At 33.6% G+C, this 101,198-nt stretch overlaps 2 protein-coding genes and 1 long non-coding RNA gene across 3 annotated transcripts; 2 read left to right on the forward strand and 1 right to left on the reverse strand.

Moving 5' to 3' along the window:
* Nucleotides 1-10,444: 10,444 nt before the first annotated feature.
* LOC129918884 (nuclear cap-binding protein subunit 1) lies at nucleotides 10,445-62,908 on the reverse strand. Its single transcript, XM_055999633.1, has 8 exons — nucleotides 62,754-62,908; nucleotides 61,315-62,653; nucleotides 61,154-61,257; nucleotides 22,040-22,287; nucleotides 21,731-21,974; nucleotides 21,542-21,669; nucleotides 10,695-10,883; nucleotides 10,445-10,639 (listed from the first exon to the last, which is right to left on the reverse strand). The coding sequence occupies exons 1-8, from the start codon at nucleotides 62,791-62,793 to the stop codon at nucleotides 10,526-10,528; spliced, it is 2,406 nt and encodes an 801-aa protein (XP_055855608.1). The 5' UTR covers nucleotides 62,794-62,908; the 3' UTR covers nucleotides 10,445-10,525.
* On the forward strand, nucleotides 22,739-24,806 carry LOC129918885 (uncharacterized). Its single transcript, XM_055999634.1, has 3 exons — nucleotides 22,739-22,901; nucleotides 22,973-23,166; nucleotides 23,221-24,806. Exons 1-3 carry the CDS (start codon nucleotides 22,866-22,868, stop codon nucleotides 24,791-24,793), a joined length of 1,803 nt encoding a protein of 600 aa, XP_055855609.1. The 5' UTR covers nucleotides 22,739-22,865; the 3' UTR covers nucleotides 24,794-24,806.
* An 8-nt stretch (nucleotides 62,909-62,916) lies between the features above and the next one.
* On the forward strand, nucleotides 62,917-63,938 carry LOC129918886 (uncharacterized). Its single transcript, XR_008773015.1, has 3 exons — nucleotides 62,917-63,013; nucleotides 63,445-63,693; nucleotides 63,755-63,938. It is a non-coding gene; the product is annotated as an uncharacterized LOC129918886 (long non-coding RNA).
* The last annotated feature ends 37,260 nt before the right edge of the window (nucleotides 63,939-101,198 follow it).

Raw genomic sequence — 101,198 nt, forward strand, 5'->3', positions numbered from 1 at the left:
TGGAATACAGCCTTTAGGTTTTCACAATGGTCATCAAATGTTTTTCCGTAAACGATGACATCATCCAAATAGACTAGGCAAGATTTCCAGGTTAATCCATTCAAAACGCACTCCATCAAGCGCTCAAAAGTAGCTGGGGCATTACATAGCCCGAACGGCATGACATTAAACTGCCACAGACCATTTCCTGTGGAGAAAGCCGTCTTTTCCCGATCTTCTGGATGGATTTCTACCTGCCAGTAGCCACTCTTCAAGTCCAAAGTCGAAAACCATTGTGCTCCTTCCATTGCATCTAGAGTATCGCTGATTCTTGGCAGTGGGTAGCTGTCTTTCTTCGTCACATCATTCAGCCTGCGGTAGTCGACACAAAATCGAGTGCTTCCATCTTTCTTTTTGACGAGAACTACCGGTGATGCCCAAGGGCTTTTGGAATTTTCGATCAGCCCATCTTTCTTCATTGTCGATATCATTTCTTCAACTTCACCTTGTTTGGCCAAGGGGAGACGTCTTGCTGGTTGACGAATCGGTCTAGCATCTCCTGTATCGATTCGATGCTGCACCAGTTGTGTTCGGCCGTACTGCCCGCTGGGTGAAGAGAAGATATCAGAATATTCGTGAAGAAGCCTTCCCGCAACATTAAGCTGATGTTGACTCAAGTTGTCTGATTTAAGTGTCCACCTCATTGATCTTAGATTCACATTGGCCAACAACTTCTCCTTTCTTAAGCTTGATTGGGTACGGTTTGATGTTAAGTATCCGTACAGGTACCATGTTGTTCTTTGGTGCCACAAGAGTCTTCCCGATGATGACGTTTTGGGAACTTTGCTCAACTTCTGGCTCAACCATGAGGTATCGATGGCTTCCAATATTCCCCTTTAGTTTCGTCCACACAAAAACTTCTGAAGAAGGAGGCAGGCACATGTCTTCTTTGATGACAGTTCTAATTGTTGTTGAATTTTCGTTGCCATAGACCATTGGGATCTCCACATTTCTGTATTTCAGGACTTGATTACCTATATCCAAAATGATTCCATGGTCCTTCATGAAGTCGATTTCAATGATGCACTCGTCACATATATCTGCCACCAAAAACACATGCGAAAACTCTAGTTCTGCCATGTAAGACGAACTTCACCGTACACCCTTGCTGCTTCTCCTGTGGCGGTCTTCAGACGGTAGCTGTTGGTGTTATGTAGCCATGTCATCTTCACCAAGTCTCTTCTTACAATAAAGGCGGTGGCACCGGTGTCAATTGTAGCCACGTGTTATTTGTTGTTTATGGTCGCCTCCACTGTCAGACTTTTGTTGTCTCGTTTAGTCTGTGAGACTTGAATTGTGGTTCTGGGGCCATCGATACCAGAAACCAGCTTCTGCCCCTCGAAGGTGGTTCTTACTCGTTTCCCGAATGGGAATCAAGATGAGCATGAGTGTTAGTTGTATCGCTTACCTGCTGTTGGGCAATATTCCTGTTTCCACAGTGTTCGCAAGCAGTTCTTCTTGGTGGCAATCTGCACTGCCGCTGGAGATGTCCTGTCTTGTTACAGTTCCAGCATCGAGCAGCTCCGTCTCGCTGGTTTCTTTGGAATGCGAGTTTTTGACAAGAGCATTCCTCCACTGCAACTTCTCTTACCCGCTAATGCTTCAGGAAGGGAACGTTTTCCAGCTGTTCGAATTGCTCGCTGAAGATTTATATCAGATACAGCACGTACAAAGGCTTCTGTCGCAAACTGATTGATAATGTCGTCTCCTGCTGTCGGATATGCCAGATGAGCTAACCTTTCAATATCTGCTTGGAGTTGTTGCAGAGTTTCTCCTCTTTTCTGGACTCTTGTATTGAGTTGGACGCGGAAGACTTCCTGCATATGGCCATCTCCAAAGCGTTTTTCAATGACCTGGACAAGAGCGTTAAAGTTACCATTCTTTTCTGGTGGTAAAGTTTGTAACAACTCAGCAGCAGGACCTCTAAGAGCACGAGTCAGCGCTATACATTTGTCTTCGTCATCCCAGCCATTTGTTGTGGCAGCTGCCTCAAACTGTTTCTTGTAGATCGACCAAGAACTTTGTCCATCAAAGGTTGGTGGATGCATTTCCTTCTTCTTTGAATACTCACCAGAACTTTCTCGGGCCTTATTTTTTCGAACCTTGTCCAACTCTTTAGTAATGTCTTGGAATTTATCTTCGAACTTTGTGTCCATCGCCAACAGCTTTTCTTCGACACGTTCGTCAAGCGCAGTGAACTTTTTCTCGAAATCAGCAAGTTTTCCCTCTAAGAGATTTTTCTGTTCTTCAAGAAGGTTCTTTTGCTCATTCATTTTTTCGAGAAGATTCTGTTGTTCACTCTTTTGCTCGGTACGTTGTTTCTCTATTTGTTCGAGAAGATTCTTCTGTTCATCCTTTTGTTCTTTACGTTGCTGTTCCATTTGATCTTTCTGTTCTTCAAATTTTGCAAGGAGAACAGCCATCATGGATGACATATCGGAACTAGTACTTACTCGTTCTTCTACCATTTCAACTTTGAATTGAAATGTATCCAAATCTTCGTTTTTCTGGGTTAAATAATCCTGCAGGCGAATAATGAGTATTGATGCAACATCGTTAAAAAAAACATCGATGTTTGAATACATCGATGTTTTATTTACAACATCGATGTTAAAAAAACATCGGTTCTATCTTCGATACATCGATGTTTTCCCGATGTATTTTTGTTGGACATAAATACGTTCTACTGTATCTAAAGAACAAAATATTTATGTCTTATCTTTTTAAAACCCAAAATTGAATTCAATTTTTAGGTACCACAAAACAGACAAATTTATCAACAAGATGAAACATATTTTCTTAATACGATTTTCGATTTTATTTATATATAAATACCATCAATTCTAATCAAATGGAATCAATTTTTTAACGTTCAGAGCTCTGAACGGAACTCACGAGCATGTCAATAATGGTCGCCATAGGCGTACACACCATTAGGCCAAGCGGGGCGGTGCCCCGGGGCCCCAACTGACGCTAGGGCCCTGACTGGAGACAATGCAGAGAAGGAAACTGTTATTATAAATAAAGTAGACAAAATATTACCTCGGGGACCTCAAAAAATGCTACTAAAATAATCTAAGCGACCAACAAATAATACTTCTAGGGCCCCCAAAAAAAGAGAAAGGCGTATACATATCCTTTTTAAAAAAATGTCTATATCGAAATGGCCCTTAAAATTAATATTGTCCCGGAGCCCCGGCAACTCAACGTACGTCTCTGATGGTCGCGTTCTGATTTCTGAACACACAGAAACAGTCTTTTTAATGAGACATGAAAAAAACTTTGAAGCTTTGAACACTAGACAAAAAAGATTGAGTTTGAGAGTTCAAGTTCTGTTATTATGCAAAAAAAAGAAAACCGAGTAACAAAATGAACGATGTCGATGTTTTGCAGATTTAACGTCGATGTATCGGCTTAAGAAACATCGATGTATACATCGATGTTTTTAACAAAAACATCGATGTTTTGAAAACATCGATGTATCGTTTGCATCCCTAATAATGAGGTCATTTTTCGATCCAGCAGTAGGAAGACCTCGCTTAGTTAATTCCGCCTTCAACTCAGTCAAACTTAACTGATTTAGTGTTTACCCATTTTAACTTTTCAAAACGCGAGCACTTTTGCTTATTTCAAAATGTTTTACACTTTGTTTATTGTTAAAACACACGCGCACTTTTTATTTTATTCGCGAAATTATCTGATTCGCACAAATAAATAAGTTTTATTCCACTTTTCTGACACCAATGTAATGTTTTATTACGGGTTCACAATAAAACTTATTTAATTTCCACTTATATTTCCGTTCAAATAAGAACACACTTTATTTAAACTCAATTTACTTTTATTATTCGCTCAAACAAATACACTTTTAAATCACTTTATTTACTATTAACAATTCGCAACACTTTATTTCACTTTGTACTGTACTCTTTCACTTTCAAGATTAAACTGTATCCGGTCGGTGTTTACGCTGCCCTTTTATACCGGAATTTCGAGATTCGAGAATGTCTTCGAAGGTTCTCGTCTTTGCTTCTCGAAACTTCCTTTCCAAGAGGGGGCGCTTCATACTTCCAGTCTAGTTGGATATTTTGGGATGTGTTCAGAGGGTAGGTAGTTTCTTGATTATTAAAGGTCCGTTCACATTTCTACCTTTGCAGTAGTAGGTAGTGTGTTCAGACTTTTATCTTAAAAGTAGTTCAGTAATTCATCGTTACAGTACTATCATGAAGTGCAATTTTTTAGTTTGTTAGTTACCTGAGTGGTTGCGAAGGCGCTTAGATCGAATTAATAATGGGAGTAAGGAGATTAGATATACATTTCTGTTTGAAATTTGACATATTTTTTAGTTCGTTCGCTAGCTTACTTTTTTGGTGGCGCTGTTTTTTTCATGATAGTACTATAGATTTTATATACAAAGCACTAGATATGGGCCATCATAAGCTTGTTGTAGTGGTTTTTTTACTGCATCGTTACGAACAAAAACATGACTTGAATGTTGAAGGTTCTTATCGATGAAAATTTTGGTTGAACCATGACGTTCAGGTTGAATAGGCTTAATATTTTGCATATTATCTCGAAATTTGTTGAGAAAATCATGGCTTGATGAAGAGTCAGTTGCAATAAACATATCGCCAGGGAGTCTCAATGTTGTTCCATAGACAAGTTCAGCTAAAGTTGCTTTAAAGTCTTCTTGTAGGGATGATCTTAGGCCGAGCAGAACAATTGGGAGTTTGGCAACCCAATCATCTGTTCCATGGCATTCGATTGCTGCCTTCAGAGTCCGGTGGAATCTTTCTATCATTCCATTTGCCTGGGGATGATAAGGCGATGAACGGTGTCTCTTGATGCCCAGAAGTTTTGACAGTTCATTGAAAAGAGAGGATTCAAACTGTCTTCCTTGGTCCGTCACGATTTCTTTAGGCATTCCAAACCTGGAAATCCATCCAGAAAGAAAAGCTGTTGCCACTGTTTCGGCGGTGATGTCTGGTATAGGAATAACTTCTGGCCATCTTGTGAAACGATCAATACAGGTTAGGGCATACGAGTTTCCGTCTGAGTATGGTAAGGGTCCAATAAGATCAAGATGAACATGATGAAATCTTTCTTCGGGAGGTGAAAATTTTGCAATTGGAGATCGGATATGATGTTGAATCTTGCTTTTTTGGCATCTTAGGCACGTTTGAGATCATTTGCGATAATCCTTCTTCAAGTCAGGCCATATGTATCGTTCTTTTATCATCTGGGTAGTTTTCTTAACTCTTAACAAAAGATTTGTTGATTTGTATCTGGTAGAGTGATTTGCTTCAACTGTAGAGACGAAGAAGTAGAGTTGAGGAGGTTCTTGAGTTCTTCATCGTTTTGTTGTTTATAAGTCACATCGTTGTAATCGATTGAGGATGGTGAAGAAATGGCGTTAAGTCTAGACAAAGCATCAGCGACTACGTTTTCTTTGCTGCTGATGTGAACTATATCAGTTGTAAACTGTCCGATAAAGTCCAAATGTCTGAGTTGACGAGGGCTTGATTTCTCTGGCTTTTGTTGAAAAGCAAAAGTAAGAGGTTTGTGGTCAGTGTAGAGAACGAACTTTCTTCCTTCCACCATATGCTGGAAATGCTTGATTGCCATGTAAGCACTTAGCAGCTCTCGGTCATAGGCACTATATTTGCTTTGTGTAGGTGAAAACTTTTTTGAGAAGAAGCCAAGAGGTTGGTTGCCAATGGTTAGAGACAAGCTGTTGAACAACTGCACCTGCAGCAGTATCGGATGCATCTGTCATGATTGACAATGGAGCGTCAGTATCTGGATGTGCTAGGAGAGTTGAGTTGGCTAGAGCTTCTTTACAGGCTTGGAAAGCATTTTCTAGTTCGGCCGTCCAATTGATAGGTGTGTTATCATTTTTCTTGTTGCCACATGGATATGCATGAAGTGGAGCTTGGATTTGAGCAGCATTTGGAATAAAACGTCTGTAGAAGTTAAGCATGCCCAAAAATCTTCGGAGCTCTTGGACTGTTGATGGTTTCTTGTATGACATGATTGTTTCAACTTTGGATGGCAATGGTTTGACTCCTTCTACAGTGACAAGATAACCCAAAAAGCTTACGGATTATGACTGGAAAGTGCATTTGGAAGGATTGATGGTAAGACCAAATTCGCGAAAACGTTGGAAAAGCTGTTTGAGATGTTTTTGATGCTCTTCGGATGAATTTGATGCGATTAGGAAGTCATCAATGTAAGGAAAACAGAAATCAAGGCCTCTGGTCACTTCATGAACGAATCGTTGAAAAGTTTGTGCAGCGTTGCACAGACCAAAAGTCATCACCATGCACTCGAACAGTCCAAAAGGAGTGATGATAGCTGTTTTTGGGATATCTTCTGGTTCCACAGGGATCTGATGGTAGGCATGAGTCAGATCTATGACGCTGAAGACTTTCTTACACTTCAGATGATGAGCAAAATCAACAATGGGAGGCATGGGATAGCGATCTGAGATGGTTATCGCATTGAGTCTTCTATAGTCGCCACATGGACGCCAGTCACCATTTTTTTTCTTGACCATGTGAAGAGGACTCGTAAGGGTACCATTTATACCATTGATTTTATCGGACTTATCGCGGCTTTTTCCCTATTTCCCAAAAAAAACACCCTTTAACCTAAAATATTTGTATAGACTTTTTGGGTTCTTGCTTTCTGTTATAAATGAAACATTTTTATCAATTTTCATTGGTGTAACAATTTTTTCCCAGTTTTTGTGGTACTAATCCGAATTTCATCATTTCTTAAAAAAAAACACCCTTTCACTCAAAATAAATTTTTACTTTTTATAGATTCTTAATTCTTATACCAACCAAAACTATTTCACCAAGTTTTAAAAATTTTTAAAACTTGGTGAAATAGTTTTGTGTTCGAAAATGGAACTTTTTTTCCGACAGAGGGCTCTCATGTCTACTAAATATAAATCGAGTATGCTGAACACGATGGCCCACTCAGTTTTTCTGGATTAGGTCAAATAAGAAAGATTTTTGCGTTTGAAATTTTGTTTGCACATGCCAAAAATGAGGGTATAAAACACCATATATTTTCCAATTTTTAATTTTTTATCGATGTAAAATGACGAAAAATCTATTTTTTGAGAAGTATTATTCGTAAAAGAAGTTATCGAAAAAAAATCTGTCGAATGACATTTGAAATCATTATTTTATGGCAAAAAAACGTTTTTTCTCAAATTTTTAGTTTATAAAATAAAAAAATTACAAAATGTTTTAATGCAATACATATTTAGGGGAAGTGGGGGGCAAAATCGTTTTCTTACTATGTTGTATGACAAAAAATAAAACTGGCAAAACTTGCAATATGAAAAAAGGGGCTTTTGGTACGATCGGCTATGTCTGAAAGTATGAGCAAGTTTTTTTGAAACTCCGAAAAAGTTACGGCAACTTTTGTGATTTTTTAACAAATCATTACAGTTTATGTTAAAAGTAAGTTGCACTTTTAACAGTGAGATAGTTAAAGTTTTTAACTTATTCTTTTTTATAATGAAAGTTGGATATTCAAGAGTATTTTTTTGTGAAAGAGTGAATCCCAAAGGATTGAACCTTAAGAAAAAAAATAGTTTTTGAACTTAAAAAAATTTAAATAAAAATATTGATACCATGCCTGATTTTGTAATTAAATATCTACATCGACATATGTATAATATTCCAGAGTACTAACACATAAAAGGTGTGTACAAAAAATTTTTTGAATTTTCGTATAAATTTTTACCTTTATAGTTAAAAAATTTAATAAAAGGGAAAAAAAAAAGTCGACGTTTTTTGCCATAAAATAATGATTTAAAATGTCATTCGATAGATTTTTTTTTTTTTCAAATAACTTCTTTTACGTATAACCCTTCCAAAAAATAGATTTTCCATCATTTTACATCGATACAAAATCAAGAATTGGAAGATATATGGTGTTTTATACCCTCATTTTTGGCATGTGCAAACAAAATTTCAAACGCAAAAATCTTTCTTTTTTGACCTAATCCAGAAAAACTGAGTACAGCATACTCGAATTATCATTAGTAGACATGAGAGCCTTCTGCCGGTTTTTTGAACTATCACAGTGAAATTAATAAAATATAAGTTAGCTGTTATTATACCTTTCTCACACACAACTTAACCTATCAAAAAAACACCCTTTCACGCAAAATATTTTTAAAAACTTTATGAATCCTTTGTCCCTGTTTTATCTTAAACCTTCATCCCAAATTTTGTCAGTGTAGCATGTTTTTCACATGGGTTTCGGTTATATTTTACCTGTTGAGGTCAAAAAACAAGCACCCTGGTTTATAATCGGAAATAACTTTTCTTAGAGCAATCGTATTGACTTTATTTTTATGTCATTATCATTAGATTCAGCATCAAAAAATACCTTGAAAACATGTGTCATATGATGATATTCAACAAACAATTTTTTTCAGTATATTTTTGACCTTCACCCCGTCCCTCTTGTCCGCGAAAAAACACCCTTCCACCCAACTTTTTTTATAGACTTTTTTTGTACTTGTTTTTATCCCAAAAGCAAACTTTTTGCCAAGTTTCATGAGTGGAACAATTTTTTTTTATTTCTTGATTTTATGTACTATTTTACTTGTATAGTCGAGTCAAATTAGACATAAAATTTGTAAAATCTCGGAATCCAGGGAAAGTCGATGCATCTGAAAAACGAGTATAGGGCTGCATTATAAAAGGGTCAAATAAGAAAGTTAAAAAAAAAAATTTCACCGCTCTCGATTACAACAGTTTTTATGGACCGTTAACTGTCATTCCGTATGCAAGCGTCAATCGGAATTGCTGTCTCATTTTAGATTTTGATCAAACTTTGTAGGGATGTTCTCTAGGACTGTAAGGCAGCAAATCCATGATGATTTAATTTTAAGTTGCGTAGTTTCCCCTCTACCCGCATTCGAACTTTTTCAGAAGGTCATTTTTATGTTATTTTAGCTTTGCGTCTACTAAAGATATCTTTTTGTTTGAAACGCCATTTTAAAGCTTAAGAGTAGTAATTTTTGAATATATATTAAAAAATTACGTAATAATTATCCCTGAATTAAAAATAATTTTTGAAAAACTGGTAATTTTGCTGATTTTTCATGGTTTTTGACTGGCTCCAGAACCTTGGCTATTATATGTAGGAAGCTTATACTTACCAAATATTAAATATAGATATTTTTCAACAAAATAAATCTAAAATGATTTCGATGGCTGTACTCCTTATGTAAAAATTTTAAGTTCAAAGTTTATGTTCGTAACATAATGACCTTCTGAAAAAGTTTGAATGCGGGTAGAGGGGAAACTACGCAACTTAAAATTAAATCATCATGGATTTGCTGCCTTACAGTCCTAGAGAACATCCCTACAAAGTTTGATCAAAATCTAAAATGAGACAGCAATTCCGATTGACGCTTGCATACGGAATGACAGTTAACGGTCCATAAAAACTGTTGTAATCGAGAGCGGTGAAATTTTTTTTTTAACTTTCTTATTTGACCCTTTTATAATGCAGCCCTATACTCGTTTTTCAGATGCATCGACTTTCCCTGGATTCCGAGGTATAAAGCTAATTTGACTCCACTAGTACTATAAATTTGTTGCACAGTTGTTAATAAATTATTTGTTTTTATTTTGATAAAATAAAGTTCCCCTGAAGAAGACAGCAACCCCTGTCGAAACGTCGGGAAAAGCTAATGTTTACTTAATTGTTTCATTACTACAACCACTGCGACCAAAAAAGCCAAAGGAATACAAGATTTTAATATTCTCCACTTCTTTCGATTATTTTCTTCATTTCATTATCTTGTCAAATTAATTAATTTAAATAAAACAAATGTAACTTGCTTTTGTGTACCAAACTGATTCTCTTTTATTTATGCTACAAGAAAAACCACCCTCGAACACTATGAACATTTCCTTTCCAGTTCGAGTAATTTCGATCACATTGATCATAAACATTTTGTGTTCACGATCATTTTACTCGATTTTACTCGAACAGAAAAATGATCGTTTGAAATGTAGGATTACTTACGAGTCATCATACTCCTAAACAGGAGAGCTCGAACATATTTGAGTTGTGTTGATTCTGTTTGTTCGAGATCGTTTTTTTCGAGTAAGTACTCGATGTTCGTAAACAATACTCGACTTGTGTGGTTCTCTGAGCCCGACTCAAGATAGCCCGACTCATCGCAACTCGACTCAGGTAAGAACTCGACCTGAGTCGAGTTGCGATGAGTCAGGTTATCTTGAGTCGGGGTATGGGTTGAATCGGGCTGTATGTCGTGAGTTGGGGTGTACAAAGTCGTGTTGTCCTGAGTCGGGCTATACCCTTCCCTGTTTTTCGTAATTTATCAATAAAACAACCCAAAATATCCATGTTTTTTGTTTTTATTATTATTAAAACGGGGATTAAATACACCATAACACAACAGATTAAATGTCAACTTATTAATCTAAGCTCGTAGTGCTGTAAACTGATGAAAAACATCTAAAATATGAGTATCTAGGTCGGATGTAAAAAGCAGTGTTTCCAAAGTACTGCTATATTTTTGGACTTGCTCATGGTGCTAAAAAATAATGGTTTCGTACATTGATAATGTTTAAATAAGTTATATAATTTACCATCAAAAACACTTGCTGTAGTCTCCCGATCGTCCATCGATACCAATCAGTGTCTGGATCACGGCCATCAGTATCAGATCGTACTAAATGTTCCGATAAAATCATGATGAAACGTTGAAAAACTATCAGAAACAAACGTTTCTGATCAACATTAGCTGCTTCAAGCTTTTCCTCCATTCTTTCGACCATCTGGAAATATTGAATTGAATGTTGAATAAACATTTATTCTTAACGATAACGATTTAATTTTTGGGACTGAGTCTAAGTAACTTGTCCTCAAACTTCAAAAATAATCATTGATCAATCATTTAAAGTGCATAACATTGATCCAATAAGAATCATGAAAAATAAAATCTAATTATTACAACGATTCTCATTTTTAATAAGAAAAATATATTTTATTTATTTGATCAAATGTTAAATGTGATACATAGAGCTTGGTCCTTACATTTCTGCTCCTCCTGGAGAAACTTCTGTAATAAAATTGATGACTCCTCTGAGGCATTTAGACTTAGAAAAACCCTTTCAACTAATCCAACCATGCCGACATTCCGAGCTCTCCAACGGCCAATTTCTTAACTTAAGTCCTAAGTCAGCTTAGTACCCGGTCTAGCTAGACCAGGTCCTAGCACTAGTACTCGGTCCTAAGAAAAAGTTAGGACCTGAGCATTTCTTCACATTTATAGGACCTGATCTAAGTTCACAACGCGGTCCTTAGAATTAAAACGTATAAAACTGGTCTAACTGTCATTCTGACAATATTTTGATGTTTGGAATAATTAATTTTGATATTTAAGGGAAGTTTGCAAAATAAATATAGATTAAAAGTAAAAAAATAATAAAAGGATTATTAAACAATAAAAAAAAATGTGGTGAAACTTTACAAGAAGTCAACAAGCAAAGAAATTCGATTTGCTTAACAAAAAATTTCACAGTCAAGAATGAATTCATGAATGCTGAATTGTATGGAAAATGTAGAAGATGCTGAGATACAGGAACAAAAAACGACGAAAGTGTCAATAAGTACTCGAGGTATAAACAGATCCCTAACCTTAATGCAACAGTTATGGACAGACATTTGTAGCTTCATATGTATGTACAAAATATATGTTAAGAAAAAGAATAATTAAAAAAAAGTGCCGTCCAGTTATGGTCTTTTTTTTTCTAATATCCGATTTTAAGAAAGATCGAACAAAGTCGCTATACTTTTTTGGTACGTCTACCTATGTACATTCAGAAGTGTTCTTTTGTCCATTCTGGTATTGCATTTCCCATTTTAGGTGTTTTTTGTAAATTAAAAAAAAATCATTTAAATCAACAAAAACGCACTTTTCAAGAGAAAAAACAAGAAATAAAAAAAAATCTGTCAGATATCTTTTAAAAAGACTGAAATCCATTGCTTTTATTTAAGTACTAACCGTTAGACTACCGATTTTCAGGTCCTAACTTAAACAGAGTCCTAACTAATACTCGTTACCAATTTGACAGTTCTAAGGCTTATTACTTTTGTGAAGAAATCACTTGGTACCAAATTTAGTACTAACGATTGGTATAATAACCAGGTACTACCTAATTTTGAGGACCTAGCTAGGACCAAGTCCTAACTATTACTCGGTCCTAAATTGACAGTTCTAAGGCTTACGGCCAATTTCTTCACATTAGTCCTAAGCCAGCCTAGTACCCGGTCTAGCTAGACCAGGTCCTAAGTCTGGTACTCGGTCCTAACAAAAAGTTAGTACCTGAGCATTTCTTCACATTTATAGGACCTGATCTAAGTTCACAACGCGGTCCTAAAAAATAATTCGTATAAAACTGGTATAACTGTCATTTTGACAATATTTTGATGCTTGAAATATTTTATTTTGATATTTCAGCAGATTTAACAAAATAATAATAGACAAAAAAACAGTTTATTAATGAAATTACTATTAAAATAATTTTAAAAATATTGTGATAATTGAAAAGAAGTCAACAAGAAAAAAAGCCAACAAGAAAAGAAGATAATTTTTTATCAAAAACCTTCACAATGAAGAACGAAGAATATTTCACGATTTCGTACATAAGTGCCGGCAATCCTGATAGCTAGTTCACCAACGACCAACGTTAATTCAATAACCTGAGAAAGCAACAGATAAACCAGTCGCCGACCAAAAGAAAACCAAATTAAAATAAGTAATACAAAAAACAGTTTTTGTTGCTGATGTTCATGTAAAATTTATATTTTAATAAAAATAACATTTTTGAAAACTGAATCTTTATCGTTTTGGTGCAGTTATGTTTTATAGCAGTCATTAGGCGAATCGAATGAAGACAATTTGGATCATAGTCTGCAATACTATTTGTAAATAGAATCCTCTTGCAAAAATATTTTGTGTTGAAAATTGGTAGATGGATGTCGACGGCCATCACTGATATACCTTTGCCCGTAAAATAGTACCGAAAAGTGATATTTTGAGTGAAAATTGTATGCAGGTGGCTCCATTAATGCTCTCATAAACTGTGGTTTTCCTATCAGACATGTTTAATCTTCTGTAATGCCAACGATTTTGTTTCATATTAATTTATTCAACTGTATGGCTATTGCGATAAATCTTTAAACAAAAAAAAAAAAATCCGAAATCAGAATAAAAATCAATAAATTCAAAAATTACACATTTTAAAAGACACCAAAACTAAAAAATGCTCATAAAATTTTAAAATAAATACAAAAAATCAATCCGAATTGAGTATTATCGTCGCTAGACTGTCGATTTTTAGGTTCTAACTTTTACGAAGTCCTAAGGAAAAATCGGTACTAATTTGAAAGTACTAGGGCTTACGGCCGATTTCTTCACAGAGTCCTAACGCTAATACCGGTCCTAGTCCTAAAGTTAGTACTCAAATCAGTACCAACTCATTTCTTCACCCAAGTACTAGGTCCTAAAACTGTCAATTTAGGACCGAGTACTAGTTAGGACCTGGTCCTAGCTAGCTCCTCAAAATCGACTAGTACCTGGTTATTATACCAATCGTTAGTACTCAGATCGGTAATAAGTGATTTCTTCACAAAAGTCCTAAGCCTTAGTACTGTCAAATTGGTACCGAGTATTAGTTAGGACTCGGTATTTATTAGGACCTCAAAATCGGTAGTCTAGCGGTTAGTACTTCAATGAAAGCAATGAATTTAATTATTTTTAAGAGATATCTGGCAGATTTCTTAATTTCTTGGGTGTTGTTGCGCTTGAAAAGTGCGTTTCTATTGATTTTAATGATTTGGATGATTTTGTTTTTATTTACCAAAAACATAATAATCGATTTTTTGCATTAGATATCTTCTTCTTCTTCTTCTCCATTATCGACGATAGTCATGATCTCGGATGGGGTCACAACTCTCCCACTCTACTGCTTCACACTACGGCTCCGCATGTGGGGTTCGCCGGGTTGACCTCAGGAAACGTCGGCAGGCTTCTCGATTTTGAATTGTTCCATGTCTAAGGCCAACTGAATGCAGTTGTCGTTGCATTTGTCTTCTCCATGAGTTCTTAGGCCTGCATTAGATATAATTCATGAATAATAACGACAAAGCAACTTTTGAATAAATTATTATGAAAAAAAAAATCGTTGGCACTGCATTTCTGATAGGAAAGCCATGGTTAAGTATAATTATAAATGGAGTCACCTACATACAATATTCACTCAAAATATCATCTTTCGGTACCATTTTACGGGCAGAGGACAGGTTTTAGAATTTGTGATGGCCGTGTGAAAACCATCTTCCAATTTCCAACGCAAAATGTATTTGCAAAAGGATTCTATTTACAAATAGCATTGAAGATTATGCTCAAACTTGTCTTCATTCTGTTCGTCCTATGACTGCTATAAAAAAAACTCCACCAAAACAATAAAGCCGCAGTTTTTCAAAAACGTTATTTTTTTTAGATATGAATTTACATTATGAACAAACATCCGCATAGTTAACGTCTTTTTTATTACTTATTTTAAAATGATTTTTTTTTTTTTTTTGGTCTTCGGACTTTCCCAGGCAATGGCCAATCTATATTCGTTGGTGAACTAGTTACCAGTCTTGCCGATACTTTTGTATACGATCCAGACGTTATCTTCATTCTTGATTGTGACAATTCTTAATAGAATTTATCTTCTGTTCTTGTTGGCCTCTTTTTCAATCTTTACAATATTTAAAAAAAAAAATATTTTAATGATAATTTCATTAATTTACTGTTTTTTGTATATTTTTCATTTGGTTTAATCTGCTGAAATATCAAAATAAAATATTTAAAACATCAAAATATTGTCAAAATGACAGTTAGACCAGTTTTATACGTATTAATTCTTAGGACTGCGTTGTGAATTTAGATCAGGTCCTATATATGTGAAGAAATGCTCAGGTCCTAACTTTTCCTTAGGACCGAGTACTAGTGCTAGGACCTGGTCTAGCTAGACCGGGTACTAAGCTGGCTTAGGACTTATGTGAAGAAATTGGCCGTTAGTTACTCGAATACGGCTCGTCTGACGAAAATTTTCAATCAGATCTTTTTTGTAGGAAATTTAATTTTATATAAGAAAAAATGAACAGAAATTTTTTTTACTTTGATCGTCTAGCAGTTCTGTTGTAACACATCATATCATGTATAAAAATAAAAAACACCGATGATAGACCTCTTAAAATTATTTTTAACGGCTCAAATTTTCACCAAATTTTTTTTTTCATCATCCTGAACAAGATTTTCGAAGTAAGTTTCAAAAAAAAAAATATTTTATTTTTTTGGCCCAGTCTAATGCTGCCATGGTTCGTCGATTTATAAGGCGTTATCACGTCAAAAACTGAACTGGAAGCTCAATATTGACGAAAGAGTCTAAAAAGCCAATGTGGCGGTGATAGTTTGGTGGACCGCACTGGACAAATCGATAAATTTAAAGTCCAAATGTCAGCCAGCCGTGCGCTATGGTCAACCCCTTGAGATACCCTCGACCAGACCTCAATTCCCTTCCTATGGGAGGACCGTAGCATTCTGGACAGTGACTCTTTAAACTTCTATAAAAACCAATGAAGGTGTAAGAAATGGTATATTTTCGAAAAAAAAAACTGAAACTCAGTCTTTTCCGCCTACCAGGCCACAGTGGCGTGTTCCAAGCTGAAATTCTGGCGATTAAAGAAGTTCTATCTTGGCTCAGTGAAAACGTAATATCTAATACGGATATTCGAGTCTTGTCCGACAGCCAAGTGGCTATTAAATCTCTTGCCTCTGTCACTACAAATTCAATCTCGGTCCTAGACTGCCAAACACCTCTAAGGGGATGTCTCAACAGTTTCACATTCACCTCACATGGGTGCCGGGATATACAGACATTCCGGGCAACTGTAGGGCGGATGAACTCGCCAAACAATCACTTCTCTACAACCATAAGGGAACAATATACATATGTATAACTATCGCTACATTTAAACTTATGCTAAAGCAGGGCGCTTTAAAGAAAACCAACCCTAGATGGACTCAGAGTAGTACTTGCCTGGCAACCAAACAAATATGGCCTTGACTTGAAAAGTTCAAAGAATTGTTGAATTTAAATCGATTGCATTAGCGCCACAGATGTTCTAACAGGACACTGTTTAAAAGGAAGACACGCAAAAAGAATGGGCGTGTTCTCCAACGAATTCTGCAGGAGCTACATACTGGCAGACAAATTGGTTAGAGCATTGTATGTATGGAGACAGGGATGTTTTATTTTTATTGTTTTGTTTTTTATTTCTAATAGAAATATAAACAGAGCTTCAAAAACAGCAAACTAAATAATTTTTTGATTACTAGCTTAATTTATAGAGCCCTTCAAAGGTGGTAATTTGTTTTGTAGAAAAAAGAAAATTTTTTATTTTCTTTTTTGCGATTGTGGCATATTTAATGAAAAATCTTATTTTTTGTTAATAATACCTGGTTGTTTTATTTATAAGTAAATTTTAATTTTAATTAAAAAAAAAATAATCCATGCATTAAGTTGAATAGGGTATTTGAACCAAACAATTTTTGAGCCAAGTGTAAAATATTTAGCTGCGCATGCTTGCGCACTGCCGAGATCTTGTAGTTTGAAATAAAAAAAACGCTGGAGAAGACGCTTACTTTGGTATAACTTGACCCACGTAAACTCTAATTTCTCTGATAATACTTATGCTATAAACTTTGTTATGGTTTTTATTCTTAGAAGAAATATTATAGGTCGTTTCAAATCAAAAGTCCCATGGAAAATTGAGCAAAAATAAAAAAACTCAATCGCTCACTGGAAGGAAGGAAGGAAGGAAGCACTTATGACGTAGCTGAACTTTTTCTAAAATTACGATAAAATAATAAAGAACAGTTTTTGATATCGCTTTTTTAATTAATTGATCTGTCTGTAAGACTCGCTGGGTTAGCTTCAGAAAGCGGACACAAGTCTCCCGGACTTGTATCACTCCATATCCGCGGGCAATACAAAAAAGCAAACATTTATTTACCATTTGAAGGCAGTTGGGATAATTTTACCGAAGATATTGTTATAGGCCTGGGTGAAGATGCATCCGAAATATCGGATTTGTATGATATAAATTATTGACTTAAAATTATATTCACATCTTTTTATTTGTATAATTTGGCTTATTTTTATTTTTCAATTATTTTGGAGTCATCACCATAGAAATCAGTTATAAACAAATTCTGATTTTTCGTTTGTTTATTTTTTTTCTCTAGCATTTCTTTCATTCAAACAAGCATGATTTGTTGTTATTTTTGAGTTGATTTGTCGCAATGAGCCAATCAAATTGAGTTTTTTGTTTATTTGTACTCAATTTTATTGGAAGGGAGAAAATAAACTCAGATTCAGGACTTTTGATTTGAAACAAGCTATATTCTTTGTATAGGTCGTTTCAAATCAAAAGTCCTGACTCAGAGTTTATTTTCTCCCTTCCAATAAAATTGAGAACAAAAAAACAAAAAACTCAATTTTATTGGCTCATTGCGACAAATCAACTCAAAAATAACAACAAATCATGCTTGTTTGAATGAAAGAAATGCTAGAGAAAAAAATAAGCAAATGAAAAATCTGAACTTGTTTATTTATGATTTCTATGGTGACGACTCCAAAATAATTGAAAAATAAAAATAAGATATTTACTGCCCAATTATACCAATGAAAAGATGTGAATAGAATTTTAAGTTATGAATTGCTATCATATAAACTGGACATTTCTGGTCCATATTCACCTAGTCCTATAATAATATCTTCGGCAAAGTTATCCCAACTGCCTTCAAACGATAAATAATTAAACAATTGTATGTTTTTTTGTATTGTCCGCGGATATGGAGTGATGCAAGCCCGGGAGACTTGCCTCTGCTTTCTGAGGCTAACCCAGTGAACCTTACAGACGGATAAATTAATTAAAATAGGGATATCAAGAACTGTTCTTCATTATTTAATCGTAATTTTAGAAAAAGTTCAGCTGCCTCATAAATGCTTCCTTCCAGTAAGCGAATGAGTTTTTTTTTATTTTTGCTCAATTTTCCATGGGACTTTTGATTTGAAACGACCTATAACTGTGTTTTTTGGTTAAATATTATTTTTTTAAAGGAAGTCCAATTTTTCTTGTCCATTATAATTTTTATCAATTTATGTTCTTTAAGATATTTTTTATTCACAGTGTAGATATATCAAGTGTTCAAGGGTCTTTCTCGTATTTTTATACCATAGCCCATTTTTGGATTTCACTACGAATATTAATTGATGGAGGTTTTTCAAAATGTTTAAACTAGATCACTGACTAAAATAGATATACCATATTACCATCAAGATAAAGCTCCAATTATGTGCGGACATGAATTGATTAATTGGCTGAAGAGTTCGGTAATCTTTAAGTAGGAAGAAATGGACCAGTTCATTGGCCTTCAAGATCTCCCAACCTTACTGTATTAACTTTTTTTTCAATCTAGAAATAAATTAAATTTTTTGTTTCACATAAATAAAAATTCTTGTAGAGCAATGAAAGCGTATTCTAGAACAATCATAAATAAAAAACAGCAGTTAGCATCAATTAATAATCTATTGAAAACCAAAAAAGGGCTCTAGTGCGCGTTCAAAACCAATAAGGACTGTTTGAATTATTCAAAGGTTCTCCAATTTCTTCTTAAAATGTACCCCATTTAATTTCTCTTATCTTATTAGGAACACACTTTATAGTAAACAAAATAGTTAAACATTCAATTTTTTTATTTTTTGGTCCGTTTATTTTTTTCCCTTTACTGTTTCACAAAAAATATGTCACTGAAAAAATGTATAACATATTATAATGGACCACTAAAAGCAAAAAAAAATACAATAATTTAAAAAAAAAATTTAATTTAATTTAATTTAATTTTATTTAATTTTATTTAATTTTATTTAATTTAATTTAATTTTATTTTATTTTATTTTATTTTATTTTATTTTATTTTATTTTATTTAATTTAATTTAATTTAATTTAATTTAATTTAATTTAATTTAATTTAATTTAATTTAATTTAATTTAATTTAATTTAATTTAATTTAATTTAATTTAATTTAATTTAATTTAATTTAATTTAATTTAATTTAATTTAATTTAATTTAATTTAATTTAATTTAATTTAATTTAATTTAATTTAATTTAATTTAATTTAATTTAATTTAATTTAATTTAATTTAATTTAATTTAATTTAATTTAATTTAATTTAATTTAATTTAATTTAATTTAATTTAATTTAATTTAATTTAATTTAATTTAATTTAATTTAATTTAATTTAATTTAATTTAATTTAATTTAATTTAATTTAATTTAATTTAATTTAATTTAATTTAATTTAATTTAATTTAATTTAATTTAATTTAATTTAATTTAATTTAATTTAATTTAATTTAATTTAATTTAATTTAATTTAATTTAATTTAATTTAATTTAATTTAATTTAATTTAATTTAATTTAATTTAATTTAATTTAATTTAATTTAATTTAATTTAATTTAATTTAATTTAATTTAATTTAATTTAATTTAATTTAATTTAATTTAATTTAATTTAATTTAATTTAATTTAATTTAATTTAATTTAATTTAATTTAATTTAATTTAATTTAATTTAATTTAATTTAATTTAATTTAATTTAATTTAATTTAATTTAATTTAATTTAATTTAATTTAATTTAATTTAATTTAATTTAATTTAATTTAATTTAATTTAATTTAATTTAATTTAATTTAATTTAATTTAATTTAATTTAATTTAATTTAATTTAATTTAATTTAATTTAATTTAATTTAATTTAATTTAATTTAATTTAATTTAATTTAATTTAATTTAATTTAATTTAATTTAATTTAATTTAATTTAATTTAATTTAATTTAATTTAATTTAATTTAATTTAATTTAATTTAATTTAATTTAATTTAATTTAATTTAATTTAATTTAATTTAATTTAATTTAATTTAATTTAATTTAATTTAATTTAATTTAATTTAATTTAATTTAATTTAATTTAATTTAATTTAATTTAATTTAATTTAATTTAATTTAATTTAATTTAATTTAATTTAATTTAATTTAATTTAATTTAATTTAATTTAATTTAATTTAATTTAATTTAATTTAATTTAATTTAATTTAATTTAATTTAATTTAATTTAATTTAATTTAATTTAATTTAATTTAATTTAATTTAATTTAATTTAATTTAATTTAATTTAATTTAATTTAATTTAATTTAATTTAATTTAATTTAATTTAATTTAATTTAATTTAATTTAATTTAATTTAATTTAATTTAATTTAATTTAATTTAATTTAATTTAATTTAATTTAATTTAATTTAATTTAATTTAATTTAATTTAATTTAATTTAATTTAATTTAATTTAATTTAATTTAATTTAATTTAATTTAATTTAATTTAATTTAATTTAATTTAATTTAATTTAATTTAATTTAATTTAATTTAATTTAATTTAATTTAATTTAATTTAATTTAATTTAATTTAATTTAATTTAATTTAATTTAATTTAATTTAATTTAATTTAATTTAATTTAATTTAATTTAATTTAATTTAATTTAATTTAATTTAATTTAATTTAATTTAATTTAATTTAATTTAATTTAATTTAATTTAATTTAATTTAATTTAATTTAATTTTATTTTATTTTATTTTATTTTATTTTATTTTATTTTGTTAAAGTGATCATAATTTTTGTTTTTAACAAAATTTTCAAGACTAAGGACAATTTTTAAAGTTTTACTTCAATTGTTTTTTCTGCAAATTCCTTTTTCTTTAAAAATCTTTCTTCGGCCAATGATAACGAAACACCCTGAAAGGATAAACATTTTTTTTTGGCGCCTTCATGCCGTAGGGTTAACTGCCCGACCACAATATAGGATGTAGTTATGGAACGACACCAAGCCTCGGAAACAAACGGATTTACTGATGACGAAGACCCTAGCAAACAAATTAAGGACAATGAATTTCGGATCAGCACATGAAATGGCGGGTCCCTTAATAGACCGCGACCGCGTACTGCCGAACAATTAGAGGAGGCCCTCGACTGCTATTAGGCAGATAAAACTGCCTTTAATTATTTCTCTAACAAGACAAGAAATCATTGAAATGGAAATCAATTATAATATTAACAAAAATGAAAAGCCATAATTGACCTTGAATTTGTTTCAAACAACCAATTGCAAAACATTGATTTAAATTCTGAATAAATAAATAGACTGTGTTACCTAATGGCCACTGATGCATGCAACAACACTTATTATACAAAGTACAGAAAAATAAAGAAAAGAGTAATACATCATTATAAATTCAATCTTACCTCTTCCGAAGGCTTATCCACATTTTGATGAGGTTTTTTGCGCTTCTGAGCCCCACCTTCTTCTTCAGACTCGCTTGAGGATGAATCTGCTTTGGCTAATTTCTCCTTAGCGTCTCCTAATTCTGAGCCTGAAAATAAATATAATGATTTTCTTAGGTTAGTCACAAAAAACTCAAAGATTGTACCTACTTAATTTTATAACATGTTTGTTCATTTTTTTTATGGTAAGATGAAGAATTTCCCACAGATACATCTTCGTGAATTCACTGGTCATTTCTTTGGAAAAAATCCAAGTTGCTACAGCAGAGCACTCAACAACCTGTGTCTTTAATAATTTATCGATGATGACTACCATCATTTGTTGGTGGTTCTTCCAGAGTTCAAAGACATTATGCAGAATACATATCTGAGCTTCTTCAGATTCGGCAAGAGCCTTCAATGTGCGTTAAAACTTTTATATATATTTTTTTTTTTTCAAAAACAAAAATCAAATATTACCTTGAATACCAAATGGAACTTCGATATTGCTGCAAAACTATGTGAGAATGATTTGGATCCCAAGTTCAATAAAGTCTGAACAAAAACGTCGATTTTAAGAGGGTTGAAGGAGGTCTCAGACATTTCGTTGTCACCATTTTCTCCAGAGTTTGGTAGTTCTTTCAGTACATTGATCACCTCCTCAGGCGTGCATTTTTGCCGTATGGCAACGACAAGTTGATGAGCTGTTGTCGTGCCTGGTAGTGCAGCTGTAAAATAAAGGCAATAAATGACATAATTAGTTCAAGTGGCAAAAAATGTGACAAATATAATTGCTGAAGTACTGTCTCAAATCATCAATTGATTACGCTATAAGATACTTTTGAACTCTAGTGGAACACAGTGAAGAGTTTTCTTTTCAGACGCACCAGAGCGTAAATGTAGAGGTAACTTAAGTAAGACTTTCCTTCTTTCTATGATGAAGGTTCGAGGAGAAATGCTTTTACTCTTTAAATGGTTTCCGTTTTTTTTTTGTGAAATCATAAAGAAATGTCAATGGCACTCTTAAAATAAAGTTTCTTCCGAAATGTTATCAAAACTTAAAAATCATAAACTTCACTGAAGCCCAACCACGAAACCCAAAGTAGTTAAGGTACATCATTTGTGTTGAATAAACTGTTAAGAATTGGATAAGGTGTCTTAACAAGGTAAATAAAATTGAAAAAAAAAAAAAAAATAGAGGGGAATCTTGTTGCGAAATATTAATGCAACAATGTGGAAAGCTTAACTACTTGTTCAGTTGTTTCTTGTGCGTTGTAGAGAAGACAAAATAAAATAATACGGCGGAATGCACTTCAAAAAGTTTCTTTTGTTAATTTCTATGGTATATTTATTGTTATAAGATATAAGAAGTTAAAATTTTATACAGATAGTATTTGAAATAAATCATTTCAGTTACAATATTGTGAGGGAACAATTGAAAGGGATTTGTTGCTGACACCTAAAGAAAGCCTTCAAATACATGGACGAAAAATCTACTATAACCCTTCTAGCTATCAAAAAAATGGAACAGTACCATGGGAGGATACTTTAAAGCACGTTACATTTTTAACTCTTTTTGCTGAAGCTGCCAATAACACAAACTTAGGGTAAGCCTTTTGAAATTAAGGTGAAAATATTTCTTCCGCGTTTTCTACCTACAGTGACCTTCGAGAGTACAATGAATTCATGAGCGCACCTTATACAAGAGTTCATGCAGAATATCCAAGATTTGGAGATATAATCACAATGGCGCGGGGCTGGGTCGAAAATTCAAATGGATATAATTTTAAAGAGGGCACATGTGAGGAGCTTTGCTTCGATAACGCTTTGGCAGTGTGGAGGGTTCAAAAGATCAGACATCGTGATTCACAAAGGGCTTTTCGTTACGAAATGAAATTCAGTGTAACTCCCTTGGATAAAAATTCACTATTACAAAACATGCACACTGCCAATGAACAATATATTAAATCGTTTATTCTAAAAGACGATGAATATCCAAAAAGCTTCAGTACACTGACACGCAGATCAGACAGTTTTGAAAACTTTTCCAATGAACGCCAGGCAAGGATAGTAAATTATGATTCGCGGAAAGACTTTACACACAAGCCATCATTGAATATCGGAGAATTTTTTAAACAAGTACCGAAAGCCTCATCTAAAGTCGGGTATTTATCAAGCTCTAGAAACGACCTACCTACAACCTACAGACCTAATTATAGAGTGCCATTCGCTAAACCAGAAGTCTACGAAACCCCAAATAAGCCTAAGACTGTTGTCACACATCATTTTCATCATCACTATTTTATGAATGATGGAGAAATTTCATCGGATCACGATCAGGAAATTTTACACAGAAACTTAGACGCCATTCATATCATCGAACCTCCAAACGCTAAAATTTTAGCACCCCGATATGTTTTGACAACTACTACAACTGAGGCACCAACGGCACAAGAAGTGTTTTACATGCAACAAATTCCGTTGTATATTCAATCTTTTCCTCAAGAAAAGACTACAACTCGACCATTTAGACACAGTGAACAACAATTCGAAGAGATACGTTACTCCGAGCCAGATCCGTTGTACGAAAATTTAGATAGTGTTAAGAGCGATAATGCAAATAATTACAAGCATTTGGCCGAGCCTTCTTCTGATCAATCTCAAGTGGAAGTTGAACTTCCTAACTCACAAATAGAGAATTCTATTATTGAGCAATTTCCACAATCGGCTGAAGATCAGGGCACACATATTCCCTATACTGTGAAAAAGCAAGACAACACTACAATAAAACCTTCCACATTATCTTCTCCTTCCACTCGAAGGACTCTCTTGCCAAAGAATAAATTCTTCGTTACCCCACAAACAACAACGTCAGCGTCGTCGGGAAACCCAGTTACATTTGCAACAAGGTTATCTTCAAAAACTCGTAGTTATACACGCAGCACAACCGAAAAGCCTATTTTAAGATGGAAGCCCAAGCAAAAACCGAAAGACAAAGAAGTGGGGACAGAAAGTTTTGCAATTCAAAGCAACACAGAAGGAAATGTAATAACAGTGACTCCCAGCAAAACAGAAATTGAGATTCTAACACAGAAGTCAGTTAGTAAATCGATCAGTGTTAAAGTTGGAAACCACTCCCAAGAATTGCCCTTAATCTTAGAACAAACTACTACGACAATTTTCAGTGAAGCTGAAGAATCCAGTGATATAAATACAAATGAAAATGAATCATAACTTTATATTTTGCTATGTGTATATTAAAAGTTATGTATGTATATTAAAAAAAAAAAAAAAAAAAAACAATTATTATTTTCAGTAAAATAGAATTCATTGAAATGGTTAATATTGTTAAATTTTTCAACTCCATTCTTACGAAATACAACGTTTTTACATCGTTGGTATAGTGGGACGTGGGAGGACCTATAATTAACATTTTGGGTATTGTTAAAAAAAATATATTCAAGTAGATTTTAGCCTTTGTGTGAATTGGGTAAAATAATTTTTATAGCTTATTGTTAGCAGAGGATAAACTTTTGATATTTTTGAGTGAAGAGATAAATTTTTAGCTGTCTAAAAATTTATCATGGGGGTCAATTTCCGATCTTTGAAACTGTGAAGTGATACAAAATTTTCACAGTTTCACAGATCGGGAATTGACCCACTGCTGTGGGAAAATTTAACTTTTATCTTCAGAGGATACATTTTTTATGGAAGATTTTGTTTTTTTTTTTAATGAATCTTCAAAAACTGAAAATAAAGAAAGTAAATTTGGAAAGCAGTAGATAAATACATTATGAGTATGATTAGGAAAGCATTAATTATTTTTAGACACACCTCTCTTTTGAGACGTGATAGGCATACGGGTGTGTATTTGATTTTTACTTTCTCATGTCGCTATAACATTTGTTGGTCTAATTATTTTATGGAGAATACGTACCTCAAATCGAATATAGTATTCACAATTCCAAAAAAATATACAATCACCATTTAAAGTCTTTAATGCTAACACTTTTTTGAAAAATCGTTATTTTTTATTTTTGTCCTTCCAAATTCGCACCCGTGGTGTGCCGAGAGAGACCACGGGTATTTTTGAATACATTTCATTTTATTGATATGGAAAAAATTGGTTGTTAATTTTATCCAAAAATAAAATTTTCACCCGTGACAAATTCGCAACCGTGTGCCGAGAGAGAATACTGATATTTTTGAATACATTTCATTTTATTGATATGGAAAAAATTGGTAATGAATTTTAACCAAACATAAAATTCTCAGGACAACGCGTGTTGAATGTATATAAATTGTAAAGATTCATAAATGTTTTTATCAACATTCTTTTGTTTTGCAGCTTAAAAAATCTACTTAACCTAAGTAAAAATGTATCCCAATCTCACAGCTTATTTTTATATTTAAAACACATCACAAAGCCAAAATCTGGCTGAGAGTTTTTTTTTTTTTTTTTTTGACGGGAGGAAATCTTCAAAAGACACTTGGCAGTATTCGACACCAAGTAGTGTGGGACTCTTAACCACTAAAACCACCTCTTTATCAGGACCAATCTTGAGAGATCGACATCAGATTTTTCTTTCTTAACTTTGTAAAATCACTTTGGGGGAAGTTTAAACTTTTAATACTTTCCCATGTTTTTTTAGACCATACCTAAGCTCATGAGGCTTGGTTCTTCTTAATCTCCGAACATGGTTTCTGGTATTCAAGACGGACACCATTTCAGAATTGGTATGACTCTGCAGTCTCTGATTATGCGATACAGCGTATTTTTTAACAACTTCTGTAACCGTTTCTATTTGTAAGTCACGATGTAGATCGCTATTTCTTATGTACAAAGGTGCATTAACTATTCCACGAAGGACTTTGTTTTGAAATTTTTGGATGATTTCGGTATTTGTTTTCTTTGTACAGCCCCATAATTGGATACCATAGGTCCAAACAGGCTTTAGTACTTGATTATACAGCATTATTTTGTTTTGGGTTGATAAATCAGAGTTGTTACCAAGTAACCAGTACATTTTTCTATATTTCAAGTTTAGTTCTTCTCTTTTCTTTTTGATGTGCTCTTTCCACTTTAGCTTTGCATCCAAAGTCATTCCAAGGTATTTGGCCGTATTGGCGTAAGGTACAGCTTGATTATTAATGAATATTGGAATATTGTTTATCTTTTTATTTGTAAAGTTTATATGTGAAGATTTTGATTCATTTAGTTTGATACGCCATTTTTCGGTCCAATCTCTGACTGTGTCGACGGCATTTTGTAGTTTTACTGCTACCTTAGAGACACATTTGTCGGGTACCAAAATTGCGGTATCATCTGCAAAGGTAGCCATTATGGTGTGATTACCAACTGGGATATCCCTTGTGTATAGTAAATACAGGGTAGGACCTAGGACACTTCCTTGTGGTACACCGGCTTCTATTTTCTTCAATTCCGAATATTCTTGATCGTACCTTACTCTAAACAATCGGTCTGATATGTACGATTTTAATATTTCATAGTACTGTCTGGGAAGATCCCTTTGCAGTTTTACTCAAGTCCCTCATGCCAAACCTTGTCAAAGGCTTGAGCAACATCTAAGAAAATAGCTGAACATACTTGTTTTTCTTCTAATGCTTTTTGGCTGAGAGTGAAAAATATTTTTAAAGTGGAGTAAAAGTGGGTGAAAGAAACAATTTTAAAGGAGTCGAAATTTAAAACGAAAACCAATAACAAATATAATGCATGACTGGGTCGCAAGTACTTGCTCTTTGGTTCAAAGTACCTTTATAATAGTTTACCATTCAAAACGTACAATTTTACATAATTGGGTTAGTTATTATATCCTTTATTTTTACACAAACTGTCTAAACAAAAATCTTAAACAGAATTGGTTTAGCAATTAACGATATACGGGATGAGCCGACATCAGTGATTTAAAAAAATGGAAATACCATATTTCCTTTATCCGTATTTTTTGAGAAAAAATAATTATAATTACTAGTTTACTAACAGAATAATGAAGATAAATGTAAGTATGTCCAATTTAATCGAAATCGTTAGACTCGTTCTCGAGAAAATTGCAATGACTTATTAAGGGGGGGTTTCCATAGCATTTTAATGGAAAATGGTTGACTAATTGTTGTATAACTTTTGCAGTTTATAAGATAATCTTATGAAACGTACTTTTTTGAAAAGGTAATAAACGTATGAACATTTTTGTAATTTTAGAAACAATTCTTTTGCGATTTTTATAAGGGTCGAAAATGATTTTTTTCCTGCAAATTTAGTTTGAATCAGAATTTTGGTTGGGGCACCGTTGTTTAAAAAACTTTTTATTATTTTTTTTTTTTTATAATGATCAAATGTGTTTTCATGCAGTACGTGAAACAGATTTTTTTTTTTTTTTTATTAGAAAAAAAGCTTCGGTAATTTGTTGTAATTTCATGTCACTCTTCTTAGAATATCTTTACCGTTTATTAGTGTTTTTAGATGACAAAAAGAAAATAATAAAGTGAAATTAGGAGAATCCAATAAAATTTCTAAAATTTAATTTGAAGTTAGTTTGAGCGGTTAATTTGAAGGAAAGGTGTCAAAATGCACTTTTTTTAGCATTTTAGTCGTGGGGCAAAGCGTGATTATTTTTTAAAATGTTTTTTGTATTTTTTAATGAGAAGTTAATAAAGTTGTTCATGCAGCCAGTTTGCCAAAAAAAAAATATTTTTTTTATTTACACACTTAAAATTTGATTTTAATAAACCAATATTTGCATTCTGTTTTTGAGGAAGGGGTAGTCAAAGCATCCACAATTTATTTTTATTATTTTTTTTCATTATATTTCAAATCAGTTTCAAAAAAAAAATATATATTTTTGCTTAGTATTTTTAATATAAATTGTTGAAAAAGTGTCTATTTTAGCTTTTTTTACTTTGAAAATTCCATTAATCACGCACACATGCAAATTTAGTTCAAAAGAATGCCACTGCGTAAGCTGGCGCTGATGAACTCTTTCCTTCTGTTCTTTTCTATTTATTGAAAAAGAAACTTGCTCTTGCGCTCTCATTTTCTCGTTATATATTGTTTTTTTTTTTTGTGTGTTTACATAATACTTTTTTGTTTGTTTCCTATTTCCTCGTTCAGGCAGGCAGAAATCATTCATGAAATTATGAAGATGCTGCAGAGAGTAGGTAGATAGTAGATATTTTTTGCAAGATCATTATCTTTGGTTTTCAAAAAGGGTTGTTTTGTTCTTGTTGACTCTTGGGTTTTTCCTAACAATTCATTTCGTGTTTATAATATCGCACCCGCGCTTGCGAGTTGACACTTTTGGGTTTTTTTTTGTGTCAGCGAAATTCTTTGCATTGTGTAATATTCACATCGCTCGTGCGGGGATATAGGTAAAGGATTAGATATGTGGGATTCGGTTTTTTTTTGTAGTTTACCACAGAGAATTTTTGCCATTTTAGGTATAATAGTTATATTTTCGCGGGGGAATGGGTAAAGGGTTATATAACTGTATTTGTGCTGAGAATGCACTTGATGGTATTTATAGAAATAGTTTTGCAATGGATTTTCAATTCAGTGTCTTTGTTCTTTGTTTTTGAATGAAGAAGAAGATTTTTATGTTTTGATCTAGTTTTCTGAAGTAAAAACTCCAATTGAAACGAAAAAAGTAGCATGTAGATGCCTATCTGAATTCATATAAAACAGATCATTTTTTTCCAAAGTGTTGAGCTTGAAAATTATTTTTGAAAACTTCCCTAAACTTTGATTACATAATTGAAAAATTGATTTCAAGGTTTAAAAAAAAGTAACTTGTTATAAGTTATAAATGCTGCCTTATTTTTGTTTCCTAAAAATGTAGGTAGGTATATAGGTAAATACTCAGTTACTCAGTTACGAACTGAGTTCATTGCATTGGTTGCTCTAAAAAAATCATTATTAATATGTACCTACATATTTGCATAAAAATAATTAGGTAATAATCTTGTTTTGTTTGGTCTATCCAAATTCACACGGCTATATTTATTCAAGGCCAAATTTTATACACAGTCATAACTATCAAAATTTATTCTCGGCTAAATATTTAGTCTAATCCGCATGCAGCCTAAGTTTCAAAAAACAAGTTCAGGAGACACTTTTTGCAGCATTCTCCATGATCATAATGTCATACAAGATTTATCTCTAGTCCATCCTCAAAAAACATACACATAAGAACCTAAATACAGGTATGTAAATAAATTTTCATGTGCTAGACAAAAAATTTCTCAAAGAAGAACAACTCAAAAGTGAGCAAGAACCTGAAAATCAATCTTTCTGCGCATCTACTCATATTTTTATACACACTACACAAAGGATACTGTCAAGTATATTATATCAAAGCACCCACATAACACATCCTGTAACTGCTACTCCGCTGAACAACTATAATTATTATTATAATGCAGAACATTTCTCTGATACACAGAAAACTCAAATGCCATCCACAACAGCAACATGAAAACAAGTTTCTTTTTCATTTCAAAAATAAATAGGTAAGTTCTTGTTGAACGGGCTTCAGGTCAAATAAAACAAATATCTTCTTTTTTGTCACAACGTTTCGTCCATGTATATGGACATCATCAGGTGAACAATGGTTTCTATTTAAGCATTGATAAATATTTAAAGAAATGTTTACAAATTATTCACAATACAGTAAAACTTACAAAAATTATTACATTAAAATTAAATAATAAAGTTCTTACAACTACACAGTATAAAGTTTAACTGACAAGTAACATGTCCTACAAACATAACATGAAAATTTATTTGAACATCACACACATAGAGATCATGTTGCAGAGCTTTTTCTTTTTCTCTTCTCCACCAAATGTTTATACTTACCCCGTTTGTATGGCGATTTGAATCCGAATTGAATCAGGATTTAGGTCTATATATACCTGAATCGAATTGAATCCGGATTTGTCGATCCGATCCGACTCGGGAAGCTGAATCGAATCAAAAATATGCATATATACCAAACGAATTGAATACTCGAGATATAATTTAAATTGTGTGTGATTGTCTTCTTATTTGCAAATTTTACTGTATGTATGTATTATGATATCTAGTTTTACTTGCACTTTGTTTTTGGTTAGATTTTTCTATTTTACTGCAAATATATTTAAAAGAAAAATTGTGTTTTCGATTCTATTTCAATTCGATTCCTCGATCTGGTACTTCCATATACCTGGATCGAAATTTCGATTCAGTTTCAATTCGATCTTTAAATCGGTCATACAAACGGGGTAACTGTGGGCTGACATCTTCCATATCGGTTCTCCTGTTCATCTTGTTGTCAGCATTGATGATATGTAGTGTCTCGATTATCATCCTTTTGTTTTGGTGCTCTTCTCGCTGCATAATTTTGACGTTATCATAGTTGGGGGAGTGTTTGTAGCTTATGCAATGTGATGCCAGTGCTGTCTTCTGGAGTGCGTCGCTCTTGATATCGGATTTGTGGCCTGCGAGTCTACTTTTAAGTTTTTGTTTAGTAGTTCCTATGTAGATTTGGTTACATTCTTCGTCTGTGTTTCCATTACAATTGATTTTGTAGATTAAATTTGAATGTTCCATTTTGTCTATTTTTGTTTTAAGATTTGAATACAGTTGTGAAGTTGTATTTGTTGATTTCATAGCTAATTTATATTTTTCTGTATCTAAAAGTTTTCCATTTTTGAACCGGTCTGCTATTTCTTTTATATATGTAAAGGATTTGTAAATTTTGTTTTCTTTTTCTTTTGGTGGATGGACATTTCGATGTTCATATTGTTTTATTAGCCCAGGGAAATTAGTAATTTAAATCGCATTTTTCGCGGGACAAAATTTTTTTCATGGAATGTGTTCGGGTGGTTGTCCTTATCATAAAAGTCAATTTGTTGGGATAATTGGAGGTTGGGAACAGCCGCCATCTTGGAAAAGAGATTGGTATCGTTTTTATTGAATAGCTCCATTGTTATTCATTTTAACAAAAAATGACAAAGGTAAGACTTATTTACAATAAAATTATCTAAGAAATGATATACAAAACAATTCCGTGAGTTGATTAAATAAAATTTTATAGTTGGTCAAAGTGCGGGTTTGTATCGCAAGGTTGGGACAAAATGACATTTTTTCATATATCTGACGAACTTTTGATTTGTTTGGATAATTCTTCATGAATGAATTGTAGTACTTATAATTACCTATAAAATGAGCCCACAATCGTTATTGTCGCCATCGTATTGTAGAAGTAATCTAACTCCGAATCTCTCCATGTACTAGTCAAAAGTAAGAAAAAAGCTGTTTTTTTGCTAGTAGGTCGAGAAAATTTTGGGAGTAGAGGTATAACCAAAATATAAGTACGCAGTTTTGCAGCCATATGCGTGTTAATGTCGATTTCAAAGGTCTGACAACTCTAATTTTGTGCTTTATACGGTTTTTGGGGGGGTAAATAACGTAAGTTTTCCAGTTAATGTGAATGGGCTAAATTTATACTATTTGAAATTATAAATATACAAGCTGATGCTCTATTATTTTTCCTAAATCTGAACACCCCAATCTTGAGGATGTGACCAATAGAACTATATATAAGCCGTTTATACGATTATGTTTTAGAAGCTTTTTTTGTTTAGATTTTTGTTTGTTTATTTGAATTGAAAAGCCTGATATGGTTAGTTAAAAAAGCTTATATCGTGAGTTCTATTAACCTCATAGCCAAGATTTAGGTGTCCAGATTTAGGAAAAATAATAGAGCATCAGCTTGTATATTTATAATTTCAAATAGTATAAATTTAGCCCATTCACATTAACTGGAAAACTTACGTTATTTAACCCCCCAAAAACCGTATAAAGCACAAAATTAGAGTTGTCAGACCTTCGAAATCGACATTAACACGCGTATGGCTGCAAAACTGCGTACTTATATTTTGGATATACCTCTACTCCCAAAATTTTCTCGGCCTACTAGCAAAAAAACAGCTTTTTTCTTACTTTTGACTAGTACATGGAGAGTTTCGGAGTTAGATTACTTCTACAATACCATGGTGACAATAACGATTGTGGGCTCATTTTATAGGTAATTATAAGTACTACAATTCATTCATGAAGAATTATCCAAACAAATCAAAAGTTCCTAAGATATATGAAAAAATGTCATTTTGTCCCAACCTTGCGATACAAACCCGCACTTTGACCAACTATAAAATTTTATTTAATCAACTCACGGAATTGTTTTGTATATCATTTCTTAGATAATTTTATTGTAAATAAGTCTTACCTTTAACATTTTTTGTTAAAATGAATACAAAATGGAGCTATTCAATAAAAACGATACCAATCTCTTTTCCAAGATGGCGGCTGTTCCCAACCTCCAATTATCCCAACAAATTGACTTTTATGATAAGGACAACCACCCGAACACTTTTCATGAAAAAAATTTTGTCCCGCGAAAAATGCGATTTCATGCCCATATTTTGACTAAATCCCCTGAGCTATATAAGTGTTTTTGTTATTTGTTGTGGAAAAGCGTTTTTTTGTAATATGTCTTTTATTTTAATTTTATTATTTATGTGGTATTCTCTGTCACTGATTGAAAGTACTCTATATATCAAATTTTTGGCAGTATTGAAAATTATTTGTTTAGGATGTTGGGAAGAGAAATTAATTCATTTGAGGTTAGTTTTTGAAACCAATCCATTTTGAGTTGTTCTTCTTTTCGGATGACTAATGTGTCCAAGTACGCTAATTGGTTGTTCTTTTCAATTTCAACAGTAAATTGTATTTTTCTATGAAAACTGTTGAGTATATTTAATGTTTGTTCAATATCTTTCGCTTTAACAATGGCAAATATGTCGTCTACATATTTTGTAAGGATCTTGGGTTTAGTTGGTAGTTTTTCCAGGCAGGTGTTTAGGACCTCTTCGAGGATGATGTCCGCTATTATGGGTGAAGCTGGGTTTCCCATCGGCATGCCATCTTTTTGTTGGTACGTTTTGTTGCCATAAACCAAATAGTTGTTATCGATGATGCAGAATCTTATTAATTCGAGGAATTTGGACTTTTTGATGAGGGTGTGTTCCTTAATTTTATCCCAGTTTTTAGTAATTAATTCTAGTGCCATTTTAAGCGGAATATTTGTAAAAAGAGATATTACATCGAATGACACCAGAACTTCATCATTTTCCGTTTTTAGCCCATGTAATTTACTTTTAAAATAGAGGGATTCCTTAACATTGAATTTAGAATCTGATGTAATGTTTTTCAAAATACTTATAAGATATTTGGCCAAGTTATAGCACGGAACTTTTGTAGATGAACATATAGGTCGTAGGGGGAGACCCTCCTTATGGATTTTGGGGAGTCCGTATAATCGGGGAGCAACCGAATTATATGTTGTCATCATGTTTTTTTGACGTTGGTCAATTATTTGGTTTTCAAATAAATACTTAACAAAGTTGTTGTTTTTCTCTTGCAATTTATTTGTGGGATCGTTTCGAATTGGCCAATATACATTTTTATCTTCCATCATTGTTTTCATTTTTGTGTCATAATCATATTTATAAATTGCTACCGTAACGTTACCCTTGTCCGCTGAAACTATGTATAATTCTTTATGTTTGTTCAGAAATTGTTTTGTTTCATTGAGAATATTAGTTATGTATTTATTGAATTCCGAAAACTTTTTCTTTTCCATACAATTATTGAGCATATTTGCAAATTTTCCTCGTGCTTTTTCTTTTTCATCATTATCATTTATTGTTTGGATGCAATCTTCGCCGTCTGCTATGATTTTAAAAAAGGTATTAGAAGTGGAGTGGATGGTACTAGGGAGTGCGTATTTTGGACCTAAAGAAAGTAGGTATTGTATTTCTTCTGGAATGGGAACACTGGTTTTGTTGACAAACCACCTTTGGTTAAGCCGAATGCCGTATTTCTCTTTCATCCTATCCTTAAGCGATGTTAGTTTTTTGCCGTGTGCTTGTTCTTGTTTCTGTTTTCTATTGCTATTCTGTGTTTGTTCGTGGAAGATAAAGTTTGAATATTCTTCTTCTGACAAAGTTGATATAATAGAGCTTTCAATGTTTTTAATTATTTTTGCTGTGGAGTTTAAGCTTTTATAGTTAGCGGAAATAAAGAGGTTCAAAACTTTGCAGTGGAAATTGAATATTGTTTTTTGCAAAGATTTTAATAAAGAATGTTGTTTACCGATATCTTGTTGAAATAATTTTTCTAGATATGTTGTTGTATTTTTGATGAAGTTTGGTGTCAGTCCAAGCTTTCTGCATTGCAAAAGAAAGTTCTTACTTGTTGTTGTTTTCACTCTTATCGCGCTCAGCTTTCTGTGTTGCTTCAATGTGTCGCAAAATTTGTTGCCATATTTATCCCTCATACTGTTGTAGAAAGCCATTTTGTTGTTTTTGGACCAAGGTGGTGAATGTTGGGTGGTAAAATGAATCGGCGTGCCCTCCGATAATTATATCTATTGATATTGGTGACCTTTTTTGTACTTATGTATGTAACAAATACACTAATAAAACAATATGAACATCGAAATGTCCATCCACCAAAAGAAAAAGAAAACAAAATTTACAAATCCTTTACATATATAAAAGAAATAGCAGACCGGTTCAAAAATGGAAAACTTTTAGATACAGAAAAATATAAATTAGCTATGAAATCAACAAATACAACTTCACAACTGTATTCAAATCTTAAAACAAAAATAGACAAAATGGAACATTCAAATTTAATCTACAAAATCAATTGTAATGGAAACACAGACGAAGAATGTAACCAAATCTACATAGGAACTACTAAACAAAAACTTAAAAGTAGACTCGCAGGCCACAAATCCGATATCAAGAGCGACGCACTCCAGAAGACAGCACTGGCATCACATTGCATAAGCTACAAACACTCCCCCAACTATGATAACGTCAAAATTATGCAGCGAGAAGAGCACCAAAACAAAAGGATGATAATCGAGACACTACATATCATCAATGCTGACAACAAGATGAACAGGAGAACCGATATGGAAGATGTCAGCCCACAGTTACCCCGTTTGTATGACCGATTTAAAGATCGAATTGAAACTGAATCGAAATTTCGATCCAGGTATATGGAAGTACCAGATCGAGGAATCGAATTGAAATAGAATCGAAAACACAATTTTTCTTTTAAATATATTTGCAGTAAAATAGAAAAATCTAACCAAAAACAAAGTGCAAGTAAAACTAGATATCATAATACATACATACAGTAAAATTTGCAAATAAGAAGACAATCACACACAATTTCCACCATAAATTATATCTCGAGTATTCAATTCGTTTGGTATATATGCATATTTTTGATTCGATTCAGCTTCCCGAGTCGGATCGGATCGACAAATCCGGATTCAATTCGATTCAGGTATATATAGACCTAAATCCTGATTCAATTCGGATTCAAATCGCCATACAAACGGGGTAAGTATAAACATTTGGTGGAGAAGAGAAAAAGAAAAAGCTCTGCAACATGATCTCTATGTGTGTGATGTTCAAATAAATTTTCATGTTATGTTTGTAGGACATGTTACTTGTCAGTTAAACTTTATACTGTGTAGTTGTAAGAACTTTATTATTTAATTTTAATGTAATAATTTTTGTAAGTTTTACTGTATTGTGAATAATTTGTAAACATTTCTTTAAATATTTATCAATGCTTAAATAGAAACCATTGTTCACCTGATGATGTCCATATACATGGACGAAACGTTGTGACAAAAAAGAAGATATTTGTTTTATTTGACCTGAAGCCCGTTCAACAAGAACTTACCTATTTATTTTTGAAATGAAAAAGAAACTTGTTTTCATGTTGCTGTTGTGGATGGCATTTGAGTTTTCTGTGTATCAGAGAAATGTTCTGCATTATAATAATAATTATAGTTGTTCAGCGGAGTAGCAGTTACAGGATGTGTTATGTGGGTGCTTTGATATAATATACTTGACAGTATCCTTTGTGTAGTGTGTATAAAAATATGAGTAGATGCGCAGAAAGATTGATTTTCAGGTTCTTGCTCACTTTTGAGTTGTTCTTCTTTGAGAAATTTTTTGTCTAGCACATGAAAATTTATTTACATACCTGTATTTAGGTTCTTATGTGTATGTTTTTTGAGGATGGACTAGAGATAAATCTTGTATGACATTATGATCATGGAGAATGCTGCAAAAAGTGTCTCCTGAACTTGTTTTTTGAAACTTAGGCTGCATGCGGATTAGACTAAATATTTAGCCGAGAATAAATTTTGATAGTTATGACTGTGTATAAAATTTGGCCTTGAATAAATATAGCCGTGTGAATTTGGATAGACCAAACAAAACAAGATTATTACCTAATTATTTTTATGCAAATATGTAGGTACATATTAATAATGATTTTTTTAGAGCAACCAATGCAATGAACTCAGTTCGTAACTGAGTAACTGAGTATTTACCTATATACCTACCTACATTTTTAGGAAACAAAAATAAGGCAGCATTTATAACTTATAACAAGTTACTTTTTTTTAAACCTTGAAATCAATTTTTCAATTATGTAATCAAAGTTTAGGGAAGTTTTCAAAAATAATTTTCAAGCTCAACACTTTGGAAAAAAATGATCTGTTTTATATGAATTCAGATAGGCATCTACATGCTACTTTTTTCGTTTCAATTGGAGTTTTTACTTCAGAAAACTAGATCAAAACATAAAAATCTTCTTCTTCATTCAAAAACAAAGAACAAAGACACTGAATTGAAAATCCATTGCAAAACTATTTCTATAAATACCATCAAGTGCATTCTCAGCACAAATACAGTTATATAACCCTTTACCCATTCCCCCGCGAAAATATAACTATTATACCTAAAATGGCAAAAATTCTCTGTGGTAAACTACAAAAAAAAACCGAATCCCACATATCTAATCCTTTACCTATATCCCCGCACGAGCGATGTGAATATTACACAATGCAAAGAATTTCGCTGACACAAAAAAAAACCCAAAAGTGTCAACTCGCAAGCGCGGGTGCGATATTATAAACACGAAATGAATTGTTAGGAAAAACCCAAGAGTCAACAAGAACAAAACAACCCTTTTTGAAAACCAAAGATAATGATCTTGCAAAAAATATCTACTATCTACCTACTCTCTGCATCATCTTCATAATTTCATGAATGATTTCTGCCTGCCTGAGTGAGGAAATAGGAAACAAAAAAAAAAGTATTATGTAACACAAAAAAAAAAAAAACAAAATATAACGAGAAAATGAGAGCGCAAGAGCAAGTTTTTTTCAATAAATAGAAAAGAACAGAAAAAAAGAGTTCATCAGCGCCAGCTTATGCGTGGCATTCTTTTGAACTAAATTTGCATGTGTGCGTGATCAATGGAATTTTCAAAGTAAAAAAAGCTAAAATAGACACTTTTTCAACAATTTATATTAAAAATACTGTGAGCAAAAATATATATATTTTTTTTAAAGTAAATTGTGGATGCTTTGACTGTCCCTTCCTCAAAAACAGAATGCAAATATTGGTTTATTAAAATCAAATTTTTAGTGTGTAAATAAAAAAGTATTCTTTTTTTGGCAAACGGGAACAACTTTATTAACTTCTCATTAAAAAATACAAAAACATTTCAAAAAATAATAGCGCTTTGCCCCACGACTAAAATGCTAAAAAAGTGCATTTTGACACCTTTCCTTCAAATTAACCGCTCAAACTAACTTCAAATTTTATTTTATTGGATTCTCCTAATTTCACTTTATTGTTTTCTTTTTGTTTCATCTAAAAATACTAATAAACGGTAAAGTTATTCTAAGAAGAGTGAGTAAAAAAACATGAAATTACAACAAATTAACGAAGCTTTTTTTCTAATAAAAAAAAAAAATCTGTTTCACGTACTGTATGAAAACACATTTGATCATTATAAAACAAAAAAAAAAAAAATAATAAAAAGTTTATAAACAACGGTGCCCCAACCAAAATTCTGATTCAATCTAAATTTGCAGGAAAAAAATCATTTTCGACCCTTATAAAAATCGCACAAGAAATGTTTCTAAAATGATGCAAAAATATTCGTACGTTTATTACCTTTTCAAAAAAGTACGTTTCATAAGATTATCTTATAAACTGCAAAAGTTATACAACAATTAGTCAACCATCTTCCATTAAAATGCTATGGAAACCCCCCCGTGAAAATCGAGCCCTTAAAAAAAAAATATTTTTTTTGTTTATACATATGTATGAACATACATACATAATTAAATTATTAGAAAACAACGGCAACACTTACAGTTTTGATTGAACCTTTTCAAAAGCTAGAATTATAAACTTAATGTTAATTTTAAAATGAAGTTATTTTAATCAATTGTTTTTGATTATTTTATTTATTTTTTCTTAGAAAATTGCCCCTCCCGCCAAAACGGGGGGACATAGACCCCCCCCTCCCATAGTAAACAATGATTGTATTTAATTTCTCTAAAAATATTTTGTATTCTCAGTTCTTGGTGCTTAAGTAATCGTACTTTCCCCTCAAATGTTTCTGTTTTACTTGAGTGAAACTAAAAATGCGACAAGAAGATAGATTAAAATGGCCATACTTCGGTTAATTTTCTATGAAAAAATTTAGTGAGTACAGCATTTTGAAGGAAATTTAATCTTTTTTTTTCTTTGGAGCAATGTTTATGTCTATCTCAACCCAAAAAAAAATGTACAACTAAAAAAGCAAAAAAACTCAAAAAATCGATTTTTTGATGTTTTTTTAATGATTGTTTCGACTATTTTGGTATGGAAATTTTTTTTTTTTTTTCAATTACAAATAATGCAATTAGAATTGGTTTCTTACCTGAGTTATTGGTAAATATTGCTAAAAAAAAGGGTTTAGTTTTATACTCCTATATGATTCATGGACGTATGATATTTGATTTTCATCGCCACAAGTCCAATGAATCATATATACCAATTACTCAGGTAAGAAACCAATTCTAATTGCATTATTTGTAAACAGTAATGCTTATTTTTGTAATGAAAATGTGAAAAACTGACATTGACAGAGGACATTGTTCGTCGTAAAATTATATACAATTAGATTATCTCTCTAAAATCAACCGTTTCGGGTGTAGAGCGCAGATAAGATGAACTAGATTGCACTTACATACGAAAAAACACATCTTTTTGGTTTATGTTGCTCAATTTTTGAGGTTCTTATCGAAGCAGCTTATATTTTTTTGGTCTCATTTACTTATGATTATTATTTTTATACGGATTTTCTAAGGTGCAAAAATGTACACATTGAGATAAAAAGTAAAGAACTGTAGCAGCTATACATATATTATAACTATCATTCATTTACTTAACTATTTAAAATTTTCATTTCACTCAGTTTCAAATCAATATTTATTTATCAATGTATTCGAATCACTCTATTTAAATTAACTATCGTAGCGACCTTTGAAATTTCATTTGATTATTAAGAATTTTATTTTTATGATTCGTTCTTATATTTTCATAGAATAATCTTGTTTTCTTTAAATTTAATAAATAATTTGTTTTAGTTTTTTGATACGCTTTCGTGTTTTAATTTTTCAACTTGAATTTGGTTGGTCAAGTCTGAATCCAGACCATTATCCATATTGGTGACCCCGACGTTGAAAAAAGTACGCATAGGAAGAAAATAGAAAGATTTTTAAATTTCTCGAACGTTCTACAGAAAATAATTGAAAATGCCAGATGATGTCCCGGACAGACAAAACGTTAGCGGCGAATTGCATCGTGTTTCTATCAAGCCACCACCATTTTTGCAAGACCAACCCGACCTATTTTTTATTCAGATGGAGGCGCAGTTCAACATTGCTAGCATCAAATGCGACATAACAAAATATCACTACGTCGTTGCTTCATTAGATCAAAATGTTTCTTCACGTGTCAGTGATTCACTTAGAAATCCACCAGAAACAAATAAATATGAAGAACTTAAAAAAGTGATAATAGCAGAATTTACTGACTCTGATCAAAAGAAGTTGCGTAAATTGATAAACAGTGTTGAGCTTGGTGACTTGGATCCATCTAAGCTTCTGAAAAAAATGAAAGAACTTGCGAAAAACCAACTTTCCGATGATGTGCTTAAAACATTGTTGTTGGAAAGACTTCCGGACAACATTAGAGCTGTAATTTGCATTGGTTCCGGCGATTTAACGACACTTTCCAAGCAAGCTGACACGATGGCCGAAATGCAGAGCATCTCAAACATATCAGCAGTTGGAAGCCAATCTGAAATTTTATCAAGAATCGATGCACTTCAAAAGCAAGTCGAAGAACTAAGAAAATCAAGACCAGGTGGAAGCAGAAAGCATGGCTCACAAAAAAGAGATTTAAGCAAAAGTCGCAGTAAGTCTAAACCACGTCTTCCACTTTGTCGCTATCATTTCAGGTTTGGCAAGGATGCAAAAAAATGCGTTGAACCTTGCCAATTCAAAAAATTCGACCTCTCGGAAAACTAAAGGAGGCTCTGTCATCGGAAGCGACACTGCACAGAGCTGACACAAATGAAAGCCGTCGCTTATTTATCCGAGATCGAAAAACAAACCAAGGATATCTTGTAGACACAGGTGCAGACTTTTCGGTCTTACCTCCCACCAAACATGACAAACCAGACAACAGATATTCCTTATTTGCTGCCAATGGAACTCCAATCAAAACATACGGGACAAAAATCATTCAAATCGACTTCGGACTTAGAAGAAAAATGGATTGGATGTTTATTGTTGCGGATGTCACTCGACCAATAACACTGGTCAACAAAATTAAACTTTTTTTTTGTTACAGAAACCAAGGTATACTTTTCTATAGGATTTTGGTGTGCTAAGCTCGAATCCGAAGTCAAAAAAATTCTATCACATCACGTTTTTGAGATAGTCCCGTTAGAAAATCGAAAATTCCGCTTTTTACCAGTTTTCGAGATTATTTCTTAGCTTTTGGTTAGTTGTTTTAGATAAATTTGTAACGGTTTCTAGTAGAACTAAATCTTGTCTTTCTAAATCCGTTTAAATCTTTTAAAAATCTCTTTTCTTCTTTGAGAAATCTGAAGTTGAAATCAACGTGTTTGGTATATCTTATGTTTATTTACTTTTAATAGCGAATCTCGAAAAGTTCTTTGCCAATCGCTTTCAAATTTTGACACAACGTTTCGTTTACATTCCATTAAGTTCTTGTCTTGTTTTTAACAAGAAAAAAATTATATTTTTCTCACTAGTAATTATTTAGTATAACTTATCTGACACAGTCACGCTTTGATGTATCTCACCGCGATTCACCACTTTCGCAGATATAAAAACTTGCAAGATTCAAAATAGAACGTTGTGTCAAAATTTGAAAGCGATTGGCAAAGAACTTTTTGAGATTCGCTATTAAAAGTAAATAAACATAAGATATACCAAACACGTTGATTTCAACTTCAGATTTCTCAACGAAGAAAAGAAATTTTTAAAAGATTTAAACGGATTTAGAAAGACAAGATTTAGTTCTACTAGAAACCGTTACAAATTTATTTAAAACAAATAACCAAAAGCTAAGAAATAATCTCGAAAACTGGTAAAAAGCGGCATTTTCGATTTTCTAACGGGATTATCTCAAAAACGTGATGTGATAGAATTGTTCTGACTCCAGATTCGAGCTCAGCACCCAAAAAACCTATAGAAAAGTATGTCTTGATGTCTGTAACAAAAACCTTGTTGACCAGTGTAATCGGAGCAGATTTCATTCACGAATTTGGACTGCTAGTTGATCTACGAAGAAAAAAGCTCATCGACACAACAACAAGACTTGGGGTAAGTGCAATTGCATGTAATAAAAAAATCGAACAAATTTTTACGTTTGCACAAAATTTGCCACATAATATTAAGTCGTTGTTAGAACAATACAAAGAGTTAACACAACCATTCAAAGCTTCAATTTCTCCGTCAGAAACAACAGTTAGGCATCACATAATTACAACAGGTCCACCAATTTTTTCGAAACCTCGCCGATTAAATCCTGAAATGTATAATATAGCGAAAGCCGAATTCGATTACATGTTGAAACAAAACATCTGCCAACCAAGTAGTAGTCAATGGGCTACACCCCTTCACATGGCTCCCAAAAAAGAAAAAGGTAAATGGCGACCATGTGGTGATTATCGTCGTCTTAACGCAGTTACCATACCTGACCGGTATCCTATTCCACATATTCAGGATTACACCCATAAAATGTGCGGCAAGTCCATTTTTTCAGTAATCGATTTGGAACGTGCATATAATCAAATACCAATCGCCGAAGAAGATCGCGAAAAAACGGCTATTACAACCCCATTTGGTCTGTTTGAATTTAATGTCATGGTTTTTGGACTACGTAACGCTAGTCAAACCTTTCAAAGATTCATGAATACAATTTTTCAAGACTTAGATTTCGTAATTGTATACATTGATGACATTTGCATCGCTTCATCGACTCCCGAAGACCATGTGGAGCATATTCGTATTGTTCTCCAGCGTTTACGCGAAAATAATTTGAGAATTAATATATCAAAATGCATATTCGCCCAATCTGAAGTAAACTTTTTGGGACATAGAGTCTCAAAAGAGGGTATTGCCCCAACAAAAGAAAAAATCGAAGCTTTGTTATCCTTCAAAAAACCTACTTTAGCTTTTGAACTCAAAAGATTTATCGCAATGTTGAATTTCTATCGTAGATCTCTTCCACATGCAGCTTTTGTTCAGGGAAAATTGCAAAAACTCATTAAAGGCAACAAGAAAAATGATAAATCCGTCATTCAATGGAACGCAGAAGCTGATCAAGCATTCGAAAAATGCAAACATGATTTGGCAAACGCAGTTCTCTTAGCCCATCCTAGCTCAAATGCAAAACTCGTGCTTCATGTCGATGCAAGTAATTATTGCATTGGTGCTGCAATTCACGAACTGGTAAATGATGAACTTAGACCATTAGGATTCTATTCGAAGAAAATGACTGAGTCCCAAAAAGTCAAAAGCACATACGATAGAGAGTTACTTGCAGCGTACAAATCAGTCCAATATTTTCATCATCTTATTGAAGGCAGAAGTTGTACAATCTTAACAGACCACAAACCGTTAACTTTTGCCTTTACACAAAAACCAGATGTCAAAATTCCTCAGCGAATCAATCAATTGAATTACATCAGCCTTTTCACCACAGATTTTCGTCATATTAAAGGCACAGATAATATTGTAGCTGATTTGCTATCTCGAGTCGAATCAATTTTCAATGGCGAACAAATTGATTTTGAAAAATTAGCTGATGATCAGAAAATCGACGAAGACCTCGCAAGTTTGAAAGATGACACTTCATTGCAACTTAAACGCATCGAAATTCCTGGTAAAAATGTTACACTTTTATGCGATGTTTCAACATCTCGTGTTCGTCCATATATTACTAAAAACTACCGCAAACAAGCATTCGACTCGACCCATAATATCGCTCATCCAGGCATAAGATCTACAATCAAATTGATGACCGAACGATTTGTCTGGCCAAATATGAAAAGTGATATCAAGCAGATGGTAGAAAAATGCGTTAACTGTCAAAAATCCAAGATAAATCAACATAATCGAGCAGCGTTAGAGGAATTCAAAGTACCAAGTCGCAGATTCAAGCACATCAATATTGATCTCATCGGGCCTTTACCATTGTCAAGAGATTGCAAATACTGTTTAACATGTATCGACCGATATTCAAGATGGCCAGCTGCAATTCCGATCCCAGACATAGTAGCAAAAACTGTTGCAAGAGCTCTTGTTAGTGGATGGATAGCTTATTTTGGTGTACCTCAAGCAATTACAACCGATCAGGGTAAGCAATTCGAGTCTAAGTTATTTAAAGAATTGTCAATTTTAATAGGCGCAAAGCATTTTCGAACAACCGCATACCACCCGCAAGCAAATGGTATGATTGAGCGCATGCATCGAACTTTGAAAACTGCTATTAAATGCCACACAGACAGTAATTGGACTGAAAGCTTACCTATCGTACTTCTCGGACTCCGAACAACTTTCAAAGAAGACCTGAAAGCAACACCAGCTGAAATGGTTTACGGCGAAACACTCGCATTACCAGGAGAATTCTTCAATAATCCGACAGATGAATACATTGAAAGCGACTTTGTTGAGAATCTCCGAAAAGCAATTCAAAATATTAAACCTGTTCCAGCTTCTAATCACTCTTCGAAAAACTCCTTCATTCAACATGATCTCAAATCTTGTACCCATGTTTTTGTCAGAGATGATACAGTCAAACCACCTTTAAAGACACCTTACGATGGTCCGTTCAGAGTCTTAAATCGCAATGATAAAAATTTTGATGTTGAAATGGGCAAGAGGGTGGTGAAAATCAGCATAGATAGACTTAAAGCAGCTCACTTATCCAAACAAGACGAACAAGCTATACCAAAGTTATCTTCATCATCAAAAGTAAATTTTCCTAAACAAAAATCTTCGATAATGCAAAAAGACACTAAGTCATCGATCGGAGGTCAAAATCAAAACCCATGCACGAGTCGCATCGGAAGACATGTGCATTTTCCAAAAAAATACACCGACTTCATCTAACGATAATTCTGGAGGGGGAGTGTATGTAGCAGCTATACATATATTATAACTATCATTCATTTACTTAACTATTTAAAATTTTCATTTCACTCAGTTTCAAATCAATATTTATTTATCAATGTATTCGAATCACTCTATTTAAATTAACTATCGTAGCGACCTTTGAAATTTCATTTGATTATTAAGAATTTTATTTTTATGATTCGTTCTTAGATTTTCATAGAATAATCTTGTTTTCTTTAAATTTAATAAATAATTTGTTTTAGTTTTTTGATACGCTTTCGTGTTTTAATTTTTCAACTTGAATTTTATTGAATGGATGTTGGTCAAGTCTGAATCCAGACCATTATCCATAGAACAAAAAAGAAAACAAAATTTGTTGGGAAATTGTGTATGTTTCCCTTACTTCTTACCCCTTACAACTGCCTTGGGGAGTGAAAAATAATAGTTAAAAGCACGTATTAGTTGTTTGGCTCTCTAATTAAAAAAGTATTCATTCTATAGGAAAATTGTGCGATTGTGTGTGTGTCATTTGACAACAATTTTTACATGAACGTCAAGCTGAAATCAAAACAATTTCTGTAAAATAAAACCAAAGGTTCCTTTGATCAATAATTTTGTTTATTTGCTTCGGTAATATAAATGTAATTTAATCCAAATCAATAGGAAATTGCAGATATTATTAAGATCTGAGTTAAGATGAAGTAAGGTTAATTAGAAGAGGTTTGTGTATTTTCATACTTGCAGGCAGCTGCTTGTGTAATCAATTTATATTGAAGGTTTTGAATGAACAACAACAACCTGTGTGTGTTACCACCAAGTTCATAGGCTGGAGTTATAGCTATTTCAGCTATTTCGGGTTGGTCCCCGTGAAATAGCTATAACTCCAGCCTATGAACTTGGTGGTAACACATAAAAGGTTAATTATTTGGCCGTATGCTGTGGTTTTACGGAGAAAAAAATTTTCTGAAGATAATCACGAGAAGAAAAGTCACAGTAATTTGACTTTTTCAAAAGAACTATGCCAAGAAAAATTATATTTTGATCGCACATTGTTTTATTTTTATTTATTTCATATTTTTCCGCAATAAAAACACGATATTCCATTATAATTTACTCTTTATTTGAAGTTGGTATTCTCAAATAAACAAACAACACGAAGGAATCTTTCAGCTTGACGTTTGAGAAATGTCAAATGTTCCAAGTGTGTGTGCAAATCCGTGTAATGTCGTTTTCCAAAATTACGGGAGTGAATCACTCCTTTTTCGTGCAATTTTGGAATTTGTTTACGAAGAATTTGACAAGTGGAGTGATTTGACGTTTGCTTTGCATGTGTTTGTAATACGAAATAATGAATAAAATAATAACACAATCTTTTAAATTCACTTTTAGTGATTTTTTACAATACTTTATTGAATTTTTTTGTAAATAAATATAATTTCCTTCACAAAAAAAAGTTAAAACAACCACCCAACAATTTGACAAGCAGTACATGAAGTCAAATGTAGAAGTATTGGTAATCACTCCGTCACTCCCTCAAAATTTTGGGAGTGAAGAATTCACTCCAAAAATTCACTCCTTTTTTAATTTTGGAATTTGAAATCACTCCTTTTGGAGTGATTATATAGCTAGGAGTGTCACTCCTTGAATTTTGGAAAACGACATAAATCTCTCAAAAAAGAGGGATTAAAACAAATTCGAATTCTGCTTCGTTTGAGGCGAATTTTTTTTCTATGGAACATGATTTTCAGAAAAAATTCGCTTCGAGATCGCCGAAAATTCGATTTTTGCATTGAAAGTCTGCTTTTACATGAAGACGCAAGGCGCAGAAATTATCTTCGAATTTCCTTTTGATTTTCCCTTCGGTGCGTCGCGCGCTTCTACACGTAGTAATTTTTATAAGACGCAAATTTGAAAGCTATTTTTTTTATATTATTTTGTTCTTGTTTTCGTATCTATTTTTATTTAAAAAAAGCACCAAAATATACAAAAAACAACATCAGGGGGCTCTATGTGCAACGAAAACATTTAAATAAATTAACAAAAGTTAGTATACACCCAAATAATATACATCCGACGAAGCGAACTCTGCCACTGACGAAATCAATTAAAGCAAAACAGCAAAAAAAAGAACAAGATCAAAGAGAGACGTCAAAATGAGTCTCAAAATTTTCGACCGGGGACTCACAGGGTAAAAAATCTTCCATCCCTCTTTTTCGAACTTTCTTTCTCCCTTACTCTTCATTGAATCTTGACTCTTGCGTCTTCATGTAAAAGCAGACAAAGGAATTCGACATAAGATGAGTCGTTTTCGAGGTATTGGGCTTTTAAGCCAAACGTCAGTGTCGAAGAAAAAAAAAAAACGAAAAAAAAATTTTGACATTTCAATTTTGAGAAAAAGTGGCGTGTATTATGCATGTATGCTTTTGTTTTCCTCAGAATTGATTTGATTTGATTTTATTATTGTACTTCTTTAATAAACAGTTAAGATAGAAAGGAAAAAGGTAAAGACAGATTGCTTAAAATCTCAATTGATCAAAACGTATTTTAAAAAACGACTAGCGTGTGGAAAACCATACAAGACAAAACACATAAGGTCCGTTCCACACTCAGTTTGCAACTGCCGAGTTTAGTAATTTTTGGTTATTTTTGGTCAGAGTCTGTTCCCAACTTCAAAAATTGTGTAGAAGAGAGCGCTCACGAGAGAGTTAAAAATTTCCCCACCCTGACAAATTTAGCCCAGAGAAAAGTTGCCGTATGTCAAACAAATAAATAGAGAAGAAAACAAATCAAATTGTAGTGATTTTTTTAAATTGAATCGCGTTTACGTGTTTTTTGCATTAAAAAAGTGTTAATGTTTTTCGAATAAAGCATAAAATATGAAATTGTGTTGTATAATGGTGTTCAACTTGTTCCAGACTTTTTGGCAGTCTTTCGTAGTTTTATTTCCTTCTGAGAGAATTCTCTTCCAACTCTCATTAATTTGACAGACTGCCGAATTTAGTGCACAAAAAGTCTGGAACAAACCTATAATCAAGCCTCTTTTAATTTTCCTGCATTTAAATTTTGATACCTCTACAATTTTGACTAGATTTGTTTTTTTCAGTCGCTGTACTATTAATGGTGTTTTAATGTTTATATTTTGTAACAACCTATACAATAACTGTGGATCGTGTTAAAAAAATTTTTCCATTTGTTTACATATAACTTCTCCAAAAATAAAAAAAAAAAATCTTCAAAAAATATCAAAGATTTTTTTATGAAATAACTTTTTTTGCTCAAACATTTTTCCAATTTCTTTTGCAGTTTGGTAAAGTATTTCTTCTTTTCCTACACATTCATGAATAAATTATGTTCTATAGCCATACTTTCATATAGCAAACACGTTTTTAGAAACACGTCTTTATGAATCATATATGACTCATGGGACGTGGAGTGATGAATCCTTCAAATAAACAAAATAATATTGAACGTAGATAGGTTTTTTAATCACATTGTATGAGGACGGTGCAGTTGTTTTCAATAAATTATGTATATGAATCATATATGATACATGGGACTCTAAAGGCTTGGGACAAAACATATATTTTGAGTCATATGGGACTCATTGGACAGTTAAGTTGTTAATACTTGTTCGATTTGGTTTTATATACTAAAACAAATCTTTATATTCCTAAACACATATGTACAGCTGCGGTCAAAAAAATAGCAGTGCATCGAAAAATATTTCAAATAAAATATAAAACATAAAAAGAGTTTCGATGTTGGATTTATTTTTTAGTAAAACTATTTTAGATACATTCTAGATTAATTTTTAGTATGAATGAAATTTAATTTATTGCTAATAGCTAAGCAATAATCCAAAAACAAAATAAACCTAAAAATTAAGCGGTCAGTGAAAAGAAACCAACTTTAAACAAGCAACAAAAAGGTATTCGTTTAGAATTTTCTAGACTCCATATGAGCTGGAAAAATGAGTGACGCAAAGTGGTTTTTTTCATTTGAAAAAGGTCAATTTTGATGGATTCATAATTGAAGTGATCGGGGCCATCAAAATTGACCTTTTTCAAATGAAAAAAACCACTTTGCGTCACTCATTTTCCAGCTCATATGGAGTCTAGAAAATTCTAAACGAATACCTTTTTGTTGCTTGTTTAAAGTTGGTTTCTTTTCACTGACCGCTTAATTTTTAGGTTTATTTTGTTTTTGGATTATTGCTTAGCTATTAGCAATAAATTAAATTTCATTCATACTAAAAATTAATCTAGAATGTATCTAAAATAGTTTTACTAAAAAATAAATCCAACATCGAAACTCTTTTTATGTTTTATATTTTATTTGAAATATTTTTCGATGCACTGCTATTTTTTTGACCGCAGCTGTACATATGTGTTTAGGAATATAAAGATTTGTTTTAGTATATAAAACCAAATCTTTATATTCCTAAACACATATGTACAGCTGCGGTCAAAAAAATAGCAGTGCATCGAAAAATATTTCAAATAAAATATAAACTTTTTATGTTTTATATTTTATTTGAAATATTTTTCGATGCACTGCTATTTTTTTGACCGCAGCTGTACATATGTGTTTAGGAATATAAAGATTTGTTTTAGTATATAAAACCAAATCTTTATATTCCTAAACACATATGTACAGCTGCGGTCAAAAAAATAGCAGTGCATCGAAAAATATTTCAAATAAAATATAAAACATAGTTTTATATTTTATTTGATGTTGGATTTATTATTTATTTTTTAGTAAAACTATTTTAGATACATTCTAGATTAATTTTTAGTATGAATGAAATTTAATTTATTGCTAATAGCTAAGCAATAATCCAAAAACAAAATAAACCTAAAAATTAAGCGGTCAGTGAAAAGAAACCAACTTTAAACAAGCAACAAAAAGGTATTCGTTTAGAATTTTCTAGACTCCATATGAGCTGGAAAAATGAGTGACGCAAAGTGGTTTTTTTCATTTGAAAAAGGTCAATTTTGATGGATTCATAATTGAAGTGATCGGGGCCATCAAAATTGACCTTTTTCAAATGAAAAAAACCACTTTGCGTCACTCATTTTCCAGCTCATATGGAGTCTAGAAAATTCTAAACGAATACCTTTTTGTTGCTTGTTTAAAGTTGGTTTCTTTTCACTGACCGCTTAATTTTTAGGTTTATTTTGTTTTTGGATTATTGCTTAGCTATTAGCAATAAATTAAATTTCATTCATACTAAAAATTAATCTAGAATGTATCTAAAATAGTTTTACTAAAAAATAAATCCAACATCGAAACTCTTTTTATGTTTTATATTTTATTTGAAATATTTTTCGATGCACTGCTATTTTTTTGACCGCAGCTGTACATATGTGTTTAGGAATATAAAGATTTGTTTTAGTATATAAAACCAAATCTTTATATTCCTAAACACATATGTACAGCTGCGGTCAAAAAAATAGCAGTGCATCGAAAAATATTTCAAATAAAATATAAACTTTTTATGTTTTATATTTTATTTGAAATATTTTTCGATGCACTGCTATTTTTTTGACCGCAGCTGTACATATGTGTTTAGGAATATAAAGATTTGTTTTAGTATATAAAACCAAATCTTTATATTCCTAAACACATATGTACAGCTGCGGTCAAAAAAATAGCAGTGCATCGAAAAATATTTCAAATAAAATATAAAACATAGTTTTATATTTTATTTGATGTTGGATTTATTATTTATTTTTTAGTAAAACTATTTTAGATACATTCTAGATTAATTTTTAGTATGAATGAAATTTAATTTATTGCTAATAGCTAAGCAATAATCCAAAAACAAAATAAACCTAAAAATTAAGCGGTCAGTGAAAAGAAACCAACTTTAAACAAGCAACAAAAAGGTATTCGTTTAGAATTTTCTAGACTCCATATGAGCTGGAAAAATGAGTGACGCAAAGTGGTTTTTTTCATTTGAAAAAGGTCAATTTTGATGGATTCATAATTGAAGTGATCGGGGCCATCAAAATTGACCTTTTTCAAATGAAAAAAACCACTTTGCGTCACTCATTTTCCAGCTCATATGGAGTCTAGAAAATTCTAAACGAATACCTTTTTGTTGCTTGTTTAAAGTTGGTTTCTTTTGGACTTTTAATTGGTTAAAATGATCCGTGCTGTTAATTACTCTGCGGAGTGTTGAAAAACTTGCAGAAACACCAGCTTTTTGTTTGATTTTTGCCCCAGAGTCAAATGAATTGGAGGCAGATCTCAAAATTTCTCGTCGATTAACTGCTATTTTTGCCGTTTTTTTACCTTAATTCATATTTTTCCTGTACGAACTTTTATTTTTGAGGTACGAATAGGCAACACACTAAAACTCCGATCAATTTTGGTATCTAAAGCAGACCCGGTCAGTACTTGTTCCGTTAACAAATTAATTTTAGCTCTGTCGACAGTATTAAAAGCTTTTAATCTACTACTTTTTTTTAAATTTTAATTAAATGACAAAATCTCACTGAGAACATTTCAACCTTTGATTTGGTATGCCAAACAGCTCAAAACTCTCATAAACAACGAAGATATTGACCTTGAAAGACCGTGTGTCTATTCAGTTGACGCAAAAAAAAACTGCATTTTTCCATATGGGACGCTTTGTAAGAGAACACGAAAAAAAATAGCGGTACTTTGAGAATTATTCTTTCTGATTTGGTTTCTCAACATCGCAAGCTAACTGTAAACATCATCAAATGTTACATGAAAGCTCAATTATAGGAAAAAATGGACAAAATACCTTTGAAAATTTGTGTGCTTATTAAGTTGAAGCGGAGTGTAAAAGAAGAAGTTTATAAAGCAAAACCCAAACATAACGGCAGTTATGGACCGTTGTTGAGCAGGTTTGGTGAGCTAAAACACCTCACAGATCTCAGCGACTTGTCGGCCCCATAAAAGGTTTTTGCCAAGCTTTAATTAAAAATAAAGGTCAAGGGAGCAAATGCTAGCTTTTGCCAAGTAAAATACCGTTTATTTGAACTTTTTGTGCCTTTGTTTTATTATAATTTACTAGAAAAAGAAAATCACTGCTATTATTTTGACCGCTTAATTTTTAGGTTTATTTTGTTTTTGGATTATTGCTTAGCTATTAGCAATAAATTAAATTTCATTCATACTAAAAATTAATCTAGAATGTATCTAAAATAGTTTTACTAAAAAATAAATCCAACATCGAAACTCTTTTTATGTTTTATATTTTATTTGAAATATTTTTCGATGCACTGCTATTTTTTTGACCGCAGCTGTACATATGTGTTTAGGAATATAAAGATTTGTTTTAGTATATAAAACCAAATCTTTATATTCCTAAACACATATGTACAGCTGCGGTCAAAAAAATAGCAGTGCATCGAAAAATATTTCAAATAAAATATAAAACATAAAAAGAGTTTCGATGTTGGATTTATTTTTTAGTAAAACTATTTTAGATACATTCTAGATTAATTTTTAGTATGAATGAAATTTAATTTATTGCTAATAGCTAAGCAATAATCCAAAAACAAAATAAACCTAAAAATTAAGCGGTCAGTGAAAAGAAACCAACTTTAAACAAGCAACAAAAAGGTATTCGTTTAGAATTTTCTAGACTCCATATGAGCTGGAAAAATGAGTGACGCAAAGTGGTTTTTTTCATTTGAAAAAGGTCAATTTTGATGGATTCATAATTGAAGTGATCGGGGCCATCAAAATTGACCTTTTTCAAATGAAAAAAACCACTTTGCGTCACTCATTTTCCAGCTCATATGGAGTCTAGAAAATTCTAAACGAATACCTTTTTGTTGCTTGTTTAAAGTTGGTTTCTTTTGGACTTTTAATTGGTTAAAATGATCCGTGCTGTTAATTACTCTGCGGAGTGTTGAAAAACTTGCAGAAACACCAGCTTTTTGTTTGATTTTTGCCCCAGAGTCAAATGAATTGGAGGCAGATCTCAAAATTTCTCGTCGATTAACTGCTATTTTTGCCGTTTTTTTACCTTAATTCATATTTTTCCTGTACGAACTTTTATTTTTGAGGTACGAATAGGCAACACACTAAAACTCCGATCAATTTTGGTATCTAAAGCAGACCCGGTCAGTACTTGTTCCGTTAACAAATTAATTTTAGCTCTGTCGACAGTATTAAAAGCTTTTAATCTACTACTTTTTTTTAAATTTTAATTAAATGACAAAATCTCACTGAGAACATTTCAACCTTTGATTTGGTATGCCAAACAGCTCAAAACTCTCATAAACAACGAAGATATTGACCTTGAAAGACCGTGTGTCTATTCAGTTGACGCAAAAAAAAACTGCATTTTTCCATATGGGACGCTTTGTAAGAGAACACGAAAAAAAATAGCGGTACTTTGAGAATTATTCTTTCTGATTTGGTTTCTCAACATCGCAAGCTAACTGTAAACATCATCAAATGTTACATGAAAGCTCAATTATAGGAAAAAATGGACAAAATACCTTTGAAAATTTGTGTGCTTATTAAGTTGAAGCGGAGTGTAAAAGAAGAAGTTTATAAAGCAAAACCCAAACATAACGGCAGTTATGGACCGTTGTTGAGCAGGTTTGGTGAGCTAAAACACCTCACAGATCTCAGCGACTTGTCGGCCCCATAAAAGGTTTTTGCCAAGCTTTAATTAAAAATAAAGGTCAAGGGAGCAAATGCTAGCTTTTGCCAAGTAAAATACCGTTTATTTGAACTTTTTGTGCCTTTGTTTTATTATAATTTACTAGAAAAAGAAAATCACTGCTATTATTTTGACCGCTTAATTTTTAGGTTTATTTTGTTTTTGGATTATTGCTTAGCTATTAGCAATAAATTAAATTTCATTCATACTAAAAATTAATCTAGAATGTATCTAAAATAGTTTTACTCTAAAAAATAAATCCAACATCGAAACTCTTTTTATGTTTTATATTTTATTTGAAATATTTTTCGATGCACTGCTATTTTTTTGACCGCCACTGTATGTGTAAAATTTTTCTAACATTAAAAAAGATAAGTTTTGTATGCCATCATTATCATCATATCATTATTAATTCATCAACCTGTTTTCAAAAACTAAATTTTTCAAAAATTATTTTGAAATATTTGTTAAAAATCCAAAATTGTGTTCGAAAATTTTGCAAATTTTTTACGGCTACTGTAACGCTTTTGTATAAAAACTGTCTATGGAAAAACGTTTTATGGAAAGTGCCGTTAATGACGGTTAAGAATATATTTTTTATTTCAAAAAATGAAACATATTTGCAGCATTACACACAAAAATTTTGATCGAAATCGTTTTTGAAAAATAAAAATAACTTGGATCTTTTCGTTATCTGGTAGGTACCGTTGGTGTTGGTCCTAAAAAAATTTCGCCTCTAGTCATCTGGGCTACATATTATATGTAGGTACAAAGTTTCAGGCTAAAGCTGTTTTGGGGTGTTTCAACCCCCCCACTGCCCCTCCCCAGGGTCCGGACCACCAAAATATTGTGCTATCTGAACTGCATATACGTTCAAAGTTTCAGTTCGATACGATAATTGAATCGTAAGTTCTAAGAACGGAATAAGTCCATTTTGCAAAATTGTTGGGAAAACGCAAAAAAATGAATAGCTTCTGTATTTTACTGTTTTCATATGTTCGACCTTCAGATAAAATGAGACACCAATTAACGGTGTTACAAAAATGAGGTTTTAAAATATGCGCGGGCGGAGACCTATCACATTTTGTAGAGCTAGTCGCACTGATTACGGAACGGTATTTAAAAAGTCCCTAACACCCCCAAAATCTGGAGTTAGGGACAAAAAAAGGTTTTTTTGACCTTATAGCTTCGTCAAATTTTTACCCATTTTCGATTTTTTACAGTTTTTAATAGGAGATAAATATACCTTTTCAACAATGTATAAAACATGTAACGCGGTTAAACCATCAGAATTTATAAGCTGTCAATGTTCGAAAATTCCATTTTTTTCGTCATTTATCCAACTTCGACATCAAATTAAAGCATATATTTTCACAACAGCATGCTGTTTTAAAAATATATTCTAAAATAATATTTATTTCCAAACCAAACGAGGTATTTTTTATGAAAATCAGTTCAAAATTGGCTTAGAAAAAAAAATTTTTCGATTTCAACCCAGATACAGAAATTCGAACTTTTAGGTATAGAACAAAAATGTTGTTTCGGCACGTAGTAGGATAACTTGGGCGCCAGGATTTGATAACTGCTCAATACAAACATTTTTTTCTTAGGGAAGGGGGTCTATCTCCCCCCGTTTAGGTGGGAGGGGCAGTTTTCTAAAAAAAATTATTAAAAAACAACGGCAACACTTACAGTAATAAGTGATACCATTTCCGAAAGGCAAAATTGTACAATTTTCTAATTTTCTTATTTTTAAATCATCTTATATATAAAAATGAGTTCGTTAAGTGTGTGTGGCCGATAAACTCGCGTTTGGCTGGTCCGATTTTGGTAATTTGTTGTTTGTTTGAAAGGTATTAATATGTAGATGGTTTGTATAAAAAAAATAATACCTTTTCTCCCACTTTCACATAGGTGGCAATATGTACGAATGAAAAAACACTCTTGCTTTTTAAAAAGTTTAACTAAGCTTTATTTGTAAAAAAAATATATTAAGACAGGCTTTCAAAATAATAATTATTGTTTATAGTCTGTGATGCCTGTCAACGTTTGAATTTGCTTGAAGCAGACACTCATTGGGACTCAACGCTTCCTGGTGCATCTGTTTTGTCTTCGCCACATCATATTGTTCTCAGTAAATATAATCACATTCAAATCCACTCGAACTTTAGATTAGTATTAGATGTGATTAGGATTAGATACACCGAATGCGCCGTGTGACATTAAATCCACATTTGGATTACACAAATGAAAAAATGTATAATCAAGTTGTGATCTTTATTTAGGACACGTGTTTTGTTTGATGATTGCGAATAAAGCATTAGCACAATTAGGATTGGTTGCTCCAAATCGTGAAGAGCAAGATGTTCTTGATCAAGAAATACTACGCGGAAGGCAATACAATTGCGTTGAATTAAGAATATTTGTGCAAACCAATTCCCGAAGTATGACACTACTATGCAAGGTGTCATCAATCAGAGTTGTGGTTTGTATTTCTTAGATGCACCTGATGGTACGGGAAAAACATTTTTGATATCATTACTTTTAGCAAAAATACGATCTGAAAATAAAATAGCATTCTCTCTGGAAATTGCAGCCATGTTATTAGATGGTGGCCGTACAGCACACTCGGTTCTTAAATTGCCTTTGAATATGCAGGTTAATGAAACACCTACAGTACCTTGCCATATTATTAGGGCCAAGCGAAAAAATACAATTTTTTGGTTCATGTTGCTGAATTTTCAAAGTTTTTGTCGAAATATCTTGAATTTTATTTGTCCCATTTACTTGAACTTATCATGTAGATACGGATTGACTTAAAAAAAGTCAAAGAATTCATACTTTTTGATACAAAATAACGTACAATAGGAGATAAGCTCTAAAAGACGTTTCCTATGGAATTCACGCCCGGATAATTACCAGACCGGTCCAATACTTAATTTTTTTGTACCGAGGAATAACGTGACATGCTTAACTTTAATGGCAAGGATCGCATTTCGCATAAACATAGAAGCTCTGATCGTCTGGATAGTACGTAATTTTCTTAGATTTGGAGTAGTTTTTTTTTTCGTATAAGACCAGGCAAGTACGTTAATCAAATAAAAAAAACATCCTCTGATCATTATTGGCTGTGCTGCTATTTCAGGGAAAGGAAAACGCCATAGCTCCAGACCAAAACAAAAGGAGCTTGGGAACGTTTTGATTTTACGATTTCAGAATAGGCTGGAGACTCGAAGCATCTATATCTATGCAAGACTGGGTTTTTGCCATAAAGTTAAGAATGTCACGTTATTCCTCGATATACAAATTCAAGTATTGGAACGGTCTGATAATTCTCCCGGCATGAATTCCATAGGAAACTTCTTTTGGAGCTTATCCCCCTATGTACGTTATTTTGTATCAAAAAGTATGAATTCTTTGACTTTTTTTAAGGCAATCCGTATCTACATGATAAGCGCAGGTAAATGGGATAAAAAAAATTAAAGACATTTCGACAAAAACTTTAAAAATTCAGCAGCATGAACCAAAAAATTGTATTTTTTCGATTGGACCTAATAATATGGCAAGGCTTTTTGATACATTATAGTCCTGGTATATCCAATGAATTCAAAAACTCCGTTTGGTAATTTGATACATTGCTTTCATTTGTGATAGGGTCAACCGATTTGTAGGCAAAACATTGTGCATTTATATAGTTTAAAATTGTTGCATTGATTTCAGAAACATTTTTATTTGTAACAGCCATTATTGCACGTTCACTCAGCCAAGTATGATTTTTGTAATTTGTCTTTATACTTGGAAAAACACTTTGAATCAATTCATTTTTTGAATTTACATTGAAAAAATTGTTTTGAAGTGTAATTCGGCCATCCGAATCAAGTGCCGCTATTCCATTAACAATGTCCAATAACTGCATAAATTACAATAAATTGGTTAATGTTCATTACAATAAACCATTTTTTTCGGTTTAAATGTATTTTCAAACAGGTTCTATTTTTTTAAAAAGTACACTCAGCGAAGCGGGTGGGGGTTAGCTAGTATATTATAACCAATAGTTTTTGAAATAATCGATTTCAAAGTTAAAAATAGGCGAAACAAAAATTTTTAACACTCATTTTATACTATTTTTGTCCAGACTGTGAATTTTAATAAAAAAAATACTCACACAGAAAATTGCCTCAATTGATTCCTATATGATAACGAAGAAAAAAATAACAAAAATAATAAAAAATTATTAAAATTATTTTTATTTTAAGTGGAATGATTGAATATAATTCAATATAAGTTCAAGTGACCTCAACTCCAAAAATTTTATAAAGCGTTTCGCCCAGGTACGACAGTGGGCTCATCAGTTAGATCTGTCGTACCCTTACTAAGACGCCTTATTTTGGTCGATGTTTACCGACACTATATAAAACTCACAGCATGAATATACTGTGAATTATAATATTCTTAGGGAATTTGTTTAAATTCAGACACTTAGAAAATGTATGCCCGTGGTCAGGCTTATATAATAACGGAGAAAAAAATCACAAAAATAATAAAAAATTATTAAAATTATTTTTATTTTAAGTGGAGTGATTGAATATAATTCAATATAAGTTCAAGTGACCTCAACTCCAAAAATTTTATAAAGCGTTTCGCCCAGGTACGACAGTGGGCTCATCAGTTAGATCTAACGTACCCTTACTAAGACGCCTTATTTTGGTCGATGTTTACCGACACTATATAAAACTCACAGCATGAATATACTGTGAATTATAATATTATAGAAAAAAATAACAAAAATAATAAAAAATTATTAAAATTATATTGAATTATATTCAATCACTCCACTTAAAATTAAAATAATTTTAATAATTTTTTATTATTTTTGTTATTTTTTTCTCCGTTATTATAAAGCCTGACCACGGGCATACATTTTCTAAGTGTCTGAATTTAAACAAATTCCCTTAGAATATTATAATTCACAGTATATTCATGCTGTGAGTTTTATAGTGTCGGTAAACATCGACCAAAATAAGGCGTCTTAGTAAGGGTACGACAGATCTAACTGATGAGCCCACTGTCGTACCTGGGCGAAACGCTTTATAAAATTTTTGGAGTTGAGGTCACTTGAACTTATATTGAATTGATTCCTATATGTTTCTATGTCTTCTAGTTTTTGAGAAAATTGAAAAATTATTTTATCAGATTTTTCTTTTTTGAAAATATTTTTTGTTTTTATTTGTTTTTATTTTTCAATTTTCTCAAAAACTAGAAGACATAGAAACATAAATGTACAATTTTGCCTTTCGGAAATGGTATCATTTATTACTGTAAGTGTTGCCGTTGTTTTTTAATATTTTTTTTTTATTTTGATAATTTTTTTTTAGAAAACTGCCCCTCCCACCTAAACGGGGGGAGATAGACCCCCGCTTATATTTTGAGTGTTACACCGTGTTATATTTCTATCGGTTTCTGGTAAAGAGGTATAACGGTTTAAAAACGTTGGACTTATTCCGTTCTTACAACTTACGGTTTGAAATTTCACCCAAACGGCAAATTTGGAATGAAATAAACACATAATTTACATATTTAAATCAAAAGTTTTAATGATAGCAATCGATTAACTATTGATAGAGTTTGAGTAATCAAAGCAAAAAAGTGTTATACATAGTAAAAGAAAAATTTTTGTTGTGGTCTATTTTTAACATGAGTAAAACAAAAAATGGGAAAATAAAGATAGGTTCGAATGGTCATTCTTCGGTTAATTTTCAATGAAAAAACATTTTCAGTCCAGCATTTTGAAGGAAATTTAATCTTCTGTATTTATTTAGAGCAATGCAATATGACTATCTCAGCTCGAAAAAAAAAATACCGTTAAAAAAGCAAAAAAACTTTTCTTGACTTTTTTTCATGTTTTTTTGGACTTATTCTGTTTTTTCAACTGACGATTCAATTGGAAGTTGGTAAAAATTTAGTTTCAAAATTACATTGTTACTTAGTTAGTTAGAAATGAAGCTAATATAAGCGTATTAATATTAAAAATGGATTTTAATTTGTTTACATCCAGGACAAAGCGAAATTAAAAGATATACATTAGACTGATTCAAAAAAAAAAATTTTTTTGTTCAAAGTAATACTTTTCGGTATTGTTGGAAATGACGAAAAAAAAAATACTGTAAAAGTTTCAGCCCTTAATATTAACATTAAGTACCGCCGCATCGCAAATTTAAATTTCCCATATGATTTACATGGGAAAGATTGTGTTTTTGAGTTTAGAATTTTATAACTTTTTAAAGGTTCATCAAAAAGGCTAGATTTAATCATTTTCTTAAATTGAACGCTCTACCAAATTGCATTTATAAAATTTGAAAAAAACCGACGCGAAAAATTAATTAAAATAATTTTTAGTTGAAAAAATGAATAATTCGAATTTATTGAAGAAACGTAATATGATAGTATTAGGGGTTTGAGAGTTATATAAAGGATCTGTGAAACCAAAACACAACATAGAATACAAATATTCGAAAAGTAAAAAAATGAACAATAATCATTTTTATCAAAAAAAACAAAACCGACTTCAATGGATCAAAACTGGGTTTTTCTAATAGTTTATATGGCCAGAACTGAACGAAATTGAAATTGTAAAGTACTGAAGGTTTTTCGCCTTGAAAAAAAAGTTAAAATGCTGATGTAATAGTATACAAATATATTTTCTCTAACTATCGAAATGCGCAATATTTTAAAGTAAATTTAGTACACCCCGTTTCGGATGTAAACAAACTTCTTCTTGCAGAAAACTTTATAAACAAGTCTTAAAAAAGTATGAAGGCCCAAACAAGTAACACTCACGAGACCATGAACATGAAGACCATATACCCCAATATTAAGGAGTTGCATAGCATCTGGGTCCGTCTCTTTAAACTCTTGCATGATTTTTTTTTTCAAATAAGAAATTGACATTTGGCCCATCGTGTCAGTAGACACTTGAAGAAGTTTATGTTTTTTCTTTTAGGAATCCCGTTCGTGATTGATAATAAATGACATTTTGTTTCTACCTGACCGATTTCCAAATTTCCGGACATTCCCTGACATTTCCTGACCAAAATTGTGTTCCCCGACATTCAAATTTAGTGGACACCATGTTATAAAAGCGCCTAAATAACACGAAGATGTGTTTCTCTTTGAAAATTAAAAACAAAAAATCTGCCTATATACTAACTTAACCAAGTTCTTTGTTCCTGTTAAAGTGCTTTTTTAAGACTTTCATCCCAAATAAAACAATAATTATGAAAATCAACATACCAGCTCCTTCTGAAGCGTACTTGTAGTTTGGCTGCGGAGCAATTGGTATCAGCTGAGCATATGCTTCAGGCATCATCTCTGTAATCCTCTGATGATATGACAATCTGAAAACAGAAATAATAATTTCAGCCTTCAAACAATTCAAATAATTTATTTTTTACCGCAAACACTTCTGCAACACTTCTTGAATGAATTTAGGTCTTGGATGCTCTGCATCCAATAATAAACAACTATCCCATTCATCCCACGACCAAGTGAATTTGAAATTACTCAAATGGTAGGAGAACCAATTAACAAAACGATCGAAGCACGATGTGTTCATTGAATCTATCCGCATGAACAAAATCTCTGTTGCCTGAGCCAATACTTGAGGCAATGTCGCTGGTTGAAGTTTGCACAACTCAATCAGAATCGACCCATACACTATATCTAGATACCTTGGCGTCGGCATGTGGAATAGTTCAGCAAATATTACCTCAACAATGCAATATTCCAGAGGAATCTTGTTCTTGTAAGGAAACGCCAGCAACTGCGCTGCACAATCCTTTCGCTCCAGCCTATGAGTTTCAATTATATGATGCAAATGCTCTTCAATCAAAAACCTCTCAATGGAATGTGCCCCAGGCAAATTTGGTCCATCTGGACAATCTGTATAGTCGAACATACGATACACGACCCATGGCATCGGATAAACAAACGATTCGTGATGTTGCGGTGGAACAATCTGGGGCAAATTGTGCTGCAATGCCTCACAGAGTACCGAATCGAAAGCTAAATATGGCCGTGGGATATGTTTTTCAGCCCAATTGTCCTGTCGCAACTTTCTTATCTGTGCCCACAAGCAGTCCAAGTACTCTTCCTGAGGATGAGGTGCATCTACGGACCAAACTCTCAAAGCATTGTGGTGTTTTTTTGTTCGTTTATTGAGAAAAACTTCAATTCTTAGCAAAAGACTCTCCAAAGATGATTCTTTTTTTTCGTAAAGATCCCTGCCAACCCATGGAAGAGTAGACAGAACAGCAAAGACATACCAATCACGACGCACCTGCGGCACATTATCTTCGTTGGACACATCAATCATTATGTCAAGTAATTGCAATAAACTCGACGCCGATATGACGTGGCAATTAACCAAATCGGCCAAAAATCTAAGCGAGTACCTGGCTGCATCCCAGCGGCACATCTTCAAACTATCCTTGAAAGTCTTAACCATATGGTCAACGAATTCTCCTCCAAATTTGTAGTTCTTTGCATTTAGTAAGCCAACAAGTGTTGTGTAGATGGTACACTTTTCGGGCATTTTTACAGCGCATTCTGAGAGGATTCGAAGGATTTTTAAACGAAAAGTACCTAAGTCAGCTTCCAAGACGGAAACCAATCCCTCAAGATTGGATTCGACCGACGATGTACTTCTCTCACCTACACGAAGGATTAAAGATTCTAATCGATCTTCGATTTCTTGATTTTCAGAGACACGACGACGTTTGCGGCTACGATTATCTAAAAGAAAAATAATATTGAAAGTGTTTCCATAAAAATGAAACTAGAGCAGATATTTTTAGGTTAGTTTTTTTTTTTAGTTCAGTGCGATGACACCTACAATATCCATCGTCGTCTTCATGTGCGCGTCTTCTGTTCATATTTGTTGTTTAATTTTTGAGTTTATTAATTGTAATTTGATCAATTTTTATAAGTTTATTAAAGTATTTCACTTTAATATAATCAACGATGCAAATTGCTAAGACGCTTTCGATTTTGATGTCAAAAGTTAAAAGCATCAAAGAAAAAGTGACATTATTGGAAATCGGAATTCTATGTTCCATTATTCCAGGATCCATATTTAAGGCCGATTTACACTCGGTGCGTGCTGCATGAAGAAAACAAGATTAGCCCTGTTCCATTGGAGGTGGTAGTTTACTACTACCCTTCAAGCAAGAAAACTGAGTTCAACAAAGAAACTCCGACCTCAGACCGCGAAAATCGGGCTTGCACTCACATACTTGCAACTTTTTGTGTGTGAACACAAAAGTCGAACGAGAATCGTGGTGAAAAAGTGCGAAAAGGAAAATTGACGAAGGAAAGACAAAGGGAACAGAAAAACAAAGCGTCAACTTCATTTTATTTTTTTTCTTCCAGTGTTTGTGGCGTGTCGTATCTCGCCTTGTGCAAGCCCGATTTTCGCGGTCTGAGGTCGGAGTTTCTTTGTTGAACTCAGTTTTCTTGCTTGAAGGGTAGTAGTACTTTCCCTTCAAGCAAGAAAACTGAGTTCAACAAAGAAACTCCGACCTCAGACCGCGAAAATCGGGCTTGCACTCACACACTTGCAACTTTTTGTGTATGAACACAAAGTCGAACGAGAATCGTGGTGAAAAATGAGAAAAGGAAAAGAAAGACAAGGCCAACAAGAGCCAAAGCGTCATTTTGTTATTTTTTGTTGAAGTGTTTGGTCGCGTCGTGTCTCGTGTCGTTGTTTGTATAATGTTAGTTTATTAATTATAAACAATTTTATTAAATTATAAACAATATGGAAAACAAAAAAGGTATGTTTTATATATCGCTCAAAGTGTTTGGGTTAAAATATTGTTTCTTCTTGTGTTGTAGATGTAATCTCTAATGATGAAGAAAAATCTAGAAGGTGAAACATGCGATTGGGTATCTAAAAAAAACACCAACAACAGCAGCAGCATCAAATGAAATAAAATGAAAAAAAATGTATTGTATTTTATATTGTATTTATTGTGAAAATTTCGTTTGCCAAAATAAAATAAAAAATAAAACAGTTTCAGTGAAAAAACAAAATAAATCTTGTTCTTTTTTTGGTCGCAAATGCGAAATGTCATCCCTTTCTTATTCCTCTTTCTGGTAGGTTTTCGCTGCTCCGGCTCAGGTCCGCCTTCGGCTCCGTTTTCTCGGAATGGAGATTTTCACCACACCAATACATATGCAATCGACTTCGCGGTGATTATAATTTCCATACTAATTTGAGCCGCCTTCGGACCAGTTTCTGATCCGAAGTCGGACTCAGCTCCGCCTCAGGCGGACCGGATTCGGACCGAGGTCGGACCTGTTTGCTTGAAGGGTTGCCACAGTACACATAATAACCCTGCAAACCAAACCTCAGTAGTTTAGGGGAAAATACAACCACAAACAAAGCTTATTTTGATAATGTATGTGTTTCCTTATTTACCAAAATCTCTCCCCTCCAAAAATAGAAGTTTTGTTTCTCCTGAAAAAATAAACTCTTCTTTGATAAATGGGAGGAAAAGAGCGCGATGTATGCAATGCACAAAGTTTTGTCTCTTTTGTAATGGCGGCTCGCGTTTGATTTGACTTTTCCTACATTTTATATTTTCTAGTGAAACCAGTAAAACCTTGATAGCCACAGCCACAGCAACATCAAAAAAAATTTTCGCTGCTATATTTGAAGAATAAAAATAAAAACAATTTAATTTAAAAAATATATAATCTTCTCAGTGTTGAGTGTAATTTGTGAAAACTATTTTCTCTAAACAATATCTACCACACAAATTCTTCGGCACGCCACAAAAGTTTATTTCCACCATCAAAATGCACAGCCTCAGCCTTGTGCATTTAGAAAAAAAAAGTAATACAAAAACAACCACCAATTGATTTGGAAAATAAAGGTATGCTGATTATAAAATTGATAAATTATAAAGTTGTTGATTTTTCTGTCTTTTAGTGCAATCAATTCCAGACATCATTGACTGAGTTTACAGCAGCTTCAGCCTTGAGCACTTAGAAAAAAAAAATCAAAACAAGATACAAAAACTACCACCAAAGTGCAGACTGCAGAGTATTTTTTTCTTTTTCATTTTTCTCAACTGGCCAGGCCACAGTCGCGTGCCCAAGGATCTTTTTTTTATGTATTTTGTTTTCTAAAAAAACCATTTTGTGTTTTCCAATAAAATATTAAATAATAGTTGTTTAAAAGAATTGTTTGTTTGTTTTGAAGATTTTTTTATTTTCAGATGAAATTAAAATATGGATTTTAGCAATACGGATATAAACCCATGAAAGTGCTCCAAATAAGTACTTTAAAAGTACAAGTTTCAGTGCTTTTTCTGTAGGTAAAAAAGTACTGGAAAATGTACATCAGAACCACTTCCAGAAGTGCTTCGCTGATGCACTTTTGAAGTACATTTGTCTGTACTATTAAAATAACAAATTTTCTTCGTGTTTCATGGCGGAAAATGGTAAATAATTGTTTAAAAATTAGTGGTGTGCGTGGTTTATCGGTTTTTGTGCGTTTTTCGTCGGTATTTTAAACAATTAAGAATTCGGTAGCTGACATTGGTCGCCAAAGTGTCATGTTTTGACAATCTGGCGACCAATGTCAGTTCGGAATATATTACCTTTTTATGTGTACTGTGGTACTTTGCCACCTCCAAATGGAACAGGGCTATTATACCATTAGTCAGCTATTACATGAAGCCTCAAGAGGATTGACTCTTTTTTTTTCGAATTTTATTTTGATAATCATTCTGTGAGGCGCGTACTATTACACGATGCCTCTTGAGTCAAGGACTCAAATTTGACATTTCTCTTGATTTAAATTTTTTTGTTGTTGCATTCCACCAAAAAGCGAAATGAAATGAAAGGAAATGTTGAAAAAAGAAAATGTGGAAAAAGAAACGTCAAAAAAGAGTCTCAGAATTCCGACCCACGACTCCGGTCGGATAATTGGGCTTTTAATGTCGAATTCCTTTCAATTGAAAAATCGAATTTTCGGCGATCTCGAAGCGAATTTTTTCTGAAAATCATGTTCCATAGAAAAAAAATCGCCTCAAACGAAGCAGAATTCGAATTTTTTTGAATCCCTCTTTTTTGAGAGATTTACACGGATTTGCACACACACTTGGAACATTTGACATTTCTCAAACGTCAAGCTGAAAGTTTTCTTCGTGTTGTTTGTTTATTTGAGAACACCAACTTCAAATAAAGAGTAAATTTCAATAGAATATCGTATTTTTATTGCGGAAAAATATGAAATAAATAAAAAAAAAAACAATGTGCGATCAAAATATATTTTTCCTGGGATAGTTCTTGTGAAAAAGTCAAATTACTGTGACTTTTCTTCTCGTAATATTATTGTCGTCAGAAAACTTTCTCTGTAAAACCACAGCATACGGCCAAAATAATAATTTTCTACTTCATCTTCACTCAGATCTTAGTAATAACTGCAATTTCCCTTTGATTCTGATTAAAATAAATTTATATTACCGAAGAAAATAAACAAAATTATTGATCAAAGGAATCTCTGGTTTTATTTTGCAGAAATTGTTTTGGTTTCAGCTTGACGTTCGTGTAAAAATTGTTGTCAAATGACACACTCATACAATCGCAAAAAGAATTCGGTCTGTTTTCATGTTCCTTTTTAACACCAAAAATTTGATTTTTTTGAGGCGATTCAAAAAATTGAAAGGAATTCGACATAAGCCAAACGTCAGTGCCTAAAAAAAAACTTTTGACATTTCAATTTTGAGCAATCTGTCTTCCTTTTTTTCATAACTGTTTATTAAAGAAGTACAAGAAAAAACCAACCAATCATATCAAATCAATTCTGATTAAAACAAACGAATACATGCCTAATACATACGCCAGTTTTCCTCAGAATTGAAATGTCAAAAGTTTTTTTTCTGTTTTGTTTTTTTTTCCTCGACACTGACGTTTGGCTTAAAAGCCCAATTTTTGTTTTATCTTTTTTCTCTTTTGCACTCACTAGCTTTGAAAAGAGGCGCGCCTCTTGAGACTTCGTGTAATAGCTGACTTATAATACTATAGGTGTGTTTTTTTGTTTATCTATATAGATTTTGTGCAAAAAAACGACATCGAGATTTTTGAAATCAAAACAATAGCTGTGTTTTTTTGTTTATCTATATAGATTTTGTGCAAAAAAACGACATCGAGATTTTTGAAATCCATGCAAACATTTGGCACCACTGTACATATACTTTGGCAGCTGTCTGTCAAAAATGTTGCTTTTGTTTTTTTTTTATTTTAACTCCGAAGTGGGAAGGCCATTACATCCATGTTGGATGCAAACAAAAATTTTCATATGGCCATGGCATCTTAGTCGAGTCAAATTAGACATAAAATTTGTAAAATCTCGGAATCCAGGGAAAGTCGATGCATCTGAAAAACGAGTATAGGGCTGCATTATAAAAGGGTCAAATAAGAAAGTTAAAAAAAAAAATTTCACCGCTCTCGATTACAACAGTTTTTATGGACCGTTAACTGTCATTCCGTATGCAAGCGTCAATCGGAATTGCTGTCTCATTTTAGATTTTGATCAAACTTTGTAGGGATGTTCTCTAGGACTGTAATGATGTGATGATTTAATTTTAAGTTGCGTGGTTTCCCCGCTACCCTCATTCGAACCTTTTCAGAAGGTCATTTTAATGTTATTATAGCTTTGCGTCTACTAAAGATATCTTTTTGTTTAAAACGCCATTTTAAAGCTTAAGAGTAGTAATTTTTGAATATATATTAAAAAATTACGTAATAATTATCCCTGAATTAAAAATAATTTTTGAAAAACTGGTAATTTTGCTGATTTTTCATGGTTTTTGACTGGCTCCAGAACCTTGGCTATAATATGTAGGAAGCTTATACTTACCAAATATTAAATATAGATATTTTTCAACAAAATAAATCTAAAATGATTTCGATGGCTGTACTCCTTATGTAAAAATTATAAGTTCAAAGTATAGAGTATTTTAAAAAAGCTAATTTTTATAGTGTCATTTTCTACGATTTGACTATACTCTGTCCGATAAAAATTGGCAGTACAGGCCTTATGGGAGAGCTTTTTTAAAATCAGTGGGACCTAACAGTTGCCAAACGAAAAATATGCCCCTGAAAAACACAAGAAAACCACAGACGCGCCATGGCAGTGTTGTTGTAATTTCTTTACCAAGCGACGTACATCCCCCTACAACCGATCTGCCACACGATCTGTGGCAGAATGAAACTCAATCATCAAAGTTGTTTTTTAAAAGTATTCACAATACATAAGAGTTACCATTGGTAAACTTCCTTCATAAACTACTCCCTTTTCTATTATTTTTCTGAAAGAGCTTTCAGGATTAATGCTTTTTTCAAGCTTTTATAATGAAAAAAAGCATATGTGTTGACGTGGTGTTGGGGCTGTTTATTTTTTTGTTTGTGTATGTAGGAATACAGTTAATGTCAATATTTCAACACGTATTTCAACTTTTTAACAGGAAAAATTTGTTACGCATGCGTGGGGTTGGGCTGTTTCTTAAATTAGTGTATTTTTGTTTGATATTGTGAAGTAAAAAGAAAAATTAATTTTTTTTATTCGTTTTTGTGAAATTTTACCGCCAAGATGGTAACGCTGGTACCTTTTTGAAACATTTTTTCTGGATAGTACACGGCATCGCTGTGTGAGCTTTTTGATGTGATAGACATATCCAGAAGGCGTGAAGCAGAGTGAGATGCAAATGTCCTATCTTCCCTGTACTGCCAATTTTTATCGGACAGAGTATAAACGAAGAAATGTGAAACTTACAGTGTGTTAAGCTAAGAGTACGAACTAAATATACTATTAATTTCATGCTTCTATCTTATGTCAAACATAGTGCAATCATAGCCTTAAGTAGGGGTTTTTTTGGCTTTTTAGCATTTTTGCGAATTTTCAAACAATTGGTACACTAAGACGATATGAAAATAACACAATTTTATTTAGAGGACTTAAAGTTAAAAGTTTCAACTTAACACACTGTTAGTTTCATGTTTCTATCTTAAGTCAAATCGTAAAAAATCATAGTATAAAAAAATATTTTTTCAAAAAACTCAAAACTTTGAACTTATAATTTTTACATAAGGAGTACAGCCATCGAAATCATTTTAGATTTATTTTGTTGAAAAATATCTATATTTAATATTTGGTAAGTATAAGCTTCCTACATATTATAGCCAAGGTTCTGGAGCCAGTCAAAAACCATGAAAAATCAGCAAAATTACCAGTTTTTCAAAAATTATTTTTAATTCAGGGATAATTATTACGTAATTTTTTAATATATATTCAAAAATTACTACTCTTAAGCTTTAAAATGGCGTTTCAAACAAAAAGATATCTTTAGTAGACGCAAAGCTATAATAACATAAAAATGACCTTCTGAAAAAGTTCGAATGCGGGTAGAGGGGAAACTACGCAACTTAAAATTAAATCATCATGGATTTGCTGCCTTACAGTCCTAGAGAACATCCCTACAAAGTTTGATCAAAATCTAAAATGAGACAGCAATTCCGATTGACGCTTGCATACGGAATGACAGTTAACGGTCCATAAAAACTGTTGTAATCGAGAGCGGTGAAATTTTTTTTTTTAACTTTCTTATTTGACCCTATTATAATGCAGCCCTATACTCGTTTTTCAGATGCATCGACTTTCCCTGGATTCCGAGGTATAAAGCTAATTTGACTCCACTATCTATGTTGGATTCAAAAAAATTTTTTTTTCACAAAAAACCAAAAATGATCTGTATATTCTAAGCTACATTTTAAGACCATGACCATTAACATTAGTTGCGTCGTTCTTGTGTTATAAGCGTTTGAAGGTAGCCCTATTGAATTTTTTTTCGATTTTTTTAAAATCAAATGTGAAAACTTTTTTATTTTTATTTCTAATTTTTCGAAAAAACTTTGGTAATTTTATATACATATCTGTTCAACAATCTTATCAGGATCCATTTAAGACTTTTATCTGAAAAGTGCATTGCGTATATCTCGAGATATTAACATTTCAATGCAACCATGTCAAACAAATTTTTAATTATTTTTTTCTATGAGAGTTTTTTTCAAACCTCGTTTTCTCCGCTTTTTTTTTTTGTTAATATTTTCAGATATTTCTATATGAACACAACAATTAAACTACCTTGGCACTACTGTTTTTATCGGCACTACTGTTTTTATCGAGAAAGTAAAATCTGGATAATTATCTGGATTTTTCAAAAATCTATACAGATAAAGTTTTTGTTGTATTTAACACGTAAATTGTTTTGATTTCAAAAATCTCGATGTCGTTTTTTTGCACAAAATCTATATAGATAAACAAAAAAACACACCTATTTTCAGATATTTTTGTATGAACACAACAAATAAAGTACCTTGGCACTACTGTTTTTATCGAGAGAAAGTAAAATCTGGATAATTATCTGGATTTTTCAAAAATCTCATGTTTTTTACAGCTTTTGGGCGATCTTTTTCGGTTTGTTACAGAAATGTCACATGGGGCTACAAGGGGTTAACAAAAAAAAAAAAAAAGCGGAGAAAACGAGGTTTGAAAAAAACTCTCATAGAATAAAATAATCAAAAATTTGTTTGACATGGTTGCATTGAAATGTTAATATCTCTAGATATACGCAATGCACTTTTCAGATAAAAGTCTTAAGCATGGAATACACGATACAATCATCGCACACGATTTGCGTCGTACCGATATCGTTACCAATATCGAAAGAAAGCACATAAACCATGCGATTCACTAACGATTTCATCAACTGTCAAACAATTTTTCTCATTTGTATCCATTATTTGGTTGTTTGTTAAAAAAAAATTATATAATATCAAAAACTAAATCAATGGTGAGTTGACAGCGCACACACGGTACCACCCCAATCTAATCAATCGCATACTACCTCTTGTTTTCCATCCTCAGCATTCGACCGTGCGATATGGGTACAGCGGCTACCTCGGTGCACACATACGATGCAATTATCGAATGCGATTCAAATTTTGTACGATAATCGGTACGATAATTGCACCGTGTATTCCATGCTTTAAATGGATCCTGATAAGATTGTTGAACAGATATGTATATAAAACTACCAAAGTTTTTTCGAAAAATTAGAAATAAAAATAAAAAAGTTTTCACACTTGGTTTTTAAAAAATCGAAAAAAAATTCAATATGGCTACCTTCACAAGCTTATAACACAAGAACGACGCAACAAATGTTAATGGTCATGGTCTTAAAATGTAGCTAAGAATATACATATAATTTTTGGTTTTTTGTGAAAAAACAATTTTTTTGAATCCAACATGGATGCCATGGCCATATGAAAATTTTTGTTTGCATCCAACATGGATGTAATGACCTTCCCACTTCGGAGTTAAAATTAAAAAAAAAAACAAAAGCAACATTTTTGACAGACAGCTGCCAAAGTATATGTACAGTGCTGCCAAATGTTTGCATGGATTTCAAAAATCCCGATGTCGTTTTTTTGCACAAAATCTATATAGATAAACAAAAAAACACACCTTATGTTTCCACCTAGCCTAAATCCGAGATTTAGCTAAATAGATTTAGAATAAATCTCGAGATTTATTTTAAATCTACTTCGCTATATAACTGTTTATAATTTATTACTTGTACTAAGTTGAATCCTTTTGAAATGGAATCACTGAGCTAGGGTACGTTCTAATAAATTTTCTTTTTATGAAAAATATGCATTCAAAATATTTCATTTCTTAGTCAAAAATGAAAAATAACCTGAAAATGATGTATTTTCTGCACTCTTCTGAAAACCTTAGTCATTTAGTTGTGTTCGCCGTAAAACGCCAATAAGTTTTATATGTCATTTTGTTCTGCGTCTTATCTAGTCTTAGAATATGAAAAGTTTTCTTGCTACTTTCTGCTACCCTGTGAGAATTGCTCATTTTTAGTTGGTGACGTCATTTTCTATAAATGCCCGTTTTTTAGTAAAAATTGAGAGTGATAAAGACATCTAAATTACAAATATAAATTACTTATAATAATATTAAAAAAATTAATTGAATAAATATATTAAAAAAAAAAATAAAATAATAAAAAAAACATACAAAATTTCAAAAGTGGCAACCTAAATTTTTCTTTTTTTCTTTTTTTTTAATTTCAATTGTATTTCTATTTATAAAAGGCATTCAAAGTTTAATTGAAACTGATTGAGAATTTTCCGAGAAATTAAAATATATTAAATAAATAGTTAAATAATTAATTTAATAATTAAAAAAGTGTATGGGTGGTAATTCTAAAAATTGGCGTGGCCATTCGAAATTTTGACTATGAACTAACATTTGTATTCCAAATTTCAAGTGTATAGTTCTTTTGGTTGATTTAATGCCACCTTTTTGCCATTTTGTCCCATTGTGCGCCGGGCGCTCTTATGTGAAATTATTCTTTCCATTTGTTATTTTTTTTTCTGGCTACTGCAAGTTGTATGTGACAAGTGGGTTGCCATTCAAAATCTTGCCGCAAGTAGTAGTTGCCTGGCTTTGAATTTAAAATTCCAAAAAAAATGACTAAAAATGAAAAAAAATATTGTAATGTTTTGTTTCGGGTTCACAATAAAACTTATTTAATTTCCACTTATATTTCCATTCAAATAAGAACACACTTTATTTCAACTCAATTTACTTTTATTATTCGCTCAAACAAACACACTTTTAAATCACTTTATTTACTACTAACAATTCGCAATACTTTATTTCACTTTGTACTGTACTCTTTCACTTTCAAGATTAAACTGTGTCCGGTCGGTGTCTACGCTGCCCTTTTATACCGGAATTTCGAAATTCGAGAATGTCTTCGAAGGTTCTCGTCTTTGCTTCTCGAAACTTCCTTTCCAAGAGGGGGCGCTTCATATTTCCAGTCCAGTGGGATATTTTGGGATATTCAGCAGTCGAGGGAATTTCTTATGGATGTGTTCAGAGGGTAGTTTCCTAATTTATTAAAGGTGCGTTCACATTTCTACCTTTGCAATAGTAGGTAGTGTGTTCAGACATTTATCTCAAAAGTAGTTCAGTAATTCATCGTTACATTGCCCCCCTCTTAGGATTGTTCGTCCCGAACAACTCCATTTCTTCTTTCACCATTATAACGATGTAAACGGTCACAATGAACTACCTTTAGTTTGCCTCTTACCCCTCTCTGTATACGGTAAACCACGTCGTTAATTCTGGTTATTACTGTGTAAGGGCCTTCCCAGTTTTGTTGTAGCTTCGGTGATAGTCCCTTTTGTCGGTGGGGATTGTAAAACCACACAAGTTCTCCTTCTTGAAACCCTGTTGCTGTCGCTCGTGCGTCATATCTTGTTTTCATCCTGTCACTAGATGATTTTATATTTGTCCTTGTCCGTTGGTGAATGTCAGCCAGTGTTTCTTTCAGGTTTTCTACGTACTCATCAATTTCATGAGGCTCGTTTGGAACACATCCGAATTTTATCTCACTTGGCTGGCGTATTGTTGAGCCAAATAGGACTTCCGATGGTGTATGTCCAGTAGAACTATGTATTGCACTTCTATAAGCCATCAAGAATAATGGAATATGTCGATCCCAGTCTCGTTGATTATCATTGACTACTTTTGACAGGTGTTCCTTAAGTGTCCTGTTAAATCGCTCAACCATCCCATCAGATTGTGGATGAAGCGGTGTTGTTCTCGTCTTCTTGATGCCAAGGAGTGAGCAAACCTCTTGAAAGATCTTGGATTCGAAGTTCCTTCCTTGGTCGGAATGAAGTTCCAAGGGTACTCCGAACCTGCTCACCCAATGAAAGACAATCTTATCCACAACTGTTTTGGTTTCCTGGTTTGGGATGGCAAATGCCTCAGGCCACTTGCTGAAGTAGTCCATCACAACAAGGATGTACCGGTTTCCGTTGTTGGTTTCGGGAAAAGGACCTGCTACGTCTATTGCAATTCTCTCAAAAGGTGCGCCCACATTGTACTGCTGCATCTTGCTTTGGATTTTTCTAGCTGGTCCTTTGCTAGCGGCACAAGTATCACATTTTCGGCACCACTTTTCAACGTCTTCTCTCATACGTAACCAGTAAAATTGCTGTCGTACCTTTTCCAGCGTCTTGTTGATACCTAAATGGCCTCCAGAAGTTCCCTCGTGCATCTCTCGTAGAACATCATTAACCTTTGACTGAGGTACGACTAGCTGCATTACATAGGATTTACCGTCTGCGGATTCCCACTTACGCCTGAGTAGCCCTTCTCTTGCACATGAAGTGAGTCCCATTGCGCCCAATATGCTTTGAGAGTGGGGCTTCGGTCGGAGATGTCGACCCATTCTGGTTTCTCTTGATGTTCCTTCCATGCACGGATGGGTTCGATGTCCGAATCTTCCTGTTGGGCTATTCTGAGTTCTTCGTTACTCCAGGGGCAGATGGGATCAGCTCTCGTTCATCTAGCAGCGACAACTTCCTTTTCTTCTAGTCGTGTGCAATGCTTGCAGTCTTGCTTGCACGGGCGCCGAGATAATGCGTCTGCATTTGAATGCAGCTTTCCTCTTCGATGTTGAATCTGACATTGATACGTCTGAAGTATCTCGATCCATCTTGCTACTTGACCCTCTGGATTTTTGAAGTTCAAAAGCCAATTTAGTGCACCATGATCTGTACGAAGAAGGAACTTCTGTCCATTGATGTACTTATGGAAGTGCTTTGTTGACAATACCAGAGCAAGAAGTTCCCTCCTGGTCACGCAATTGTTTCTTTCTTGTTTCGAGAGTACCTTGCTGAAATAGGCAACGACCTTTTCTTCTCCGTCATGAACTTGCGATAAAACAGCACCAACTCCAACATTACTTGCATCTGCGTCAATGATGAATTGTTTGCCGGGAGTTGGATAGGCCAACACAGGAGCTTCACATAATCGCAGCTTCAGTTCCTGAAAGCTTTTCTCACACTCACCTGACCATTTAAAGGGTTTACCCTTCTCCGTAAGCTGGTGCAAGCTTTTGGTGATTCTCGCAAAATCCTTCACGAATCGTCGATAGTACGTTGCCAGACCGAGGAAACTCCGAAGTTGATGCTTGTCCTGAGGGGTCGGCCAATTTTTCACAGTGTCAACTTTTTCAGGATCAGTCTTTACTCCTTGGGATGAGATGATATGCCCCAAGTATTTAACCTCCGTCTTGAAAAGTGCACATTTCTTTGGATTCAACTTAAGATGTGCTTCTCGTAGCCTTTGGAAAACAGCCTTTAGGTTTTCACAATGGTCATCAAATGTTTTCCCGTAAACGATGACATCATCCAAATAGACTAGGCAAGATTTCCAGGTTAATCCATTCAAAACACACTCCATCAAGCGCTCAAAAGTAGCTGGGGCATTACATAGCCCAAACGGCATGACATTTAACTGCCACAGACCATTTCCTGTGGAAAAAGCCGTCTTCTCCCGATCTTCTGGATGGATTTCTACCTGCCAGTAGCCACTCTTCAAATCCAAAGTCGAAAACCATTGTGCTCATTCCATTGCATCTAGAGTATCGCTGATTCTTGGCAGTGGGTAGCTGTCTTTCTTCGTCACATCATTCAGCCTGCGATAGTCGACACAAAATCGAGTGCTTCCATCCTTCTTTTTGACGAGAACTACCGGTGATGCCCAAGGGCTTTTGGAATTTTCGATTAGCCCGTCTTTCTTCATTGTTGTTATCATTTCTTCAACTTCACCTTGTTTGGCCAAGGGCAGACGTCTTGCTGGTTGACGAATCGGCCTAGCGTCTCCTGTATCGATTCGATGCTGCACCAGTTGTGTTCGGCCGTATTGCCCGCTGGGTGAAGAGAAGATATCAGCATATTCATGAAGAAGCCTTCCCGCAACATTAAGCTGATGTTGACTCAAGTTGTCTGAGTTGAGAATTTGTTTCTTTAGTTTCTCCGAGTTCATAGTCATCTGTGTATCCACCTCGTTGATCTTAGTTATTGCGGCCACAGATTCACATTGCCCAACAACTTCTCCTTTCTTAAGCTTGATTGGGTACGGTTTGATGTTAAGTATCCGTACAGGTACCATGTTGTTCTTTGGTGCCACAAGAGTCTTCCCGATGATGATGTTTTCGGAACTTTGCTCAACTTCTGGTTCAACCATGAGGCGCCGCAGGCGCCCCGAACTTTTACAAAAGTTATATAAATAACGAAGTCTTTCCAATCGATGTTTTATTTTTTTTTACATTCACAAAGGCTCCCCAATTTGTTTCTATTTTACATTTTCAACGGCGCTCGTATTGTTTGTCCTAAACTTTTTGAAGAATGAAGGCGCCCCCCAATTTTGGGTTAATTTATTTGGCTTCCGGAAGGACAATGGTGTCCAAAATCTTCGTTCATCTTTGAAGAACAAGGCGCCCCAATTTCTTTTGAAAGACTAAAGCAATCCTAATATTCCTCCTACCAATTTAATTTTTACAAAGGTGCCCCTATAGTAATGAATAAGGAGAGAGAAGGGAGACGTACAGAATCCCGAAATTAAAAATCCAGAAAGCCCAAAATCCAGAAAACCCTAAATTCCGAAAACCCAAAAACACAAAATCCCGAAAACCCACAATCCCAAAATCCCGAAAACCCAAAATCCAGAAATGCCAAAATTCACAGCTTCTCCATTTCTCATAAAAACTACGTTTGTGTGTGAGAATAAAAAAATAGGTCTGTTCGTTGTTCCCCCCTCCAGGGCACTCTAAGTCATTTCAATTAACTGTGAAAAAATCAGAGTTTCTCGGGTTTTCATTTTACATCGAACACCTCAGAGCTTTAGTTTCATCAGCGAACATCGAACACAGAGGAAATAACTCTGGTTGAAAAAGGAGCTACAAAAAACGCTTGACAACGAATTCGGAGCGACCCAGAGTGCCCTAGAGCTCACAACGAACAAACCTTATACTTATAAAGGTATGTTGTTTTCGATTGGCCGTCCGGAAGCGCCTGGAATCATTAAGAAGCGTGCTGCAAGTTTTTTATTCTCCTAGTGAAAAAACAAAACACAATATTTGATTTTTCACCAATACAGATATTAAATTTTAGAATTGGGTGGAAGCGATTCAAAGTTTTTTATTGAATGAGTGAATCATTGAGTGATTCCAATCGAAAACGACATTAATGTACCTAGTTGAAAAAGTTTTTGAAAAAATATTGTTCAAATAAGACAGTTGACAGCACTGGTTCATTTATTGTAGCTGTGTGTTATAATAGTCTCCGTGATTTTTGTCGTTTTAATTTGTAAATTTTTAAAATTAATTTCAAATTTTTGTTTTAGTGCACTGAAAAAAGTGTACTATTTTGTGTTTACCTATAATAATTCCCTAAATTGTGTTAAAAGTGTTTAAAATTAAATGTTTTAATTTATAGATAATAGTCTCCGGTAATTATTAAAATAAAAAAAAGTTTCCCTCAGTTTGAGTGTTTTTTTTTTTTTTTTCTTTATTTACATGTGTCAGTGTATTTTCCTTATACATTAGCACTTCCCCTTATTTATTAATTCCGTTTATTAGTTTATAGCTCACTTTTTTTTTGTTTGTTTTAATATTTTAAACCCATTTTTTTAGTTTCTTATTAGAATTTGTTTTTAAAATATTTAAAGCGTCCGCGGTTCAAGTGGTAAAAGCGCGGTTCTTTTTGTTTAACTTTTTTTAATGTTAGGGGTCCAGGTTCAATTCCCACTGTCTGACGAAAAATCAATTTCTTTTTTTTTAATTGATTTTCATACAATTTTATTTTTTTTATTTTTTTTTATTTTTTTTATCTATTTTTTTTTCTCATTTAATTTGTTTTTCAATATTATTATTTTTTATTATTTTTTTTTTATTATTTTTTATATTTTTAATTATCATTTTTACATATTTATTTTTTAATTGTATTTCAAATAAATACCATGGTTTGCTCGACTAAAAATTGTTCTGATGGGTCGATTTCTACTCCCTTATATGCTTGTTTCGGACCGTGTGGTAATCTCTACCATGCAAAATGCATTGGTTCCACTAATGGTTTTATTGAAAAGATTTCTAACTCTAAGTTTGCCTATTGGTATTGCCCTGATTGCCGCGAATTATCTATATCTACATTAGCTTTCAAAATGTCTTCTTTTAAAGCAGACATTTTAAAACTCTCAAAAGGTTTCGAAGAACTTCTCAATTTTTTTAATACTGCGGTCTCAAATTTAAATTCTTTTTCCATAACTAACAGTATGGTAAATAACTCCACTTCAACTGATGATTTAGTTCCTGACCTTCCTCAAAATTTTATTTCTTCTCACGATGATGATATTCTTGCTCAGTCTGGTTCCGGTATAAACAAAGCTCATGTACGTACCCAAAAAATTAACAAAAAAAGAAGGAGAGACAATTCATCGAATGTGAAAAATTCTGGTCCATCTCCAAAACGCACAAATCTCAACACAAATCCTCATCCTATTGCTGTATTACCTAATCCTACTCAACCAGTAGCCTCGACAACCACCGTTGCTAGTTCTAATATAATTAAGGCTGTTTCGAAACCAAGATCGATTTTCGTTTCACGGTTAGACCCTAATACATCTCCTGATGATATAATTTCCCATTTAGTTTCTTGTAAAACCATTCCTTCAACAACATCTATTAAGTGCACAAAAATAAGTAAGCCCAATAGTTTTATTTCATCATTTAAAATTGTAACAAACCCAACTTATTTTGATTCCATTTGCAACACTCATAATTGGCCCCTAGAAACCTTAGTTAAAGAGTTCTCTATCACAAAAAAACACCCTGTATCTAAAATACCTTCGACAAAAAACTCAGCAGGATTGCCCTCTTTTACCAAAACGTAAGGGGGTTACGAAGCAAAGCCGCTGACATTTTCATGAATTCACAAACATTTCCACATGATATATTTATTTTAACAGAAACTTGGTTAAATGCTAGCTTTTTAGACACGGAACTATTTTGTCAAGAGTTCTTAGTTTACAGAAAAGATCGCCACGCCGGAAATGCAAAGGAACTCGGAGGTGGTGTCTTAGTAGCGGTTCGAAATAAATTTGTTTCTTCTTCCATATCATTCCCGTTTAAGCTCTCAATTGACTTAATCTGCGTTAAAATTTCTTCAATGACTAAATCAATTTATATTCTAAATGTATATATTCCTCCAAAAAGTACATCATGCTCTTATACAGAGCTTTCGATGGCTTTAGATTACGTACTTGACTTGTCTTGCTCCAATAGCAACATATTACTTTTAGGAGACTTCAATTTACCTCACATTGATTGGGTCCCTTCCGATGATGAAACATATCAAGAAGCTTCACTAACATCTTCACAAAATGAGCTTGCTTTATTAGACAAAATTTTGTATACTGACTTACAGCAGATAAGCTGTATTAAAAACTATAAAAATCGAATTCTCGATTTAGTATTTTCCTCTGACGCTATTAGTACTCTTGTTCTAGAGTCTAGAACTGGTATCACTAATATAGACGGTTACCATCCACCTTTGGATATCTTCTTTGAATGGAGCAATCATATTACTGAAAACAGTAACGATTTTGATTGCTCTTATACTCTTGATTTTAAAAAAGCAAATTTTGAGTTGCTTTCTGAAAACATATCTAGTTCAGGGATAGAAAATATACTTACATTATCTAATATTGATGAAGCAGTTACAAATTTTTATAACATCCTTAACAGCTGCCTTGTAAATTCCATTTCCATGAAAAAATCTAATAATAATAATAATAATTTTAGTCACCCTTGGTACACAAAAGACCTAAAAATACTAAGAAATAAACGAAATAAAGCATGGAAACTTTTTTTAAGAACCCTTTCCCCAGTTGATCACGCTTCTTACGTTGAACTATTTGAAGAATTCAAAACTCATTCAAAAAATTTGTACACCGACTACATAATTGAGAAAGGAAATTCCCTAAGAAAAGATCCAAAGTCATTTTGGAACCTTGTTAACTCAAAGAAAAACTCAGATGGATATCCGGCAAACTTCATTCATGACGATATTACATTACATCAAACATTTGACATTTGCAATGCTTTCGCCAATAACTTTCGTAATTCATTTGTTAATGAGACTGTTGATGTTGACGAAATCTATTTCAAAAATTTACATTCATATTCCGAAACGAGTTGTACGAACATCCCTGTACTGCAAAGTACTGTGTTAGACCTTCTTTCATCCTTAAATGATGATTGTTCTGCTGGCCCAGATGGTGTGCCACCAATAGTATTAAAAAACTGTAGAAACTCCCTAGTTCAGCCTCTAACATTTTTATTCAAACTTTCCATCAAGTCAGGAAAATTTCCCTCCATCTGGAAAAAGTCATTCCTCACTCCTGTTTTCAAGAAGGGTGATAAGACAGATATAAAGAATTATAGGCCTATCTCGAAACTATCCTGCATTCCAAAGGTTTTTGAGCAAGTTGTTTGTGATAGTCTAGCATTTTATAGTAAAAATCTGATAAGTGAAAAGCAGCATGGCTTTGTAAGAAAAAGATCTACTACAACTAATCTTCTTAGCTTCTTAAATAAATGTTCAAATGCATTAGAAAAAGGTAATGAAGTTGACTGCGTTTACACTGACTTTTCAAAGGCATTTGATCAACTTAGTCATAAAATAATAATCTTCAAATTAAAAGCTTTTGGTTTTCCACGTATTTTTATTGCCTGGGTAGAATCTTATCTTAACCAAAGATCCTATCAGGTCAAATTTAGAAACTGTCTTTCAGATCTTTTTATAGCCAACTCTGGCGTCCCTCAGGGAAGTCACCTAGGCCCATTTTTATTCATTTTAGCTATAAACGACGTAATCTCGTGCATAACTTCAAGTGATATTCTCATATTTGCTGATGATATGAAGATTTTTAAAGAAATTAAGTCTGACAATGACCGTATCCTTCTACAAAGCGATATTAACAGTTTTAATGTTTGGTGTGGTAAAAATGGCCTTTCACTTAACCCAGCTAAATGCCAAACAATTACATTCTCGAGAAAACGAGTCATTAATATTTTTGATTACTACATCTTGCAACATAAGCTATGTAGAGTATTTAGCTTCAAAGACTTGGGTGTCCAATTTAGTTCAAATTTAGGATTTACTGAACACATCAATTTTATAGTAAATAAAGCGAGCTCAATGCTTGGTTTTATTAAACGTTGGGCAAAGGAATTTGATGATCCATTTGTTACTCTATCTTTGTACAACTGCTACGTTCGACCCCATCTTGAGTACGCTTCTCAAGTATGGAGTCCTTTTTATGAAGTTCATAAAAACCGAATCGAATCTATTCAACACAATTTTGTACGCTTCGCTCTAAAAGGTCTTCCTTGGACCGACCCTTTCAACTTGCCACCTTATGAACATCGCATTCAACTTCTTCAGATACAAACTTTAGCACAGAGACGTGTAAATAATGATTTAATCTTTCTTCATCAGCTTATTAATTCCCAAATTGACGCCCCTGATCTATTAGCTTGTATTGGTATAAATTATCCGGGTGGATCTCACCTCCTACGAAGATTTGAACCTTTGCATATCGACTTTCATAGAACAAACTATGGTATTAATGAGCCTCTTAGTCGCATGAGTAAACTTTTTAACTTGAACCATTCATCCTTAGACTTTAATTTGACGAAAATGGGTTTAAAAACATTGTTTCGAACCAGTGCTCCACAATCGTGACTGTTAATCAATGTTTTAAATAAATGTTGGATTTTTTGTACTTATAATTTTATAACTTGTAAATTTGTTTGTAATTATTTTGTTTTTATATTGTGCATGTGGGAGGTTGTATTTTTTGTCTACTAACCACTAACATGCACTTATGATGAGCCTCTGATTGTAGTTAAAAGCTTGTTCTAAGCTTACTACATCAAAGAATCTGAAGTGAAAAAAAAAAAAAAGACCAACTGTACCTAATCTTTAAATGTGTTTAAGCAAAAAAGTCAGAGATAAAGGTAGTCTTGTCAATTGAGCCTAAATGACATGAATAATTAATTTTTTTTTTAAGTTAACCTTTTTAAGTTAATACACTGCACATTTTTAATAAATGCATTAACAAGTATATGAGAGGTAAGACATAATCTGCTATTGCTTTTTTTCGTGATTTAAAAAAATTGTTTTTAGATGAATTTTTTTTTAGAGGCGCCACTTGCAATCTTGCCCAGGGGCGCCGGTAGTGCTTAAACCGGCAGGCACATGTCTTCTTTGATGACAGTTCTAATTGTTGTCGAGTTTTCGTTGCCATAGACCATTGGAATCTCTACATTTCTGTATTTCAGGACCTTATTATCTATATCCAAAATGATTCCATGCTCCTTCATGAAGTCGATTCCAATGATGCACTCGTCACATATATCTGCCACCAAAAACACATTTGAAAACTCTAGTTCAGCTATACGGATCGTAAGACGAACTTCTCCGTACACTCTTGCTGCTTCTCCTGTGGCGGTCTTCAGACGGTAGCTGTTGGCGTTATGTAGCCATGTCATCTTTACCAAGTCTCTTCGTACAATAGAGGCGGTGGCACCGCACAGTGGTACCGGTTTCTAAGAAGGACGGCCATAGGGGATTATAGTTAGGATAGCAACAAAATATACTTGAATATGTGTGAAAATGTATTTTTTTAGCAATAAAAAATGAATTAATTTAAAAACAATTGTTTTATAAAGAAATCTTGTATATATTTAATAACAAAATGTACAAACAAATGATTTGTAAGTAATTTTTTTAAATTATTTATTTGGTTTTTTTTTTTTCAATTTCAGTCATAATTGTTATGTTACATTTCAGATTTGAAGCTTGCTTAATATCATATATTTTTATAAAAATATGTGCAAAAACTTAAGGAAAACATAAAAACTCAAAAAAAAAAAAAATTTTTGAAAAAGTTTTAAATACATATGAGAAATATGGGTAAAATTGAAACAATGAGTGTGAAAGAGTCAGTCGTAGCCCGTCGCACTTATTCGCAGACAGATTCAATTGTTTAAGAAACTACACGTGCTAGAGAAAATGTATGTATATGAATCATGTATTTACAGGGTGTCCCACAGTCACCGCCCCAAACGAAAACCATGGATTCCTGAGGTCATTTTAAGTCGAAAAACTTAAGAGGTAATTTTCTCGTTTTCGTCCCGTTTTCGAGTTACCACGGTTTTTATGATTTTTGTTCTCTTTTCCCTTATCTAGCTTTATCTTTGCCAAACTACGTTTGATTTGAAAAATTTTTTTTACAACCAATCAAGAATTTATTACAGTTTTAGTTTGTCTCAAAACTTTTTTTTCTGCGGACAACCGTTTGTCCACAATTTTGCATCAAACACAATTTTCTTCGTTTTTTAAGTTGTTTTTTACACTTTCATATCATTTAAGCCAAAAAAACACGTTAATGATTATTAGTTTTGTGTGCTTTTTATTAAAGCCCAGTTTATTTTCATAAAAAAAATAAGTTTTATTTCATAAAAAAGGCTACTGAAATTAATTAAAAAAAATAAACAAACTAAGTGAATTAAAAAAAAAAATAATTTTTAAATACAAAATTTATTTAAATGAATTAAAACTTTTTCTGAGCTTTATTTATTTGTTCTTTTCTTAACCACAATAGCTCAGAAAAAGTTTTAATTCATGTAAATTAATTTTTTATTTAAAAATTATTTTTTTTTTTAATTCACTCAGTTTGTTTATTTTTTTTTAATTACTTTCAGTAGCCTTTTTTATGAAATAAAACTTATTTTTTATATGAAAATAAACTGGGCTTTAATAAAAAGCACAAAAAATTAATAATCATTAACGTGTTTTTTTGGCTTAAATGATATGAAAGTGTAAAAAACAACTTAAAAAACGAAGAAAATTGTGTTTGATGCAAAATTGTGGACAAACGGTTGTCCGCAGAAAAAAAAGTTTTGAGACAAACTAAAACTGTAATAAATTCTTGATTGGTTGTAAAAAAAATTTTTCAAATCAAACGTAGTTTGGCAAAGATAAAGCTAGATAAGGGAAAAGAGAACAAAAATCATAAAAACCGTGGTAACTCGAAAACGGGACGAAAACGTGAAAATTACCTCTTAAGTTTTTCGACTTAAAATGACCTCAGGAATCCATGGTTTTCGTTTGGGGCGGTGACTGTGGGACACCCTGTATATTGATGACAACATAGTTAAAAGTTTCGGTAAAGTGAGAAGAAAAACAAAAGTATGGAATTTTAACCTGTCCTTTTCTAGTCTGTTTTTTATTGAAAATTTTAAATAAAATAGAATTGTAAACTCTTTAAATAAAGTACATACCTTCAACTTTAAGTTCCATAACAAAAAAAAACTTTAAAAATAATTTTAACCGAAAAATACACTTAAAAGTTTAAGTTGATTCGGGACCAAAAATAAAGCATTGAAATCAGACTTTTTTCGACAACTTTTCATGGTCGATATGAAAAGTTCCGTTATTTTCTCAAAATGTCTGTTATGCTATCTTAAAGAATAGGCTTTTTATAACAAATATATCGAAAAATGACGTCATTATGTTGACATCGATATTTCGGCCTATGGCCTACTACGGAACCACTGTGCACCGGTGTCAATTGTAGCCACGTGTTGTTTGTTGTTTATGGTCGCCTCCACTGTCAGACTTTTGTTGTCTCGTTTAGTCTGTGAGACTTGAATTGTGGTTCTGGGGCCATTGATACCAGAAACCAGCTTCTGCCCCTCGAAGTTGGTTCTTACTCGTTTCCCGAATTGGGAATAAAGCTGAGAATGAGTGTTAGTTTTATCGCTTACCTGTTGTTGGGCAATATTCCTGTTTCCTGTTCTTCTTGGTGGCAATCTACACTGCCGCTGGAGATGTCCTGTCTTGTTACAGTTCCAGCATCGAGGAGCTCCGTCTCGCTGATTTCTTGGGAATGCGAGTTTTTGACAAGAGCATTCCTCCACTGCAACTTCTCTTACCCGATGAACGCCTTGAGAAGCCTGTTCTGCTGCTTCCATAGTTAGTGCGAACGCTAATGCTTCAGGAAGGGAACGTTTTCCAGCTGTTCGTATAGCTCGCTGAAGATTTATGTCAGATACAGCACGAACAAAGGCTTCTGTCACAAACTGATTGATAATGTAACGATGAATTACTGAACTACTTTTAAGATGAAAGTCTGAACACACTACCTACTACTGCAAAGGTAGAAATGTGAACGGACCTTTAATAATCAAGAAACTACCTACCCTCTGAACACATCCCAAAATATCCAACTAGACTGGAAGTATGAAGCGCCCCCTCTTGGAAAGGAAGTTTCGAGAAGCAAAGACGAGAACCTTCGAAGACATTCTCGAATCTCGAAATTCCGGTATAAAAGGGCAGCGTAGACACCGACCGGAGACAGTTTAATCTTGAAAGTGAAAGAGTACAGTACAAAGTGAAATAAAGTGTTGCGAATTGTTGGTAGTAAATAAAGTGATTTAAAAGTGTGTTTGTTTGAGCGAATAATAAAAGTAAATTGAGTTGAAATAGAGTGTGTTCTTATTTGAACGGAAATATAAGTGAAAATTAAATAAGTTTTATTGTGAACCCGGAATAAAACATTACATTGGTGTCAGAAAAGGGGAATAAAACTTATTTATTTGTGCGAATCAGATAATTTCGCGAATAAAATAAAAAATGCGCGTGTGATTTAACAATAAACAAAGTGTAAAACATTTTGAAATAAGTAAAAGTGCTCGCGTTTTGAAAAGTTAAAATGGGTAAAACACTAAATCAGTTAAGTTTGACGGAGCTGAAGGCGGAATTAACTAAGCGAGGTCTTCCTACTGCTGGATCGAAAAATGATCTCATTATTCGTCTACAGGATTATTTAACCCAGAAAAACGAAGATTTGGATACATTTCAATTCGAAGTTGAAATGATAGAAGAACGAGTAAGTACTAGTTCCGATATGTCATCCATGATGGCTGTTCTCCTTGCAAAATTTGAAGAACAGAAAGATCAAATTGAGACACAACGCAAAGAACAGAAAGATCAAATGGAACAACAACGTAAAGAACAAAAGGATGAACAGAAGAATCTTCTCGAAAAAATGGAGAAACATCTAGAAGAACATCGCGATGAGCAAAAGAATCTTCTAGAAGAACAGAAAAATCTTTTAGAGGGAAAGCTTGGTGATTTCGAGAAGAAGTTCACTGCTCTTGACGAGCGTGTTGAAGAAAACAAAGAAAAGCTGTTGGCAATGGACACAAAGTTCGAGGAGAAACTCCAAGACATTACTAAAGAGTTGGACAAGGTTCGAAAAATTAAGGTCCGAGAAAGTTCTGGTGAGTATTCAAAGAAGAAGGAAATGCATCCACCAACCTTTGATGGACAAAGTTCTTGGGCGATCTACAAGAAACAGTTTGAGGCAGCTGCCACAACAAATGGCTGGGATGACGAAGACAAATGTATAGCACTGACTCTTGCTCTTAGAGGTCCTGCTGCTGAGTTATTACAAACTTTACCACCAGAGAAGAATGGTAACTTTAACGCTCTTGTCCACGTAATTGAAAAACGCTTTGGAGATGGCCATATGCAAGAAGTTTTCCGCGTCCAACTCAATACAAGAGTCCAGAAAAGAGGAAAAACTCTGCAACAACTCCAAGCAGATATTGAAAGGTTAACTCATCTGGCATATCCGACAGCAGGAGACGACATTATCAATCAGTTTGCGACAGAAGCCTTTGTTCGTGCTGTTTCTGACATAAATCTTCAGCGAGCGATACGAACAGCTGGAAAACGTTCCCTTCCTGAAGCATTAGCGTTCGCACTTACTATGGAAGCAGCAGAACAGGCTTCTCAAGGCGTTCATCGGGTAAGAGAAGTTGCAGTGGAAGAATGCTCTTGTCAAAGACTCGCATTCCAAAGAAACCAGTGGGACGGAGCTCCTCGATGCTGGAACTGTAACAAGACAGGACATCTCCAGCGGCAGTGCAGATTGCCACCAAGAAGAACTGCTTGCCAACACTGTGGAAACAGGAATATTGCCCAACAACAGGTAAGCGATACAACTAACACTCATGCTCATCTTGAATTCCCATTCGGGAAACGAGTAAGAACCAACTTCGAGGGGCAGAAGCTGGTTTCTGGTATCAATGGCCCCAGAACCACAATTCAAGTCTCACAGACTAAACGAGACAACAAAAGTCTGACAGTGGAGGCGACCATAAACAACAAACAACACGTGGCTACAATTGACACCGGTGCCACCGCTTCCATTGTACGAAGAGACTTGGTGAAGATGACATGGCTACATAACACCAACAGCTACCGTCTGAAGACCGCTAAAGGAGAAGCAGCAAGGGTGTACGGTGAAGTTCGTCCTACATGGCAGAACTAGAGTTTTCGCATGTGTTTTTGGTGGCAGATATATGTGACGAGTGCATCATTGGAATCGACTTCATGAAGGAGCATGGAATCATTTTGGATATCGGTAATCAAGTCCTGAAATACAGAAATGTAGAGATTCCAATGGTCTATGGCACTGACAACTCGACAACAATTAGAACTGTCATCAAAGAAGACATGTGCCTGCCTCCTTCTTCAGAAGTTTTTGTGTGGACCAAGTTAAAGGGGAACTTTGGAAGCCATCGATACCTCATGGTTGAACCAGAAGTTGAGCAAAGTTCCGAAAACATCATCATCATGAAGACTTTTGTGGCACCAAAGAACAACATGGTACCTGTACGGATACTTAACATCAAACCGTACCCAATCAAGCTTAAGAAAGGAGAAGTTGTTGGGCAATGTGAATCTGTGTCCGCAATAACTAAGATCAACGAGATGGACACACAGATGACTATGAACTCTGAGAAACTAAAGACTCAAATTCTCAAATCAGACAACTTGAGTCAACATCAGCTTAATGTTGCGGGAAGGCTTCTTCACGAATATGCTGATATCTTCTCTTCACCCAGTGGGCAGTACGGCCGAACCCAACTCGTGCAGCATCGAATCGATACAGGAGATGCTAGGCCGATTCGTCAACCAGCAAGACGTCTCCCCTTGGCCAAACAAGGTGAAGTTGAAGAAATGATATCGACAATGAAGAAAGATGGGCTGATCGAAAATTCCAAAAGCCCTTGGGCATCACCGGTAGTTCTCGTCAAAAAAGAAAGATGGAAGCACTCGATTTTGTGTCGACTACCGCAGGCTGAATGATGTGACGAAGAAAGACAGCTACCCACTGCCAAGAATCAGCGATACTCTAGATGCAATGGAAGGAGCACAATGGTTTTCGACTTTGGATTTGAAGAGTGGCTACTGGCAGGTAGAAATCCATCCAGAAGATCGGGAAAAGACGGCTTTTTCCACAGGAAATGGTCTGTGGCAGTTCAATGTCATGCCGTTTGGGCTATGTAATGCCCCAGCTACTTTTGAGCGTTTAATGGAGTGCGTTTTAAATGGATTAACCTGGAAATCTTGCCTAGTCTATTTGGATGATGTCATCGTTTACGGGAAAACATTTGATGACCATTGTGAAAACCTAAAGGCTGTATTCCAGAGGCTACGAGAAGCGCATCTTAAGTTAAATCCAAAGAAATGTGAACTTTTCAAGACCGAGGTCAAATATTTGGGGCATATCATCTCATCCCAAGGAGTAAAGACTGATCCAGAAAAAATTGACACAGTGAAGAATTGGCCAACCCCTCAGGACAAGCATCAACTTCGGAGTTTCCTCGGTCTGGCAACGTACTATCGACGATTCGTGAAGGATTTTGCGAGAATCGCCAAAAGCTTGCACCAGCTTACGGAGAAGGTTAAACCCTTTAAATGGTCAGGTGAGTGTGAGAAAAGCTTTCAGGAACTGAAGCTGCAATTATGTGAAGCTCCTGTGTTGGCCTATCCAACTCCCGGCAAACAATTCATCATTGACGCAGATGCAAGTAATGTTGGAGTTGGTGCTGTTTTATCGCAAGTTCATGACGGAGAAGAAAAGGTCGTTGCCTATTTCAGCAAGGTACTCTCGAAACAAGAAAGAAACTATTGCGTGACCAGGAGGGAACTTCTTGCTCTGGTATTGTCAACAAAGCACTTCCATAAGTACATCAATGGACAGAAGTTCCTTCTTCGTACAGATCATGGTGCACTAAATTGGCTTTTGAACTTCAAAAATCCAGAGGGTCAAGTAGCAAGATGGATCGAGATACTTCAGACGTATCAATGTCAGATTCAACATCGAAGAGGAAAGCTGCATTCAAATGCAGACGCATTATCTCGGCGCCCGTGCAAGCAAGACTGCAAGCATTGCACACGACTAGAAGAAAAGGAAGTTGTCGCTGTTAGACGAACGAGAGCTGATCCCATTTGCGGCTGGAGTAACGAAGAACTCAGAATGGCCCAGCAGGAAGATTCGGACATTGAACCCATCCTTGCATGGAAGGAACATCAAGAGAAACCAGAATGGGCCGACATCTCCGACCGAAGCCCCACTCTCAAAGCATATTGGGCGCAATGGGACTCACTTCATGTGCAAGAAGGGCTACTCAGGCGTAAGTGGGAATCCGCAGACGGTAAATCCTATGTAATGCAGCTAGTCGTACCTCAGTCAAAGGTTAATGATGTTCTCCGAGAGATGCACGAGGGAACTTCTGGAGGCCATTTAGGTATCAACAAGACGCTGGAAAAGGTACGACAGCAATTTTACTGGTTACGTATGAGAGAAGACGTTGAAAAGTGGTGCCGAAAATGTGATACTTGTGCCGCTAGCAAAGGACCAGCTAGAAAAATCCAAAGCAAGATGCAGCAGTACAATGTGGGCGCACCTTTTGAGAGAATTGCAATAGACGTAGCAGGTCCTTTTCCCGAAACCAACAACGGAAACCGGTACATCCTTGTAGTGATGGACTACTTCAGCAAGTGGCCTGAGGCATTTGCCATCCCAAACCAGGAAACCAAAACAGTTGTGGATAAGATTGTCTTTCATTGGGTGAGCAGGTTCGGAGTACCCTTGGAACTTCATTTCGACCAAGGAAGGAACTTCGAATCCAAGATCTTTCAAGAGGTTTGCTCACTCCTTGGCATCAAGAAGACGAGAACAACACCGCTTCATCCACAATCTGATGGGATGGTTGAGCGATTTAACAGGACACTTAAGGAACACCTGTCAAAAGTAGTCAATGATAATCAACGAGACTGGGACCGACATATTCCATTATTCTTGATGGCTTATAGAAGTGCAACACATAGTTCTACTGGACATACACCATCGGAAGTCCTATTTGGCTCAACAATACGCCTGCCAAGTGAAATAAAATTTGGAAGTGTTCCAAACGAGCCACATGAAATGCATGAGTACGTAGATAACCTGAAAGGAACACTGGCTGACATTCACCAACGGACAAGGACAAATATAAAAGCGTCTAGTGACAGGATGAAAACAAGATATGACGCACGAGCGACAGCAACAGGGTTTCAAGAAGGAGAACTTGTGTGGTTTTACAATCCCCACCGACAAAAGGGACTATCACCGAAGCTACAACAAAACTGGGAAGGCCCTTACACAGTAATGACCAGAATTAACGATGTGGTTTACCGTATACAAAGAGAAGAAAGAAGCAATGGAGTTGTTCGGGACGAACAATCCTAAGAGGGGGGCAATGTAACGATGAATTACTGAACTACTTTTAAGATGAAAGTCTGAACACACTACCTACTACTGCAAAGGTAGAAATGTGAACGGACCTTTAATAATCAAGAAACTACCTACCCTCTGAACACATCCCAAAATATCCAACTAGACTGGAAGTATGAAGCGCCCCCTCTTGGAAAGGAAGTTTCGAGAAGCAAAGACGAGAACCTTCGAAGACATTCTCGAATCTCGAAATTCCGGTATAAAAGGGCAGCGTAGACACCGACCGGAGACAGTTTAATCTTGAAAGTGTGTTTGTTTGAGCGAATAATAAAAGTAAATTGAGTTGAAATAGAGTGTGTTCTTATTTGAACGGAAATATAAGTGAAAATTAAATAAGTTTTATTGTGAACCCGAAATAAAACATTACAATAATGTCGTCTCCTGCTGTCGGATATGCCAGATGAGCTAATCTTTCAATATCAGCTTGGAGTTGTTGCAGAGTTTCTCCTCTTTTCTGGACTCTTGTATTGAGTTGGACGCGGAAGACTTCCTGCATATGGCCATCTCCAAAGCGTTTTTCAATGACCTGGACAAGAGCGTTAAAGTTACCATTCTTTTCTGGTGGTAAAGTTTGTAAAAACTCAGCAGCAGGACCTCTAAGGGCAAGAGTCAGCGCTATACATTTGTCTTCGTCATCCCAGCCATTTGTTGTGGCAGCTGCCTCGAACTGTTTCTTGTAGATCGACCAAGAACTTTGTCCATCAAAGGTTGGTGGATGCATTTCTTTCTTCTTTAAATACTCACCAGAACTTTCTCGCACCTTAATTTTTCGAACCTTGTCAAGTTCTTCGGTAAAACTTTGCATTTTAACTTCCATTCCTTTCAATTTGTCATCGAATTTTATTTCTACTTTCTCGAGTTTTCCTTCAACTTTCTCGAACTTTTCTTGAGATTGTTTTTCAACACCTTTGATGGAAGCATCAAGAGCAACGAACTTGTTCTCTGTTGTTTTTCTAATTGTTCTCTCTGTTCCTTGCGTTGTGTCTCAATTTGTTCAAGAAGATTTTTCTGTTCATCCTTCTGTTCATTACGTTGTGCCTCAATTTGTTCAAGAAGATTTTTCTCGAACTTAGTAAGGAGAACAGACATCATGGACGACATATCGAAAGCGGAACCAGTACTTACTTGTTCTTCTGGCATTTCAATTTCGAATTGAAATGTGTCCAAATTTTCGTTTATCTGGGTTAAGTAACCCTGCAGACGAATAATGAGGTCATTTTTCGATCCAGCAGTAGGAAGACTTCGCTTAGTTAATTCCGCCTTCAGCTCAGTCAAACTTAACTGATTTAATGTCTTACCCATTTTAACTTTTGAAAAAGCGAGCACTTTTACTTATTTCAAAATGTTTTAAACTTTGTTTATTGTTAAAACACACGCGCACTTTTTATTTTATTCGCGAAATTATCTGATTCGCACAAATAAATAAGTTTTATTCCACTTTTCTGACACCAATGTAATGTTTTATTTCGGGTTCACAATAAAACTTAATTAATTTCCACTTATATTTCCATTCAAATAAGAACACACTTTATTTCAACTCAATTTACTTTTATTATTCGCTCAAACAAACACACTTTTAAATCACTTTATTTACTACTAACAATTCGCAACACTTTATTTCACTTTGTACTGTACTCTTTCACTTTCAAGATTAAACTGTGTCCGGTCGGTTTCTACCATAGAGGAAGGAATACCTAGAGACGCGACTTCGGTTGGTTTTTCTCTTCCACCCTACAAGCTGCAATGAGAGGAAAAACTCCACAGTGCTTATATGTGGTAGTTCTCCCGTGCATTTTAAATGTCACCAACACATTCAACTGTGGAGTTGAGCTCAAAACAATTAAAAACAATTTAAGTGCTCAGAAGGAAATAAATTCATAAAAAAATAATATAATAAATTCAAAACACGAACCTTTTTTTTTATTTCTGTACATATTTATTGAAAGGTGGGTGTCTGGAGTGAGCTATTTGAGCTATTCAAGTTCATGTACAAACCAAAATCATGTTTAAATTCAAAATTTGTGAGGACATCTACTGGTAAAAGGAAGGTATTAAACGAATTGTACTTTTCACACGTATTCACAGATAGGAAAACAAGAGAAAAATAAGAAAGATTATCTGAAATTTAATTTGCGGGTGTTTTAGGTAAGGGGGGTACGAGTCGGCTCTCTAGGTATTCCTTCCTCTATGGTTTCTACGCTGCCCTTTTATACCGGAATTTCGAAATTCGAGAATGTCTGCGAAGGTTCTCGTCTTTGCTTCTCGAAACTTCCTTTCCAAGAGGGGGCGCTTCATACTTCCAGTCCAGTGGGATATTTTGGGATATTCAGCAGTCGAGGGAATTTCTTATGGATGTGTTCAGAGGGTAGTTTCCTAATTTATTAAAGGTGCGTTCACATTTCTACCTTTGCAATAGTAGGTAGTGTGTTCAGACATTTATCTTAAAAGTAGTTCAGTAATTCATCGTTACAATATTTAAAAAAAAAACGGCAGCACTTACAGTTATAAAAATAATGAGCCCTATCGAGGTATCCGTTCGGAGAAAGTTCCGAAACGATAGCCCGTTCCGATCGGAACTTACATTTCTTTCAAGGTATCTTAATTTCAACAAACCTCTCTTGCTGAGGCTTTGTCGCTGTTTTTTATTAATCTACACTAAAAAATAAAAATTATATTTACATTTTTATATTTTTTTCCCTGTGAAATTGATCTTTTCTGAAAATATTCCGCAACAATTTTGTGTCGGAGAATTTCCGATGAAATTCAAAGCACAACTGTCAAGAAGTCTTTGCTGAACACACTTCATCGCAATGCGTTGATGGGCGCCATGTTTCATATGAAGATTCTCCGATATGTCAATCGGAGCGGATACCTCGATAGAACATTCTCCGATTTCGAACAAATCGGAAAAAAAATTTCTCCGAACGGATACCTCGATAGGGCTGAATAACTTTTTTAAAAGCTAGAATATCACCTAGAATATCATAAATTTTAAATTAAGTTATTTCAAATAAAGGTTTTTGAAATATTTGATTTTAAAGTCAAAATTTTGAGAAAAAAATTTAAAAACACATTGGGTAGGTTCAGAAACGTTAGGGGCTAAATATTTAGGTAATTTATCGGTCTCTGATTGGTCAACTGTCAAAAGAAAATACTTCCAATTTAGGTAATTTTATTGGAAAGCTAACTGGAAAGTTAGGCAAGACATTTAGGAAAGTTTTTTTTTGGCAACATGACAGCTGATTGTTTTTAAGGCCGTGTGTGAATTGCGTTAAATAGTTAACACCGTGTAAAATTTTTGACACTATTGAGGTGAAAAAAAATTCAGCTGTATAAACTATTGTTTAATATTTTTCTCTGCCTCTTTTCTGCCATGAAACTCCTTTTTAATAAAAAAAAAAACACCAAACAAAAGCATCTGCAAAAAAAATTTAACTCAAATTTAACTCAAATTTAACCAGGTCCCAGAGCCCAATAGATTTTTAACAGCTGAAAAATTTGTATTCACCTCAATAGTGTCAAACATTTAACACGGAATTAAGTATTTAACGCAATTCACACACGGCCTTATTATAGAATTTCGTTAACAGACAACAGAGTTAAATTTATTTGTGTGAAAAACTAGTAAAATGTGCATTATCGGTTATAATTAATGATATTTATTTATTAAAATGAAGTTAAATTTGGTGTCTGCCCCATGCGTTTTTGGCAAGATGGGGATCAGCTAAGGTCAGGTTGCATAGCTGTGTTGTTCCTTAACTCCTCAATAGTTAAACAACCAGAAATGCAATTTTACCATCGATACAAGGTTCCCAATTTTCAGTGGTGGTGTGAGCGCTGTCATAATCCGTGCCGAAGAAATGGAAGGCTGGGGGATAAGCCAGTCGAGAACGAGCTCTTTCGGATGCCTTGGCAGGATCCATCATAATTTTTGCCTTGTCCCGGTAATCGGCTCTGCCGGGGTTGACCTTTCCTTTTCGACCTACTCGTGCGACTTTAATTTAAAACTCAAATTTAAAAATGGACAAAAATGACAAAACAGACTGTACGACTTCCCAGATGGAAGATGAACTTCTGGCCTCGAGCCAGGAGACAATCGGAGGTTGTTCAGATAATGTTGGAGGCACTAGCATTTCTGAGCAACCTTCAAGAACTGGAAGTGCAGGCGGTACCAGCGGTACCCCTGTACTTCGACCCGCAATAAACCAAATAAAGCCTTCGGGTAGCAAAGCCAGCTAAAGCGATTCTACCCGGCGTAAGAGAAGATCAGCAAGTTCGCATCGGAGAGCGGATTTCAATAGGGCATCCTTCATTCTCAGCAAAGATTGCTTTAAATGAGGAAGCTAGAACTCCGCACGAAAACGATGCTGCTGATAAGATCAAATATGGGAAGATTGTTGAGGAGTACAACAATCTTCTCATTGAGCCAAAAAAGTCCGTTAAGAGAATTAGATCACCTGAGGAAGCTAATCCTCCTCAGAAAAAGTCTAAAGCAAACGGCACCAACAAGAAAGCACCATCTCATTGAGCGGTGCAATCGCGCACTTTAAATGAGATTGTCAGAGACGATCTTCAAGTGGCGGTTGTAGATGAGCTCTCCACTGACAACAGAGCTCTGATGTCAGTGTGGAAATCCATCGAGGCTAAGCTTTCTAAGATGGTCTTTCTATATACCTTATCTGCAACTGAGGGACCCTACCCAAGTTTCGACTCTAGTGAGATGCTTAGGGGATACAGGGTAATCAAGTGCGAGGATGTGTTCTCGCACAATATTTATTCAAAAACTTTTTCAACTACATTTATGTCGTTTTCGATTGGAATCACTCAATGATTCACTCATTCTGAAATCCAATAAAAAAATTTAAATCGTTTCCACCCAATTCTGATATTTAAGAGTGCTTACGTTGAACCTATTTGCAATTATTTAAATCTTCACTTATGTAGTCTTTTAAAGTACAATATTTTACAAGTAACCCATTTCGTGAATAGGTACATATTAGAGCCCCCGCACACTACAAACTTTCTATCGGCCGACAGTTTAGTCGGTCTCTTAATCAGAATTAGAGCCCCCGCACACTACAAACTTTCTATCGGCCGACAGTATAGTCGGTCTCTTAATCAGAATGAAAATGTATGAGAGCGCGCACACTACAACGATTAAGTATCGGCCGATCAAAAAGTTTGTTTGATCGAAAAAAAAGTTTGTTTTGCTACACAATTGCCTTCAAACTAAAATATTTTCTAGCGACCCGATTGTTTAGTCGGCTGCCTGTGCGCACACTAGGAGCCCAACCCGACTAAGCTATCGGCCGATAGAAAGTCTGTAGTGTGCGGGGGCTCTTAAAATGTATGGGAGTGCGCACACTACAACGATTGAGTATCGGACGATCAAAAAGTTTGTTTGATCGAAAAAAAAGTTTGTTTAGCTACACAATTGCCTTCAAACTAAAATATTTCTTACCCAGCCAACTTTTTAGTCGCCTGCCTGTGCGCACACTAGGAGCCCAACCCGACAAAACTATCGGCCGATAGAAGTTTGTAGTGTGCGGGGGCTCTTAATTTTCTTTTGACACATAAATATGACTGTACAGCTGAGAGTTTATTGATATTCTTTTCGGTACAGTTTTTTACTCATTATTATTACAGTCTGGATATTCTCCATAAACTATTTTGTCTCGTCGGTCTATTCTTTTCCATATCCGGAAAAAATAAAGAAACACACTCCATCTCCATATTACCATCTATGATTTAGTGATTTATACATAAGGGCGCCTTTGAAAAAATTAAATTGGTTAGAGGAATATTAGGATTGCTTTAGTCTTTTAAAAGAAATTGGAGCGCCTTGTTCTTCAAAGATGAACGAAGTTTTTGGACATAATTGTCCTTCGGGAAGCCAAACAAATGAACCCAAAATTTTGGGGTGCCTTTATTCTTCAAAAAGCTTAGGACAAAAAATTAAGAGCGACTTTGAAAAAGTAAAATAGAAAAAAATTGGGGCGCCTTTGTGAAAGTAAAAATAAATAAAACATCGATTGTAAAGACTTCGTTATTTACATAGACTTTTGTAAAAGTTCCTGCTTCCTTTGGCGCCCCTTGGGCGACGGCTGCCCCCCCTAAAACCGGCCCTGCAGACACACCGAAATAATGACTTACAACAGATGCACTAATTTCAATGTTAAGTTCCCCCGTTTTGCCCACTTTTTAACAAATGGAAGCCTAAACAAGTCTGTCAGTTTTATACGCTTGAAAGACGTAAAATGCTTTACCTTACTTTACCAACATTGAAAAAGAACGTTTGTCAAAATACTTTTTCCTTCAGAAATTAGCACTTTTTATACAAATAAAATGCACGACTGGGGTCGCACGTCCTTGCTCTTATGCTAAAAGTAACTCTAATTTTAAAGCTTTTTATTCAAGAAACACCGTTTTAAATTATGTTTTACAAAAAACCAAGTATGCCATTTTATTACTTGCATAAAAAGGTATTTTTAGAAAAAAATTTTCCAAAATCGTTAGAGCCGTTTTTTAAAAAAATAATTTTTTATATGTAGGTACATATGTATATAAAAAATTTCTAACATTTTTCAAAAAAAAAGTTGGTATGCCGTTTTAAAGAAATAATTAATTTACACATAAAAACGAAATTTCAAAATTTTTCATCAACCCGTTTTCAAAAAATTGATTTTTCGAAAAAAAATTTTGAAATATTTTTTAAAAATCCAAAACTGCACTTTTTGAAAATTTTCTAAAGTTTTAATATTACCTTTATCTAAACGCTTTTGCATAAAAATTTTCGTTGAAATCGGGTTAATTTTGTACGAATTATTCAGAAACCAAAAAAAAACCGTTCTATGGCAGGTACCGTTAATAACGGTACAAAAAATATTTTTTTTATTCCAAAAGTTGGATCTTATGTGTAATACTACATATACAAATTTTGATCAAAATCGTTAGAGACGTTTTTGAAAAAAATTAACTTTTCTATTTCCGTTATATGGCAGGTAGCGTTAGTTTTGGTCATACAAAAAATTCAATTTTCCCTCTAGGGAATCACCAAAAACTGCTAACTACCAAGTTTGAAGAAAATCACTTCAATCGTTTAGGCTATAGCTCGAGGTATAGATAGACAGGTACAGACAGACAGACAGACAGACAGACAGACAGACAGACAGACAGACAGACAGACAGACAGACAGACAGACAGACAGACAGACAGACAGACAGACAGACAGACAGACAGACAGACAGACAGACAGACAGACAGACAGACAGACAGACAGACAGACAGACAGACAGACAGACAGACAGACAGACAGACAGACAGACAGACAGACAGACAGACAGACAGACAGACAGACAGACAGACAGACAGACAGACAGACAGACAGACAGACAGACAGACAGACAGACAGACAGACAGACAGACAGACAGACAGACAGACAGACAGACAGACAGACAGACAGACAGACAGACAGACAGACAGACAGACAGACAGACAGACAGACAGACAGACAGACAGACAGACAGACAGACAGACAGACAGACAGACAGACAGACAGACAGACAGACAGACAGACAGACAGACAGACAGACAGACAGACAGACAGACAGACAGACAGACAGACAGACAGACAGACAGACAGACAGACAGACAGACAGACAGACAGACAGACAGACAGACAGACAGACAGACAGACAGACAGACAGACAGACAGACAGACAGACAGACAGACAGACAGACAGACAGACAGACAGACAGACAGACAGACAGACAGACAGACAGACAGACAGACAGACAGACAGACAGACAGACAGACAGACAGACAGACAGACAGACAGACAGACAGACAGACAGACAGACAGACAGACAGACAGACAGACAGACAGACAGACAGACAGACAGACAGACAGACAGACAGACAGACAGACAGACAGACAGACAGACAGACAGACAGACAGACAGACAGACAGACAGACAGACAGACAGACAGACAGACAGACAGACAGACAGACAGACAGACAGACAGACAGACAGACAGACAGACAGACAGACAGAATAAGTTTAATTATACTAAACTTTAATTAATAAGCAATACGAAACGCGAATCTAATTATTTTATTACTTTAATAAAAGAAAACAAACGAAAGCGCGACTTAAACGAAATTAATTTAATGAGGTAAATGACAACTGTCAAACAATGAGCGCGTTCGATGAAATAACAACTTGCAAACATACAACTTTTTGATACACTTTATTAATCCGTCCGATTAATAAAATGTATCAAACAACAATAAAAAAAAAAATACACAACAATAAAAAAAATTATCTAAATGGAAATTAAATAAAAGTAAACACAGGGTGTTACTTCTACTTACTAGGGTGGGCGCCAGGAAGATCCGATTAAGCCTTCATGTTAAAAACACCATCTCCAAAAAAATTGAACACGACCGACTCAGTTGGTATTGCCATGTTCAAAGGAGAGATCCTGAGAACCCCGTCAAAAAAGCAATATCATACAACGTTCCAACACGAAATAAAAAGAAAGGTAGGCCTAAAAACTCCTGGTACAAGCAAATGCAAAAACACCAGCATTCAGTTGGCCTTAGAAATGGAACAATACAAAACCGGGAGGCTTGCCGCCGATTTCTGAGATCAACCCGGCGAACCCCACAAGCGGATCACTAGTGTGAAGCAGTAACGTGGGATAGTTATGATCCCCTCGACATCGAGATCATAACAGCGCCGAGAAAAAGGAAGAAGAAGAAGAAGAAGGGTGGGCGCCAGGAAACTTTTTAAGTGGAAGTTTACCAAAACCAGACCTAATCTGAAAAGTAATCTTCAAAATTTGAAAATAAAGGATATGAATTTATTTCCTAATTGGAATTTAAGAAATTTTATTTTTTAAAGACTGGGAAACCTTGGTAGTCCTGGACTAAAACCCAGTATCTTTTCGAAAACAAGAAATAGTACAATAATAATTTATTCGAAATGACGAATGAAATGAAAAATGTAGATATGTAAAAGATAAAAGAAAACCAAAAGCAGAAGTAAAATTACAATTTCTTTGTGCCAAAAAGATACAAAGCAAAACCACTTTGGGAAAGATTCCGAAAGACAACGGTAAGTTACAACGGTCGCGAGTCCCGCAAAATATCGGGATAAAACAAAACGGAACGAAGGCCTAATCGGTTACAAATTAATCCCACTTTAGGGCCACTAAAAAAAAAAACGAAATTTCAAATACTAATTTTTCACAAATAAAAACCAAATACTTATCTCAACAATTGAATCCTTTATCCTGGTCAATATTCCCGACAAATTTCCTCCCTTAAAATGGCTCTATCGGACCTCCTCCGAATTAAAATTTTCCTCCAAAATTTTACCACAAAATATTCGCCCCAACTGGACTTATATTTTCTCAATCGCAAGTTAACTCTCAAAAATAAAATCGCAAAAATCGTAATAATTTTTCGTTTAAACTTTTCACCACTAAACGAACATGCCGCCAAAACGAACATGCCGCCACGACCATATGGTCATCCTCTTCTGATCTTAGTGCATTGAGGTTTTCTGTCTCGGTCTAACAACAGCACCCTGCCTATTGGCTAGCGGCCTGCTCTGATGTCGAAAAACCATCGCATGCGATCTCATGCGTTGGAGATATTCTCACCAACAGTGGCTCAGTGGACGCATTCAGCCCGCTTCCGCCAATTCCATTTATAAAGAATTAAACGAAAAACTATTTAAAAATCACGCAAAGTCCCCAGCCCAAACCGGCCCAGAACTAATAAATTGGAGGAAAGTATTTCTTCTAGACGGAGTCACGATAATTTACATTTTCAAATTAAACCGCAAGAAAGGATTCAAACGCGAAAATTAAATAAACTAAAACCGTAGACCTTCGCGCAGACAATTAGGGGAAGGGAAACACATCGCAAAGTGGTTTTACTTTTTGTGCAAGGCACTTATGTTGGGCACTCGGCCATACTAAATTTACGTTGGTGAATTATAATTCACATTTACGTTGGGCATGGGTAAATACTTCATGCCTTTATATCCTGGGTGAGTCATCTCTCACAAACATATCAAATGTATCTTTCTTCAAGTAATTTTATGGACCGCCCGTCCAAATAGATATAATTCTCAAAAAGTATGGACCGCCCGTCCAATACTGACTTTATAGTCTGTGTGAACCATCAATCACACGTCACACTTTATGTTGCAATGTAAACCTGTTTTATTTGCTTTTCCAAGATACTCAAAGAACAAGCTTCTGGCTGATGGACCAGGTCTCTAATAATCTCTTCGAGCATTTTGGAGCAGCAAAAGAATGGGATTCAAGAAAATGATTAAAAGGGAATGGAATGGGGAGGTAAAACTTGTTGTGGTAAAATTTACCGCAACAAATCCCACCTTTACCTCCTCGAAAATGTGTTTACATTTCGAAGAACTGTAACACATTTTCAAAAATGTACCCAGGATGAAAAAGGATTTTCCATCAGAAAAAAAATTTCAAAAATCAAAAATTTTAAAATATAAAATCAAAAATGAATAAGCTGAAAATCAAAAGTTAGTGTGAATTATAAGAATTAATAAAATATATACGAAAATAATAATAAAAAAAACTAAAAAA

This window comes from Episyrphus balteatus, chromosome 4 (assembly GCF_945859705.1).
Source record: "Episyrphus balteatus chromosome 4, idEpiBalt1.1, whole genome shotgun sequence".
NCBI lineage: Eukaryota > Metazoa > Arthropoda > Insecta > Diptera > Syrphidae > Episyrphus > Episyrphus balteatus.

What these genes read in the sequence shown, in the direction of transcription:
- LOC129918884 (XM_055999633.1), bottom strand. Translation starts at nt 62,793, where the DNA reads ATGAACAGAAGACGCGCACATGAAGACGACGATGGATATT. An exon ending in GTACGCTTCAGAAGGAGCTG is followed by an intron (nt 22,288 to 61,153) that starts GTATGTTGATTT and finishes TTTATTTTACAG; the next exon opens with CTGCACTACCAGGCACGACA. An exon ending in AGTTCCATTTGGTATTCAAG is followed by an intron (nt 21,975 to 22,039) that starts GTAATATTTGAT and finishes CGCACATTGAAG; the next exon opens with GCTCTTGCCGAATCTGAAGA.
- LOC129918885 (XM_055999634.1), top strand. Translation starts at nt 22,866, where the DNA reads ATGCACTTCAAAAAGTTTCTTTTGTTAATTTCTATG. An exon ending in TTCTTTTGTTAATTTCTATG is followed by an intron (nt 22,902 to 22,972) that starts GTATATTTATTG and finishes AAATCATTTCAG; the next exon opens with TTACAATATTGTGAGGGAAC. An exon ending in GCCAATAACACAAACTTAGG is followed by an intron (nt 23,167 to 23,220) that starts GTAAGCCTTTTG and finishes TTCTACCTACAG; the next exon opens with TGACCTTCGAGAGTACAATG.